The 139,430-nt window shown below is 50.4% G+C and overlaps 8 protein-coding genes, 1 long non-coding RNA gene and 1 pseudogene across 16 annotated transcripts in view; 5 read left to right on the top strand and 5 right to left on the bottom strand.

Annotated features, from left to right (window-relative positions):
• Positions 1-2,641: 2,641 nt before the first annotated feature.
• LOC129639399 (X antigen family member 5-like) lies at positions 2,642-12,867 on the bottom strand. The gene is made up of 5 exons (XM_055564542.1): positions 12,729-12,867; positions 8,963-9,042; positions 8,354-8,522; positions 5,111-5,236; positions 2,642-2,809 (listed from the first exon to the last, which is right to left on the bottom strand). Exons 2-5 carry the CDS (start codon positions 9,032-9,034, stop codon positions 2,787-2,789), a joined length of 390 nt encoding a protein of 129 aa, XP_055420517.1. The 5' UTR covers positions 9,035-9,042; positions 12,729-12,867; the 3' UTR covers positions 2,642-2,786.
• A 20,697-nt stretch (positions 12,868-33,564) lies between these two features.
• On the bottom strand, positions 33,565-49,899 carry PPP1R3F (protein phosphatase 1 regulatory subunit 3F). 4 transcript variants are annotated; one of them, XM_055564103.1, is made up of 4 exons: positions 48,455-49,899; positions 39,021-39,073; positions 38,724-38,806; positions 33,565-35,338 (listed from the first exon to the last, which is right to left on the bottom strand). In XM_055564103.1, exons 1-4 carry the CDS (start codon positions 49,441-49,443, stop codon positions 34,040-34,042), a joined length of 2,424 nt encoding a protein of 807 aa, XP_055420078.1. In that variant the 5' UTR covers positions 49,444-49,899; the 3' UTR covers positions 33,565-34,039. The 4 variants fall into 4 exon arrangements, with proteins under 4 accessions (XP_055420078.1, XP_055420079.1, XP_055420080.1 ...); XM_055564104.1 differs by having other exon boundaries at positions 38,724-38,803; XM_055564105.1 differs by lacking the exon at positions 48,455-49,899 and adding an exon at positions 39,928-41,928.
• On the top strand, positions 48,973-53,392 carry LOC129639160 (uncharacterized). The gene is made up of 3 exons (XR_008708231.1): positions 48,973-49,107; positions 52,737-52,772; positions 52,913-53,392. It is a non-coding gene; the product is annotated as an uncharacterized LOC129639160 (long non-coding RNA).
• A 7,749-nt stretch (positions 53,393-61,141) lies between these two features.
• FOXP3 (forkhead box P3) lies at positions 61,142-67,393 on the top strand. Of its 2 annotated transcripts, XM_055563831.1 has the most exons (11): positions 61,142-61,351; positions 61,870-61,974; positions 62,064-62,202; positions 62,583-62,670; positions 62,741-62,845; positions 63,718-63,805; positions 63,986-64,066; positions 64,837-64,987; positions 65,664-65,740; positions 66,950-67,051; positions 67,244-67,393. In XM_055563831.1, the coding sequence occupies exons 1-11, from the start codon at positions 61,142-61,144 to the stop codon at positions 67,391-67,393; spliced, it is 1,296 nt and encodes a 431-aa protein (XP_055419806.1). The 2 variants fall into 2 exon arrangements, with proteins under 2 accessions (XP_055419806.1, XP_055419807.1); XM_055563832.1 differs by lacking the exon at positions 61,870-61,974.
• An 834-nt stretch (positions 67,394-68,227) lies between these two features.
• Positions 68,228-83,416, bottom strand: CCDC22 (coiled-coil domain containing 22). Its single transcript, XM_055564447.1, has 17 exons — positions 83,161-83,416; positions 81,904-82,081; positions 75,799-75,931; positions 74,929-75,035; positions 74,714-74,780; positions 74,437-74,615; positions 72,262-72,456; positions 71,684-71,746; positions 71,471-71,590; positions 70,645-70,764; positions 70,435-70,551; positions 70,231-70,332; positions 69,811-69,918; positions 69,456-69,551; positions 69,181-69,240; positions 69,026-69,100; positions 68,228-68,596 (listed from the first exon to the last, which is right to left on the bottom strand). The coding sequence occupies exons 1-17, from the start codon at positions 83,208-83,210 to the stop codon at positions 68,483-68,485; spliced, it is 1,884 nt and encodes a 627-aa protein (XP_055420422.1). The 5' UTR covers positions 83,211-83,416; the 3' UTR covers positions 68,228-68,482.
• On the bottom strand, positions 78,093-79,157 carry LOC129639345 (40S ribosomal protein SA-like; annotated as a pseudogene).
• A 1,951-nt stretch (positions 83,417-85,367) lies between the features above and the next one.
• Positions 85,368-112,708, top strand: CACNA1F (calcium voltage-gated channel subunit alpha1 F). 3 transcript variants are annotated; one of them, XM_055565652.1, is made up of 48 exons: positions 85,368-85,392; positions 86,910-87,159; positions 87,539-87,644; positions 88,075-88,214; positions 88,469-88,611; positions 88,715-88,867; positions 90,087-90,283; positions 90,396-90,499; positions 91,020-91,177; positions 91,461-91,544; positions 91,658-91,751; positions 91,916-91,942; positions 92,091-92,251; positions 93,386-93,611; positions 94,586-94,793; positions 94,891-95,011; positions 95,128-95,209; positions 96,514-96,556; positions 96,741-96,792; positions 97,709-97,856; positions 98,079-98,208; positions 98,701-98,760; positions 98,976-99,082; positions 99,165-99,252; positions 99,839-99,946; positions 100,039-100,091; positions 101,811-101,957; positions 102,744-102,945; positions 103,036-103,194; positions 104,128-104,238; positions 104,687-104,770; positions 105,584-105,604; positions 105,815-105,943; positions 106,253-106,318; positions 106,578-106,669; positions 107,318-107,477; positions 107,708-107,835; positions 108,120-108,216; positions 108,404-108,506; positions 108,770-108,871; positions 109,043-109,173; positions 109,405-109,533; positions 110,129-110,298; positions 111,005-111,101; positions 111,207-111,351; positions 111,451-111,563; positions 111,946-112,143; positions 112,424-112,708. In XM_055565652.1, the coding sequence occupies exons 1-48, from the start codon at positions 85,368-85,370 to the stop codon at positions 112,652-112,654; spliced, it is 5,883 nt and encodes a 1,960-aa protein (XP_055421627.1). In that variant the 3' UTR covers positions 112,655-112,708. The 3 variants fall into 3 exon arrangements, with proteins under 3 accessions (XP_055421627.1, XP_055421626.1, XP_055421628.1); XM_055565651.1 differs by having other exon boundaries at positions 91,020-91,210; XM_055565653.1 differs by having other exon boundaries at positions 85,368-85,442; positions 87,063-87,067; positions 91,020-91,210.
• A 2,916-nt stretch (positions 112,709-115,624) lies between these two features.
• Positions 115,625-126,526, top strand: SYP (synaptophysin). The gene is made up of 7 exons (XM_055564363.1): positions 115,625-116,234; positions 117,381-117,446; positions 118,585-118,709; positions 121,566-121,761; positions 122,453-122,644; positions 123,921-124,251; positions 126,444-126,526. Exons 1-6 carry the CDS (start codon positions 116,199-116,201, stop codon positions 124,245-124,247), a joined length of 942 nt encoding a protein of 313 aa, XP_055420338.1. The 5' UTR covers positions 115,625-116,198; the 3' UTR covers positions 124,248-124,251; positions 126,444-126,526.
• Positions 126,527-129,773: 3,247 nt separating this feature from the next.
• On the top strand, positions 129,774-138,739 carry PRICKLE3 (prickle planar cell polarity protein 3). Of its 2 annotated transcripts, XM_055564361.1 has the most exons (9): positions 129,774-129,882; positions 131,360-131,445; positions 132,308-132,491; positions 134,542-134,655; positions 134,978-135,115; positions 135,929-136,132; positions 136,224-136,410; positions 137,175-137,474; positions 138,033-138,739. In XM_055564361.1, exons 1-9 carry the CDS (start codon positions 129,841-129,843, stop codon positions 138,638-138,640), a joined length of 1,863 nt encoding a protein of 620 aa, XP_055420336.1. In that variant the 5' UTR covers positions 129,774-129,840; the 3' UTR covers positions 138,641-138,739. The 2 variants fall into 2 exon arrangements, with proteins under 2 accessions (XP_055420336.1, XP_055420337.1); XM_055564362.1 differs by lacking the exon at positions 137,175-137,474.
• Positions 138,740-138,894: 155 nt separating this feature from the next.
• The window catches only part of PLP2 (proteolipid protein 2), a 3,109-nt gene continuing 2,573 nt past the window's right edge, over positions 138,895-139,430 (bottom strand). Inside the window, exon 5 of the mRNA XM_055564365.1 lies at positions 138,895-139,308. Coding sequence (XP_055420340.1) covers positions 139,286-139,308 — 23 coding nt within the window. The 3' untranslated portion in view covers positions 138,895-139,285. The remainder of the gene's footprint in view (positions 139,309-139,430) is intronic.

Here is a 139,430-nt window from a genome sequence, read left to right as displayed (position 1 = left end):
GCAGGGTGGATTCTCCTTAAGCAGAATCTTAAAAACAAGCAGTAGTGTCTTTTTCAGAACTGTTTTTGGGGCTGTGAAAATACAAATGGAAGCTTGGAGATGTAACCTGATCTTCTTGTATATAGTTAGGGGCTTCTGAGTGAGATCTCTGACTGTTAAGGCAATGGAGGATTTTGCATAGGAAACAGAGACTCGTGGCTGCTCCCACCCTACCTCTGAATAACTCTCAAGAATACACGTTTACAGGAGATGCTATGGCATTTTGCCAGGAGGCTTGTGGCCTAAGTTTTTTCTGTCGCCCCATAAATTGTCCCCAAGAGGTTTAATGTTCTATTTTATGTAGCACTGTAAGATAAGCACAGTATTTTTAAAGGTTTGTTTTTATATCAATGATTTCATCTAGAACACCATCTGGGTCAACACTTCATCTGTAATAGGTAGTCTGTGCTCCACATATTGGGAAATCCTTCAAGAGAACAAAGCCTTTTAAGTTGAAAAATTTCATATAATTTTTAAATTTTATAAAAAACATCAGATTATAACTGAAGTGGCTCAAATGGTAAAGTGTCTGCCTGCAATGCGGGAGACCCAGGTTTGATCCCCAGGTCGGGAAGATCCCCTGGAGAAGGAAATGGCAACCCACTCCAGTACTCTTGCCTGGAGAATCCCATGGACGGAGGAGCCCAGTGGGCTACAGTCCATGGGGTCATGAAGAGTCGGACACAACTGAGCGACTTCACTCACTCACATCAAATTATAACTGACACCATCAGTTCTGTACTCAACACTTCCAGAGCTACTCTGAGAAAAGAGCAAGGGTTTTGAACTTAGAACTTGAACCCCCAAATCTGCCTGTTACTGCAGTCAAGAGATAACTCAGTTTTGTGAAAACAAACTCTTTGTGAGACTGAGGTCATACATGTAAAGAACCTAACACACATACATACTCTGTAAATTTGGGCTTTTATAGTAACTCCTATTATCATTAGATAAAAAGAACTCAGTAAATGAAGCTGTGGTCCTAACTGTTTACAGCTCCAGGGCAGCTCAGCTGGTAAAGAATCCGCCTGCAATATAGGAAACCCCGGATCAATTCCTGGGTTGGGAAGATCCGCTGCAGAAGGGATAGGCTACCCACTCCAGTTTTCTTGGGCTTCCCTGGTGGCTCAGCTGGTAAAGAATCTGCTTGCAGTTCAGGAGACCTGGGTTCAATTCCTGGGTTGGGAAGATCTCTTGGAGAAGGAAATCGCTACCCACTCCAGTATTCTGACCTGGAGAATTCCATGGAGTGTATAGTCCATGGGGTCGCATTAGAGTCGGACATGACTGAGCAACTTTCACTTTCCAGGGTTGGTCAGCCATTTGTGACCAGACAGCACAGATCAAAATCAAGAACAGTGACTTTTAATTTTCTGTGTACTGAAGATTGATATCAGCATAGAAACAGGAGCAGGTAGTTTTCAGAGCAACATCATCATTAAAGGTATTTGGCAGGGAAGATGGGCACCTCACAAAATTTGAAGGGAGGGGTACTCAGTCTTGCAGCTCTAGAGAATTTCGAGGTTTTACATCCCAACTCATTGTATGAAGCTATTTGATATCAAAGTCTAAAAAAAATACATGAAATAAAAGCATATGCTAGGTCACTCATGAGGACACACATAATCCTAAACAAATTATTAGGACATAGATTACTCATGACAAAATTGGTTTTATCTTAGGAATATAAAATTGGCTTAAACATAGAAACCTATCAATGTAATTCAACCTTTTATCACATTAATAGAGGAAAGTGATCATCTCAATAGATGCACTTTAAGTGTTTAATGAAATTCAACGTATAATCAAGATGACTATTCTAAGCAAAGTAATTATAAAATAGAATTGACTTTGATAAACTATCTACCAAAAAAAGCACAGTTATATATCATGGGGAAATAATGAAAATTTTCCATTTCTAATCAGGGATAAAACAAGGATGTACACTATCACCAGTTCTATACAACATCATTTTACTAGGTGGGTCTACCTAATGCCATGAGAAATGGAAATATAAGCTGTAATGCTTAAAATGACAGGAACAAAATTATTACTATTCAAAGATGATATAATTATGTTAAAAATTGAAAACTACCTAAAGGTAAACTTTTGAACTTAATAAGCATATTCAGCAAGGTTGCTGGGTAGAAAAAAATGACACACAAAAATTATGTCTCTAGTATCGTGCATCGAACCTGGACTGGCAACTTGTTTCATACATGATATTATACATGTTTCAGTGCCATTCTCCCAAATCTTCCCACCCTCTCCCTCTCCAACGGAGTCCATAAGACTGTTCTATACATCAGTGTCTCTTTTGCTGTCTCGTACACAGGGTTATTGTTACCATCGAGGGATTGTATGGGGAGGGAAGAGGGAGGAGGGTTCAGGATGGGGAACACATGTATACCTGTGGCGGATTCCTTTTGATATTTGGCAAAACTAATACAATATTGTAAAGTTTAAAAATAAAATTAAAAAACTAAAAAAAAATTATGTCTCTATATACCAGATCAAACAAAATATAAAATTTCTCAAAAAGGTGTTAATTTTCAGTAGCATCAAATACCTAGAAATAAATTTAACAAAAGATGTATAAGACTTCTTTGAACAAAGCTGCAAGGCTTTATTGAATTTTTTGTTTCAAACTTTTTAAATGTTATAGTAGTTTCAGAGGCAATATTGAGAGAATTTTAAGAGCCCCATTTTCAACACAAGAACAGCCTGCATGGTTAGTTTGTCTTCATTCAAATCTGCGGTTTTCCTTCACCTGTAAGTTAACAAACATTTGGGATTATTAGTTAGAACTTTATTGAGATGACACTAAAGGAATACAGAGAACACTACAGTTTTAGTTTTATAAAATGGACTAAAACCAGAACCCTAAGGATGACCAACCCTTGGCTTATCTACAGTTAAACCTCTGTAGAGACTCTGAAGGTAGACTTTCAGGCACATTAACAACATTTGCTAAACACATCCCTCTTTCTAGTGGTACAGAGAAACAAAGAGACTATTCAAGTTCAGAAGTGATTAAACCCAATGCTTCTATTCAGAAGTAGTTTTAAGTAGAAAGTACATTTTTTTATATTTTTAGTAAACCAAACAATAAAAAACCTAAGAAACAAAAGAAACTTTTTAAAAGTTCATTTAAAAGTTTTGACTTGAAAAAATATTAATGTAGGTAGGATATCTAAAATAATGTCACACTTAGAATTGCTTAAATGAACAACAAAAAGATTACTAGTGCATTTGTTTTGGCTCTAATGTAGAAAAGTACAAAACCCTCTATGAGCCAGTTTAGCCCTTACCTAGTAGTAAGTTAACCATTTGTCCCTGTTTGCATCCATACTCCTGCTGTAACTATGAGTACTGACTTTTTATACACTTAAAAGCATTCCAGTTTGCATAATAAATTATGTGGTTATGCTAGTTTTAAGCCATTACCATCAAAGGTAACATCACATTGTGAAGGAAAACAGTACCATTTATCAGTCTAGAAGGAGAAAAAAACCTGGAAAGCCAAATATCCAGATAGATACATAGATAATATAGTCAATATTTGTCTTTTTCATAATCCTTATTATGGATACTTGGCATTTTGTATTTTCTCCAAGATCATTTAAATTAGTAGGTCTTCTACTCACAAATATTTTTTTAAAGAGCAATCTCGATTTATTGGTTTTATTACTTTTCCTTCTCCTAATGATTCATACCTGTCTTAAGAATCCCCTTCCTTTCCCCTTAGGTTTATTTTGTTGCCCTTTATTTTTTTTTATATTGAATGTTCATGTAGTTTATTACCTTTTCCTTTTTTAATAGCATATGTATTTAAGGCTATGATCTTCCTATGAGTACATCTTAGCCATGTTCAACAGGTTCCTGGAAGTAGCCTGAAAACTGTCTTGTAATATAAAATGTCTTGTAATGTAAAATGGACCAGGACTGTAAAGTGAAAATATTTAGAAGACTAACGCAGGGTAACTTCTTCCCTAAACATCAAGTGCTTCACACTTCAGTTATGATCTTTGAAATTCAATCTTACCAATTTGATGCCTCAAGGCACAAAATTTTCATGCCACATTTGACATGGTTAGAGGTGATTATATCAGTGTCCACATTTAATTAGGAACGGTAGCTTATTAAGACTGATAGTGCGGACAGGGAGCATACTCAGCATAGGTTATGTTACTAACACTAACCTTGAGCATCCCTGACTACATGCACTCTCTCTACTTGATCAGCCACGAAGATTAGAAAACTAGACTGTCTCTTGATATTTTATTAGTCATTTTTGAGGCTTAATTCAAGAAAGGATTTAAAATGCAACTGTTTATAATTTTGTCAATTATACATAAATAAAACTGGAAAAAATAAAATGCAATTGTCATTAAGAGCCAGAGAATTCAGAATTCAACAGAATCTGAGGAGAGGCATCAGAACTTGAACAGAAAAACAAACATCAAGCAAAGTGTTTTTGTTCATTTTCTTAGTAGTGATGAAACTTCAAATGTAATTTGACTCAGGTCAGGATTTGATTATTTATAATAAGAATATCTCATAAAATAGCTTATCTTTGTTTTATATGCAACAGAACCAGAATAAGCAATAATGAGAACTAAAAATAATTTTTCAATATCTTATTTGAAGTCACTATTTTTAGAAGAGCAAAGATGAGTTTAGAAGTTAAGTGGTTTTGCCCAAGAGTCACACAAATTATGTTAAGAGTTGGTACTAGAACCTACTTCAGGGTTTCAGTATATTTCATACAAACTGATGTGTGTTACAAATTTGTTAAATGCAGAGCTCTATAAAAATATCTGAAAATTATTAACTGTTCGTTGAAAGGCTTATACTTAAAAGCTTTTTATTCAGTATGGCTTTGACCCAATTTGTTTATATACCTGATGTTCCATAAGTCAGGCATTTAAGCTCCGAACTACATTTCAAACAATCTGTATTTATGTGAACTGTTATTAAAATAACAGTAATGTTATCTCTATATTATTAAAAATATAATATTGTGGAAAACAGACACTCTGTAATTCACATGCTTAATAAGATAACATACCCGCTTCCGGCATTTTTATGGGCTCTGGATTTGGCAGTCCCTTCCCCTCGACATCAGGACCATCTCCATGCTCAGAACCGGTCTTTGGCTCAGTCAGTTCCTGTTGAGAAGCCTCCACGGAAGGCCCTTGCAAATAAATAGTTTATCAATTTAAGAAATAAAACATGAGATATGAATAAGGGAATGGTAATATTCATTCCTTCAGGGTTATGAAATAAAAGCCTTAGGCTACTGCAGTAATAAATGTGATGCATAAGAATCACAAGAGCATTAGGAGTCTGTTACCAAACACCAGGAAAACAGGGTTTTATTACCCCTCTTCCTTTTGCAAGACTGCCCTCAAACAAATTAGGTACTCCTTTTGTACTTATGCATACTGTATTTGTGACTGTACTTCCCAATGATCTTTTGGATCTCTCTGACTAGACTGTGATCTCTCTTTCATGGCATGAGCAGACAACAATAAATATTGAATGGGGGGAAGAAGTCTTTAAAAAATACCTCAAACTGATTAACCTTCTGCAAACTGACTGTTACGTTCCTCTTCAAAAATGCAGTGTTATGAATGACAGGAAACTAAAGAACTATTCCAGATTAAAGAAGATTAAATAGACATGATGACTAAAATACATTACATGATCCTGGACTGGACTCTGGATCAAAAAAAATTCTGTAAAGGGAATTATCAGGACAACTGGAGATACTTGAATATACACTGTGTATTTTATGATTGCATATTCTCACTAATTTCTTGATTTTGATAACCATACATGATCAGCCAAAGAATGACTTTTTCTTTGTTCTTCAGCTATATTACTGTACTTACAGTAAAAGGTCATAATATGTGAACCTTATCTAAATGACTCTATTAAAAAGAGCCATCAGTAAGTGTGTATATGTGTGTGTGTGTGTACATATACAGGAGAAGTATGTGTGTGTGTGTGTACATATACAGGAGAAGGAAAGAGGATATGAAACCAATGTGGTAAAAACTATTAACAATTGGTAAATCTAGGTGAAAAGTATCAGTTAATTGTTCTAGGCTTGCAAATTCTATGTAAATTTTATGTTTTAGAAATATAAAGTAAAAATTAAAGAGAAGATATGATGTCTACATTGTACTTCTACATTGTACTTCAGGAAGACAATTATTATTAATTGTGGTTTAAAAACATATTAACAGGAAATTCCCTGGAGGTCCAGTGGTTAGGACTCTGCACTTTCATTGACAAGTACCCAGGTTCAATCCATGGTCAGGGAACTAAGATCCCACTAAGTCATGTGGCATGCTCAAAAAAATTTTTTTTAGACAACAACAACAAAAAATTACCACCTTAACCATTTTTAAGTGTATAGTTCAGTAATGCATCATTAACAGAAACTAGGAGTGGACTTTACATATTTGTTTTCCTGTATTTTGAAACATTTTAAATGTCAGTCTAAGAATTAATTATTTCTGTATTTTGCTGTAGTGTACTAAAAACAGTGAGCCTCAGCTAGCTACAAAGCCTGAAGTCTACACCACATATAGGATTTCAATTACAAGTAAAATGTAATTTTCTGAAGGGTTATCTGAGTGGATTTGCGGGTCTGTAACAAATCTTACAGTTGTGATGCCCACCCTCTATTGGGGTAACCAGAAACTTATTTCATTAAAATAAATAATATTTAAGTCCAAAGGTTCAGTATGTAACTTTCCATAAATGAATCCCATTTTTGGTACCAAAAGTAACAGCGAAATTATGAATAACAGTCAAATATACAGTGAGAATAAAGGAAGTATGATAGAAGGAAATGAATGGGCATAGTTGCCCATCAAATTCTAGAAACTTTTAATAGTGGCCTGACATATAAATGCTTTGCTTCAAAATACTGTATATATGCAGGAGAAATAATTTCTGTCTTTATGTTAATCTTAGAAAAAACAATCTCTGAGGACTTCCCTGGTGGCACAGTAGAAAGGAATTCACCTGCCTTGCATAGGATATGGGTTCAATCCCTGGTCTGGGAAGATTCCACATGTTGCACAGCAACTTAAGTCCATGTGCCACAACTACTGAGCCCCCTTGAGGCACAATTACTGAGTCTGTATACCACAACTACTGAGCACACATACTACAACTATTGAAGCCTGTGCCCTCTAGGGCCCATGAATCACAATTACTAAGCCTGTGTGCCATAACTACTGAAGCCCATGGGCCTAGAGCCTGTCCTCCACAAATAAAAGCCACCTCAATGAGAAGCCTGCTCACTGGAACAAGAGCCCACATGCTGCAATGAAGACAGAACACAACCAAAATAATTATTTTTTAAAAATCATACTAAACCAGTATGCCAGTACCCTGAACTATTGAGCTTTTATCAAACTTCCATGTAAAAATATCAATTACATAAACAGTGGCCATCATTCAGGACTCATTTCTGGAGTCTCTGTCCTACTACATTGAACTGGGCCAATACTGAGAAACATTACAGTACAGATATTTGAGTTTTAAGCAAAATCATTCACCTTTTTTACAGCCACATTCACGATAAGGAGACTCCAACTTTGGAGTGAAATACAGATTTTGTATTCAATAGTCAAATGCTCTTTGACAAACACAATCCTTGAGCCTCAATTTTCTCATTTATAAAATAGAAGAAATTTATTACAGTGAGGGATTACCCTAAGCTACAAACTATACTCTCTTCACTTTTCCAGCCAATTTTCAGGCCATAAGTCGCTGAGTCACTCAGTCGTGTCCGACCCTGTGACCCCATGGACTGTAGCCTACCAGGCTTCTCCGTCCATGGGATTTTCCAGGCAAGAATACTGGAGTGGGTTGCCATTTCCTTCTCCAGGAGATCTTCCTGACCCAGGGATTGAACCCGCATCTCCCGCATTGTAGGCAGACGCTTTATCGTCTGAGCCAAGGATTGAACCCGCGTCTGCCTACAATGAGGGAGACGCGGGTTCAATCCCTGGGTCGGGAAGATCTCCTGGAGAAGGAAATGGCAACCCACTCCAGTATTCTTGCCTGGAAAATCCCATGGATGGAGAAGCCTGGTAGGCTACAGTCCATGGGGTTGCAGAGGGTCGGACACGACTGAGCAACTTCACTCTTACTTTCAGGCCATGTTTGAGATCCTTTTCTACTGCTTTCTTTCCTTCTATTACTAGTATATCATAATACAAGAGACATAAAAGTGCGTGCATGCATGCGTACACACACACAGAGGCATTCCTCTTCCCTTTCCCTTCACCTGGAGATGCAGATGCTCCTGGAGATGCAGATGCTCCTGGAGATGCAGATGCTCCTGGAGATGCAGATGCTCCTGGAGATGCAGATGCTCCTTCATCCTTTCTCTCTTGACCAGGTGTAATGTTCTTTCCTTCAGTTGGTGGCTCCTCCACAGGTTCCTCAACCTCGATCTATAGATGTGTGTGCACAAATGAAAAGTTGTGTTACTAATGTGTCAACAATATAAATATACAGAATATAAACATATATTTGATCATAATTCAAAAGACATTTTTCCAATACTACTCACACTTACTCTTAATAAACTTACTCTTCCCACAGTGAGGCTATTCTAAGAACAGTTACCCACAGACTTCAGAAGCTATTTTAATCAATGTTGGGATGGATGTGTGCAATTTTGTTGTTAATAAGCTTGAGAAGAATGTCATCAGCCACATTCCCCAGGAACATAACAGCATACATCCAGGCAACACCAAAATATAATCCTCCTGGATCAATGTTCCTTATTACATGGAATACCGTTATCATTATATTGTTCAACAATACTTACAGGAATTAATTTCTAATTATAAAAAACATCAAATGTTAAAATACTTAAAGCCACACTTACAAGTGCCTGGGGATATGCACGACCAAAACCTCTTCCTTTAGGCCTGTATGTTGACTTTATTCTCCGACTCATATTTCCCACTGAAAACAGAATATTGTCATTTGGAAAATACCCTTAAGAGGAAAATTATATTTGAACACTTCCCTGGCCAAATAATGATATATACTATTTTTGTAAAATATAACTCTCAAGGTAATTTAATTGTGTGTGTGCTTTCCAATTACAGTAAATCTGGCTACTTGCAAAAGCAACTGTTTGTTATGGCTAAGTAGACTGAAAAATCTTAAAACACACAGTAAAAGAACATATACATACACACACACAATTTTTTTTTTTATCATGCCACATGGCTTTTGGGATCTTAGTTCCCAGACCAGGGTTTGAACCCAGGCCCACCACAGTGAAGCATGGAGTCCTAACCACAGGACGATCAGGGAATTACCAAGAATACATTTTTGATGAGTTTTGATTTCACAACTTGATTGACCATCATGGAGACATTTAGTGAAACACTGCTGGAAATTTAAAACTTGAGTGACTATTGATAAGAGTGTCACATTCTCATTTGCCAAGCCCATTCTCTTCCCTCCCCCACCATAAAGTTTTACTGTAACACAAAATCACTCCCTCATTTACATTTTGTCTATAGCTATTTTTGCACTAAAATGGCAGAGTCGAGCTACGGAAATGAAGATTCTACGAGACACTCGCCTTCTTTCGCACCCTTTTCGAGGCATTACAAATCTCGCAATGCAAATCTCGCAATGCAGTCACAACCCCCAGAGTGGTTAGTTTCTAGACCTTTCCATTACCTCCTGCCCCGCCCCTAGACCTTTCCATTACCTCCTGCCCCGCCACCAGGTCCTGAGCCCCGAAACCGCCTCTGGATTCTGTGCTGTGGTCAGTTCCAGAATCTCCAAGACCCAGACACAGCAAATAATGTACCCGTGACTCGCCCCAACTTCATCTGACTCCCTCCTCTCGTCCGCCCACCACCCTCCCTCTCCCGCCACCAGGACAAGAGCTATGGCGGCAGCGACACCTGTGAGGAGAAAGACAACTCGACGACCTTTCGACGACCTTTATCCTCAGAGGCTAAAGACCACACTGCCCTACTCGCCAGAAACCCGCTGGCTCGCCCTCACACACATGCACACTTAAACTCCAGGCAAGGAAGATCTGTGGCCCTACCTGGTGAGTCTCAGTCAGGTAGAAAGAACCCAGACGTTAAGACACGACCCGAACAGCTCGGCACCCAGACCACGTTACGCACGCGGCACGCCAATGGCCGACGGGAAGGCACGCAACCATGGGCATGCACACTATGTTTCTCGTGCGCCGCTTGGGCTGGTTTCCCCGCCCCTCCCCTTCTCTGCAAGGATGACCACCCTCCCGCCCCCCGCTCCCCGACCCCCCCCCCGCCACCTTCCCTTAACGAATAACTCCCTTTCTCTTCTCTGTCGTCAGTCTAACGCCCGGGCGCCCCTTCCCCTCTCTGCATGGATACCCCTCTACCCCCACTCCCCTCAACAGGTAACTCCCGTTTCTGTGCTGTGTCGTCAGTTCTAATGCCTTTAGGACCAAGATACCTCCAGTAGCACCCCAAGACTCACCCCCACCTTCATCTGACTCCCTGACCTCTGCCGCCCGCTGCCCTAACTCTCCCGCCACCAGAACAAGAGCTATGGCGGCTGACCTCGAGGACCTTTGTCTTCAGAAAGTGAAAGATGGCACCGCCTTACCCGCCCAAAGCCCACTGGCTCCCCCTGAAACACATTCACACTTAAACTCCAGACAGGAAATATCGGTGGCTCTACCTGGTAAGTGTCAGCCAGGGACAAAGAACACAGACGTTTAGACGTGACCCGAACAGCTCGGCACCCAGATCACGTTATGCACGCGGCACGCCAATGGCCGACGGGAAGGCACGCAACCCTGAGCATGCGCACTATGTTTCTCGTGTGCCGCTTGGGCTGGTTTCCCCGCCCCTCCCCTTCTCTGCAAGGATGACGCCCCCCCCCCCCGCCACCTCCCCTCAGCGGATAACTCCCTTTCTGTTCTCTATCGTCAGTCTAACGCCCGGGCGCCCCTTCCCCTCTCTGCATGGATACCCCTCTACCCCCACTCCCCTCAACAGGTAACCCCCGTTTCTGTGCTGTGTCGTCAGTTTTAACGCCTCCAGGACCCAGATACCTCCAGTAGCACCCCAAGACTCACCCCCACCTTCATTTGACTCCCTGACCTCTGCCGCCCGCTGCCCTAACTCTCCCGCCACCACAACAAGAGCTATGGCGGCTGACCTCGAGGACCTTTCTCTTCAAAAAGTGAAAGATGGCACCGCCTGACCCGCCCAAAGCCCACTGGCTCCCCCTGAAACACATGCACACTTATAACCCGACAGCAAATATCGGTGGCTCTACCTGGTGAGCCTAGAGCCAGGTAGCAGGAACCCAGACGTTAAGACGCGACCCGAACAGGTCGGCAGCCAGACCACGTTACGCATGCGACACGCCAATCGCCGACGGGAAGGCACGCAACCCTGGGCATGCGCACTATGTTTCTCGTGCGCCGCTTGGGCTGGTTTCCCCGCCCATCCCCTTCTCTGCAAGGATGACCTTTTCCCCCATGCCCCCCCCGCCACCTCCCCTCAGCGGATAACCCCCTTTCTGTTCTCTATCGTCAGTCTAACGCCCGGGCGCCCCTTCCCCTCTCTGCATGGATACCCCTCTACCCCCACTCCCCTCAACAGGTAACCCCCGTTTCTGTGCTGTGTCGTCAGTTCTAACGCCTCCAGGACCCAGATGCCTCCAGGACCCAGATACCTCCAGTAGCACCCCAAGACTCACCCCCACCTTCATCTGACTCCCAGTAGCACCTCAAGACTCACCCCCACCTTCATCTGACTCCCTAACCTCTGCCGCCCGCTGCCCTAACTCTCCCGCCACCACAACAAGAGCTATGGCGGCTGACCTCGAGGACCTTTCTCTTCAAAAAGTGAAAGATGGCACCGCCTGACCCGCCCAAAGCCCACTGGCTCCCCCTGAAACACATGCACACTTATAACCCGACAGCAAATATCGGTGGCTCTACCTGGTGAGCCTACAGCCAGGTAGCAGGAACCCAGACGTTAAGACGCGACCCGAACAGCTCGGCAGCCAGACCACGTTACGCACGCGGCACGCCAATGGCCGACGGGAAGGCACGCAACCCTGGGCATGCGCACTATGTTTCTCGTGCGGCGCTTGGGCTGGTTTCCCCGCCCCTCCCCTTCTTTGCAAGGATGACCCCCCTCCCCCGCCACCTCCCCTCAGCGGCTAACTCCCGTTTCTGTGCTCTGTCGTCAGTCTAACGCCCGGGCGCCCCTTTCCCTCTCTGCATGGATACCCCTCTACCCCCACTCCCCTCAACAGGTAACTCCCGTTTCTGTGCTGTGTCGTCAGTTCTAACGACTCCAGGACCCAGATACCTCGAGTAGCACCCCAAGACTAACCCAGATACCTCCAGTAGCACCCCAGGACTCACCCCCAGGACCCATTACCTTCAGTAGCACCCCAAGACTCACCCCCACCTTCATCTGACTCCCTGACCTCTGCCGCCCGCTGCCCTAACTCTCCCGCCACCAGAACAAGAGCTATGGCGGCTGACCTCGAGGACCTTTCTCTTCCAAAAGTGAAAGATGGCACCGCCTGACCCGCCCAAAGCCCACTGGCTCCCCCTGAAACACATTCACACTTAAACTCCAGACAGGAAATATCGGTGGCTCTACCTGGTGAGTCTCAGCCAGGGACAAAGAACCCAGACGTTAAGACGTGACCCGAACAGCTCGGCACCCAGACCACGTTACGCACGCGGCACGCCAATGGCCGACGGGAAGGCACGCAACCCTGGGCATGCGCACTATGTTTCTCGTGTGCCGCTTGGGCTGGTTTCCCCGCCCCTCCCCTTCTCTGCAAGGATGACCCCCAACTCCGCCACCTCCCCTCAGCGGATAACTCTAGTTTCTGTGCTCTGTCGTCAGTTCTAACGACTCCAGGACCCAGATACCTCGAGTAGCACCCCAAGACTAACCCAGATACCTCCAGTAGCACCCCAGGACTCACCCCCAGGACCCATTACCTTCAGTAGCACCTCAAGACTCACCCCCACCTTCATCTGACTCCCTAACCTCTGCCGCCCGCTGCCCTAACTCTCCCGCCACCAGAACAAGAGCTATGGCGGCTGACCTCGAGGACCTTTCTCTTCCAAAAGTGAAAGATGGCACCGCCTGACCCTCCCAAGCCCACTGGCTCCCCCTGAAACACATTCACACTTAAACTCCAGACAGGAAATATCGGTGGCTCTACCTGGTGAGTCTCAGCCAGGGACAAAGAACCCAGACGTTAAGACGTGACCCGAACAGCTCGGCACCCAGACCACGTTACGCACGCGGCACGCCAATGGCCGACGAGAAGGCACGCAACCCTGGGCATGCGCACTATGTTTCTCATGCGCCGCTTGGGCTGGTTTCCCCGCCCATCCCCTTCTCTGCAAGGATGACCTTCCCCCCCCCCCCCCGCCACCTCCCCTCAGCGGATAACCCCCTTTCTGTTCTCTATCGTCAGTCTAACGCCCGGGCGCCCCTTCCCCTCTCTGCATGGATACCCCTCTACCCCCACTCCCCTCAACAGGTAACCCCCGTTTCTGTGCTGTGTCGTCAGTTCTAACGCCTCCAGGAACCAGATGCCTCCAGGACCCAGATACCTCCAGTAGCACCCCAAGACTCACCCCCACCTTCATCTGACTCCCAGTAGCACCCCAAGACTCACCCCCACCTTCATCTGACTCCCTGACCTCTGCCGCCCGCTGCCCTAACTCTCCCGCCACCACAACAAGAGCTATGGCGGCTGACCTCGAGGACCTTTCTCTTCAAAAAGTGAAAGATGGCACCGCCTGACCCGCCCAAAGCCCACTGGCTCCCCCTGAAACACATGCACACTTATAACCCGACAGCAAATATCGGTGGCTCTACCTGGTGAGCCTACAGCCAGGTAGCAGGAACCCAGACGTTAAGACGCGACCCGAACAGCTCGGCAGCCAGACCACGTTACGCACGCGGCACGCCAATGGCCGACGGGAAGGCACGCAACCCTGGGCATGCGCACTATGTTTCTCATGCGGCGCTTGGGCTGGTTTCCCCGCCCCTCCCCTTCTTTGCAAGGATGACCCCCCCCCCCCCCGCCACCTCCCCTCAGCGGCTAACTCCCGTTTCTGTGCTCTGTCGTCAGTTCTAACGCCTCCAGGACCCAGATACCTCGAGTAGCACCCCAAGACTAACCCAGATAACCTCCAGTAGCATCCCAGGACTCACCCCCAGGACCCATTACCTTCAGTAGCACCCCAAGACTCACCCCCACCTTCATCTGACTCCCTGACCTCTGCCGCCCGCTGCCCTAACTCTCCCGCCACCAGAACAAGAGCTATGGCGGCTGACCTCGAGGACCTTTGTCTTCAGAAAGTGAAAGATGGCACCGCCTGACCCGCCCAAAGCCCACTGGCTCCCCCTGAAACACATTCACACTTAAACTCCAGACAGGAAATATCGGTGGCTCTACCTGGTGAGTCTCAGCCAGGGACAAAGAACCCAGACGTTAAGATGTGACCCGAACAGCTCGGCACCCAGACCACGTTACGCACGCGGCACGCCAATGGCCGACGGGAAGGCACGCAACCCTGGGCATGCGCACTGTGTTTCTCCTGAGCCGCTTGGGCTGGTTTCCCCGCCCCTCCCCTTCTCTGCAAGGATGACCTTCCCCCCACCCCCCCGCCACCTCCCCTCAGCGGATAACTCCCTTTCTGTTCTCTGTCGTCAGTCTAACGCCCGGGCGCCCCTTCCCCTCTCTGCATGGATACCCCTCTACCCCCACTCCCCTCAACAGGTAACTTCCGTTTCTGTGCTGTGTCGTCAGTTCTAACGCCTCCAGGACCCAGATACCTCCAGTAGCACCCCAAGACTCACCCCCACCTTCATCTGACTCCCTGACCTCTGCCGCCCGCTGCCCTAACTCTCCCGCCACCACAGCAAGAGCTATGGCGGCTGACCTCGAGGACCTTTCTCTTCAAAAAGTGAAAGATGGCACCGCCTGACCCGCCCAAAGCCCACTGGCTCCCCCTGAAACACATGCACACTTATAACCCGACAGCAAATATCGGTGGCTCTACCTGGTGAGCCTACAGCCAGGTAGCAGGAACCCAGACGTTAAGACGCGACCCGAACAGCTCAGCAGCCAGACCACGTTACGCACGCGGCACGCCAATGGCCGACGGGAAGGCACGCAACCCTGGGCATGCGCACTATGTTTCTCGTGCGGCGCTTGGGCTGGTTTCCCCGCCCCTCCCCTTCTTTGCAAGGATGACCGCCCCCCCCCCGCCACCTCCCCTCAGCGGCTAACTCCCGTTTCTGTGCTCTGTCGTCAGTTCTAACGCCTCCAGGACCCATATACCTCGAGTAGCACCCCAAGACTAACCCAGATACCTCCAGTAGCACCCCAGGACTCACCCCCAGGACCCATTACCTTCAGTAGCACCCCAAGACTCACCCCCACCTTCATCTGACTCCCTGACCTCTGCCGCCCGCTGCCCTAACTCTCCCGCAACCAGAACAAGAGCTATGGCGGCTGACCTCGAGGACCTTTCTCTTCAAAAAGTGAAAGATGGCACTGCCTGACCCTCCCAAGCCCACTGGCTCCCCCTGAAACACATTCACACTTAAACTCCAGACAGGAAATATCGGTGGCTCTACCTGGTGAGTCTCAGCCAGGGACAAAGAACCCAGACGTTAAGACGTGACCCGAACAGCTCGGCACCCAGACCACGTTACGCACGCGGCACGCCAATGGCCGACGGGAAGGCACGCAACCCTGGGCATGCGCACAATGTTTCTCGTGCGCCGCTTGGGCTGGTTTCCCCGCCCATCCCCTTCTCTGCAAGGATGACCTTTCCCCCCCCCCCCCGCCACCTCCCCTCAGCGGATAACCCCCTTTCTGTTCTCTATCGTCAGTCTAACGCCCGGGCGCCCCTTCCCCTCTCTGCATGGATACCCCTCTACCCCCACTCCCCTCAACAGGTAACCCCCGTTTCTGTGCTGTGTCGTCAGTTCTAACGCCTCCAGGACCCAGATACCTCCAGTAGCACCCCAAGACTCACCCCCACCTTCATCTGACTCCCAGTAGCACCCCAAGACTCACCCCCACCTTCATCTGACTCCCTAACCTCTGCCGCCCGCTGCCCTAACTCTCCCGCCACCACAACAAGAGCTATGGCGGCTGACCTCGAGGACCTTTCTCTTCAAAAAGTGAAAGATGGCACCGCCTGACCCGCCCAAAGCCCACTGGCTCCCCCTGAAACACATGCACACTTATAACCCGACAGCAAATATCGGTGGCTCTACCTGGTGAGCCTACAGCCAGGTAGCAAGAACCCAGACGTTAAGACGCGACCCGAACAGCTCGGCAGCCAGACCACGTTACGCACGCGGCACGCCAATGGCCGACGGGAAGGCACGCAACCCTGGGCATGCGCACTATGTTTCTCGTGCGGCGCTTGGGCTGGTTTCCCCGCCCCTCCCCTTCTTTGCAAGGATGACCCCCCCCCCCCCCGCCACCTCCCCTCAGCGGCTAACTCCCGTTTCTGTGCTCTGTCGTCAGTCTAACGCCCGGGCGCCACTTTCCCTCTCTGCATGGATACCCCTCTACCCCCACTCCCCTCAACAGGTAACTCCCGTTTCTGTGCTGTGTCGTCAGTTCTAACGACTCCAGGACCCAGATACCTCGAGTAGCACCCCAAGACTAACCCAGATACCTCCAGTAGCACCCCAGGACTCACCCCCAGGACCCATTACCTTCAGTAGCACCCCAAGACTCACCCCCACCTTCATCTGACTCCCTGACCTCTGCCGCCCGCTGCCCTAACTCTCCCGCCACCAGAACAAGAGCTATGGCGGCTGACCTCGAGGACCTTTCTCTTCCAAAAGTGAAAGATGGCACCGCCTGACCCGCCCAAAGCCCACTGGCTCCCCCTGAAACACATTCACACTTCAACTCCAGACAGGAAATATCGGTCGCTCTACCTGGTGAGTCTCAGCCAGGGACAAAGAACCCAGACGTTAAGACGTGACCCGAACAGCTCGGCACCCAGACCACGTTACGCACGCGGCACGCCAATGGCCGACGGGAAGGCACGCAACCCTGGGCATGCGCACTATGTTTCTCGTGTGCCGCTTGGGCTGGTTTCCCCGCCCCTCCCCTTCTCTGCAAGGATGACCCCCAACTCCGCCACCTCCCCTCAGCGGATAACTCTAGTTTCTGTGCTCTGTCGTCAGTTCTAACGACTCCAGGACCCAGATACCTCGAGTAGCACCCCAAGACTAACCCAGATACCTCCAGTAGCACCCCAGGACTCACCCCCAGGACCCATTACCTTCAGTAGCACCTCAAGACTCACCCCCACCTTCATCTGACTCCCTAACCTCTGCCGCCCGCTGCCCTAACTCTCCCGCCACCAGAACAAGAGCTATGGCGGCTGACCTCGAGGACCTTTCTCTTCAAAAAGTGAAAGATGGCACTGCCTGACCCTCCCAAGCCCACTGGCTCCCCCTGAAACACATTCACACTTAAACTCCAGACAGGAAATATCGGTGGCTCTACCTGGTGAGTCTCAGCCAGGGACAAAGAACCCAGACGTTAAGACGTGACCCGAACAGCTCGGCACCCAGACCACGTTACGCACGCGGCACGCCAATGGCCGACGGGAAGGCACGCAACCCTGGGCATGCGCACTATGTTTCTCGTGCGCCGCTTGGGCTGGTTTCCCCGCCCATCCCCTTCTCTGCAAGGATGACCTTCCCCCCCCCCCCCCCGCCACCTCCCCTCAGCGGATAACCCCCTTTCTGTTCTCTATCGTCAGTCTAACGCCCGGGCGCCCCTTCCCCTCTCTGCATGGATACCCCTCTACCCCCACTCCCCTCAACAGGTAACCCCCGTTTCTGTGCTGTGTCGTCAGTTCTAACGCCTCCAGGACCCAGATGCCTCCAGGACCCAGATACCTCCAGTAGCACCCCAAGACTCACCCCCACCTTCATCTGACTCCCAGTAGCACCCCAAGACTCACCCCCACCTTCATCTGACTCCCTGACCTCTGCCGCCCGCTGCCCTAACTCTCCCGCCACCACAACAAGAGCTATGGCGGCTGACCTCGAGGACCTTTCTCTTCAAAAAGTGAAAGATGGCACCGCCTGACCCTCCCAAAGCCCACTGGCTCCTCCTGAAACACATGCACACTTATAACCCGACAGCAAATATCGGTGGCTCTACCTGGTGAGCCTACAGCCAGGTAGCAGGAACCCAGACGTTAAGACGCGACCCGAACAGCTCGGCAGCCAGACCACGTTACGCACGCGGCACGCCAATGGCCGACGGGAAGGCACGCAACCCTGGGCATGCGCACTATGTTTCTCATGCGGCGCTTGGGCTGGTTTCCCCGCCCCTCCCCTTCTTTGCAAGGATGACCCCCCCCCCCGCCACTTCCCCTCAGCGGCTAACTCCCGTTTCTGTGCTCTGTCGTCAGTTCTAACGCCTCCAGGACCCAGATACCTCGAGTAGCACCCCAAGACTAACCCAGATAACCTCCAGTAGCACCCCAGGACTCACCCCCAGGACCCATTACCTTCAGTAGCACCCCAAGACTCACCCCCACCTTCATCTGACTCCCTGACCTCTGCCGCCCGCTGCCCTAACTCTCCCGCCACCAGAACAAGAGCTATGGCGGCTGACCTCGAGGACCTTTCTCTTCCAAAAGTGAAAGATGGCACCGCCTGACCCGCCCAAAGCCCACTGGCTCCCCCTGAAACACATTCACACTTAAACTCCAGACAGGAAATATCGGTGGCTCTACCTGGTGAGTCTCAGCCAGGGACAAAGAACCCAGACGTTAAGATGAGACCCGAACAGCTCGGCACCCAGACCACGTTACGCACGCGACACGCCAATGGCCGACGGGAAGGCACGCAACCCTGGGCATGCGCAGTGTGTTTCTCCTGAGCCGCTTGGACTGGTTTCCCCGCCCCTCCCCTTCTCTGCAAGGATGACCTTCCCCCCACCCCCCCGCCACCTCCCCTCAGCGGATAACTCCCTTTCTGTTCTCTGTCGTCAGTCTAACGCCCGGGCGCCCCTTCCCCTCTCTGCATGGATACCCCTCTACCCCCACTCCCCTCAACAGGTAACTTCTGTTTCTGTGCTGTGTCGTCAGTTCTAACGCCTCCAGGACCCAGATACCTCCAGTAGCACCCCAAGACTCACCCCCACCTTCATCTGACTCCCTGACCTCTGCCGCCCGCTGCCCTAACTCTCCCGCCACCAGAACAAGAGCTATGGCGGCTGACCTCGAGGACCTTTCTCTTCAAAAAGTGAAGGATGGCACCGCCTGACCCGCCCAAATCCCACTGGCTCCTCCTGAAACACATGCACACTTATAACCCGACAGCAAATATCGGTGGCTCTACCTGGTGAGCCTAGAGCCAGGTAGCAGGAACCCAGACGTTAAGACACGACCCGAACAGCTCGGCAGCCAGACCACGTTACGCACGCGACACGCCAATGGCCGACGGGAAGGCACGCAACCCTGGGCATGCGCACTATGTTTCTCGTGCGCCGCTTGGGCTGGTTTCCCCGCCCATCCCCTTCTCTGCAAGGATGACCTTCCCCCCCCCCCCCCGCCACCTCCCCTCAGCGGATAACCCCCTTTCTGTTCTCTATCGTCAGTCTAACGCCCGGGCGCCCCTTCCCCTCTCTGCATGGATACCCCTCTACCCCCACTCCCCTCAACAGGTAACCCCCGTTTCTGTGCTGTGTCGTCAGTTCTAACGCCTCCAGGACCCAGATGCCTCCAGGACCCAGATACCTCCAGTAGCACCCCAAGACTCACCCCCACCTTCATCTGACTCCCAGTAGCACCCCAAGACTCACCCCCACCTTCATCTGACTCCCTAACCTCTGCCGCCCGCTGCCCTAACTCTCCCGCCACCACAACAAGAGCTATGGCGGCTGACCTCGAGGACCTTTCTCTTCAAAAAGTGAAAGATGGCACCGCCTGACCCGCCCAAAGCCCACTGGCTCCCCCTGAAACACATGCACACTTATAACCCGACAGCAAATATCGGTGGCTCTACCTGGTGAGCCTACAGCCAGGTAGCAGGAACCCAGACGTTAAGACGCGACCCGAACAGCTCGGCAGCCAGACCACGTTACGCACGCGGCACGCCAATGGCCGACGGGAAGGCACGCAACCCTGGGCATGCGCACTATGTTTCTCGTGCGCCGCTTGGGCTGGTTTCCCCGCCCCTCCCCTTCTCTGCAAGGATGACCTCCCCCCCCTCCCCCCCCGCCACCTCCCCTCAGCGGATAACTCCCTTTCTGTTCTCTGTCGTCAGTCTAACGCCCGGGCGCCCCTTTCCCTCTCTGCATGGATACCCCTCTACCCCCACTCCCCTCAACAGGTAACTCCCGTTTCTGTGCTGTGTCGTCAGTTCTAACGACTCCAGGACCCAGATACCTCGAGTAGCACCCCAAGACTAACCCAGATACCTCCAGTAGCACCCCAGGACTCACCCCCAGGACCCATTACCTTCAGTAGCACCCCAAGACTCACCCCCACCTTCATCTGACTCCCTAACCTCTGCCGCCCGCTGCCCTAACTCTCCCGCCACCAGAACAAGAGCTATGGCGGCTGACCTCGAGGACCTTTCTCTTCAAAAAGTGAAAGATGGCACCGCCTGACCTGCCCAAAGCCCACTGGCTCCCCCTGAAACACATTCACACTTAAACTCCAGACAGGACATATCGGTGGCTACCTGGTGAGTCTCAGCCAGGTAGAAGGAACGCAGACGTTAAGACGCGACCCGAACAGCTTGGCACCCAGACCACGTTATGCACGCGGCACGCCAATGGCCGACGGGAAGCCACGCAACCCTGGGCATGCGCACTATGTTTCTCGTGTGCCGCTTGGGCTGGTTTCCCCGCCCCTCCCCATCTCTGCAGGGATGACCCCCCCCCCAACTGCCACCCGCCCCTCAACGGATAACTCCCGTTTCTGTGCTCTGTCATCAGTTCTAACGCCTCCAGGACCCAGATACCTCCAGTAGCACCCCAGGACTCACCCCCACCTTTATCTGACTCCCTGACCTCCGCGGCCCGCTGCCCTAACTCTCCCGCCACCAGCACAAGAGCTATGGAGGCTGACCTCGAGGGCCTTCCTCTTCAAAAGTTAAAGATGGCACCGCCTGACCAGCCCAAAGCCCACTGGCTCCCCCTGAAACACATGCACACTTAAACTCCAGACAGGAAATATCGGTGGACCTACCTGTTTAGTCTCGGCCAAATAGAAAGAAGCAAAAGTCAAGATACGAGCTTCAGAGCTCGGCACCCAGATCACACGCTGCACCGCAAGGGCCTTCGGGAAAGCGCCCATCCAGTCTCTCCTGCGCCGCGTGAGCTGGTTTCCCCGCCGAACTCCCCCAACGGATTACCACCCCGCCCCCAACCCCGATGATTTCCATGTCTGTGCTCTGTCATCAGCTCCAGTTCTTCCAGGGCGCAGGTGCCTCAAGTAACGCCTCCAAGACTCGCCCCACTTTCTACTGTCCCTTTCCACTCTGGTGTACTGTTTTCCATTATCCCAGCCCTGCCACTAGGACAAGGGCTGTGGTGGCTCCCTGTGAAGTGAGATATAATGCCTGCTAAAACCAAAGTACAATATACTCCATAGAATTTACACATTCCCTGGTAGCTCAGCTGGCAAAGAATCCACCTGCAATGCAGAAGAAGACCCCGGCTGTATTCCTGGGTCAGGAAGATTACTGGAGAAGGGTTAGGCTACCCACTCGAGTATTCTTAGGCTTCCCTGGTGGCTCAGACAGTGAAGAATCCACCTGCAATGCAGGATATCTGGGTTCAATCTCTGGGTTGGGAAGATTCCTGGGAGGAGGGCATGGCAACCCACTCCAATGTTCTTGCCTGGAGAATCCCCATAGACAGAGGAGCCAGGCAGGCTACAGTCCATGGGGTTGCAAAGAATCAGACATGGCTAAGCAATGGTACCCCACTCCAGTACTCTTGCCTGGAAAATCCCATGGATGGAGGAGCCTGGTGGGCTGCAGTCCATGGGGTCTCGAGGAGTCGGACACGACTGAGTGACGTCACTTTCACTTTTCACTTTCCTGCATTGGAGAAGGAAATGGCAACCCACTCCAGTGTTCTTGCCTGGAGAATCCCAGGGACGGGGGAGCCTGGTGGGCTGCCGTCTATGGGGTTGCACAGAGTCGGACACGACTGAAGCGACTTAGCAGCAGCAGCAGCAGCAAGCACAAGCCTCAGAACCTAATATTCAAAATGTCCAACGTATGATTCAAAATTGATCAGAAATACTCAAGAAAATAAAAACAGAACTACCATGTGGCCCAGGAATCCCACTCATGGGTATATATATCCAAAAGAAACAAAAACACTAATTGGGAAAGATACATGTGCCCCAATGTTCATAGCAGCATTATGTATAGTTGTGAAGACACGGAAACAGCCAAAGTGTACCCAAAGAGATGAATGGATAAAGATGCATGATAGATACATACAAGAGAATAATAGCCATAAAAAAGAATGCAGCAACCTGGAGGGATTTGGATGGTATTATGCTAAGTGAAATGTCAGAGAAAGACAAATATTGTATGATATCACTTAGATGTAGAATCTAAAAAATACAGCAAACTAGTGAATAAAACAAAAAAGCAGACTCACATATATAGAGAACAAACTACTGCATACCAGTGGTGGGAGGGGCAATATAGGGGTAGAGGCATTGGAAGTGCAAACTATAGGGTGCAAGATAGGCTTAATGTATTATATAACCAATATTCTATAATAACTGTAAATGAAAAGTAACTTCTAAAATTGTATTAAATTTTTAAGTGAAAAAAAATTGCTCAAAATGTGAAAAACCAGGAAAATCTGAGCTTACATGGGAAAGACAATCAACTGACACCAATGTAGAAAAGACTAAGATGCTAAGTATTATCTGACATCGTCTAATTTTAAAGATGTATTTATTTATGGCTGTGCTGGTCTTTATTGCTCCTCGTGGGTGTTCTCCAGTTGCAGAGATCGGGGCTACTCTCTAGTTGTGGTGCACAGGTTTCTCACTGAAGTGGTTTCTCTTGTGGAGCACCGGCGATAGGCACCTGCTTCAGTAGTCGCAGCTCACTGGCCTTAGAGCGCTGACTCAGTAGTTTTTGCACACAGGCTTAGTCGTCCCTTGGCATGTGGGATCTTCCTGGACCAGGGATCAAACCTGTGTCCCCTGCCTTGGCAGTCGGATTCTTTACCACTAAGCCACCAGGGAAACCCTGATATCATCTTTTTTGTTTGTTTGTTTTTGTGCTTTAGCTGTGCTCGGTCTTGGTTGTGGCACACAGGCTTTCTCTAGTTGTGGTGTGTGGGCTTAGTTGGCCCCGAGGCATATGGGACCTTAGTTCCTGGACCAGGAACCAAACCTGCCTCCACTGCTTTGAAAATTGGATTATGAACCACTGGTCCACCAGGGAAGTCCTTAAAGCACCTATATTTTTAATGCTTCAACAAATTAATCATGAACATTTTTTAAACAAATGGAGAAACAGGAATCTTGGCACAGAGAGAGAATAGTTCAAGAAATAAATGGAAATTTTAGAAGTGAAAAATATGATAGCCAAATAAAAATCTCAGTGCATGGGTTCAATGGCAGAATGGGGATGAGAAAATAGTGCTCAACACACAAAAATCAAGCTTATTTCTATATACTATCAAGAGACAAAACCAAAATTTAAACAGACACACACAATACTCTTTTACAACAGCTCCTCAAAAAATCTAGCAAAACATGTACAGGATCTGTGGATGTTGAAAACTACAAGAAGCTGATGAAAGAAATAGAAGGCCTAAACAAACAAATGTAGTGTTTATGGACTGACAGTTTCAATGTAGTTAGGATGTCAGTTTTCCCCGAGTTGATCTTTAGATTTAATGCAATTCCATTCAAAATCTCAGCAGGAATTTTTTTAATACAGAATAATTGGTTCTAAAATGTATGTGGATGACATTCCTTGGCTTTTCAGTGGTTAGGACTCTGTGCTTTCACTGCCAAGGGCCTAGGGTTCAATCCCTGTTTGGAGAACTAAGATTGCATAAGCTGTGTGTCGTGGCCAAAAGACTTTTTTTAATTAAAAAAAATAGAGAATAAAATAGATGTTAAAAAACAAAGAACTACAATTGTCAAAATAATTTTGAAAAGGAGGAACAAAATTGGAGGACTAACATGGTTTTTCGTGCAAAGTTGCTTCAGTTATGTCCAACTCTATGGGACCCTATGGACTGCAGCCTGCCAGGCTCCTCTGTCCATGGGATTTCCCAGGCAAGAATACTGGAGTGGATTGCCATGCTCTCCTTCAGGGGCTCTTCCCAACCCAGGGATCAAACCCATGTCTTTTACTGTCTCCCACATTGGCAGGCAGATTCTTTACCATAGCGTCACTTGGGAAGCCCCAACATGGCTTTTAAGAATTACTATAAAGTTACAATAATCAAGACAGTGTAGTATTGGCAAAGGGTTATAGACACATAGACACACCTTTTTAAAATATCAGTCATATTTGTGTGGGAAGGTGTGGCTATGAAGGGACAGCACAAGGAAGTTCTGTAGGGTGATAGGACAGTCATGTATCCTGAATGTGGTGGTAGTTACATGAATCCACACATGTTAAAACTCACAGAACTCCCAAGGTCAATTTTACTGTATGATTTTTTTCATTTTTAATTTTTTTTATATTTATTTATTTGGCTGTGCCGGATCTTAGTCGCAGCATGCTTGATTTCCTATCTTCGTTGCAGCATGTGAGATCTATTTACTTGACCGGGAATCAAATCCATGCTGCCCCCTCCAAATTGGGATGGCCATCTGCAAAAGACCCTGAGCTTAAACCAGAGTCTTCCAGGGTCCCCCAGGAGCAAGAGGCAGAGCTGACCTTAGGCTGCCCCCAGCTGTCCATTCACAGAGAAGGAGGCTCCAAGGGACACCCAGGCCTGGGGCTCACACACCCAGAGGCCTGTGACCTTCTCAGGTGTGAATGTTTCTGCCTCTGTTCCTCCTCTGTGTTCTCAGACACTTTCCCAGTCTTGGAGATGAGACGCGCCTGCTGGCAAAGGCAGGTATCTCTGTAATGTGGACAGTTGGTGGCTGAGCTGTGCCTGGTGATGCCAAGACCTCCTGTGGGGCCAAGGCTTCAGGCAAGCTTCCATGAATGAAAAAAAAAGGCTGATTTAACTTAGCAGCATCCTCAGGTTTGGACCTGGACTCACCCTGCATCACAGACATCCAGAATGGGAATTGGGGAGGTTATAGGAGGTGGTCCAGTAACAGCCAGGCTGAGGGCCGAGAGAATCAGGACAGAGAGAGAGAGGCCACTGTGAGATCAAGATACTGGGCCTCGTAATGAGGAGAAAGAGAGAGAGGAAGATCAGGAAGGCAAAGGACTGTACTCAGGGCTGATGAGAACATGGAAAGCACTCAGAGCCTCAGTTTGCCCATCTGTATAGTGGTGATAAAAGTTGAATTTACATCATGCAGTTGGTGTGAGAAAAGCATGATTCATGTAATGTGATCCACTAACATCTGGTACAGAGTAGCTGTGAGGTTAATGGTGATGGTATTGTTATTTTTATTATTACAAGAATCACTCAGTCTTAAATAATTGTTGACATGCTCTTCTCCCCCACGGGGTGGGCACCTTGTCTCCTTCAATGGTAAACCCCATTGGTCCACCTCTGTGGCTCCAGTGTGGGGACACTGGCAGTCACCAGAGAGGTCTGGTGAAGGAAGGGGTATTTGATAAGGCAGAATAATGCCCCCTCAAAAGATGTCCATGTCCCAAACCACAGGACCTGGAATATGTCACCTTACATGGCAACAGAGACTTTGTGGATGTGATTAAATTTAAGTATTTTGAAATGAGATCATCCTGGATTATCTGGGTGAGCCCAGTGTAATCATGAGGGTCCTTATAAGTGAAAGAAGAAGGCAAGAAAGAGAGTGATTTGATGTGAGAAAGACTAGACTGGTTATTGCTGGCTTTGAAGATGGAAGAAAGGGGCCAAGGACTGCAGGCTGCCTCTAGAAGTTTGAAAAGGCAGGGGAATGGTTTCTCACCGAGAGCCCCCAGAAGGCCCAGAAGGAATGCAGCCCTGAGGACACCTTGTGAGACTTCTGACCTCCAGAACTGAAAGATAATACATTTGTGTTGTTTTAAGCCACTGAGTTTGTTGTAAATTTGTCACATCAATAACAGGAAACCACTAGATGGGGAACGGAGAAGGCCATGGCACCCCACTCCAGTACTTTTGCCTAGAAAATCCCATGGATGGAGGAGCCTGGTGGGCTGCAGTCCATGGGGTCGCGAAGAGTCGGACATGAATGAGTGACTTCACTTTCACTTTTCACTTTCATGCATTGGAGAAGGAAATGGCAACCCACTCCAGTGTTCTTGCCTGGAGAATCCCAGGGATGGGGAAGCCTGGTGGGCTGCCGTCTAGTCTATGGGGTCACACAGAGTCGGACACGACTGAAGCGACTTAGCAGCAGCAGCAGCAGCAGATGGGGAAACACATATCCTCTCCACTCCCTTCCTTCCTCCTTCTCAGGCCCCCACTCTATCAGAAATGTCCAGTCCTGTGGCCCCTGGCCCTGGGATGAGATGGTGGCTCTGTCCCTTCCGTCAGTCTCTGAGACAGGGGGAGACAGGAGGGTGCAGGTCCACTGAGGAGGGTATATTGGGACCCAGTGCTTCTCAAGGTGGCAGACAGGGAAGGGGCCTGGGATACAAAGGAGGCCCCCTGCTCATTATCCACCACTATAATAATACACATACTTGAAGGTAGACACAAAGTGTCATGAGCCTGTGATTGTGAGATCTAGAAGGGGCTGATAACAACTGATGTTTACTTGCTCAGGCCAAGCACTGCCCCAGGTGAAAGTGTTATCTCATTTAACCTTCACCACAACCCTGTGAGGAGGGAAAGTCATCACTCCTGATGACAGAGGAGCAAAGGGAGACACAGAGAGATTGTGTAACTTGCCCATCATGTGACATCATGGAAATTTAGTCCTGGACTGTGTCATTCCAGAGCCCCGCCTCTTGCTCACCCTACTCCACTGCCTGGATTACTAGATTAATCAAATGTGGTCATGGGAAATTCCCTGGAGGTCCAGTGGTTAGGACTTGGTGCTTTCACTGTCAGGGGCCCAGGTTCAATCCCTTATTGGGGAACTAAGATCCCACAAGCTGTATGGTGCTGTGAAAAAAAAATGTGGTCATAAATAAGGCCATTATACATATTTTCTCCAAAGCCCGGTGGGCACTAACCCCCTCTTATGAATGAGAAACAAAGGCCAGAAGAGGAAAGATGATTTGCCTGAGGTCACACAACCAGGACTTGAGGTTCTGGCCTTTATAGCACATTTACCAGACTCTAAAAGCACATTTCCTCAGTTAGTATGAATGTGAATGAGGTCCAAGGGAATATGGACTCCAGAGTCTGAGGACAAAATTAGCAGATCCTATCCATCCCCTCAAACCTGTCAGTCCTAAAGGAAATCAGTCCCGAATATTCATTGGAAGGACTGATGCTGAAGCTGAAGCTCCAATACTTTTTTTAGCTACCTGATGTGAAGAACTAACTCATTGAAAAAGACCCTGATGCTGGGAAAGATTGAGGGCAGGAGGAGAAGGAGATGACAGAGGATGAGATGGTTGGATGGCGTCACCAACTCAATGGACATGAGTTTGAGCAAACTCTGGCAGATGGTGAAGTATGGGGAAACTCGGTGTGCTGCAATCCTTGGGGTCACAAAGAGTCAGACACAACTGGGCAAATGAACTGAACTGAACTGATCCATCCCCTCAGAGAGGTATCCCCACACCACCGCTGGTGTCAGGAGATAAAGAATAAACAATTTCTGCAAATATGACTTCCACAGACAGGGCTGAGGGAACGTCAGTAACTTCCAAGACTGATGGTTAAGAGGACTCTGACTCCAGAGGAGGTTCTGACGGAAGTAGTCTACACTTCGTGGTCTAGACAAGGAAATTGGGGTGGCTCAGAGCCTGTGTGGAGGAGTCCCAGAGAATCATATTACTCCTACTTCTCACTGCATTTTTAGTTGTTTCTTTGGTGTTTTTTTTTTACTTGAGAAATGTACATCTTAATGAATATTAATGAATTTCATATCTATGAACAACCACCCAGATCAAGCAGTAGACCATTATCCACATTCCAGAAGTCCCCTGGATCCCTTCCCAATCATATTCTTCCCTCCTCCAGAAGTAAACACTATTATGACTTGACGATTATTATTCCCTTGATTCTCTTTGTAATTTTACCAGTAGTAATGGATTCACTTCACCTGTTTTTGAATTTTGTGTGAGTGAGTCATACAGTGTGTAAGCATTTATGTTTGGGCTTCCCTGGTGGCTCAGAGGTTAAAGCGTCTGCCTGCAAGGCGGGAGACCCAGGTTCAATCCCTGGGTCAGGAAGATCCCCTGGAGAAGGAAATGGCAACCCACTCCAGTATTCTTGCCTGGAAAATCCCACGGATGGAGGAGCCTGGTAGGTTACAGTCCACGGGGTCGCAAAGAGTTGGACATGACTGAGCGATTTCACTCTTTTGCTCAACAGCATATCTGTGTGGTTCATCCAGGCTGTTCCATGTATTCATAGATATTTCATTCTTATTGCACAATAGTCCATTCTACGAATAAACTATTTACACACTTCATGTCACTTTTGGTTTTTCTTTTTTTTTTTTTTTCTTTAGCCATGGACTTTATTGTTTGAATATTTGCAATTATTATTCTATACACAATTGTTAATTTCTTACAAAACTCTGTATTCCATATTGCTAGGTCACTTCACTCTTCATTTTATGTCACATTTCCATCAAGAACTATTTCCCCAAATCACCATCTGCCTGATTGTGTGTTGTTGTTGTTCAGTTGCTAAGTTGTGTACGACTCTGCGATGCCAGACACTAGTCCACCAGGCTCATCTGTCCATGAGATTTTCCAGGCAAGAATACTGGAGTGGGTTGCCATTTCCTTCTCCATGGTTTTTCTATTTGTAGTTTTTAATATATTCTACGTTTGAGCCTTTAATCAGTTAAATGTGTTTCAGTTATCTTCTCCCAATTTGTGCCCCAATTTGTGGTTTTCATTCTCTTTATGGTAGTTTTGATTAATAGACATTCTTAATGTAATTGAATGTTTTATCATTGTCATTTATGGTTAGTGTTTTTTCTGTCTTAAGAAAAACCTCTATACTATATTAAAGTCTTAAAGCTCTTTTGTCTTTCACATTTAGGTTTTCAATCCATCTAGTATTATTTTTATTTGTATTGTGAGGTAGGGATCCGATTTCATTTTTTTCAGTATGGAAAACAGATTGTTCCATTTATTAGAAATCTAACCATATGGGAAGTCTGATCTCACAGTACCTCCTTGGCCACATATTCTCTGCCAACATACAAGTGGGTCTGTTTCTGAGACTACTATCTTTCATTGGTCTATTTGTCTACCCTTGCAGCAGTATCACACCATCTTAATTGCTATACCTTTAGAATAAGTATAGGTGCCCTGGCTTGTTGGAACTTCCACATAAATTTAAGAACTATCTTGTTGTGATACACAGACACAATATCTATTGAAATCATGACTTTACTTGTATTGAACCTATGAAACAGTTTAGAGGGAACTGAAAGCTTTATGACATTGAGTCTTCCATTCGATAAATACGTCTATCTATTTACTATTTTAAAATTTCTTTCTATAAAGTTTTATATTTTTCCCAAGAATGTTGGCTTCTTTTGTTAATTTCTAAGAAGTTCACAAATGGTATCTTTATTAAAATTTTCTTTGTTGTTAGCATATAAAAGCAGTAGATTTTTAAATATGGATTTTAAATCAGAAATCTTAGAATTCTCTCTTTTTTTTTTTTTTGGCCTCACCGTACAGCATGCAGGATCTTAGTTCCCCCACCAGGGATCAAATCCGTGGCCCCTGCAGTGGAAGCACAGTCTTAACCACTGGACCACTGAGGAAGTCCCAGAAATATAAAACACTTAATAATTCTTATAATTTATCCATGGACTATTTTGAATTTTCTAAATATACAGTGGTATCATCTACAAATGGGGCTTCCCTGGTGGCTCAGTGATAAAGAATCCGCCTATAATGCAGAAGACCCAGGATCCACCCCTGGGTCAAGAAGATCCCCTGGAGGAGGGCATGGCAACCCACTCCAGTATTCTTGCCTGGGGAATCCCATGGACTGAGGAGCCTAGTGGGCTACAGAGTCCATGGGGTCTCAGAGTGGGACACGACTGAAGCAACTGAGCATGCACACACGCATCATCTACAAATAATGGCAATTCTGTACTTCTTTTCCTTGCCTTACTGTGCTTACTAGGCCCCCCAGTACGATACTGAGCAGAAATGGTGATAGCAGGCATCCTGTGTGTGTGTGTGTTTGTCGCTCAGTATAACTATAGACTGTGTTTGTGTCCCCTCAAAATTCACAAGTTGAAACCTAATCCTCAGTGTGAGGGCATTAGGAGGAGGTCTTTGGAAGGTGACAAGGTCATGAAAGTGGAGCCCTCATGAATGGGATTGAAAAAGAGAGAGTGAAAGTCACTCAGTTGTGTCTGACTCTTTGCGATCCCATGGACTATACAGTCCATGGAATTCTCCAGGCCAGAATACTGGAGTGGGTAGCTGTTCCCTTCTCCAGGGATCAAATCCAGGTCTTCCGCATTGCAGGCGGATTCTTTACCAGCTGATCCACCAGGGAAGCCCGTGATGAATGGGATTAGTGCTTTAATAAAATAGCCCAGAGAGCATCCTCGTTCCTTCACTGTGTGGGGACACAGCAAGAAGAGAGCCGCCCATGAACCAGGAAGTTGGCCCTCACCAGACACCAAATCTGCCAGCACCTTGATCTTGGATTTCCCAGCCTCCATAACTATGAGAAATAAATGATTTTGTCTATTAGCCACCTAGTCTACACTATTTTGTTATAGTAGCCTGAACAAAGACAGGAAGTTTTCATTTAGTTTAAAACATTTACATCTATTTTCTTTTTTAATATTTATTTGTCTGCTTCAGGTCTTAGTTGCGGCATGTGGGATCTAGTTACTGGGGCCCTGCATTGGGAGTGCAGAGTCTTAGCCACTGAACCACCAGTAAAGTCCCACATCTATTTTCTAATATCTCATTAATATTTTTTTCACTCAGAAGGTTTTCTTTTTTTTTTCTTTTTTTTTTCTTTTTTCAGAAGGTTTTAGTATCAAGGTTATATAAGTCCCATGAAGTGAATTAGAAATGCTCCCTCTTTTTCTACAATATAGAATTGCTTTTATAAAATTGGAATTATTATTGTAATTATTACACATTATTGTTATTCCTCAGAGCATTTTGCCACTGAAGCCATCTGAGTCAGTTTTGGCAAATTATATGTCTGCGAGTGATTTGTCCATTTTACCTAATTTTTCAGCCCAATTGGCATAATGTTTCTGTTTTGGACACTGAGCAAATTATCACATCAGTGGAAGGCCAAGGGCACATGTCTAAACTTTGATACTTAACAAAGTCAGAGTATCCTCATTAAAAGGTGAATTATGTGTGCTCATTAAAAGGTGAAATATGAGTGTGTTGAAAGAATCCTCCTGCTAACACAAGAAACACAGGTTTGATCCCTGGATTGGGAAGATCCCCTGGAGAAGGAAATGGCAGCCCACTGCAGTTTTCTTGCCTGGAAAATCTCTTAGACAGAGGAGCCTGGCAGGCTACAGTCAATGGGGCCACAAAGAGTCGGACATGATTGAAGTGACTTAGCACACACAGCTGTTTTCTTGGCAGAGAAACTTGGGTAAACTCCGAGAGATGGTGAGGGACAGGTAATCCTGGTGTGCCGCTGTCCATGGGGTCACAGAGAGTCAGACACAACTTACCAACTGAACAACAACAAGCTGTTTTCTACTTCCTGACCTCAGCAATGCTATTCCCTCTGACGGGACTACCCTCTCTTCCCTTCATCACCTGGTGGATTCCTTCTTGTTTTGTAGGGAAGAAGGAGGGTTGTTGTTAGTTTTATTTGTTTTTCTGTGCCAAGCGGCTTATGGGATCTTAGTTCCCTGACCAGGGATGGAACCTGGGCTGTGGCAGTGAAAGCACCAAACCACTGAACCGCCAGGGACTTCCCATTTCTTGTTTTTCAAAATGCAGCTCAGGCACCACATCCTCCAAGAAGGCTTTCAGAGTCCCTACACTGGACTGAGCACCTGTCCTAGGGCCCCCACAGCTCACTGGATCCATTGCTGCTAATGCTCTAACCACACTGTGGTACTAACCCCCTGTGTCTGTCTCTCCCACTAGACCATGGGCCCTTTCCTCTATGTCCTAGAGCAGAGCACACATCAACACTTGTGGAGATGAAATGAGCTGTAACCACTGAATGATCGGCTAAGTTCTCTAGCCATGTCTCTGTATTTCCCCACATACATTTGTTTGTTCACTTATTTCTCTCAAAATGTGCCAGGTACTGTTCTAGAAGAGTGGCCAGTGGGGAAAGAGGAAAACTTACAAGAGTGTGGTATCCTGGAAACCAAGTGAAGAAAGGATTTCAAGGTTGAGTTGATGGTCCACTGTGTCAAATACTGTCAATCAATTAAGTAAGATTAGGTCTGAGATGACTGTCAATAGCATAATGTGAGTATCATCAGTGTCTTCAGCACTTTTGCTGAAGTGGCTAGGCAAAAAAATCCAACTGGGGCTGTTTCAGAAAAGCATTGGAGCCCTGGAGGAGAAGGACTAAAGAAAGATGACATAAAGTTTTGCTGTGGAGGCAAGTAAATAAATATATGGTGTTTTATTTTGCTATATAGAGTTTTTCATTTGCATGCAGTATATACATCTATCCTTTCTTTCAAAGGTTCTGGGTTTCCAGTTTTGAGTTAGAATGCAATGTCTTGGACAGCAACTCAACTATGACACATTAAGTCCTCTGTCCTTTCTGAAGCCATCCCAATCCTGAGGGCAGAGGGCTCTCCCTGTGTGTCAAAGGCTGTTTTTTTTTTCACTAACCTCAAAACCTTGTGGCTGATTCACAACCAATATCCCCTCATCCACAGCTGGCCACATGTCATAGAGTCATATGTGTGACATCAAACACTCATGTGGCCACCATTCTTCCTCCACCCCTGGCAGAAGGTGGAAAAGACCAAAGGATCTGCCCCCACTCCCGCAAGACCACCAGACTACATATTAGTACCATAGGTGAGATGACAAAGATCCTCAAGGACATATTGAAGCAGCAGCAGCAGGTATGACCACATCCCACCCCACCCATCCACCCCCACCCACTGTCCACCATGGTCCTTCCACAGAACGTGGCCACCCTGCACATTTAGGCCCAAAGAGGAAAACACTGCACAACAAGACACATTGTTTCTCATAGAGTTCTATTGTGGCGTATAATAATAGGTACTCTATATAAATTAAATTAAAAATAAAGCTCCAGCAGGTTGCACAGGTTGGCTGTTAATAAATACATCTCTGGGTAATTGTGCCCCAAGACCAGCTCATGACCACTCTCCCTCAACCAGAGAATTATACAAAAATAAATACAGGCTTGAGGGTGGGGTGGGAGGGGAGGACATGCCAAATTCCATTCTGCAAGTTCTTACACCATCCCCCCATGCCACTTCTCTCCACTGGTATCGCCACAGGGAACCCCATGCTCACTGGAGAGCTGAGGGACAGAGAGGTCTCTCTCCAGTCAAGCATTCTCAGAAGCAAAGGACTGTTCACTGAACAGACCACACAACCCATCTGAACCCTCTGGGGAGGGGGGGGGTGATGCAGGGGCTGCCCCTCCCCAGAGAGGGGAAACCTGTTATTGCTCATCTCACAAGCAGCTCCTACAAGAACCAGACCAGAGAGAGGCACAGTGCAAGCACCAGGAGGGACATACCATTGTTCAGAGCCACAGGGACCACCACCAGCACAGCTAGGACCCCCAGAGTCTGGGTCAGGGGTCCCCAGAGCTGGGGAGGCAATACACACACGCTCTCTGCAGGGTCTGCTAGGGTAGGAGACCTCTTTGGGGGCTCAAGGCTTGGGCCTGAACCCCCTTCATCCTGGGGGCTTACATGGGGCCTGGCCAGGCTGGAAGGACAGACTTCAGTCCCTAAGGGACCAAGGAGGGAGAGATCTTGCCGCCCCTGCAGGACCAGAGCAGCTGGCTCCTGGCCAGATATAGAAATCAGCCTGTCTGCCAACTCAGTGGTAAACTCCATCTGGGCTTCTGTGGCCCCTGAGGACCCAGTCACCCCAGATATCATCCTACTCACATGCAAAGAGTCAGAGTCCTTGCTTGTCCCCTTCTCTGGAGCCCCACTGAATTGACCCTCTATACCCAGAGCCACAGGGCTGTTACATCCAGAACCCTCCGCCCATGGGAGCCACACATCTCCCATAGTGGCTACCAAAGAAGGGGCCCCTGAGAGGATTTCTGGAGGTGATTCCTTAGGGGTGTCCCCTTCTGGGCTGGAGGGTATGATGGAGAGCCCCTCTTCCCCCTCCCCCTCCTCATCAGGGTCCTCGGTGTCCTTGATGAGCTCCACACCGCGCCCCAGCCGGGCATAGTGCAGTGTGATCTCCTCAGCCAGGGCACTGTTCAGGGCCCGCTCAGGGCCAGGCCACTTCAAGATCAGGTCGCGGTCTGTGAGTATGCCCAGGGGATGGCTGGGGGACACCCCTCCATCTATGGACCCCTCCCCACCACCTCCCGCCCCACCAGCAGCCACGGCAGCCCGCAGGCGGCTCAGGTGGGACAGGTAGAGCTGCTCCAGCTCTTGGTCGATGGTGTCCTCTCCAAGCAGCTCCTCCAACCCACTCACGACCTCCAGCCCCCCAGGAGGCTTGTCCATGACAGCTCCCACTATGGGCTCCTTTCGGCCCCTTCCATTCTCGCTGGATACTTCCCACGTAGCCTCCATCTGTCGCTGGCTCGGTTCCAGGAGAGGCCCAGCTGCCCCCTCACTTGCATCAGGCCCCGAGGCCTGGTCCCGGGGAGAGCGACCCAGGCCACAGAGAGAAGAAGAGAGGGGAATCCTGATGGCCGGTGCCTGGGGAACCTCTGTGAAAGTCACAGGCGGGCTGCTTCTGGTGACATCACCTTCCTCTGAGGGTCTGCCAGTCACTGTAACTTCAGAAACCTGGAAACCATGGTGGGAGGTGGGAGCAGAGAGAAAGGGAAGGGAATGAAGAGGCAGGGGAGGCAGGGAAACAAGCAGAGACAGTGAGAACTGGTGACAGCCTACATCCAGCCCCACAAGTGTTTCCAGATGAAAACTCCTTAAAGAACTATAATTTCCTTAACTCCAAAGAGTATGCCTATATTAAAATAGATGGAATAAAAGGGGACTTCCTGCAGATCATAAAGCTGAGGAATTCAGTGGGCACCAATATTTGATGAACAACTATCAGTAAAAACTATTGGTTGACCTCCAAAACATATCCAGGACATCCATACGAATTCATATATTTTCTCTTTAAAAAAAAATTGTATTTCCTAGCACTGTCTTTTGACAAGGCCTAGAAACAATGACCAGTCTAGTAGCAACAAGCATTCCTAGCTCCCAGATCTTGGTTTCTAAATACCATTCTCCACTAAAAGGAATCAGGGATCCTGAAATAAATGACTGTTTTTCAAGTCTGGGGAAGGAAAAGTACAAGACGAGGTTGTGACATATTGACATACCAGAATGTGAGAAAGTGCTCAAAGAATGTTGGGGATGTGTCAAAACAAGTCTGGAGCCAATGAAAATAAACTCCCACTGGCCAGAGACAGTTCAACTTAAGCAGTTAAATTTATTATCAAAATAAATAAATAGGTGCGATGGGTTGAAACTCATCAAATATGTTTAAAATTCATGAGTTAATAATGTCACCCCAAAACTTAAATCCCTAATTGGTCACCTTTGGTGTTCATTTCTTCTGAAAACTGGTAAATGAAAGGGAAAATTTTAAATATTTATCCAGCTTTCTATACAAACTATATACATCCTCAGTGTATATATGCTCAAGGTAGCCAAATAGTTGATGCGAGAAAGCTTTTCTTTAGAGAAGAATTCCAGCTAATAAATAAAATGGAAATAGAAGTAAACAGAATTGATTCTATTTAAATTACTTTAATAACAGATTTAATAAATTTATTTAATAAAAATTAATAGTTTAATAAATTAATTAAATCTAATATTAGATCAAATAAAATAGAATAAATTAATAAAAATTAAGTAGAAATGTGTTTCCACGTGGATGCAATCAGCCAAATCCAGACCGTGGGAAACTCTATAGGACAAACAAGTCTTCGTCAACAAACAATTTTACAACTGTAAAATAGATTTAAAATTCTTAAAAGACTCATCAACCAAATGCAATGTGTTGACCTTGTTTGAACCCTAAAACACTTACAATATAAGGAAATTTGAACACTGACCAAATATTTGGTAATACTAAGGAATTACTGTTAATCTTCTGAGGGGGAATGATGCATTGTGGGGTTTTTTTTTTTTTGAGTGCTTAATTTTCTGAAATACAAACTGAAGTATTTGTGGATGACATAATGTCTAAATCTTCTCCAAAATAATTTCATAGGGAAGGCGAGAAGAAGGGGTGGGTGGAGTATAGAAAAAGTAGGAATGGATGTGCTAAAATTTGTTGAAGCTGGGTGATAAGTATATGTGGGTTCCTTATACTGCTGCTGCTGCTGCTAAGTCGCCTCAGTTGTCTCCGACTCTGTGTGACCCCATAGACGGCAGCCCACCAGGCTCCCCCGTCCCTGGGATTCTCCAGGCAAGAACACTGGAGTGGGTTGCCATTTCCTTCTCCAATGCATGAAAGTGAAAAGCGAAAGTGAAGTCGCTCAGTCGTGTCCGACTCTTAGCGACCCCATGGACTGCAGCCTACCAGGCTCCTCCGTCCATGGAATTTTCCAGGCAAGAGTACTGGAGTGGGGTGCCATTGCTTCTCCATTCCTTATACTAGTTTCCTTATTATTATTATTATTATTTTGGCTGCTCCTATGGCATGCAGAGGAAAAGGCAATGGCGTCCCACTCCAGCACTCTTGCTTGGAGAATCCCATGGACGGAGGAGCCTGTTGGGCTGCAGTCCATGGGGTCGCTAAGAGTCGGACACGACTGAGCGACTGCACTTTCACTTTTCACTTTCATGCATTGGAGAAGGAAATGGCAACCCGCTCCGGTGTTCTTGCCTGGAGAATCCCAGGGACGGGGGAACCTGGTGGGCTGCCGTCTATGGGGTCGCACAGAGTCGGACATGACTGAAGTGACTTAGCATAGCATGGCATGCAGAATCTTAATTTCACTGACCAGGGATCAAACCCACGCCCTGTGCAGTGGAAGCATGGAATCCTAACCACTGGACTGCCAGGGAATTCCTGGTTTCTTTACTTTGATACGCTTGAAAATCTTTGTATTAAAAAGTTAACACACACACACACACACACACTTACATCTCTAGAATCTCTTTCTCTCCCTGCCAGCACCAGCATCATTCACCTGCACCACTGCAGTAACCTCCTCTTCCTAAGGGTCCCCCAGCTTCTGCCCTCAACCCCACGGTCTATTTTCCTCAAAGCAGCCAGAGGGAACCAGCTAAACCCTAAGTCAGATCACAGCCCCACTCTGTTCCCCTGCCATTTAGAGTAAAAGCCAGAGTCCTCTCCACAGCCCATGAGGTCCCACACAATCTGTCCTCCCCAACCTCTCCCACCTCACCTCCTGCCGCTCCCCTGCACTCACTCTGCCCCTCTGCACTGACCTCCTTGCTGCTCCTCACACATATTAGCCACAGCCCCGGTTGGGAACTTTGCACTAGCCTGAGATGTTCTTCCCTTAGTTATCCACATGCCTCACTATTTCACTTTCTTCAGCTCTTCACTCAAATCTCACTGACCACTAAGGCCTTCCCTTGCCACCCAATCTGAAGGGGAGCAAACATCTCCCCTCCTCTAAACCCTCCTCCCACACACACACCAACATACTCTCTCTCCTTATCCCTTTATTTTTTTTCCTTAGCACTCATCATCTAAAATACCATATTTTTAAAATTTGTTTTTTAATTGGTAAAATACAATACATTTTAACTACTACTTTGTTTTATTATGTCTCACTCTGCTAAAATGTAAGTAAGCCCCATGAAGACAGTGTTTTTGGTCATTACTGTGTAACCAGTGTCCATAACAGTGCTTGGCACAGAGCAAGCACTCAATAAATATTTGCTAAACAAATGACATTTCTATAAGCCCAGACAAATAACTGCATTCTACCCTTCTGCCACCAAGTTCTGACTTGGGGGTCTCCCCCGACTCAGTGGACATTAGTTTGAGCAAAATCCGAGAGATAGTGAAGGACAGGGAAGCCCGGTGTGCTGCAGTCCATGGGGTCTCAAAGAGTCGGACACCACTTAGCGACTAAACAGCAACAAACTTCTACCTAGGGTTGACCCAGAGCAAGTCAGCCCCCACCACCCAGCCTCTCATTGGGCTGTTCATCCAGAGGCTGCCAGGTCTGCTTACCTGAAGTGTCATCTGGGGCCACGGACGGAGAGGTGTGGGGGCCACCAAGGGACCCACTGTCTCCTGGACATCAGGACGCTCTGCTGGAAAGAGGAGGACAGCGTTGGGGCCAGGCAAGTATATGAACTGGCCTGGTTTGATTAAGAAAATAAATGCTTCTAGCCAGTTGTCCGATTTGCCTCTGAAGCTTTCTGTGACAATCTAAGGCAGAGGGTGCCTCTTAATTTATGGAGAAAGAAGAGGAAGATAGAAATAGTAAATATAAGCTAAAACTCCCACAGCCTGCCAATTGCTTACCCACAGCAGGGGTATTATCGTCCGCACTCTTCATCTTCAGCTCTTCGTTAGGCCTGTGGGGCGGAGGAGAGAATGCATGGATCTGATGCCCTGAAAGGCCAGTTCTGCCACCTACCGGCACTTTCTGAGCCTCTCTGCTGGCCCACCCTCACCTGATAGCTGCAGTTTCTCTTCTGCTGTCTCTCTCTATCCTCTGGTCATAAAGTCTACACACTCACTGTAGAAAACTGACGAAATACAGGAACGTGTAAAGAAGCAGGAGGAAAGTCATGCATCAGCCAGAGGCAACCACCATTACTGTTCTGGAAAATTTCATTCCACACATTCTACGAATCATTTAGATTCTACAGGCATAATTTTGCAGCTTGTTTTGTCCACTTAACAGTAAGAAGCAGAATTATATACTTTTGTAACCATCTGAAATGGCTGTTTACTGCTCCTATCACATGGGCTGACCTTAATGTACATAGCCATTCCCTTCCTACTGGGCAGCTAGGTTATTTCTTTCATCTTGCTCTGGCAAAGGAGACTTCAGCAGGCATCATTGCTACTGCTAAGTCACTTTAGTCATGTCCGACTCTGTGCGACCCCGTAGATGGCAGCCCACCAGGCTCCCGTCCCTGGGATTCTCCAGGCAAGAATACTGGAGTGGGTTGCCAGGACATAGCTTTGGATTATTTCTCTAGGGTATATTTCTGGCTGTGGAGGAAACCATCTTTTCCAAGAAATGGCAAGTGAGGACTGTGGGGCACAGGAAACAGCAACAGGAAGGAAGGAAGCAAATGGAAAACAGGAAGGTCAGAAGAAAAGGCAGTTATTTGAGGTTGCAGAGGCCTAGGTCCCTCTGCCAACCCTCCACCCATTGCTGTATCAGCCTGGCAGGATACTTAACCTTCCTGAACCTCACCCTCCTCATCTTAAAACGGAGCACAGAGGAGCCAGGATGTATACGCCAAGCACAGGGCAGTCATGGGAAATGAGGACTTCAAGCCAGACACCAGGGCCTGGCACAGAGCAGGGGCTGAATAGATATTTTTTTGGTCTTCTCCTCCTTTTCCAGACAAGTCTGACCCCAAGGTCTGAGTAGCAGAAACCAAGTGTATTTCACCCAGTCCCTACCACAAGTGAGGGCATGAGGATCATGCGGAAATCATTGTTCTCATGAGTATCAGCTGTTTCCAATGAGGGAACCATTAACTAAAATCTTATGGAGATCTGAGAAGAGCTGAGGCAATAGCTCAGAGCTTTTTTCTTTCTAAGAAGTAACAGTATGATATTGACACTTCCGGAAGTGGTTGTAACTTTTTTGAAAACATATAATTGATTATCTTCACAATTACCTACAGAAACAGAATTATCACTAGCTGACCTGAATATAGTGCTTACTATGGTACTTCGTAGCATAGCTTCACATGTATTCACTTAATTCTCATGAGAACCCTATGAGATACTTTTATTCTTTTGAAGTAGACAGTATTATCCTTATCTTACAGATGATGAAACAGAAGCCAAGTAAACAGCTCAGTCATGCAGTGAAGATAGAAACATAGGCCTTTCAGCTCCTAAGTCTGTGCTCTAAACCAACAAACTGATGAGGGAGGCTGGGATCTTACCACAGCCCCATCTCCAATCCTTTCCAGAGAAGATAGGAAGCAGCAATACTGGACAAGACCCCTCCCTCCATCTTCATTCAAGCTTTGCTTTCAATTTGCCTTTTGCCCACACTGTCATTCCCAGTTTCCCTGCCTTTGTGGGACATGTGGCTAGGAGACCACCAGACACAGAAATGGCTGAAAGAACTGCTTTTTATTAGCACCCTTGGGGAGGGTGCTAATAAAAAGCTTGAACAATGCACATGGATCTAGAGTCTGGAAGATCCAGAAAGGACCATCTGTCCTTCTCCACAGACTGGGGCTCACATTCCCCAGAATCAGAGACTACAGGGCATGGAGTGGGTGACTTTAGGAGCTCAGCCATCATCTCCTGCACTTCATGGATAGAAAGGGGGATTTGGAGCAAACTGGCTTGGTCCTGCACCAGTCCCTTGAGTAGGTTGAAAATCCAGGTCTTTGGATTTGTGGCCCAACGCAAATTCCGCTGACTTCTTTGGCTAATGTAGTCCTTCATTAAAGAAAATGTCATCTTCCAGGGTCTTCTCAAGCATCCTTAAGAAGACCCACAAACAAACAGAGAGGCAACCCTCCTTCCAGGGCAGGACTAAGCCAGCCTTCCCCTGCCATCTGGCCCAGTGCATGTACACAACAATCAGACTTCTAAAAGCCACTCCAGAGCCCTGGGTGTATATGATAAGAGGGGGAACTCAGGATGCAGCAACCAGCAAGGAAAGAACTCCACGGTCCATTTGAAGGAAGAGAGAGAAGAAAAACAAAGACATAACAATCCTTCTGCCCCTAGAACATCTCTTCCACAGCCGGGGAAGGTGAGAAGAGGGGGGACATCCAAAAATTGGGTCAAGCAATTCAGCCAATCCCAAGATCCACGAAGTCAGCAGAAGTATACAGTTCATTCTCCCTTCCTCTGACGTCAGAGAAATGAAAGCAGGAGGCACAAACATCGTTCTCCTCCTCCACCGTGGACCCTTTTCACTGATACACTTAAGTCATCTGAAAACCTTCATATCTATCCTTCAAAGCAATACCCTTCCTTTTGCAGAAACTTCGCAAATGCAGAAACTGAGGCTCAAGGAACTCTCTATACACACTAACTACTAACTACACACCACTCTGATAACATCCAAAGAGGGTTCCATTTTGAAGAAAACTTTGGGCCCTAAAAAAAAAAAAACTATCCTTGAACTGTCTTTCACAGTAAATATTTGGAGGCAGCTAGGATTTTAATCAAAAGGAGGATAGTAAAAGAAATGGGAGTACAAATGTATACTGACTCACTAATCGGTAACAGAGAAGAGGGGTTCTTAGAAAACTGGAGAGGGAGATTAAGAACAAAACTGTACCTCCAGTGTGCTTGCTAATTTTTGAGAAGGAAACCTGCCCTTTTGGCACCAACCCCACACATGCCACATGGTATCACCTTAAGGGTTATGAGCAGTCACAAGCTGGAGCACACAGATCAGGGGGCATCTTGGGTGCTCTTCTGACAGCTAGTCAAGACAGTGTGGCCTAGAAGGGGCCATGTCAGGCCTGCACGCCTGTCTCCTGGGCCTGAGAAGTCTTCCTGCCATCAGGAGACTCAGTGGCCTCTGACCTGATGGCAGCTGAGACTGGGGGTGGGGTTTCTGAAAGAGCTGCTGGGGGCCCCAGCCTAGGCCAGCCAAGACAGAACAAAAAAGTGCATCGTCACAGTGAGCGAGCAAGTGATGGCTGACAACCCCTGTGGAGAACCATGGAGAAGAGCAAAGCAGACTTTTAGGGATGTCACATCACTGCCACCACCACCCAAGTCCTCTGAGAGCACCAACACTCGTGTTTTCAAAGAACCTGGCCAGCCCAAAGTGGGTCATGCAATGAAACCCAAAGGGAAACTCAGCAGACCCCAGCTCCCATGCAGTCAGCCCAAAGATAATGCTGACTCTCCAAGGGGACAGGTGGCTTCGGAAACTTGCCCAAGATACTTGGAATCCCAGTTACCGTGAGCCATCTGCTTTCTGAAAAGAATGGGGTTTGAAGGAGGCTGAGAAAGCCAAGTTATGTGGGGCACTGCTTTGCCTTCCCCAGCTGTGTGTGTCAGTTCTGGAACTTACGGACAACCCAGTAGGGTGGAGGGAGGAAGCTGAGCAGTTTATTGTGCTACGAGTTTCTGTTAAAGCAATGCCTCTATTCACTTCGCAGTGACCCACAGTGAGATACATTTTACATCATAACCCAGTACACGCTCATACATGTGTAAATATATAGACATATATCTGAAAACCAGTTGTTCTTTGAACACTTACCTTTACTACATGTTGTGATGCACTCATTATTTTCTATGCTGTTTTTTAATGTTTGTTGGAATCGAGTAAACCAATCTCACATCTCAATAAAGGGTCATGACATGTAGTTTTGAATAACCCCAGCTCTACCACCTACCAGCTGTGTGACCTAGAGCAAGTTATTTAACCTCTCTGTGCCTCAGTTTCCTCATTGTGAAGAGGGTGTAATAGTAATACCTACCTCAGAGAGCTGTTTGGCAGATTGAGGAAATATTTGGAAATTGCCTTTAAAGTGCTTAACCAACAGTACTCCCATCCAAATTCCCACTGAAAGAAACTGAGGCTCTAAAGAGGAAGGAAACTTGCCCAGCTGGTAAGACCCATCACCCAGCCTGGCACAGCAGTTGAGACCTGGGGTGCCAGAGCAGGAGCTTCCAGCTCAGATTCCAGCTGTACCATTTTCATAAAATGTGGCCTCAGGCCCACATCCTCCACCATGATGCCCTACTAGTTTTCCATGGAATAAAAGAGGATCACTTTCCCACTAAAATCCTCACTCTCTAGACAACTAAGATGACCCCTGGCCCGTCCTGTTTCAACTTTGATTGTTCTGATGTCCCAACTGCTAACTCGGATAGCAAGTCAGGTCCCCATTCATTCGCCTACAGGTACACCTAAAAATCATGGAGGCCTTACTGTGCATCAGCCCAGGGACAGACCCTGGAGACAAAATGGTGAGCAAATCTGACTAGGAGGCTTACAATTCAGTGTGCAGGAAGATATCAAAAAAAGATACTCACACTCATTCTTTCAACAAACATTTATTGAGCACCTGTTAAGTGCCAGGCACTGTGGGAATACAGTGGTGAACAAAAGCAGACCATGTCCCTACCCCTCACGGAGCTTACAGTCTAGCAGGGCAGAAAGGGTCATCCAATAATCCCCTAATGAACGTCTCACTACAAACTGAGGCCAGGGCCTTCAGAAAAGCAAAGAATGCCCTAGAACAAGGGGCCTTGGCCCAGACTACAGGATCAGAGAGGGCTTAGGATGCTTATAAGAAAAATGAGCAATGGAGGGGTGGGGGAGTAAGGGGCTGCTCAGGACTCTATGGAAGAGGTGATGGAGTCAATCTTGAATGAGGAGAGTTTGAGGCATCTTGGGGACATCAGCCAAGTAGAGGTACTGAGTTAATACATATGAGGCTGAAGAAAAGAGCAGAGAAAGAGAAGGGCCAGAGAGTTCAGAGGAAACGCAGCAGAGGGTGGTCCCAAGGCAAGGAAAGAAAGTATTTTAAATAGGAGTGTTCAACCACTTCAAGAAAACAAAATTCCCCTATGGAATCTGGTAGATGCAGGGGCAGGAGTGGAGAGGTGTAGGTACCTCTTCAGAGACAGGTCAACAGTGAAGGGGAGAAGGGTGATTGGGTGCTAACTAGGAGCAGCATGGACAGAAGTGAGGTCAAATGGCATATGGTTAAGACAGTAGAGACGCTGGCATGTATAAAGGCCAATAGAGAGGCTCAGCCAAGGAGGGCAGTGAAAAGCTGCCAGAAGAGAAAGTGTAACTGATTATGTCAGGTTCTGGAGCAAGGTGCAGAAAAATGGAACACAGAGTGTAAGCAGGGGACTGGCCTAAGGGAGGAAACACAAAGGTGGGAAATCAGTTTGCAGGCTTGGGGGCTACAAGTCATAGGGAGTTCCACTCTTATGGTTTCTACTTGTTTTTTTGAAGCAGGAAGTCTGAAGGTAAAGAACATTCAAAAGAGTCACTTTAGGGATAAGACAAGAGTGGCTCAGAATAAAGTAGGACTGCCAGGCAAGGTGGAAAGTGATCCTGGATCTGTGGAAATGCTCATCTGCTCTGCTATATGACAGTCTCTATCAGGGCTTGCCTGCTTGGCTGATCAGTGCTATAAAAAGACCTGGGCCTGAGGTCATTGGGACAGACAGGCTTCCAGGAGGGGAACTGAAGGATCAAAATGAGGAGCTGCAAGGGGCACAGGACCAACATTCTTGGTGAGGGAAACAGCAGGGACAAAGGCTCTGAGGCAGGAAAGGGCAAAGCACCTTGCAAAGACCCTAGTGACAGAAGCTCAGAAGGCAAAGGATGGCGTGAGGTGAAACAAGTAGACCTGGAGGCCAGACTGGGGGAGAAGGCAGGAGGTGCTCAAAGGACATGCTGAGGCCTTCCTTGTCTTTATTTTTAAGAGGAACAGGACACTTCCCAAGGGTGTAAGCCGAGGCAGACCTGGAAGCCTCTCCTCCCCACACCGGCCCTGGGATTCTGGACTCTGGGAGCCTCAGTTTGCTCATCCAGAAAAGAAGGATCAAAACAGTCTTTCTCACAGAGAACATTGAAAGGGTTAGATAAGACTGTGCACGCAAATACTCCGCAGGGTCTCTGCCAGATCTTGTTCAACAAGCCCTCCATCCCTGCCCCTCCCACCCAGTTCCACCACCAACCCTTTGACAACTTAGCATCAGTCTGCAGTTTTTGCCCTATTTGAACCTAGCACTGTGCCCAGCACATGGCAGGCCTTCAATAAATGCTTGCTGATGGGTCATCTCTAAGCCTGAGGGTTATCAAAAGCCTAGTCCAGCAACTTGAGGAATGCAGCCATTTCAGTTTCTGAGCTGTATCCCAAGGGCTAGCACAGACTTCTCCCATGCCCCAACATGATGTGGCTGTGCTGGTGCACAACAGGCCTGCAGCCAACACTTTCTGAATGGCAAGCCGTCTATGACAGGGCTCCCGCAGAAGGCTAGCCCCTAAGATCCTCTACCATCTCCTAAGAGGGCTGGGTCGCAGGGAGTGGCTGTTCTTCAACAGCGCTCCATGTCACCAGCAGCACCCAGGTTTTAAAACAATAATAAGTTGAAATGTACTCGCCAAGAAAGCCACCGACCTACAAAGAAAATCTTATCACTGATCATCGCTGATCTTGCAGTGAGCACCAACCTCCCCTTTGCAAGAGCTGAGATCAAGATAAAGAAGCTATCAAAAGCCATCTGCCCACTTAAAATAATATCACAAGTCATGTTAGGAACCACAGACCTGGGGCCAGATACCAAAACAATTGTCTGAACGGGCCGCTTCAATTTCTCCTTAAAACCACCCATGTATTTTAAAAGAAAAACACCCTCTCCACCCACCTTGGCCCTGCAAGCTTTTGATTTCTCTGTTCCCTTCCTTTCACACTCTAAAATGACCAAACTCTGCTACCCAAACTGTCGCGTCTTAGACAGAGCTCCCACGACAGCTGCCTGGGATGACGACTTGGGAAAACTGACAGAAATGAGGGTGATTCTGGGGCACTGGAACAACTCAATTATCTTGATCTAGGTGATGGTTTCACAAAGGCGTACATATGTAAAAATCTATTGAGCTTTACACTTAAGATCAATAAAGAAAAAAAAAAAGATAAAAGGAAAGCAAGACATGCTGGAAACACAGAAACACCAGGAGTAAAATGTAGAATTTGCCCTGAATCCTATCAGGCCTTCAAGAGGAACAGTAGTTTTTTAAAAGTCCCTACTTCTCCTCCCTGGTCCTGTCACTCACTAGCTGAGTATACTTGAACAAGTTGGCTCACTTCTCTGAACTACCTCAGTTTTCCCCTCTGTTAAATGGGCATAATCATAGCATCTACAGCACACAGTATGCACAGCAGGACTCAAGAGAGAACAAACTCGAAGCTCTCACAGAGATCAGTAAATGCTGGCCACTGTCAATCTTTCGAAGCTGCCACTATGCTTCAGTTACCTTGCCCATGCTTGCTGCATCCAATCCAAGCACCAAAGTGACTGTCACATCCCTTTAGCAGATGGGAAAACTGAGGCTCACAGATGAAGAAACTGATGCAAGGCTACACAGCTGATGACGAGCAGAGCAGAGATGGGGAACAGAATCCAAGAAACCATCTGTGATTCCCTAAGTATTAATATTGACACCTATATGGCCCCACTAAAAGCCAGGCTCAGTTCCGAATGCTCTTACTTGTCTCCTGTGAAGCAGGTGCAATAATTATGTTTTCCAGATGAGAGTACTGAGGCACAGTGCACTGAGATGAGTTGCCCAAGGTCACAAGGCTAACAGACAGGACCAGGATTTGAACTCAGGCACTGATGTCAGAATCCACTCACTGCTCAGCCTTGCTGCTTGCCCTGTTCAGGTTACTGTGGGGCTCACTGGTTGGTAAGTGGGTACTTGTCTGCTTGCTCACTTACCCAGGCACATCTGCGCACCAGACCCAAGCTAGACCTTTCAAACTACTCACAGCCTAAGACTTTGCCAGAATCACAAACATCTTGCTGCAGCCAGAGGCTTCTGATCAAGCATATACAAGATCCAAAAAGCATTTTCCCATTCCAATTTCCAGTCCTCCAAAGAGTGGGGAAATGCATGCATTTCCCACAAGTGCACAAAGAATCTACTTATCCCAGGTTAGACTTAAGTGGTTCTCCTCAAAATCAGGCCTAGCTGCTACTCTTGAAGAACTCGCGACTTGATAGGAGAATCTTATATCAAGACCTTCTGGGGTTAACGGGTTCATTCTCCCAGGACCTGAATGGTCCGTCACAGGTGGTACAGCAAAAACAAAAATCAAGAGCTTCCAGTCCAGGCCCATCTGGTTCTGCCTCTGCCAGAGGCACTGCTTGCCTGTGAAAGCAGGGGCGCAGCCCCTCAAGTCCACAGGAGATATCAGACTATATTAGAGCGAAGCAGGAAAGAGTGCACAGGCTTCAAGGTCAGACATGGCTGAACTGGAAAAGCCAGGCACCATCACTTCCTCAACCAGTTTCCCCCTCTGGAACCCTGGCCTCCTGCTCCATCAAATGGGGATCAGATTCCCCCGCCTCCCATTGGCAACGCCCTTGGTCCACACTACCATATCACTGCAGTTCTCTTCACTCCAGCACATTATCCTTCATTCATACCAGATTCATTCCCAGCTCAGGACCTTTGCACTTGCTGTTCTCGCTCCCTAGAACACCCTTGCTCCCATCATATGTGCATAGCTATTCCTCTTTATCATTCAGGGCTCAGTTAAAACAGCACCTCCTCAGAAAGTCCTCCCTGTTCCCTTTTCTACAACCCCCCATATCTGTACATAACTCTTTACCAGCATCCAGGATTCACTCCCTCAAAGGCCCTCCCCAAACATCCTGCCTAAAGCAGCTATTCCCTCCCAAACTATCCCCTTACTCTATTTTACTTTTCTCTCAGCAGTTAATCTTATCCTATGTATCTTATATACCTGTGGGTTTTTTTCAAACCATGCTTATAAAAGCTTGTATGAACCTTGAGGGCAGGGAAGATGTCTGTCTTGTTCAGGGCTTTACAGTGGACCTCAATAAATCAATGAAACCCCAGTAATTAAAACACAGCCTAGCACGTTTGGTCTCCATTACTCTTTGACTGACTGACTGAACGTGCCCTCCTCCCTGTCCTGGACAGCAGGCCTGAGGGTTGTTGGAATGCTTGTCCTCCATCCTAAACACAGCCCTGCGTTGGCGGAGGTGGCGCTGGCAGACATTACCTGCGCCTCATCGGCTTCATGCAGCTCTTCAGCTGCCTGGCCTCAGCCTCCACGGGGCCCTGGCACTCGGGCTGTGGCTCCAGCTGCTGCTGCTGGAGCAGCCCTTCGGCATCAGTGGGTATGGGAGCGGGTACAATCCGGAGCAGAACTGTGTAGTTGCGGCCGTGGTTGTTGGCCCAGAAAGTGCCCTCGGGGGTCTCATAGCGCACCACGAAGTCCAGGCGCGCCCCATCGCCCGCGCCCTCAGCAAAGGGCAGCTGGAAGGCAAAGCGGTCAGTGCGGCCACCGTCGTCGGGCGAGGAGGCGGACACCTGGCCAGGGCCCAGGCCAAGGCCCAGATCCAAGATGGGATCTCCTGCTCCTGGTCCTCCCGCTCCTGCCCCCGGCGGGCTGCGCGGGACGTAGCGTGCTGGGTGGTCGCAGAAGGAAGCCCAGCCGTCGTGTGAGGCCCGCACGTGCACCACCTTCTCGAAAGAGCGGTTCAGCACGCGGACCAACCCTCGCAGCACTGGCGGGCGCCCCCCAGGCACCCACACCCCGGCACCCCCGGGGACCGCTCCGGGAGGCGGCAGCAGCGCCTCCAGCTCCACCATGACGCGCCCCAAGCGCTCCAGACGGCCCGGCGCGGGCGGCAGCGAAAATGTGGGCACCAGGTAAAACCCCCCGCCAGCGGGAACGGGGCACAACGGCGAGGGCTCGGGGCAAGCCTCCTCTTCCTCCTCCCCTTCATCCCCATCCTCGCCATCGTCGTCCTCAGCCCCGCCGCCGTCACCATCTTGCCCGGCCGCCGCCGCCATCTTGCCCGCCCCGGGCCCGCCCCACGGCCGGTAGCGGCGCAGCTGCGCCAGCGGCAGCCCCAGGGCCTCGTCGGCGAACAGCACCCTCCGCGGGGCCACCGCTGCCTCTACTGAGGTGCGGGGCTCGCCCGAGGCCAGCGAGGGGGGCGCGGGATGCCGCAGCGGGGGCTCCACAGGGGCCGTGCGCGCCATATTGGCGGCGGCGGCGGCACCGACGGCACCGGCAGCGGGACCGGCGGGGGCAGGGCCTGAAGGGGCGGGCAGCCAATGGGAAGGCCAGCGCGGGGGAGGGTTACGACTCACGGGGGACGTAGGCGGTGAAACGAAGACAGGTATAGCGGAGAACCAATGGGGATCCGCGCATGCGTGACGTAGGCGATGAAGCGCGTGCAGGGGAAGCACACAACCAATGGGGATGCCCGAGAGTGGGCGGTGTACGAGGCGGGATGATCGAGGAATCAATGGAGAGGCCTGGATGCGTGGGGGGTGCGGGCCCTGGATGAAGAGAGCAGAAGTAGGATAGCTAATGGGGAAGTGTGAGCTGGGGTGGTGGGGAAAGTGGAATGGCTACAGGCGATGGGGCAGCAGGGAGCGAACAGAAAGGCCAGAAAAGTAGGAGATCCGTAGGTTGCGTAGGTAGTGGGACGGAAGAGAGAGACAGCGAGGAGCCAATGGGGAGCCGCGCGCCGGTGATGTAAGGAAGGATGACGATAATAGCTGCAGTGAGCCAATGGAGAGTCTTGTAAGTGTGCACTACGCCTTTAAGGGGCGGTGCCAGGGCAGACATAACCAATAAGGAGGCTAAAAAAGATGAACAGGAGGTGGTGTCAGCAGCCTCAGCGGGGAGGGGAGGGGAAGAGCCAATGGGGTGGGCGATGAAGTAGCAAGGAAGAGCTGCCAGGTAGCCAATGGGGGAGCCAGAGTGAAAGCAGTTGAGACCGCAAAGGGCAGTGCTAGAACGGGATGAACCAATGCCGAAGCCAGAAAGTGTAGAAGGACCCGGAGGCGGGACTGCAAAGAGAAGAACCAACTGGGATGTTTTAGGTGTTGTAAAGGAGATGAACAGCCAATAAGAAGGCCAGAGAAGAGGACAGTGCGTAGGCCGCCTGAGCTGTAGGGTGATCAGGCCACTGATCTGTAGAATGTAGGCAGCCCTTAGGAAGAGTACACCTCTGATGGATGAATTTCAGTTCAGTTCAGTCGCTCAGTCGTGTCCGACTCTGCGACCCCATGAATCGCAGCACGCCAGGCCTCCCTGTCCATCACCAACTCCCGGAGTTCACTCAAACTCACGTCCATCGAGTCGGTGATGGATGAATTTACATTCTCCTGAATCCTCTGTGACTCCCTGTTGCCCCCGGAGTGTGAATGCCCAGAGCCCCTGAGACCTAGATTGCATCCTCGTGTGAAACCTAAGAAGGCAAAACGGACCTCTCCTGTCGCGGTTGCTGGGCCTGCTCGACCCAGCTCCGAGCCTTTTCTTGAGCGGTACCACTAGCCAAGAATGCCCCTGATTATCATCTTCAGTATTCTCCAGACTTGGCATCCTTCTTGAGTGAATGGCCAAATGAGAGTCAGAGCTTTGTGGGGAAGATTAGCTTTTTCTAACTCCAGCTCAGAAACACTGAGTGATGACTGTATGCATCCAGGAGTTGGTTGAGCATGTTGGCAGACATTGACTAATGTAATTACAAACCAGAGCCCTGTCTTTCTTGCCTGACTCAAACTCCACACCCCACAGTGGCCTCAGCTCCCTTCTTTCTGTCTCGGGTCTCTACTCCTACTGTTCCTTCCTCCAAGAGTACTGCTCCTTCTTGGTCATCTAATGAACTCCTCTCACTCCCTTTCCACTCTTACTTTGAAACCCTGCCTCCTGTGGGAACGGAATTGTAGCTTGTGTCCACTGAACATGACACGTTCTCCCTCCATCCTGGGAGGATTTTTCTGGACACCTACTGTATGGAAGGTTCTGACTCACAACATCCCTAGGAGAAAGGCAGTTCTCCCGGCAGGCTCCCCTCCTCAGGTCTGTGTCCAGGATAGGGTCATGGCCAGAAACTAATATGTTTAGTTGCAAATAACAGGGAAACCCACACAAAATAATATGGGCTTAAACAAGATAGAACTTTTTTTTTTCTCACCTAAAATTTCAAGATGTTAAGTAGTCCAGGAACTCCTTCGTCTGTGTCCTGGTCTGGCCTAAGACTGTCATCCTTCAGCAAATCCTGTCAGCTCTCCATTTGCTGTATTTCCCAAATATGCCCTCTCCCACTCCCTCCACTGCCAGCACCATCATCAGTGGTGGATGATGGATTACTGCAGTAGCCTTTCTCTCACTGACGCCTCTGCTTCCACCCTCACTCCTACAGTCCATTCTACACTCAGCAATCAAAAGGATTCTGTTAAATCCTATGACAGTTCACATCTCTCCCCTGCTCACAACCCTCCCATGGCCTCCTGCTCATTCAGTAAAAGCCAAAGTCCTTACCATGGGCTATAAGGTCCTGTATGGTTCAATGCCCTTCCCCCCAGTCCCCTGTCTTACCTCACCTCCTACCCCTGTTTCTCTCACTTGCACCATTCTAACCACACGGACCTCCTTGGTATATTTTGAGCAGATCAGGCACACTCCCACATCAGGATCTTAGCACTGGCTATTTCCTCTTGAATTGCTCAGATATCATCTACATGACTCCCCCCTCACCTCCTTCAAATCTTTGTCAAAGGCCCACTTCTCTGCAGACTTTCGCCAGCCTCTCTATTTAATCCTGTCCCCTCTCCCATAGAAGCCTCCTCTGCGAGAGGATGTAGTCCAGTGCAGAGAGGTGGTGACCCTGGCCTCTGCCCACTTGACCCCTTGGTCCTCGCTGTGCATGAGTCCTGGCCCCCAACAGCAGCAGCATCACCCCTCACTCAGCCTTCTCCCTCCTTTTCTGGTGCTCCTCTCACAGAGTGAGAGGATGGGTAGGGGCCCTGTGGGGAGGATGCAACCCACACCTTGGACTCTGAAAGGGAAAAAAGAGCCCCCTCTCTCAGGAGGGAACAGGTCCTGGGGCAGGGAATGGGGCCTCAGCTTTTAGAACTGACCTGGTTTACAGTTATATAGTTCAGACCCCCCAAGTCCACAAGGAGCAAGGGACATCCGTAAAGTCAGACTCCTTCCTGACAAGCCCGTTCCTCACCCCATCTCTTGCTCTTAACCACATGCCACATCTTTTAAGCTCCTGCTGTATGCAGGATCCCTGAAGGCCTCCAGCCTGAGACCTTACCCCACTTGGTGCCTCCCGTGGCTGCTTGGCACACATGGGCCATCTTTGGGTCTCAGACATATCCTACCACCTCAAACGCCTCAACCAGTGAAATTGTTTTGAACTAATGGTAGGGAGATTTGGTGTTTTTTTTTTTTTTTCTTTATTGTTGTTGGCTTTTTTTTTTTTTAGGTCTTTTTTCTCTATTCACTTTTTTTTTTTCTTGTCTTTACAAAGCCAGGCCACCAGGCCCCTCTGCACTTTTCCAGAAAGGTAAGTCTGAGTGGAGGAAAGAGGCTCTCCTTCTTTTGAAAACTTGGGAGGGAATGGGGAGAAAAAGAAGTGAAGGGGTTGGGTCTTGGACAGGAGGTTTATACTATGTGAATAAGCTCTTCCCAATTTCTGTTCCCCAGGCCTGAAGCCAGTCTTGCAGATGGGTTGGAGTAGACATTGGATGGCAGAACTCTAGGCTCTGCAGGGCACTGGAGTGCTAAGGGCAGAGAGTCTCAGCCATGGCTTATCTGGAGAAGCCCGAGGGCTGCTCACACCTGTTGACCATTGATTGGAGGGAAAGCTCACTGAGGTGAGGAAATGCAGCCACCAAGTCTTGCACAACCTGAAACCTTCAAGCCCCCAGAAGAATCTCCAAATCTCAGAACCTCCCTGTCATTGCAGCCTAGAATTTAAAACATGAGACCATTGTGCTCAAGGAAACATGGGGGTTTCAAACTCCACCACCGATGGGACACAGGGCCCCTATTCACCAGCTCTGTGATCCCAGGCACATTGCCGGACTACCTCATGTCTCCGTTTTCCCGATATGTATAACCGCCGTGATGACAGATGGATCTCCAAGGGCTGTGGTGAGGATTAAACATGATTAGTTGTGAGAAGTGTTCAGTGCTGTGCCTGGCACATGGAAAATCTGAGATAACTGTCAGCTATGGGGATGATGGTGGATATTTGGAATACTAAATCCTTAGAAACTGGGATTTGTCAGAGTAGAAAATTACAAAGGCTGAGGGCCTCAGAAGCATCAGAACATGATGTACCTGACCATGAGAAGTTTGGTATCCCAACGGGCCTCTCCAGGCTTTGCGAGGATGGATACATTAATACTGGGGCCTGGTTGGGACCTTCCTGGTAGGGTAGCCTCTGGGTCAGAGTTCTCAGGCCATGAGATATAATGAGGCAAGACTTTTCTCCCTTTCCTCATTCAATGATGTTCAGTGGATTCTGGGAGTGATTCCCAGACTCTTGGATTCTGTGAATTGTGCGGGGGTAGGGAGGGACTCCCTGCATTTTTTCTCGGTAAATTAACTTCTATGCCCCTCAACCTCAGAAGATGGGTTGCAAGAATGTCCAGAGCTCCTCATCCTTGGGCAGTAAGAGCGTGATGACCATGTCAGTTCCACTTAAGGGTAAACAGGCCTGGACAGAGCAAGGCCTCTGGAAATGCAACCCTATTTCATTTATTTCCCTGGCATTTCCCATCCATGCATAGCCTGTAGTTCGTCTCTCCCTTTCCTCAGAGACCCTCACATATGCCTTCACTCATGGGGTGGCATCTCTACTTGCCTGAGAAGCCCCTGTGATTTATTTGAGTTCTTTTCCCTTTTTTTCTAACTCTACACAATTGTTTTAAAAACTGTGGTTTCTCATGAGCCTTGTTATCTCATTGATACCTCTCACCTCTGTAGTGAGGGGAAGAAATCATATTTTCAGATGACTCGTAAAGGGCAAAGAAAAAACCCAAAATTTCAAAATTTCCGTTTAAGTCTCATAATCAAGAAGAGAAGAAACAGAGCAAGCGAGTGAGAGAGAGAGAGAGAGAAGAAAAAAACTATGAGAACCCCCCCCACCCCGTGATTATCAGCATACACACTCATCAAAAAAAAAATTGGATTATTAGAAGAGAGAGGTCTGTGGCTTCCACACCGTGGTTTTTCTTCTCGGTATAAAAGCAAAGTTGTTTTTGATATGTGACAGTTTCCCACAAGCCAAGCTGATCCTTTTCTGTCAGTCCAGTTCACCAAGGTGAGTGTCCCCACTCTCCCCCACCAGATGTGGGTACAACGGAAGAGGCGACAGTGAGGTAGGCATTGAGGGGATCGGGGGCCCTTGGGGACTGTCAAGACGCACACAGCTCCTGTGGTCCTGGTCAGGTAAGGTATTATTTACAGTAATAATAGTAATAACAAACGCCAGAAGACTGATAGATAAGCACTTAATCAGTGCTGAGGCAGAGGCAAAGATAAATAAATGGATCAAGGAGTGGATGGGTAAGATATTTTAAATATATCAACTGCCAATCTTTATGAATTGCAGAGCTTTGAACAACTTGAAATACTATCCAGGTAAAACTGGAAATTTCAATTACGTCTGTGGCATCTCTTCGGCTCTTCTCTCGATACCTCCCATCCCTCTCTGTCTCGTTCTTTTTATGTTTCTCTGCCCCACTCTTTTTCTGTCTTTCCCTGGAATGCACACTCTCCATCCCTCTGTCTCTCTCTGGCTCTGACCATCTCCCCTGTTGCTCTCTCCTCCATCTTGACCACACTCCGTCTGTCTCCTTTCCTCCGTCTCTCCCACCACCTTTCCTATTCACTCGTCTTGCCTTCTCCCTGCCTGCCTCCCCACACCCCAAAGTCTAGCACTGAACTTTGTACAGTTGGTGGTTAATAACAGTGTGTTAAATAACATTGAGAAGGACATTTACATTTTACAAGAATGAGCTTCAATTCTGTTTGCCCTGATTAAAAGAGGAGTTGGGTTGGGCTGAGCCCTTAACATGAACTTGTGCTCGCACCGCATGATGAGAGCCTCCTGGGGGGCACTTCACACCATTGTCAACCATGGTTTAGCTGCAGGGTCATACCCTTAGGACCTGGTGTGTGTATGTGTGTGTGGCCAGGATCCATGTCCAGTAACAGAGTAGATCATTCAGGGTCAGTGTGATTTTATCTCTGCAGGCTTAGCAAGTGCTCACTGAGTGTTAACTGTTAGTATTTTTTTTTTAACCAAATTAGAATCATGCTATCTGGCTATCTGTTGATTTTGTTTCTGCTTTATTCAATGAATAGGGGCATTTTTGTAGGTCACTGAAAAATGTTTCAACATAAAATGATCTTTTATAACTGTCCAGACTATCTTCACTTTGGTGTGAACCACGGCTGGTTTGACCAAGTGCTAATTTTTGGACATTCAGGTTGTTTCTAGTTTTTCCCATAATCATCCCTGATTAATCCCTCGGATTCCTACAAGTCGAGTGGCTAGGGCAAAGGGTTTGTGCATTTTTAAGGTTTCTGACCTTTTCTACAAATTGTTCTCCCAAAAGGTTGTCCTGTTTTATGTTCCCTCTACTTGAGCTAACCATGGGTGGGTATTATCATTTTTTAGTCCTTTCCCAACATAACAGGTAAGAAAAATATTACCATGTTGTTGAAATTTGCACCTTTTGGTAATACTGTTTGTTGACCATTCATGCTTTTTCCCCCCCAGTTGTCTGGTCATGTCCTTAGTCCTAATAGGGTGTTCATTCTTTTAATTTATTGATGTGTCACAGCTCTTTATATAAAAGGATATTAACCTTCTCTCAGCCATACATATACAGCAAATATTCTCTCTCAATTCATCATTTGCTGAAGTTGTTTTTCTATTTCTGCTGTTTTGTGATGCTTATGATGTTTTTATATTGTCAACGAGGTTAGTCTTTTCTTCTGTGGTTACTGTCTCTGGTTTTATGCTTAGAAAGTCCTTTCCCACTTGAAAATGAGATAAATGTTCACCTGTGTTGGCTTCTCTTCTGTTTTATGGCTTCATTTTTTCCATTTACTTTAGAGGTTAAGAGTGTGGGTATTGGAGCCAAACTGTCTGGGACAAACCCAACCTCAGCCCAAGCAATCTGTGTGATTTTTAGCCAGGCATCTAACCTCTCTATACCTCCATTTCCTCATTGGTACTGTGATGGTTATAATAGTACCAACCTCAAAGGCTGGTCGCAAGGATTAAATCTCTCAACCTTCTTAAATGCTTAGCATAGGGCCTGGCATACAATAAACCCAAGAGCAATATAGGATATTATTATTTATCCCTTTAATGGATCTGGAATTTATTTTAGGGTATATGATGAGGGTGACATTTCACACTAGGCAGGGAGGGGTTGGTGGGAAAATGGACTGGTCAGTCATTAACTTTATTGTCCCCTTAATTATCCCAGAAACATTTGTTAAACAGTCTCTTTCAATGTCTCCTGGTTTGAAATGCCACGTGCCACATTCATCACAACTCCATTCCCTGTAGATGTTTTTGAACTCAAATACATGGTCTGTATTTGAGCTTTTCCCCTTCTGTTCTGTTCCTCAGTGTCTCTTCTGGGGCCAGGGCCACAGCATTTTGTGATTGTTGCTCTTCGCTACAATGTAGCACCCACTGAAAGCCCTGGCACCTTGCCCTTTGTTATTCCTTTGTTATTGTGGAATAACAAAGGATCAGTCCCTCCAGCCAGAGACCAACAACTGTTCTTACTTGGAGCATCTCTCTCTCTCTGTCTCTCTCCGTCTCTCTCTCTCTCTTTCTCTGTTTCTTGCTGTCTCTCTTATCGGTCTCTTTGTCTCTCCCCATTTCCCTGTGTTGTTTCTGTCTCTCTTGTTCTCTGTCTTTGACGTTCTGCTCCTGTGGGTTCCTTGCTCGTCCTCACTGTCTCTCCTCTCTCATCTTTCTCATTCTCTTTGTTTCTCTCTCCGAGTGTCTCTCTCTGTCCCACCCCATGTCTCTCCCATCTCTCTCTGTAGCTCTTGTCCTCTGGGTCTCTCAGTTTGCTTATGTTTGTTTCTGTCTCTTTTTGTCTTTCTGTATCCCTGTCTCCAGCTATTCCCCTGGATAGAAGGGCAGTATCGAATCAAAGGCCTGCAGACACCTAGCCGCTCACCCAGACACAGAGCACAAGGCCCCTGGCCCTCATCCACTCCACACCCCTCCCCTTCCCAGCATACAGAGGGGGCAGATTGAGGCCGGGAGATGGGCAGGAGGACTCCATGAAGCCCTCACAGAGACATAGTGGCAGAGCTGAGACCCGAGCTCAGATCCCGAGACTCTCAGAGGGGCCCTGGCTCTGTCTCTCTCCCCAACCATAGGCCTCAGACTACTCCTCGGCACCCATCACAGGCACAGGGGGACCCTGGGCTGCCTCCCATCTGCTGCCATTCTCCCTTCAGCCCTCTCACGAGTTGGACCCTCAGGGTCACAGTGTGGGACCAGCCTCACAAGAGCTAGGCTGGGTGGAGTCCCAGGGCCCCATGAGTCAGGAAGCCTCATGGCCAGAGGGTGGTGATACTAGAGGGACATCAGTTGGTCTGTTTGTGAGTCTGGCTGTGGACAGGGCTCAGCCATGTCCCCAGAGTTGGCACTGGTCCCTGGGACTCTATCCTGGAGCCCCTCCAGAGAGCCTGATGGTGCACTCTCTACTGGCAAAGACCAGGGCCTTTCCTGCTCCCACCATGAGGTCCTAGCCAAAGGTGTGCTGGCCTCAACGTCCCCTTCCTTCCCTCCCACATCTCTGGCATAGTGGCTGTGAGTCTGGGAGCTTTGTCCCAGAATGGACAGGAAGACAGACCCTTCACGGGTCCATCTACTGGTCACTGACATTTCATTAAGCATTTAGTACGCATTAACTTTGGAAGATGGGTACTATTATTGTCTAAATTTACATTTGAGCCTGAGGAATGTTATAGCTGGTTAGTGTCAGAGCCTGGTTCCAGGCTGGGGGAAGCAGAGAGGATGATTCTGACCTTCCTGCTTTCCCAGAACTTAGGAGGGAGGCCGAGGGGAGGCTTGCTGCAATTCCAGGCCTGGTAGGCAGGAGGCACTGTGAACTTCAGGAAGTTCCAGTGAATTTGGGCACCAGGGACGTAGGCCTTCACATACTGAGAAGCTGAGCCCATGGACCCCACAGAGTCTGTGGGTTCAAGATTCTGGGATCCTTTGAATCTAAGAAATAATGTTCTATGATTCTAAGGTTCTGGCATAGTACCATTTGAAGACTCCGAGGGCCCCAGTCTCTGTGGGGTCTACATGGCGCTCCCCAAGCATCAAACCCTGGGCCTCTCCATGGCCCAAGAAGGGCCAGGTCTACAGGGCCCAGGGCTCGTCATGGTGGCCAGATGGACGTCACTCACCACATCCGCCAGCACCCACATCACCCCACCTGGGCCAAACCAGCTGCAGGACGGGATGGCCAATTCTCGGAATGAAACCCGTGGGGTGGGGTACCTGCCCCCTTCTTTTCCTCCTTGGTACTGATGAAGCCCAGTGCATCCGGCCGCCATGACGTCAATGGCAGAAATATCTGGGGAAGTCGGGGGCTGTGACAGCAGGGCTCAGATGCAGACCCCGATACGAAAATACAATCTGTGTCCCAGAAACATCCTCCATGTGGCTTCTGAGAAATAGTCAGAAAGGGACGCCCCAACAGACAGTGCAGGAAGCCGGCTGCCCAGTCTGGCCCTCCAGGTACCCCACCACCAGACAGACCATATCCACGGCCCCTTTCTGAGAATGTATCTATGCTGCCCTGACTCAGGTGGTTCCAGATGTATCTGGGGAAGTGGTTTCTTATATGCTCTGGCCAAGGGTCCAGGCGACTGGAGAACCAACCACAAGCTAGCCTTGTGGACCAGGCCAGAGCGCTGGGAAACATTCATGCATCCACCAAAACCGGTATTGGTTTGCTCAGGTCTTCTGTGACAAAGTACCACAAACTAGGTGGCTTACACAACAGAAATGGTTTGTCGCACAGTTCTGGAGGCCGAAGTCCGAGATCAAGGTGTCGGCAGGGGTGGTTCCTCACAGGGGTATGAGAATCTGTTCATGCGTCTTTCATAGCTTTGGATGGTTTGCTGGCAGCCTGATGTCCCTTGGCTTGTTCAAGCCTCACCGTGATCTCTGCCTGCCTTCATCCACTCATTCATTCACTCACGTCTTCAGGGTCTTCGACACTCTCTCTGGCCCTTGCTCTGAGCATCCATAGACCCAGGCTCTTAATTCTCAGGCAGTAATGCCCTAAGCCCCTGAAAGACTAGGGGTTTAAATACCTGGATTCTTACCCCTACTTCCTTCAGCACCATAGCTCTGACACCCGCTGACAGCAAAGAAAAAAAGGAGCTACTGCCCCCTCAGAACCCTCCCTTCTACTCCCCAGGTCTGCTCTCAGCAGCTCTGTGCCCATCCCAGTGCTGTGGGGTGAGACTGGGACATGAACACACACACACACACTTTCTGGAGAAAGTAGAGTTCTCAAGTCACCATGGGGCTGTGGGACACTGTACCTGGTTAGCCACTTCCATAACATGGAAGTTGGACTTGGCAGTCCCTTCCAGTTCTGGCTTCCTCTCAGACTGGGATTACATGAATCTGAGAAACCAAGGCCCTGCCCATCAGAGAGTGTAAGGTTCTGGAGCCATTTAGGAGAACTTTCTGGACAGGGCTTTCTGGATAGGAAGAAGAGCAAGCATTCCGGGTAGGTCGAATAGCATGAGCAATGGCTGGGAGGCAGGCCTGCAAAGCAGAGACTGGGGTAAACTCTGGTGGGAGCCAAGTCAAGGAGCTTGTACCAGCCCTGGCTCAAGAGAATCTGTATTTCCTCCTTTCTGGTACCTGCCCTGCCAGCTCCGTGCAGGGTGGGAGCGTGGAGATGATCTTAGAGATGCCCGTCTAAGCTCCAGACTTCTTCACTCAGCTCCTACCCAGCCTTGCCACTTGCACATCTAATGCCAGACTTTCCATGTCCCTCCACACCTGGATCATGACCCCCTACCCTGCTCCCCCATGTCTCCCCCATCCCAGGTCATGTCAGCTCTGTCCCTCCGGCTGCCCAGCTAACACCCATAAGTCACCATGACCCTCCCTCTCTCACCTCCCACATCCAAGCTGCCATCCAGTTCTCCTGACTCCACCTTCAAAACATAACTCACCATAACTCACCACTTCTCACCATCTCCACTGCCATCAGCCTGGTCTGGACTGTCGCTTGCCTGGACTATTGTAGTAGCCTCCTCACTATTCCCCCTACTTCTGCCCTCACCTCCTTAGAGCATCCCCCTCTTACAGCAGCCAGAGGGATCTTTTGACTCCATGCCCCCCTCTTACTCCCAGATATGCCCAAGTCACTGGGGTAACAATGCTCCCAGGAGAAAATCAGAACCCAGTCCTAGCAGGGTCAGCAAAGGTTGTGTGGCTTGTACCCAGTTCCGGAAGCACAGGAGGGCGGAGGCTTGAAGTCCACCACTCAAGTGCTGAGATCTACCCTGACTGAAGCCCCCAAAACCAGCCTGAATTCCCCAGCAGGGTTGTGCCAGTGTGTGCGGGCAGGCTGTGTACTCGGTCTATGTATGTCTGCACGGGGGGTGTGCTTTGAGACATAATAGGCACACCTGTGTCCCTGACACCAAGTATGTGTGTGCACAGGCACACACATGTGACCAGAGCTGAGGTCCCTTTGGGACAATCCCTGGCCAGTGCCTGCTCTGACCAGAGGGGGTGTCCACATGGTTCAAACAGTTGAGTATTTCGTACACGCACAGCGCAGCACACATGTAACTTCCTTCTTCTTGTGTCCCTGCAGCCTGCCCTTGAACAAGGACCCAATGCCCAACCCCAGGCCAGCCAAGCCCTTGGCCCCTTCCTTGGTACTCAGCCCATCCCCAGGAGCCTTGCCCAGCTGGAGGGCTGCACCCAAGGCCTCAGACCAGCTGGGCACCAAGAGCCCAGGGACAACTTTCCAAGGCCGGGATCTCCGAAGCGGGGCCCACACCTCCTCTTCCTCCTTGAACCCCATGCCACCATCACAGCTGCAGGTAAGGCCTAGGGTCCAGGATAGGGCAGGCAGGGTGGGGCACCTGGGCCTACAGGTGCCGACCTTTACTGTGGCACTGGGAGGGGGGGCCCAGCCGGGGCACAGGAAGTGGTTTTCTGGGTCCCAGGCAAGTCTGTGACTTATGCAGATGTCACGGGGCCAAGAAAGTCCCCACATAGCAGGTCTCAGAGATTCGAGGCTCTCGCCAACCTCCCAACCCATATCTCAGGAGAGGAGACCCCATCATCGTCCCACAGGCATAGCCGTGTGTGTCTCCACCCCATGTGACAAAGGGCTGGGGGCCCACGGAGGTAAGGTGACGGGATGGAAGCAAGCTCCGAAACTTACTAGCTGGCTTGACCTTGAAACAGTCACCCAGTCTCCCTTAGCCTCAGTTTCCACATATGTAAAATGGGGATGGTCATAGTACCCAGTAGGCAGGGTTGTAGTGAGGAGTATAGAGATTAGACATGTAGAACGAGCATAAGGATAGCATGTCACCCACCTGCCTTCCCCCAGATGCCCACAGTACCCCTTGTCATGGTGGCACCCTCCGGAGCTCGGCTGGGTCCCTCGCCCCACTTGCAGGCGCTCCTCCAGGACAGGCCACACTTCGTGCACCAGGTACCAGCTCAGCATGGGTAGGGAGGGTGGAGCAGGCGGGAGAACTGGGGAGGGGACCAGGTTGAACCACAGCCCTCATGTGCCCCCAGCTCTCAACGGTGGATGCCCATGCCCGGACCCCTGTGCTGCAGGTGCGCCCACTGGACAGCCCAGCTATGATCAGCCTCCCGCCACCCACTGCTGCTACGGGGCTCTTCTCTCTCAAGGCCCGGCCCGGCCTGCCACCTGGTAACACTGTACCCCACAGTTCCACAGAACCCCAGAGCCCCCAATCCTTGAACTAAAGCAGTGTGGGCTGCTGAATCATGGCCCTCGGGGGGCCAGAGGGGTCAGGTCTTATCATCTTGGAAACTCCAACCTCTCAAAAATGTCAGAATCTTAAAGACGCAGAATGTCAAAATCCCAGAACCACAGATCTTTTGCAGTTAGTTGAAATGTCAGCACAGTCTTTGAGCTGTTCTACAGAAGCTTTGGAGGTTAGGGACCACAGAGCCCCCTGGGAGTCTGGGCCTGCTAAACTCAGGGGGGGTCGGAAGCTCAAAACGAGAGGCCCGGTCGGGGCCAAGCTTCAGAGCCTGGCACCCAGAGGTGCCCTGTCCCCCCTGCAGGAATCAACGTGGCCAGCCTGGAGTGGGTTTCCAGGGAGCCAGCACTGCTCTGCACCTTCCCAAGCCCCGGCATGCCTAGGAAAGACAGGTCAGTACACAGGGCTGGGAAGGCTCCCTGCCCTGCCACCCCCGCCCCTGACACTCTTTGTCCCCCCTAGCACCCTTTCGACTGTGCCCCAGGGCTCCTACTCACTGCTAGCAAATGGCGTCTGCAAGTGGCCCGGATGTGAGAAGGTCTTCAAGGAGCCAGAAGACTTCCTCAAGTGAGTGAGCCGGGCCCACCAGGCCCATTCTGGTCCAGGGGTGGGGGTCAGTTTGTGGGAGGTCTGGAGGTGCAGGTTTCAGCTCACACCTCATCCTGATAGGGAGTAAGATGAACGAGGCAAAAGCTGAGACTGTGGGTTCAGAGCCTGACTCGATCACTCATGGGCTCTGATCTTGGGCAAATTAGTTTCTCTGAGCCTCAGTTTCCTCATCTGTATAATGGGGCATCACAATAGAGGTGTGTGCTGATTGCCTCCATTTTACAGACAAAGAAATTGAGGCCAGTGAGGTTAAGTGTCTTGATCAAGATCACCCAGCTTCTGAGTGATAGCCAGCCTCCAGAATCCATACTCCTAACTGCTTTGCCCTGCTACCCTGTCATGCCAACACACCAGTCTGAGTTTATTGATCCCCGAAGTCCCAGATCCTCACAGTGGCTGTTGCTGCCTCCTCTCAGCCCCATCACACACACACACATACACAGTCTGTTTCTGTCTCACACCCACCCCCTTCTCCAACCATACCCAACTATCAGTGTGCAACTCAGTGCATCCTGTCTTCACGACCAGGCCTTTGCACAGGCTGTCCTCTCCATCTGGAATGCCTTTCCCACTCTCACGTACCTGGCCTGCTCTCAGCTCACTACCCATCCATCATCATCTCCAGCACCCTGGCCATAGAGTAGATGCCAAGTGGCATGCGTTGAAGGAATGACAGGTGTGAGAGGGAGACTGAGGTCAACAGAGGGGAGGGAGGCTGAGACTCTGAAGAGACCTTCCTCCCAGAGAGTCTGAGCCCTTTCCCCTCAGAATGTTGAGCCAGAAGGCTGGGCCCACCATGGTCACCCGCGTGGACTCTTCCCCCTACCCAGGCACTGCCAGGCAGACCATCTCCTGGATGAGAAGGGCAGGGCGCAGTGTCTGCTCCAGAGGGAGGTGGTGCAATCTCTGGAGCAACAGGTGATGTGGGGGTGTGGTAAATGGTCAGTCCACCCCATGCCAGGAGCCAAGCTCACCCAGGAAGGGGCCTGGCCTGAAGGAAGGAAGGGGGCAGGGCACTCCCAGGGAAGACCACAGCCCGGGCAAAGAAGTGGAAGAGAAAGAGCGGGTTGAGGCCTCACTCTGTGCCTGTCCTCACAGCTGGTGCTGGAGAAGGAGAAGCTGGGTGCTATGCAGGCCCATCTGGCCGGGAAGATGGCCCAAACCAAGGCTCCATCTGCGGTGAGCCACCCCAGACCCACAGGTGGCACGGACGGCTGGGCAGTGGGAAAGGCTCCTGCAGGGTGCAGGGGACCTATCCTTGCACCCAGGTCCTGGGATCTCTGGGCCCGTCCCCAGCTCCAAACACATCCAGACCTGGGAATCTGTCGCTTTCTGCTTACAAACTCTCTGATCTTAAGATCCCCAGACATCACAATCTTGAGTTTGCAAAGCAACAGCAAATCACCCAACGCTGAACACAGACCACGTGCTGCTGGCAGAACCACCTATATAACTCACAGGGCCTGGTGCAAAATGAAATCACAGGGCTCGGATTTCAAAGTGATGATTGCAGAACATTAAACAAAGTGCCGGGCCCTGGGCACCTGCAGTGATCATATAGAAGCCAGCCCAGGGTGTCAGGCATTGTTTCTGAGCACTTTGGTAATGTTACCTTATTTAATTCCTCATGACGCCTGTGTGAGGTATTACTATCATCCCTACTTCACAGATGAGGAAAACTGAGGCCAGGGAGGCTTAGGTGACTTCCTCAAGGCCCCAGTTGGGTGGCAGAAGAGCCCAATTCAACCCTAGCTTGTGGCCCCATCACTGGAGCTCTACACCCATTTGTCCACACCTCCACTGTAATAAATATGGTTTGTGCTGCTTCGTCGGATTCTACATCAGAGTGGAACTGAGGACGCCCTTGCTTTTGTTAATAAAAACATTTATTTAAAACTAAAGTGGAAAGTTTAAGCCTCTAGGTCACCAGCCCCTCCCTCTTCCCCCAGGCATCATCTGACAAGGGCTCCTGCTGTATCGTAGCCACTGGCACCCCAGGCACCACCGTCCCGGCCTGGCCAGGACCCCAGGAGGCCCCTGATGGCCTGTTTGCCGTGCGGAGGCACCTCTGGGGCAGCCATGGAAACAGCACATTCCCAGGTAAGGGTGGTGCGTGTCCTACACGGTGCCCCCTGACCCCTCATCTCCCTAACTGGTACAAGGTTGGGGACCACTCTCCCCTACCACTGCCACCCAGCCTTTGGGAAATGGCAACTGCTTGCAAAAGCTTCCTCTCTGGAATTCCATGGCCTCCAAGCTCCCATTGTGGTCTCAGATGTCTAGCTCTGTCTTCCCTGGAGGTTGGGACTCACTCACTCTGAGCTTCAGCTACTCACTCTATTTGGTCTGCAGGAGGGAGAGAGCTAGCTTAATAATTCCCAGGGACTCTTTGTCTCCCCACCACCAAGAAAAAGCAGGGTGACTTGCTGAGCTCACCAATCCCCTGCCATCCACAAGGTCTGGGCTATGGGTTTAACAGGGATCAGGGCCTTTGAGTGCCCTCCTGGCCCCGCCACTTAACCAGTTACATCCCTTTGGTGTGGAAGTTACTACTTTTAAACCTTGGGAAGAATAAGCCCTATAGTGGTGGGAGCAGTGTAAAGAGGAAATGGTATCATTTACATAGAGTGCTTAGCCAACAGTGATTGTGATCTTGGAAAGCGGTGTACACGGTGGGATTTCAGGCATGCAGACTCGACAGCTGGTGGAGAGAGGAGGGTGGAAGAGGGAGTGAGGAGTTCCCAGATGGCACCTGATCCCTCCCCACCTCTTGCAGAGTTCTTCCACAACATGGATTACTTCAAGTTCCACAACATGCGGCCCCCTTTCACCTATGCCACCCTCATCCGCTGGGTAAGCGGGGTGCCAGGCTGAGGAGAGGGAAGAGAGGGCTGGGGTGGAGGACCTTCCCCTCACCAAACACCCTCAGGGGGCCTCCTGTGTGAACAAACCCATGCCTTAGATGTGATCCCCCATCTACACCCCAAGCCCACACCTCAACTGCTATCCAAGCCACGGCAAGCCAAGAGCCGGCCCTAAATCCACCCCTTTCCTAACGACCACCTCAACCCCATGCCTAACTGCCTCCTGGGCCTATAAATAGCCCCCAAACTAATCTGATCTCTGCCCCTTCCCCTATGCCCACCTCAGGTTCACCCTAACTCCTTCCTCAGCCCTGACGTACCCTAGTCTGTCAAGACATCCCCCTGCTAGACCCCATCCCTAACCCCTTCCTTGTAATACCTGACCCTTCACCTCACCCCATCCCAACCCCTTCATCTTAATCTCCCTAATGCCTTCCCCAAAGCTTCACCAGATCCCACCCGGACCTTCATCCCAGGCCCACACCTAACCCTACACAACACCACTCGTTCACCTGCCTCACCCCATCCAAACCCGGAGGCTCACTGCAGCCATGATCACCGACCCCTGACGCAATTCCATTCCTAAATCCCAGCAGATCAAATTCCCAGACCCTCAGCCTCACTCCACACCCAATCCCATCCCTGATCCTTAAATGATCACACACAGTCAAGACCTAACTACAATCCAGACACACAAAATAACTAGGCCCATCTCTGCCTCCTGACCTAATGCTACACATCATCCCACCCCTCGCCCCTTGACTCACCCCACCTCATCCCCAGCCTGACCCTTAACCAGTCACTTATCTGACCTCTAACTCTGCTGGGCCCTTTATTCCTTCAAAACCCCTAACTGTACCCCACCCCTGGCCCTTAAACTTCCTAAACCCTGAAATCTCACCCTACCCCCATCCCGAGAGCTCCAACTCCACCCCAGAAATTTAACTTCACTCCAGCCCTGACCCTGAACCAGAAGCAACTCCAACACCAGCCCTGATCCTTCACCTAACCCCATCCCAGCCCCACCCTCACCCCACTTCTAACCCTGTCTCTGACCCGTCACCCCTCACCATCTCCCTCCTTCCCCTGTCCCCACAATTCCACCGAGGTCAGAGGCCAGCCCAAGGTGGGCCAGTGCCCCTGTCAGGCTGCATTTGGGGGAGCAGCTCCCCTCACCCCCACACTCCCTAACCTCCAGGCTATCCTGGAGGCTCCTGAGAAGCAGCGGACACTCAACGAGATCTATCACTGGTTTACACGCATGTTTGCCTTCTTCAGAAACCACCCAGCCACCTGGAAGGTGAGCTTCTTTGGACGGGGCAGTGGCTGGGAGGGCCTCAAATGCCACCACAGGTGGGCCTGGGAGGGGGCTTGGAGGCGTGTTGGGAAAGGGCAGGTCAGTTTGGGGTGGGCACTGCTGGCATCAGTGCATGACTGCCTGATCCACCCCACCCCCCGGCCCTGGCCCGGCTGGCTGGTCCTCCTTGCACAGAATGCCATCCGCCACAACCTGAGCCTGCACAAGTGTTTCGTACGTGTGGAGAGCGAGAAGGGGGCTGTGTGGACCGTGGATGAGTTTGAGTTCCGCAAGAAGAGGAGCCAGAGGCCCAGCAGGTGTTCCAACCCCACACCTGGCCCCTGATCTCAGAGCCAAGAAGAGAAGGGAGGACAGGGGAGGGGGTCGAAGTGGCTGGGGGCAGGGGTGACCAGCCCTGCACATGCCCGCAGGGACCAAGAAGTAAGGTGTGTACTGTCCTGCCAGTCAGGGACCCCACTCCCCAGCTGACCGCCCTCTTGGATCACATGCTCTGCACCAAGGATGCTCAGAGGGACCCCAGGCCCAGCCCTGCACCCACTCCCCAGCCCCCTGCGACGGGCTCTTCAGCCAAACTGGGACTTCACAAACAGCCACACACACAGCCTGCCTCAGTCACTCTCACAGATGACCTTGGAGCTGGAGAAGGACACATAAAGAGTCACAATCCTGTCCCCTGGACTCAATACAAACCCCCAAAACATGAAGAGCCTGCCTCAGTACACTCACACCACCTCAGGTTTGCAGTCACACAGTCACACCCACACACAGTCAACCCACGTCCCCCAAAGCACATACCCACAGCCGGCTTCCAGGCCCACAAGTGCAGTGTCACATGAGGCAGGCCCTGAAAACAGCACAGCAGCAGCCTCGGGACCTTCAGGATGTCAGGTTCCAGAAAGCCACCCAGACGCATGCACGCAGGTCACACACAGTAACGCGTGGCTCCCGACACACATGCTTGGTCACACAGACTCTGAACTCACCAGCACGTCTCATGTGCACATGCACACCCACACAGCACCCTGAGGGGCCTCCGGAGTCCCAGGCAGACGCCCAGGGCTACACACACCGACTCACCAAATGTATCCAGTGTCTCACCTGCCACCCACCCCTCCCCCACCCTGAGCCCTGCACCCTCTTCCATGCCTCAGCTTCGACTGCAGACAGAGTCCCTCATTTATTTGAGATCCAAGACCCCAACCCCCACCCCATGCCCTTCACAATAAACTGAAGCCAAGCTCCCACACTCTGGATGATTGCCCCAGATAAGGGTCGGGGTGAGGTGGGCGAGGCTCTGGGGCCAAGGCTGCAGCAGGAGGAACTGGATGGTAATCAGAGGGCACAGCGAGGGCCAGTGCCGCCAGCACTCCACATCCCTGCCTGAGGCCGGGGGCAGACCTCTGGTGGGGCTGCTCAGGCCTCGCGGACCCGGCCCAGGAGCCCAGCGTTCTCCTGGCGAAGGGCTCGGTAGTCCTCGCGGATCTTGTCCAAGTTGCTGAGGGTCTTCTTGCCCATCTCCGTCTCAATCTAAGGCAATGTGAACCACAGCCCTTCAGCACACAGGGCCCCCTTCCCAGTTCCTGCTTGCCGCCAACACCCCACTGCAGCCACTCAGGGCCCCACTGTGCTCCTCCCACCCCCTGCCCCAATAACAGCCTGCTCTGTCCCACCACCAGGCCTTAGCAGATGTCACCCATCCACCTGAAGCATCCTTGGCTGCATGGCAGGATCACCCAGCCCATACTTAAGCTGAAGCCTCTGCCAATGGCCCTGGAGGCAGGTATGAGGACCCTCAGGACGGAAGGTGGGGGTCAGAGCAGGCCACTGGGCGGTTCCAGGTCACACAACCAGTTACTAACAGGCAGGGCTAAGACCCCAGCCATTGGCTAGGTCTGGTCCCACAGCCTCTCTGTCCCCCGGCCTGCCTTGCTGAGCCCTCCCACCCCCTGGCCTTACCTGCTCCTCCAGGTCTCGAACCTCCCTCATGATCGTGCCTGTGTCCTCGATGGTCTGGATAAGCTGGCTGCAGTTCTGGGGACAGCAGGAGTGGAAGGCTTACACCCAAATTTGTCCCCTCCCCAGCCAGCCCCCAGGCACACTTCTACCCTCACCTCATGCAAGGCAGCTAGATACTTGTAGGCCTTCCGAACAGCATCGTCCTTTTTGGCATCCTGATGAAACAGGGGATCTTGAAGGTGTCAGTGGGCTGTCCTGCCCCGCTCCCACCCCACCCCCACCTTCCGCCCACAAGGCCACCCATTTCCACTCCTCTGACTTCACCTTCCATGGGGCGAAGCCAGGCGCAAGCATCACTGTAACTACGAGACTCACACCTGGTCCAGGCCTACCCACCCCACCCCTGCACCCAGCCCGGCCTGCCCTAAACCTTGAACACAAGTTCATCAGTCACTGCAAACGTCCGGTCCAGCTTCCCAGACAGAGAGTTGATTTCCTTCTGAAGCTCCTTCGTGTCAGACAAGATCTGGCAGAGACCAGAGTACCCGTGAGCCCATGTCTGGGACAGGCAGCCAGCCAGCTGAGGCCATTCATATTCATGCTGTCACATTTAGACAGGCTCAGGGGTGGCTGGAATGGACTATGTGGGGCTGCGCTGTGCCAAGTATGGCCAGATAGCTCTGCCTTCCATAGGGTGTAAGGCCCCTGTGTCACCCTGCAACACACATCCTGCCCTTGGGTATGTCTGCCTGCGTGACCCACCTTCCACAGCCACAATGGTGTACCTTAGTGATCTCTTCCTTCTGCTTCCGGATATTGCCCACAATCTCCAGGATACGCTGGGTATAGGCCAACCGAGACACATCTTTGGGCAGGGTCTCAAGCTCTGACACCTACACAGAAACAGCGGGTGCTCCCCTTGGACCCACACCTCCCCCACTCCGAGCCACCCAAGGCCCCCACACAGGTCTTTGGTTGTTGGTTGGTCAGTCGCTTCAGTCATGTCTGACTCTGCGACCCACCCCATGGACTGTAACCCGCCAGGCTACTCTGTCCATGGGGAGTCTCCAGGCAAGAATACTGGAGTGGGTTGCCATTTCCTTCTCCAGGGGATCTTCCCAGATCAGGGATCAAACCCATGTCTCCTGCATTGGTGGGTGGATTCTTTACTGTCTGAGTCACCAGGGAAGCTCCACGGGTCTTACCAGCTGCTTATAGACCTCCTCCTTCCGGCGGGCTTCTTCGGCAGCTGCCCGAACGCTCTGGTGCAGCTCCTGGATCTCTGCCAGCCGTCGAGAAGATTCCAGCTGCCAGGGTCCCACAGAGAGAGGGTAGTGAGGCAGAGCACAGGACTAGCCCCCTAGGGAGGGACTGAACCTGCCCCACCCATGGTCTGGGACCCCACCTACCTCTCTGCAGTCCTGGAGCTTTCGGAGGTGGCGGTACTCAGCGAGGAGAGGGACCCGGTGCTTTTCCCACTGACCCGCCAAGTGGATGACCCGCTGGGCACTGCTCTCTACCACAAGCTGGAGGGTGATGGTGGGAGGGGGGCTGCAGATAACACAGGCTGGGCCTGCCCAACTCCGACCCTCCCAGCCCAGCCTCAGCACCAGCCCCACCTGCAGCTTGGCGAGGTTGGCAGCCCCGTCGGGCAGCAGCTCCACCGCCTGGCTCTTCAGACGCAGGGCTTGCTCACGCTCCATGATGCTGAGCTCACTCTGCCGACACTCGGTCTCCACCTGGCACCCCAGAAACCCTTACTCCCAGTCAGTGGGGGAGCCCAGCCTGCTGGGCCTGGAAAGCCCTGGCCTAGCCCAACCTCAACAGATGACAATACATCCCTCTAGCCCTTATGGCTTCCCAGGTAGCATTAGTGGTAAAGAACCCCCCTGCTAATGCAGGAGATGCAAGAGATGGGGGTTCGATCGCTGAGTCAGAAGATCCTCTGGAGGAGGGCATGGCAACCCACTCCAGCATTCCTGCCTGGAGAATCCCATGGACAGAGGAGCTACGGTCCATGGGGTTACAAAGATTCACAACTGAAGTGACTTAGCATGCCCCTATAGGCCCCTCAGACCCCTCCCAATAGCAACAGAGACATATAAGCAGAGACGGGCACCCACAGCAGACCCCTCTGACTCCTTGACCTCAACACTGACTCCCCTGGAAGCCCCGAGGAGGCCCACAGGCCCCTCCAGTTGCCCATGGACAGTCACACCCCTCCCGACTCTCACAGACAGCAAGGCACCTCTAACCCCTACAGGTCCCACATCCCCCTCCCACTCCCCCTGATTCTCCTGAACCCTCAAGAGTCCCACAGGTCCCCAGTGGCTTCCATGAATCTTTCTGACATCTGCAGACCTCTACAGAGTACCCTCAGCCCCCACAAGTCCCTCTAAGCCCCCTAGGCCCGACCTCAGTGGGCAGCCCCTCCCCTACCCTCACCTGCACAAGGTTGATTCCCAGCGTCTTCATGTTAGCTTCAACCTCTTCAATGTTGTGGTTCACCCCCTCCAGCTGCTCCCGAAGAGACTCCAGCTCCTGCTCCTGGGCTGCCCACGTGTCCTGGTAGACACAGGCCAGGCGATGTGGGGGTGTCAGGCCCAATAGACAGCCAAGGGCCCAGAACACCGCCCCACCCACCATTGCTCTGCTCACCTGTTCAGGCCGCTGGGAGGTGGCCGGCACATCTGATACCTGGGCTGCCTGGGCCTCAGGCTCCTGGGGAGGGAGGAAGGAGCATCTTGGTGGTCGGGGAAGGCCCAGGCCCTCACAGCCAACCTCAATACCCCCTGTGTGCGCCCTCCCAGCACAGTACTCATGTACAGTGCACTGACGGCTGTCGGAATACGTGTGAGGATCAAAGCACTCTCTGTGACCTTAGACTGGAGTGTTTACTTATAAAAAACCTCCCTGACTCTGACACAGCTCCTGCCCACCTGCCCATGAGAGGGGTGAGGGCCCCTCCAGGTGACCATCCAAGAAGAGATGTCCAGAAGAAACTCTCCAGAGAAAGCTGAGCTTTGCACAAAGAGCAGTCCTACACACTTACATGGCTCCCACCCCTGGATCCTTTCTCCACAGAAGTTCCCAAGAAGCCAGGGGACGCCTCTGGGTACCCACCTCAGTGGGGAGCAGGCAGGTCTGGTGGGAACAGGGGCCTCTTGTGTAGAGAGAGAGTGGTGTGTATACCTACAGCAACCTTGGTGCCATCAGCATGCCCTAGCCCCACCTACCAGATGGAAGGTGAACTTCTTGGAATGTGTGAAGCGGGAGCCTTTGGGAGTACCAGGCCTGGCCCCAGCACCCCAGGCCTGCAGCACTTCTCCCAGGTCTCGGGCTTGTTGGGGGGGCCCTGGCCGGCCCCAGGTCTGGCGCAGATGCTCGGCCAGGTGCTTCTGTAGCCGCTGCCGCTGAGCCCGTGTGTCCTCCTGGAAACAGTGGAAGGGGGTGGAGGTCTGCTGGGTACCCGAGGCCCTGCCTCCACCAGGGAGCTGCCTGACAAGGGGCCACCCCCAAGTCGTACCCACCCTCCAGCCTGTCCAACAAGAGGACCCGGCCCCACTGTCTGGGCCCACCAGCCTGGGAGCTCCCTGAGGACAGCCCCATTTCTCTCCACCCACTCGGCTCTCCACAATGGAGGAGGCTATGGAAAGGGAGACAAGCCTGCAGCCCCCAAATTAGAGACCAACACTGAAAGGACATGTGGGGACAGAGTGGAGACTGAGTCAGATGAGCTGGGAAAAGAAGGGGGCGGAGGCAGAGTGGAGCAGAGAGATATGAAAACAGAGGCAGTTTTGAGACAAATGGAGAAATCTGTGAACTCAGTGTTGGATAGTATTAAGAGGTCACTGTTCATTTTCTTAACTGTGAAGATGGCCTGCTGGTTGCATTAAAAAGTCAATGCCCTGGGGCTTCTCTGGTGGCTCAGTGGTAAAGAATCCGCCTGCCAATGCAGGAGACACAGGTTTGGTCCCTGATCCGGGACAATCCCACATGCTATGGAGCAACTAAGCCTGTGTTCTAGAGCCCGTGGGCCACAACTACTGAAGCCCACATGCCTAGAGCCTATTCTCTGCAACAAGAGAAGCTATTAGAAGCCTGAGTACCACAACTATAAAGTAGTCCTTGCTTGCCACAACTAGAGAAAAGCCCAAGCAACAAAGACCCAGCACAGCCAAAAATAAATTAAATAAATTTTAAAAATTTATTTTTAAAAAGTGAATGCCCTTTTGAATTACGAGATGTCTGCCTAAGTATTCAGAGTTAAAATGACATGATGTGTCCCCCCATCCTGAACCCCCCTCCCACCTCCCTCCCCACCCCATCCCTCTGGGTTGTCCCAGAGCACCAGCTGGAACACATGTACACCCATGGCTAGCTCAAGTCAATGTATGGTGAAAACCACTAAAATACTGTAAAGTAATTGGCCTCCAATTAAAATAAATAAATTTTTAAAAATGACATGATATCTTGGATTTGCTTTAAAATAATACACACAAAAAATAAAGAAGAGATGAGGAAAGATTGGGAAAATGCTTGGATCTTTTTTTTCTTTTTGGCTGCACCACAGAGCTTGCAAGATCTTAATTCCCTGACCAGGGATTGAACCCGGGCCTGGCAGTGAAAGCATGGAGTCCTAACCACTGGGCTGCCAGGGAAGTCCTGCAAAATGCTTTAACTGAAGGTGGATGACAGGGCCATAGGGCTCATGAAACTACTCTCTCTACTTCTGTGTTTGAAGTGCCTGTAAGTTTTAAAATGAGAGAAAAAGACAAAGACAGAACAAATGGCAGTGGGGGAGGCAGAAAGGGACAGTTATAGAGGTAGACAAAGTGGGGAGGGGATGGAGACAGACACTGAGGTGGACAGAGGGGATATAGGGACAGATATAGAGGTAGACAGAGGTGGGGAGACAGTACAGAAATGAGACAGTGGTGGGGAGAGAGAAAGAGGGGCAGCAAAACCACAAAATGAGAAAGCCAGTGGTGGGAAGAGTTGGTCAGAGATCTGGAGGCTGTAATTGGTGATGACGACACAGAGAAAGAGGAAGCGAATTAGGGGCAGGAAGGAGGTAACAGAAGCAGGGAGAAAGGGAGGAGATCCTGATGGCTCTGGCTGCCCGTGCACGACCTTTGGTGGAACATCACCCTCGGAGGAGAGCAGTATTACCACCCATGTCTCTGAGCAGGACACCGAAGCTCCAAGGGGCCATACTGACTTGTGTGAGGACTGACTCTCTGGCTCCAGCGTCCTTTCAGGCAGGGAACCAGGTAGTTGCACACAGAGAGGAAACAATGGAAGAAAGGGACAAAGTGGGGAAAAAAGAGGGGCAAAGGACTAAAGGGAGATGAAATGGGAGCTGTGGGGAGGAGCAGCCTCATCAGCGGGGGCCAAGCACCAAGCAGTACCTGGGCGGGGAGGCGGGATGTCCGGTGGCCCCAGTCCTCGTCCCCAGCACGGCCCCGGCCTGTGTGCTGGCAAAGCTGGATGGCATGGTGTTCGAGGAGCGAGGCCGCCCTGGCAGCTGGCTGAGGCACCTGGGCAGGAACTGGTAGCAGCAGGGGACCTGCCTGGAACTCCCGGGACTCTAGAAGCAGCAAGAGTCAGCCAGCCCTCCGGCCTCACCACACAGGCAGGCCCACCTCTGCCCCTCCCTTCAGCCCCTCTCCACAGCCTCCTGCTCACCTCCTCTGGAGCTCAACTCAGGCATGACCAGCCTGCTGGCATGGAAAGGCTTCTGGTGGGCTGAGCCCTGGTGGGAGAGCAGAATCAGAGAGCCTCTAGGGTGAATCGTGTTTGGGGGTGGGCAGAGGGAAGGGGCCAAAAACCTGAGCAAATAATTGGGGACAAGGCAGGCAGGGCAGTGACAAGCAATATTAACATGAGTTGAGGGGTCCCACCTGGAGGTACTGTAGTTTAGGAGTGCGAAGGAGGGGTGGGACCCAGGGCAGGGCCAGGTGGTCCCGGATCCGGCTCCCAATGGCCCGGAGGAGGATAGCAGATTCACCTAGGGGAGAGGGGAGGGGGTGTCAATCAGGTGACAATGCCACAACTCCAAAAATGCATACACCCTGGGAGAGCAGCCTGACCCCCTCACAGAGATACATATCTATGTAGCTATCATTTTCACAGTCATTCAAGGAACACTTATTAAATGCCTACTCTGTACCAGTCCCCATTCTAGACCCTTAGGCTACCTCAGTGAACAAACTGATAAATATCCTCCTGCCCTCCCAGGGCGGCAGGCTGATAGAGGCATGACCGAGGTCATAAGTACAATGCAGAAAACTGGCAGGTGGTTGTCAGGAAAGGAGGCTAAGGACCAGGGAGAGGAAGATATCGTTTTGAACAAGGCAATCCAGGGAAGGCCTCCCTCAGGTGACACATGAACAGGAAACTCCAAGGGGTAAGGGAGTGAACCATGAGAGTAAGTACCTGGGAGAGTAAGCCAGCAGATGCAAAGGCCCTAAGGCTGGAGTGGCCTGATGTGTCTGAGGAGCATCACTGAGGCCAGTGTGGTTAGAGTGGGGGCAGGCAAGGCAGGAGGTAAGGCCACAGGACCCTTCCAGCACCAACTCCCCACCTGGGTCAGCCCAAGCCCCAGTTCCCTCCCCATGACCTGTATCCCCCTCCCCACCCCAGTCCTCCCACTTAGCTCTCCCTAAGACACATAGTCCACCCCCACCAGTCAAACTTTTCACCCCTTCCTCTTTTCTCAAGCCCCACAACACCCTCTCCCTCACTCCCATCACACCCCAAGCGCCCCATACCAGCAGACTGGTCTGCATCCTCAGAGGCATCAGTGGGCAGACGCTCAGCCAAGAACAGAAGCAGGTCTCGGAGGTCAGGCTCACTGGGATAGAGGAAGTTCTGATAGCCAAGCTCCAAGGGGTAGCCCAGGTCCTGGGGGTTGGAAAGGGTGACACCTGTGAGTCTGACAGGCAGGATCGTCCTGACCTGAGAGCCCAGGGCAGAGACTCCAAATGCTACCATGCTCTCACCAGCCACCACCCTCTGAACTTTCCCTTGGCTCCCCACGGCCTCCAGAACTTTAAAGTTAAAGCTCTGGCCTTGCTAAATATGATCAAAACCCAGAGGCCATAAAAGAGAAGATGAGTGTTTCTGAATACACAAAAAAAAATTTTAAAGAAAAAAATATAATGAGCAATGTCAAAAGCATAATAACAAGATGGGAAAAAATAGTATTTGGAGTTGATTTTTTAATTTAAGATGTTGCAACTGGCTGTCACATATCCAGCCTCTTGTCTGCATTCTTTTTTAAAAAATGTATTTATGTTTAATTGAAGGATAACTGCTTTATACATATTGTGTTGGTTTCTCCCATACATCAACATATCAAAGGCAAAGAGTGAATCTACCTAGTATATAGCATACATGCTAAGTTGCTTCAGTCGTGTCTGACTCTTTGTGACCCTATGGACTGTAGCCCACCAGGCTACTCTGTCCATGACATTCTCCAGGCAAGAATACTGGGTGGGTTACCATTTCTTTCTCCAGGGGATCTTCCCAACCCAGCGATCAAACCCGCAACTCTTGTCTTCTGCACTGGCTTTACCGCTGGTGCTAGGTTCTTTACCACTAGCGCCACCTGGGAAGCCCACCTAATATATAAAGAGCGCCTAAAACCACACAAGCCGAAAGACCAGCAGTGCAACAGAAAAGGAGGCAAAAGATAGGCACAGAGAGACAATTCCCAGAAAAAGAATGAAAAAATGGTCCTTAAACATATGCAAACATGTCCAACCTCACTTACAAGGGAGACTTGAATTGAAAGCACACTGAGCCCCAACGTGAGTATCACTGATGTGGGACAAACTGACATTGTGTTCTCCTGTAAGTTCCACTTGGGTAGAGAGATACTATCACTGGCAGAGTTACTGCCCCAGACTTCAATCTAGTCATGAACAAACAATCAGATCAGACTGTGGGCATTCCATCGAATGACCAGCCTCCTCGCTTCACACATGGGTCACTGCAAAAAGAAATAAAGAAAAACTAAGGACTGCTGCTGGATACAGAAGATTAGAGATATAACAGTGAAATAAAATGTATGATCTTTGATTGGATTCTGTAATTGGAAAAAAACAGCTGTAAAGGATATCTTTGTAATTACTGAGGAAATCTGACCATGTACAAATATTAGATACTATTATTCTATCGATATTCAATTTTATGGGTGTGATCATGGTACTATGGTTAAACTGGTGATTGTCCTTTTATCAATACTTAGGAGAGGTGCACTGAAAGTTTTAGGTATGAAGTTATCACAATGTCTGCTGTTTTCAAATGGTTTAGAAAAGAAATTTGTGTGTGTGTACCCAGATAGAAAAGAATGAAGTAAAATGTTAACAGTATAGAAAGCTAGGAGAAAGATGTTATGTTTCTATTTTCATTTTTCCTTAAATTCAAAAGCTTTTCAAAGTACAAAACTAGCAGGAAAACTATTTGGAGATACTATTCTTCACCTATTGAACAGGCAGAACTCTGACACTACACTTACTCAGTGCAAGACGCTGTGGGAAAACACATACTCTCTCATACACTGCTGTCAGGAATACAGAAATTAAACAATCCCAATGAAGGTGATTTGGCAAAATCTAACAAAATGACACATGCATTTACTCTTTCACCTAGCAATCCTACTTCTAGTTTACCATGAAGATATGCCTCCAACAATTCATGAATATAGATGTGCAAGATTATTCATTACAGCATTATTTGCAAAATACTGGAAACTCCCTAAATGTTCAAGCATAGGAGAGTAATTGAATAAACTACAGTGCGTACATACAATGAACTACTCTACAGCTGCAAAAAGAAAAAAATGAGGAAGAGCTCTATTGTCTGATATGAAATGATTTCCAGGATATGCTGCAAGGGGGGAGAAAGGATAAGAATTTAGGTATATGTTCTCTCTTATGTAAGAAAGGGGGGAAATAAGAATATATATTTATATTTGCTTATATCTTCACTTTTTTCTGAAAAACTGGAAAGATACACAAGAAACTAATCAAAGTAACCCCCCTCTCAGCAGCCAGGTAAGGGTAACCAGGTGAATGGTTTGGAGTGCACGTGAGACTTCTCAAGGTATCGCGTCACTTCTGTCACACCTTGGAGATTTACTCTTTCAGTAACTAACCATCTTTCATCTAGTTAACAATTCTTGTTCTTTTTTAAGAAACTGTTTATTTTCTCTCAACTGAATTTCCACTTTAAGAGTTTGTAGAAGCACAGCTTAAGGCCCCTCGGTAGTTGTCCCTCCCCATTCAGTGGGCTGGGCAGTGGGAGCTGCAGACAAGTCTTCAGTGGCAGGCTGCTGAATAAGCACAGAAGGCACATGAGCACCTTCAGACCAGTCCACCACCTCAGGCTGAGTTGCAGCTGGAGTGGTCCATTCACCCTGAAATTCCTCCTTGGTCACAGCTTCTCAGTTGCCACCTGCTCTTCCTTTTCAATCTCTTCAAGATCTCTGTAGAAGCAGAGGCCAGGCTACACCTCTCATGGGTATTCACACGAGATCGTGCCACACAGGCACAGAGCATCCATCACATCTGACCCACTGAGTGAGCTCCCCTGTTGTTGCATGGGATAGCACTGTCCACATCCTGCCGAGAAGAGTCTGTGTTGCATCGAGCAACAGTAGGCAGGTTAACGTAAGAGGCTTCTGTGAGAGGCTTGTGGTCAGCCCTGGGATCAGTAACCACCAGGAGTCTTGGCTCCTGGAAGGCTGCCTGGATCTGGTTAGTAAAGGTTCCAGGAGTGAAGTGGCCAGCAACAGAAGTGGCTCCGGGGCAGCAGCAAACTTTAGCCCAGCTCACTGGCCAGTATTCCTAGAGAAGGTGACACTGACATCAGCTGGGTTTTCAATGGCAATGGCATGAGCTGCCAACAGAAGCTTCTCCCAGGTTCTCTTCAGATTTATGATGTAGACGTCATCACTTTTCCTTCTGTAGATATACTGTTCCATCTGGAAGTCAAGGTTGGTGCCACCTAAGTGGGTTTCTGCTGCAAGGAATTCAAGGACATCCTCCTCCTTCATCTGTAGGGTATCAAGGGCTCCAGACACTGTGAAAGTTCCCCTTTAAGTTACGATGGGAACCCAGAACAATGCTATATGGACCCCTGTCTAGATAGTGTCGAAAGGCAACAGCTCTTCATATTAAATTTTCCCTATTCAAATTACTGCTAGGGTTTCTGTGTCTGGACTGGACTGGTAAAAATGACCTCCATAAAATAGTAAATAATGGTTTCAAAAGAGACTATGGGCTTTGGAGTCAAAAAGGTTGCAGCTGAAATCTAGCCTGTGCTACTTGACTCGCTATAAAGCTTTGGACTCATTATTTAACCACCCAGTTCAGTTTCTAGCTGTAAAATGGGGCTGACAGTACTGTTTCTATGTGGATGCTTTAAGGGATTTTAAAAAAAAAAGGCTTCCCTGGTGGCTCAGATGGTAAATAATCTACCTGCAATGTGGGAGACCTGGGTTTGATCCCTGGATTAGGATCCCCTGGAGGAGGGAATGACAACTCACTCCAGTATTATTGCCTGGAGAATCCCCTGGACAGAGGAGCCTGGCAGCCTACAGCCCATGGGGTCACAAAGAGTCAAACACAACTGAGTGACTAACACTTTCATTTTCACTTAAGTGGTTAAAAAGGCCCATCAAGGTTCTGGTCTGGAGCTGCATGGATTCTGAAAGCAGACTTTCTGGATTCAAATCTAAGCTTTGCTTCTTACCAACTGTGTGACCACAGGCAAATCACTTAACCTCTCTGAGCTTTACTATCCTCACCTGAGTAAAAGGATACCAACAGTGCCTACTTCAGAAAGCTGGCTCAAGAATTCAGTGGCTTGATGCCAACTTACCACAACAGCCAGCACAGAGCAACACTCAGAAAACATCACGATTATATATAACATCGTTATTATACAGACATATGTGTATTTGGTCACAATGTAGGACATATTTATTTCAGAGGGTCGCAGACAAAAAGTGTGAAAAACCACTGTCTTTTAAGCTACTTTACTTTGGGTTTTTCCCGACACCTGCAATCAAAGAGTTGTGACTGATACAGAAACTCATTCCAGGAGTGGGGTGTGTGAAATGACAGACACCAAAATATGGAGGTGGCTGGGTGGCAGAAAGCGGTGTCAGCAGCAGGGCACATGACAAGGCAGACACCAGAAGGTGGCAGTGCTGAGCCAAGGTGTGCTACAGAAGCAGCACCCAGCTGAGTTAAGAAACTTTCTCTACTTGCTTTTGCATCCCCTGAAGAAGGAAATGGCAACCCACCCCAGTATTCTTGCCCAGAAAATCCCATGGACAGAGGAGCCTGGCGGGCTACAGTCCATGGCGTCACAAAGAGTCAGTCACAAAGAGTTGGACACACAGCAGGCTTTCTAGCTGCTCAGGCCAAACCAAGACTTTGGGGCCAGACAATTACGTGAACTTCTCCATCATTAAAAAAGCCACACTCTCTTCCCCACGCAAAAGTTAGTGTGCAGAAAAGTAGATCACCATCAAATCCAGTGGGAAACAACACTGAGAGAAGGGGGTAACAGAAAACTGGGGGAAGCCTAAGCCCCAGCCCCTCCTCAACATGTCTCACTGTGCCCCCGTCTAGACAAACAGAGGACCCACGTTTCCCCTTATAAAGTGCCATTCTCAAGAAGACAGCCCCAGGCCAGAGGACAGACTGCTTGCCTTGAAGGCCACCAAAAGCCCGAGACAGAAGAACCCAAGAACACCTAAGAGCTAGGTGAACCTGAGAGCCGAAGGCTGGGTAGAGGCCTATTTCTAAGAGACAGAGACTACACAAGCAAGGCACAAATTCAAGAAACCTGACCACCCTGTCCCTTGGGGCTAAGTGGAACGTTTTACTGTAGTTAACACTATTGGCCCTCTACCACCAAATACTGGGTATGTTGGGTATGCTGACATTCATTACATAGCTACAGGCTCTTGGAATGCAAGAAGCCAGATCAAGCCTATCTGGCTAACAGGGCAGAGTGAAGTTTTAGTGCAGACACTGTTTAAATTAACCAGCATATCTTCCTTTGGATAACCCTCCCTCCCCCAACTCCATGTGATCCTGAAGGAGTAGCTACTCACAGTGCCCTGTAGGGATGACCATAGGATCCAGGCTGGGCCAATCAGAGAACAGGTGGTTAATTTCAGCCTGAGCATTTAATCAAACAGGGCTGTTTCAGAACTGGTAAATGGATATTATAGGGTTTAGAAAAATACTTGGTGCTAAGCTCAAAATCGGAGAAGGCAATGGCATCCCACTCCAGTACTCTTGCTTGGAAAATCCCATGGATGGAGGAACCTGGTAGGCTGCAGTCCATGGGGTCGCTAAGAGTCGGACACGACTGAGCAACTTCACTTTCACCTTTCACTTTCATGCATTGGAGAAGGAAATGGCAACCCACTCCAGTGTTCTTGCCTGGAGAATCCCAGGGATGGCGGAGCCTGGCGGGCTGCTGTCTGTGGGGTCGCACAGAGTCGGACACGACTGAAGCGACTTAGCAGCAGCAGCAAGCTCAAAATATGGAAGCCAGGAGTCACCCAGGTGCAAACTGGATCAACTCATTTGATGATCCTAACAACCCTACTTTTATCATCCCAATTTCACAGAGAAGGAAACTGAGGGCTACAAGGTTTAGGGTCACACACAGCCAGTGCTGTAGCCAGGGTCTCAGTTACTTAGGCAGTTTGACCACAGAGCCAGCAGCCTTAACCACTAAGTCACAAGGGGAGGTAGCAGAGAGGAAAGTCCAAAGAGTTTCAAGGGAGTCTGGCGACTGTAAAGGAGGAAGGAAGAGGCTGTGTATATCGGGAGGAAGGCACTCACCATGCAGGCCTGAGCCAGGCTCATGGCCAAACGGAAACGGGCAGACATGGCAAGAGGCAGCAGGGGGCTGAGGCCAGAGCCCACAGCGGGGTTGATCACACGCAGGCAGCGGACCACAGCTTCTACCACCAGCTCAGTGGTGAAGGCTCGCAGGGTCTGCACATCTGGAGGAACTGCCCTGAAGAAGAAAGGGGCAGACTCAATTAGGGGGATGGGAGCAGTCAGGAAACAGGGATGAGGCATAGCCATGCAGTCTCCTGTAAGTCCTAATACTGGGATGGGGTGGTGAGGATGGACACAGTTCAGACAGGTCCTCAGTGTTGCTAGCTGACTTCCATTTGTAAAACTAAAAATGGTGGTGGTGGTGGGAGGTAGTCCTCAGGTCCTAAGACCTCAGTGTAGAATGGTGGATGGAAGAGCTCCAAATTCAAAAAATCTCAAATTTCCCTATGCCTAAAAGTCCCATATGCCTGGGGTCTGGGAAGCCCTAGGAGCCCAGATGCAATGGTCTCTGGGTTTCTGCATCCCCAGATACCATGTTCCCTGCATGTCAGGGGCCCCTAGATATTGAACTGCTAGGGTTTTGAGACTCGACGTCAGGAAGCTGGGATTTTCAGGAGTTCCAAATGTCAGAGTCCCTGGATATCAAGACCACCTAGTCTCAAGCAATCTGCAAGTCAAGCTCCCTACATGTTGTCATCCTGGGTTTTTAGGAGCCTCGATACAGGAGTCCCAGTGTGTCAGGGTCACCAGGCATTAAGAACACTAGATTTTAAAGTTCTGGGATTTTAAAAGCCTTGGGTGTTGGGAAAAGAGGTTTGAAGGTTCCCAAGTATCCTGTCCTAGAGGGTTTTGGAGTCCCTGAGGGCCAGGACCCCAGGGTTTTAAGTTCCTTGGTTCTCAGGATACAGGTGTTTTAGAATCTCCAGATATCAGGGTTCCAGGGTACTGATGTTAAGATCCACAGACTTCAGGAGCCCAGGCCTTGAGATTGCAAGGTTTTAAGGTCTCGAGGTGCCTAGGTCCTGGAGTTTGGGGTTTACCAAGTGTAGAGGTCAAAGGTTTGGGAGTGTGTGTGTGCGTGTGTGTGTGTGTGTGTGTGTGTGTGTGTGTATGGAGAAGGGAGGGTCTTAGGGTCCTGGAGGTTGGATCCCTAGATGTTAAGGTCTGGGGTTTTAAGGTTCCCGGGTGACTGGATCCGGAGTTTTGGAGTCCCGGATGTGGGCATTCCGAGGTAGGCGGGGGCTGTGTCCTTACGTGCCGGCCTGGCGCAGGGAATGGATGAGGATTCGGTCCGCCTCCTCCATGGTGGAGCCGTTTTGGAGTCCGAGGTTGGGTCCAGGGCCGGGTCCGAGGAAGAGAGGCGCAGCTGAGGAAAGCCCGCTCCCCGCTCGCGGTCCAAGGAGTGTCACGGGCTCCGCGAGGAGAGTCGGGAAGTGTAGTCCCGAGAGCGCGTTTGACGCAAGCCGGGTGCCTGTCGTACTGGTGTGAATGAGCGCGTGCACGCTTGAGCGCGCAATGACTGCTGGGAGTTGTAGGTTCCGTTTTGTTTTGTTTTGCCTGCAGCCCAGTGCGTTCTTCCAAGTGGGCAAGGGATGGTACTGAGCACGCGAGAGAGAGGGGGGCGGGGGAGAGAGAGAGAGCGAGAGGCTTCTTGACTCATTCCTTTTAAGGCATTCATGTTCTAGATTGTAAAAGTGTACAAGTTAATTAAGGCAGGGGCTTTCGCACAAAGCAACTAGGTTTGAGTCTCAGTTCCACAGCCTGCTAAATGTGCAACAGTGGGGAGGTTACATAGCTTCCTTTGTCTTAGTTTCCTCATCTGTGAAATGGGACTATTAATAGTACCTGTTTCCTAGGATTAAAGGAGAATTAATTCATGTATCCCATGGACGGAGGAGCCTGGTAGGCTGCAGTCCATGGAGTTGCTGGGAGTCGGACACGACTGAGCGACTTCACTTTCACTTTTCACTTTAATGCATTGGAGAAGGAAATGGCAACCCACTCCAGTGTTCTTGCCTGGAGAATCCCAGGGACGGGGGAGCCTGGTGGGCTGCCGTCTATGGGGTCACACAGAGTTGGACACGACTGAAGTGACTTAGCATTGCATAGCATAGCATAATTCATGTAAGGTGAAGGTGAAGTCGCTCAGTCGTGTCCGACTCTTTGCGACCCCGTGGACTGTAGCCTACCAGGCTTCTCCGTCCGTGGGATTCTCCAGGCAAGAATCCTGGAGTGGAAAAAAAATAAAATAATAAAAAAAAAAGAATCCTGGAGTGGGTTACCATTTCCTTCTCCAGGGGATCTTCCCGACCCAGGGATCGAACCCAGGTCTCCCGCATTGGAGGCTAATTCATGTAAGGCAGCTGTTAAACTGTGTGTGATACATAATACAGTGTAAAAAAAAAAAAAAAAAAAAAGCACTATGGTGGCTCAGACGGTAAAGCATCTGCCTGCAATGCGGGAGACCCGGGTTCGATTCCTGGGTCAGGAAGATCCCCTGGAGAAGGAAATGGCAATCCACTCCAGCACTCTTGCCTGGAAAATCCCATGGACGGAGGAGCCTGAGAGGCAAAGGGTTGCAAAGAGTCAGACACGACTGAGCTACTAGCTACTAAGCTACAGTCACTAGTATTCATGCATTCAATAAATGCTTTATTTTAATGTTATACATATGTGTACACTCCAGAGAATAATTACCTAGTAAGCATTCATATAACCACCAGTCATTAAAAGGACCACCCTGTCTTCACTGATCAGTAATGCCACGTTTGTCATTAAATCATGTGGGACAAAATAGAGTTTCTGAACTCTATTTTGTTCTTAATTACTCTAGCTCTATTACAAGTTGCCCTAATATGGCAAGTCCTCCCATCTTGTTATTTTTCAAAGATTTTGCTTTTCTAGGTCTTTTGTATATCAATATACATTTTAGAATTAGTTTGTCAAATGTCAAGGAAAAATCTTTAGAAATTTATTTGGGACTGCGTTAAATCTCTGGATCACTTTGGGAGGAATTGACATCTTCATAATATTGACTATTTCAATTAGTAAATTTAACCTATTTATTTAGATCCCCTTTAATCATTTGATAATATTTGATAATTTTTTCCCATGGAGATCTTGTACATATGTTATCTTACGTCTATTCCTGCATACTTCAAATTTCAGATACTTTTGGAAAACAATTATCATTTTTCTTATTTTAGTTTCTGCCTCTGGTGCTGGTATATATTTTGTAAAATAAATAAACGTATATGTGCATATATATATATATATATATATTTTTTTTTTAATCAGTGCCTTTTCTGTTGCCAGGCTGTGGCCCACAAGTGTCCCATCTTCACCCCTCCTCACCCTCCCATCCGACCCTGTTATGGCCCCGCCCTGTGACCTTAATCCCTCCAAAGCTGGGGGAAGAGACAGGGGCTGTGTGCAGATGGCTCTTCAGTCTCGAAAGGAGGATGTCAGCATCTGAAGGCGGGAAAGGTGAGAGCAACCTTCCACCCCTACAGACCCTTGGAGCAAGCCTGGACTCTGCTCTATCCTCTGCCCCTCTGACCCACCCACTGCCCACCAGGATCCTATCCTTGGAGAGCCTTTTGGGGACTGGAATCATATTACCCTGTTCCCATCCCAGACAGCCCCAATACAGCCCACAGCTTTAGATCCCAATTTGAAACCCAACCCCAATCCTGGCCCTGATCTCTATCCTAGCACCCACCCCAACTTCAACTCCAATGTCAGCCCCAAGCTTAATCCTAACACAAACTTTACCAACCAGAGGGCAAACCCCTGTTAGAGTCCAAATCCCAACATGGATACAGACCTTACCATGAGCTCTAAAGTCACCTAAACTCAACCCCAACCCCTGGATATCAGCACTGTTGGCGAATGGGTCTCTGATTTTCCAGAAAGAGCACAGACCCATTTTTAAGGATCAGAGAGAAAGACAGAATGCATACTTGATGGTGGTAATAAGTCGTGAAGATTTAGAGTCAGAGACTCCCTGGGTTTAACTCCCAATTCAGTCGCTTCTTCAAATAACTTAACCTCTCTTTTTGCATCAATTTCTCCACCTGAAAAATGGGAATAATACTGTGTGTCAGACATTCTTCTGAATGCTGAACTCATTTAATCCTCACAACAACCCTATGTTGTAGGTACTCTTATTGTCATCTCATTATACAAATAAGGAAATTGAGGCTCAGAGAGATTACATAATTTGCTCAAGGCCACAGAAAGCTACCAAGTGGTAGAATCAGGATTTAAACTCAAACAGCTTTTTTTCCTCTAAAGCTGATGGTATCTTAACCAAACCAACCCACTGCCCCTTGGAGGCAGAAATAAAGCCATAGGAATTGGGAATGGATTTAGCTGAAAACCCCAATGTAAAACTCAGATCCCACCTGAACTCAAACTCAACTTTAACGCTAACCTTGATCCTGATTCAAATCCCAACTCATTCAACTATCTAGGCCTAACCCCAAATCATATTTTAAGCACACTTTACTCCCACCTGAATTTAAACCCAACCCAAAATCTACCACTCAAGTTTAACCCTACATTTGCTTCTAGCTATAAACTCAGTCCTAAAAAAAATAAAAAATAAAAAAAAAAAAAAAAATAAACTCAGTCCTACCCCATGCAAATTTAAGCTCTCCCCCCCCGCAAATCTAACACAAAATCTGCTTCAGTTAGAAATATAATCTCACCCTCTCTCACCTATAAACTTGCACTTTACCCTCAGTCAATTCTAATACCAACTCATCCCCCAGTCCTTAACTCAGGTGCCCTCAGTTCAGTTCAGTCACTCAGTCATGTCCAACTCTTTGCAACCCCATGAAACGCAGCACACCAGGCCTCCCTGTCCACCACCAACTCCCAGGTACCCTCAACTCTCCCTAATTTTACATGCTCTCTCTCCTTCCCTCAGATAGAAGAGTAGGATCAGGTAGGAGGCAACCAATACCTTGTCCTCACCCTGACTTTGTTTCTTCACACAGACACCACCCCAGAGCCCAGTCCAGCCAATGGGACAGGCCCTGGGCCCGAATGGGGGCTGTGCCCTGGGCCCCCAGCATCAGATGGTGAAATCAGCGGGGCATCGGGCCTAGGGACCCCTAAGCGAAAGACTCAGCACAGTAAGCACAAGACAGTGGCAGTAGCCAGTGCCCAGCGGTCACCCCGGGCACTCTTCTGCCTCACCCTGGCAAACCCCCTACGGCGGTCCTGCATCAGCATTGTGGAATGGAAGCATCCTTGAAGGCCAGGGACAGGGCTCAGGGGTGAAGGTCATCAGGGTACCAAGAGTCAAGGATCAAGCCAGAGCTGGAATGAAAGAGGGCTGAGATCACCAGGGATCAAGGGTTAAGAACTGGATTCAAGGGAGAGTTGAGAAAGGTGAAGGTCTGGAGGAGGGGGTGTTGTCAAGAGTCAAAGACTAAATCTCAGCCAGACTTGAGGATGCTAAAAGTTTCCCTGGGGGTCAGAGTCAAGGCCTTGGTCAGAGCAGGGGCCAGGAATGTCAAGGTTGGTCATCTTAGAGTCGAGTCAGCACTGGGTGGGGAGGGCCCCAAGGAAATGTCATATTCTGAGGCCACTCTGCCTGGGTCCTTAACTGTGTCCACCTGAGGCCCTTCGACATCCTCATCTTGCTGACCATCTTTGCCAATTGCGTGGCCCTGGGAGTCTACATCCCCTTCCCAGAGGACGACTCCAACACTGCCAACCACAACCTGGTGAGGTTTGCCCTCCCCGCCTCCAGCTTGATATAGCTCCAGTAGAGCCACACCTCAAGCCTTCCAGCCAGGCCCCGCCCCTGCTGACACAGATGACCCTCTCCTGCCCAGCCCCACCCTCCGTTCTGCTTTGCTGGCCTCCCCCTGAAGAGAAAGTTGCTCAGTTGTGTCGGATGCTTGGCAATCCCACGGACTGTAGCCCGCCAGGCTCCTCTGTCCATGGAATTCTCCAGGCCAGAATACTGGAGTGGGTAACTGTTCCCTTCTCCAGGGGTTCTTCCCAACCCAGGGATCGAACTCAGGTCTCCCACATTGCAGGCGGATTCTTTATCCTCTGAGCCACCAGGGAAGACCCGCCTCCCCCTATCAAACAAACCTCACTCCCAAATAACTTCCCAATCTCCCGCCTCGCCCCCGGCTCTGCCCCCAGGAGCAGGTGGAATACGTATTTTTGGTGATTTTCACTGTGGAGACGGTGCTCAAGATCGTGGCCTACGGGCTGGTGCTCCACCCCAGCGCCTACATCCGCAACGGCTGGAACCTGCTCGACTTCATCATTGTCGTGGTCGGGTACGCATCTGCAGGGGACACACCCTACCCTAGTTCAACTTCCCACCACAGACCCGCTAAATTCGGGGCTCAGGGAAGTGACTGCTTCAGACTGCCCCCATTTGGCAGCCAGAATCAGAAATATTAACATATTTTAAACCTATTTGCATTTCCAGTTACAGGGATTTGTACTTCTCAGAGGAGAAGGAAAGTAAGGGAATGGGGGGATCCCAAGGCCTGACCCCCTACTTCCTTTTCTCATGCTCCCCCATCAGGCTGTTCAGCGTGCTGCTGGAGCAGGGTCCCGGACGCCCAGGGGACACCCCGCATATGGGAGGGAAGCCAGGGGGCTTCGATGTGAAGGCATTGCGGGCATTTCGGGTGCTGCGGCCACTGAGGCTGGTGTCTGGAGTCCCAAGTGAGTGGCACATCCCCGGGCTTGGAGGTGATGGACGGGAGTGGGAGGAGTGGGGGGCTGAACTGACCCTGCCCCTACTTTGCCCACCCATGGCTCCCTACAGGCCTGCACATAGTGCTCAATTCCATCATGAAGGCTCTGGTGCCGCTGTTGCATATTGCACTTCTTGTGCTCTTTGTCATCATCATTTACGCCATCATTGGACTGGAGCTGTTCCTCGGACGCATGCACAAAACGTGCTATTTCCTGGGATCTGGTCAGCAAGCCCACCCATCCCGAGACAGGGCATGCCTCCTCCATTGGCTCCTAAGCCCCACCCTGTTCTCAAGGAGACACACTCAAATACACGCGATTCTTCTCCCCGGTTCAGGCTCTGCCACCAGATCAACAAGCCCTACCCCATATATTCGGGCTTCCCAGTGGTGCTAGTGGTAAAGAACCCACCTGCCAATGCAGGACACATAAGAGACGGGTTCAGTCCCTGGGTTGGGAAGATCCCCTGGAGGAGGAAATGGCAATTCACTCCAATATTCTTGCCTGGAGAACCCCATGGACAGAGGGGCCTGGCGGGCTACAGTCCATGGGGTCTCAAAGACTCAGACATGACTGAAGCCACTTAGCACACACACACAGCACACCCCATGTATTCAAGACTCTACCCTTAATTGCAGACCTTTCTGTGACCCCATGGACTGTAGCCCACCAGGCTCCTCTGTCCTTGGGATTTCCCAGGCAAGAATACTAGAGTGGGTTTCCATTTCCTTCTCCAGTGGATCTTCCAAACCAGGGATCCAACTGGTGTCTACCGCATCTCCTGCATTAGCATTCTTTACCACTGAGCCACCAGGGAAGTGAAGACTCCTAGGCAGGCCTTTTTTATCCAGACCCAAACCCAAGGCTTGCTCCCACCCTTCTTTCAAATGACCCTCTGAAATTCACAAGACTCTGCTCCTAGGCTCATGGCTCACTGTTATTCACAAGATTCTGCCTCAAAATTTACAGTCCCACTCCCCAGATCTCTGTGGTTGGACTTCACAGCTTCCCAGCGGTTCAGAGTCCTGACCCAGCAGTCAGAGGCTAAGGGTTGTCTATTTTTTTAATTTCATATATTTATTTATGGCTGTGCTGGGTCTTTATTGCAGTGTGCGGGCTTCTCTTGTTGTGGCTCAAAGGCTCTAGAGTGTGGACTTCAGTAGTTGCAGTTCTCAGGCTCTAGAGCACAGGCTCAATAGTTGCACTATTCAGGCTTAGTTGCTCTGAAGTATGTGGGATCTTTTGGGACCAGGGATCAAATCCTGGTCTCCTGCATTGGCAAGCAGATTCTTGATCACTGAGCCACCAGAGAAGCCCTAAGGGTTGTCTGATTTAGAAAAATCTAGAACTCTGAGGCAAACTTCCCAGGTAGGCGGGCTTCCAAGGTGCCCATGACTGTGGGTGGGCGCACTTCGGATTCCAGAGCTCCAGTGTTCCCACAGACATAGAGGCGGAGGAGGACCCGTCACCCTGTGCGTCCTCAGGATCAGGGCGTGCTTGCACACTGAACCAGACGGAGTGCCGCGGGCGCTGGGCAGGGCCCAACGGAGGCATCACCAACTTTGACAACTTTTTCTTCGCCATGCTGACAGTCTTCCAGTGCATCACCATGGAAGGCTGGACCGACGTGCTCTACTGGGTGAGGTGAAATGACAGACACCCAGTGCAGAAGCTGAACCTGCCTTTCTTCCCTGAGCTCAGGCAGGAGGGTCTGCATACACTGAGAGATGCATGTCCTCCCCCTTCCCTAGATGCAGGATGCCATGGGGTATGAGCTGCCCTGGGTATATTTCGTGAGTCTCGTCATCTTTGGATCCTTCTTCGTCCTCAACCTTGTACTTGGTGTCCTGAGTGGGTGAGGAGCCTAGACACTTACCCAACCCCTCAGCCCCTGTCCCTTTACTTTGTTCCTTGCAAACTTCTAGGCATCCTTCAAAACCCATCTAAAATACTCCTTCATTCATTCACTCAACACTGAGCATCTACTGTGTGTGAGGCACTGTTTTAGGAATGGAACAAAAGACAAAAGTCTCTGCTTTATTGGATATTACATACATACATACACACATAATGTGTTTTGTCTCATATGAAATATGTACTATGGAAAGAAATGAATGAGGAGATATTGTAATTACAAATAAGGACAAGCAGGGACGGGCCTCCTTGAGAAGGTGTTATCTGAGTAAAAATGGGAAAGATACTGAATATCTGAGGAAAGAGTGTTCCAAGCAAAGGGAAGAACCAGTGCAAAGTCCCCAAAGCTAAAACGTTCCTAGCATATTCAAAGCACAGCAAGGAGGTTGGTGTGGCTGGGATGGTGATGGCAAGGGGGCCAGGGTGGCTCCTCTGTGTAGCCCTCTATTCTCCTTCCTCAGGGAGTTCTCCAAAGAGAGGGAGAAGGCAAAGGCACGAGGGGATTTCCAGAAGCTTCGGGAGAAGCAGCAGCTGGAGGAGGACCTCCGGGGCTACCTGGACTGGATCACACAGGCGGAGGAGCTGGACATGGAGGACCCCTCAGCTGCTGGCAACTTTGGTTCCGTGGCTGAAGAGGGCCTGGCCGGCCACCGTAGGCAATCTCAACCCAGCCCACTCCCTGCCTCACGCGTCCCTCAGATGTGGGCTGCTCTCCTGAGATCTAGCCCCAGCCCTCAGCAACTCTAGGCCCAGCCTCTGGTTATGGTCTATGACACAGAACCCAGACTCAGATACCCTTCCCAGACTGTACCCAGAACAAAGACTCCAAATAACACCCCTCACCCCAGAGTCCTAACCTCACCCCAGACCCTGTTCCCCAAATGTCCTCCCTGTGCTTACAGGGCCACAACTGGAAGAGCTGACCAATAGGAGACGAGGACGTCTGCGCTGGTTCAGTCACTCCACCCACTCCACCAGCAGCCATGGTGAGGATCCAACCAGATTGAGGAGGGGGTGGGATGAGTAGGCAGAGGGGAAGGCCAAGAGCAGAACCCTGGCAATCTTCATGCGCTGACCTCTTCTCCCACCCTGCCCACAGCCAGCCTCCCAGCCAGTGACACCGGTTCAATGGCAGAGACCCAAGGAGACGAGGAAGAGGAAGAGGGCACTCTAGCCAGCTGTACACGCTGCCTGTGAGGCCCCGGCCCTCGACCTCTGACCCAGCCCAGAACCCGGAACAGATCCTGGCCCCAGTCCTGACTTCAGCCTCCAACTTCCTAGCCCTGACCTCCAATCCCTGCTGCTGAGTGCCCCTCAGCCCCCAATGATGCCCACCTCCCATCTTCCCCTTTTCCAGAAATAAGATCATGAAAACCAGCGTTTGGTGAGTTGGGAAAGCTGTGTGACTCCCAGACCCTATGACTTTGTGAACCCCACCTCCAAGCCCCCCATGACCAACAGGCTCCCCAGCCTGAGCCCTCAGGACAGGTTCAGGTAAGTGATCTCTGTCAGTGGGCTCCCTGTCCCCACAGCCGCCGTCTCCGCCGAGCCAACCGGGGCCTTCGGGCGAGCTGCCGGAGGGCCGTGAAGTCCAATGCCTGCTACTGGGCCGTGTTGCTGCTCGTCTTCCTCAACACTCTGACAATCGCCTCGGAGCACCACGGGCAGCCCTTCTGGCTCACCCAGATCCAGGGTGCACCCCCCCAGCCTGCCAGCCCTCTCCCCAGCCCCCAATTCCTTCCACCCCAGAAGCTCAGATGCAGGATCTCTTGGGTGCCCTAGATCCCCAGATATGGCCCTCCCACCCAAGTAAATGCAGAAAACCTGTCCCGTCCTACCTTGCAGCTTACACTTATGTAGCGCTTGCTGTGTGTGACAGTCTCTGTTCTCAGCGGTTTACATGTTCTCACTCAATTTCTCTTCACTGCAACTTTATGTGAATTAAGTACTAAGGCACAGAGGCCTAGCACCAAGGTCCTGAAGAGTTAAATGACTAACCCCAGGACTCAGCTACTGAGTGGCAAACCCAGGCAGCCTGGCTCTAGAGTTCAGGCTCTTAACACCACACTGTCTGGACAAGTTAAACCCTTTGTGCCTCAATTTCCCCATCTACAAAATGGGGATAGTGATAGTATCCACTTCATGGGATGCTAAAAGCAAAAGTGAAAGTGTTAGTTGCTCAGTTCTGTCTGATTCTTTGAGACCCCATGAACTGTAGCTTGCCAGGCTCCTCTGTCCATGGAATTCTCCAGACAAGAATACTGGAGTGGGTAGCTGTTCCCTTCTCCAGGGAATCTTCCTGACCCAAGGATCGAGCCCACGTCTTGCGCATTGCAGACAGATTCTTCACCATCTGAGCCACCAGGGATGGTGGGGAGGATTAAATGAGTTAAAGTGAAAAATGCTTAGAATGTTGCCTGACCCACATGGAGTTAATACTGTATAAGTGTTATTAATAGCCTTTACTATTATTCATTTTAATCTCAGCCCCAACCTGAATACTGAGCAAACTTCTAACCCCAACCCTCAAACCGGCCCCAGTCCCAGCTAAATGCTAGGCTCTAAGTCTACCCGTGAATCAGAGTTTTTCTGTATTCACAGAGGCTAACCGAGGCCCACACCCCAGCTCTGCCCTCGCCCCAGCTCCAAAACTCTCAAAACCTCATGCACCCTGACCTACAAACTCACCCTATCCTCAATCCTAACCACATCACCAGCCTGTGCCTGGTCTGATACCAGCTGCCCCAGATCGCTCCATGGCCCCTACCTCCCCACATGTCACCATAAAACCTGGCTAGCCCACTCACCCCTACCCCTCTCTCCACAGAGTATGCCAACAAAGTGCTACTCTGTCTGTTCACGGTGGAGATGCTTCTCAAGTTGTATGGTCTGGGGCCCTCTGTCTACGTGTCCTCCTTCTTCAACCGCTTTGACTGCTTCGTGGTCTGTGGGGGCATCCTGGAGACTACCCTGGTGGAGGTGGGTGCCATGCAGCCCCTGGGCATCTCGGTACTCCGCTGTGTGCGCCTCCTCAGGATCTTTAAGGTCACCAGGTATGTGAGGGGTGGGGGTGGGGGTGTGTTTGTATGTGGCGAAGGGTGAAGACTGAGACCCCAAACACAGCTGCAACAGCCACCATCCCAGCTCCAATGATGACTATATTTGCATCATCATTCACTTGTCAAATATCCATTGAGTGCCTACTGCATACAAGGTGTCCTTCCAGGCCCTAGGGAAACACCAGGAATCAAAGCATACAATAGCTCCTGGCTTCCTAGAGATTAAAGTCAGTTGGGGAGGGTGTCTACTCCACTTCCTTCCCCTTCCTCAGCGTCAACTTCAGCTAGAATATGATTCCCAACCCCATCTCCAAATTCAACCCCATACTCATCACCAACCCAAACCCCATCCCTCACCCCCAACCATAACACTATCTCTAACTCCAACCACCAGCCACTCATCATCCACAAGGTCATTTACAGCCCCAATATCCAAGCCCAAGCCCAGCCCCACCTCCAACCTCATTTCTAACTCCCAGATACATCCCCATCACTAACCACAATCCCCACATCCCAAACTCATAACCATTAGCCTATCTCCAACTGCAAACTCGTCCCAAATCCCAGCCCTAATCTCATCCCCATCCATCCTCTCCTCTATCCCAACCCTCAACCACAACCTTATCCCCAACTCAGTCATCTACAACTCCAAATATTCCCTAAGCCTATCCCCAGCTACCATCCCTTACCCCAAACCCAGCCCCAGGCCCAATCTGAAACCAAATTCTAGCTTCACCAACTTCCATATACCCACCATACTAATCTCATCTTCCCTAATGCCACCCTAACCTCAAATAACCCCTTCCCCTTCCTTCTTATTCTCACCTCACTCTAACTCCAAAATCACATCCAACAGTGACATCAAAGTTCACCTTAACCCGCCCCAGTACATCCCAAGCTGAAGCCCTGCCCTAGCTCCTGACTCATCACTGGACATGTCAACCCTTCCCCCTCCATCTCTGCTGCAGGCACTGGGCATCTCTGAGCAATTTAGTGGCGTCTCTACTCAATTCAATGAAATCCATTGCATCCTTGCTGCTTCTCCTCTTCCTCTTTATCATCATCTTCTCCCTGCTTGGCATGCAGCTATTTGGGGGCAAGTTCAACTTTGACCAGACCCACACCAAGCGAAGCACCTTTGACACCTTTCCCCAGGCCCTCCTCACTGTCTTTCAGGTGGGACCTGGAGATCATGGGATGGGTGGGCAAGTGGGGAGGGACCCAAGGTTGGGGAGAGGGTCCCAAGGACTTCATGGTGACTTCCCACCCCTAGATACTGACGGGTGAGGACTGGAATGTGGTCATGTATGATGGTATCATGGCCTATGGCGGCCCCTTCTTCCCAGGGATGCTGGTGTGCGTGTATTTCATCATCCTCTTCATCTGCGGCAATTGTATCCTCAGAGCTTTGGGAGGCTGGATCATGGCAGGATTGGGGGAGGATAATGAGGACCTGGGCACTCTGTAGGCAGTCTGCTTCTCCATCCTCTCTAGCCTGAGCTCACCCCAGACATCCTATTGAATGTGTTTCTTGCCATCGCTGTGGACAACCTGGCCAGTGGAGATGCAGGCACTGACAAAGATAAGGGCAGGTGAGGTCTGACTCTGCCTCCAAGACACTCTCGCCCTGGAATCCCTGACTGGGACCCTCACACACACATCCCATACCACCAAAGATGCTTTGGTATCCCTGTAAATCTCTATCTGCAGATCCAACCTGCCAGTCCTCATTCATTGGACATGCATTTACTGAGCACCTGCTTTTTACCTGGTGGCTCAGGGCTTCCCTGGTGGCTCAGATGGTAAAGAATATCCCTGCAATGCAGGAGACTCATTGTTACCCAGTTCAATCCCTGGGTAAGGAAGGTCCCCTGGAGAAGGGAATACCCATTCCAGTATTCTTGCCCAGGAAATCCCATGGATAGAGGAGCCTGGAGGGCTGTAGTCTATGGGGTCCCAAAGAGTCGAACACAACTGAGCGACTAATACATAATACATGCACACTTTTTGCCAGGCCCTGTTCTATATGCTAAGGAGAAGCAGTGGTCAAAGTAAACAGAGTTCTTGCTTTCATGGAGCCGACATTCTAGCTGGGAAAGGCAAGCAAAACACAAACAAATGAATATATAACAATATAACTTAATTAAATATATGTTTACAATATGTAATGAAGGAAAAGAAAGCAGAATAAGAAAATAGAGACATATGATGCTTGCTGTTTTGGTTAGAGTAATCAAGGAAGATGACTATTGAACAGAGGCTTGAAAGAAGTAGGGGAGTGAGCCATGCCAATATCTGGAGTAAGAGTGTTCAAGGCAAGGGGACAGCAAGTGCAGAGGTCTTGAGGTGATAATATTCTTAGCACATCTTAAAAACACCACGGAGGGGTTTTCCTGGTGATCCAGGGATTAGGACCCCATGCTTCTACTGCAAAGGGGCAGGGGGCACGGGTTCAGTCCTTAGTCAGAGAACTAAGATGCCACACGCTGCTGGGAGTGGCAAAAAAAAACAACACCATTGGAGACACCATGGATGCCATGGAGTGGCATGAACAAGGAGGAGAGTGATAGGGCATGAGCTCAAATAGGGGGAAATAGAGAAGCCAGATCAAGGGTATCCTGGGCCATGGTGAGGACTTTCGGTTTTGCTCTGAGTAAGGGAGGAGCCATGGAAGGGGTGTGAGCAGAGGAGGAATGTCCCAGACTTAGAACTTAACAGGATCTCTTCTGCTGCTGTGAGAATAGACCAAGGAGATGAGGGAGGAAGCAGGGAGGTTCTATGGGACCTAAGAAAGGTCTGTTCTGACTACAGTGACCCCCTCCTCCACCAGCCTTGCCAATCTGCTTCAATCTTTAACAGTCACCGCCCACACCACCCCCTATATTTCTTTGCCCAGGGAGAAGATCACTGAGGAAACTCCACAGGAGAATGGAGCACTGGTGAGTTAAAAGCCTGGGCACTGTCTACACCTCCCACTACCACCAGTATCTGTCTGTGTGCGTGTCTTTAACCCCCATCCTCTGCCTATTCATTCCTTCTTTATTGCATCCCTTCTGTGCCTCCCCTGTGTCCATCCCCTGGTGAACCCCCCATCATCGATGACCTCCATCTTCCTGTCCCCAGGTGCCTGGTGGGGAGAATGAGGAAGAGGAATCTGCAAAAAATGAAGGAGCAGGCAAGTGGGCAGGGTCAGGTGGAAGAGGCGTGGGACCTTGGGGAAACCACCCAGGCAGACCTTGTGACCCCTGAGACCCTCTTCTCTGGGGAGAAGCCTTCTCTGAGATGGTCTTGAAAATAATGGACTTGGTGTGTGGTCAGGAAGTTTCAAGACACTGAGATTAAAGATGTGTTTAGTCGCTCAGTCGTGTCCAACTCTTTGCGACCCCATGGACTGCAGCCCGCCAAGCTCCTCTTTCCATGAAGATTCTCCAGGCAAGAATACTGGAGTGGGTTGCCATGCCCTCCTCCAGGGGATCTTCCCAACCCAGGGATCAAACCCAGGTCTCCCACATTGCAGATGGATTCTTTACTGACTGAACCATCAGGGAAGCCCAAAAAGAGAAACCAATATTTTGTTTTATTGCAGAACTTCTCAGAGCCTTTATTATAAAATAGTGTGTAAATGCCTGAAGAGGGGCTTCCCCAGTGGTTCAAATGGTAGAGAATCTAACTGCAGTGCGGGAGACCTAGGTTCAATCCCTGGATACAGAAGATCTCCTGAAGAAGGGATTGGCAACCTGCACCAGTATTCTTGCCTAGGAAATCCCATGGCAGAAGAGCCTGATGGGCTACAGTCCTGAAGATGGCGATGTTCACTCAGCACACATTTACTGAGCCCCTACTGTGTCCCAGAGCTTCCCTTGTGGCTCAGCTGGTAAAGAATCTGCCTGCAATGTGGGAGACCTGGGTTCGATCCTGTGTTCTAAGTGCTGAGGACACAGAAGTAAACAAAACGAACTGAAATCCCTTCTCTGAGGAGCTGCCATTCTAGCAGGGAGATGAGAATTTTACCATGGGAAAGCACTGTTCTAGGTGCTCTACATACATCTTCTCAATTCATTCTCTCTCTTTTGATCTTCTTCTGGTGCCAGACATGGAGGAAGAGGAGGAGGAGGAGGAAGAGGAGGAAGAGGAAGTGGGGGCCGGGCATGTGGAACTCCTGCAGGAAGTTGTACCCAAGGAGAAGGTGGTGCCCATTCCTGAGGGCAGTGCTTTCTTCTGCCTCAGCCAAACCAACCCGTGAGTGCTGCGAATGTGTGGGGGGGGTGGGGGCTGGGGGGGGCAAAGGAGGGGAGGGAAACAGGAGGGCTTGGGGTAGGGAGATGGGGAGGACCAGGGAGCAGCCAAGGCTCAGGTGGGGTGCACAGCCTGATGCAACAGGGCCCAGGCTGTCTCCCTTGGGCTCCCTCAGTCACTTCTGTGGTCCTGGGTTCTGACCATGGCCATTTCTCCACTCCCCAGGCTGAGGAAGGCCTGCCACACCCTCATCCACCATCACATCTTCACCAATCTCATCCTGGTGTTTATCATCCTCAGCAGTGTGTCCCTGGCCGCTGAGGATCCCATCCGAGCCCACTCCTTCCGCAACCACGTGAGCCTTGGGCTGGGGGCTCAAGGGGACACTCCCAGGGCTGTCCTACTGGATACAAGCTATGGCCAGGGTGCAGACAGGGACAAGACCCCCTAGTTAGGCAGAGAGAGACAAGAAATAATGGTAGGTGCAGCAGTAATAGCCTTTATTACGTGTGCAACACCCTTGGGGAAGCGCCGGGGAGGTGATCAGTATTTGGAAGAGGAGGAAGCTGTACTCAGAGGCTGAGCAGACCAAGGGTGCCCATGGAGCTGGGTAGAAGGAGAGGATGCCAGATCCAAAGCCTTGTCTTTCTGATGGCCAAGGTTTTTACCTTGTAGAGAAGTCCTTGATGGTTATGAGAGAGGGGAAGGAGAGGGAGGGAAGGAAGGAAGGAGAGAGTGAGGAAGAGAGGGAAGGAAGGAGGAGGAACAGCAAAACCTACAGAGAGGGACACACAGCTAGGATCTCCCTCATCCATGACTTGGTGCCCCCATCTTTCTCACCCCCCAGATTCTGGGGTACTTCGATTATGCCTTCACCTCCATTTTCACTGTGGAGATTCTACTAAAGGTATGAATGGGCCCCTGAAGTTCATGGGGTCACAAAGAGTCGGCGGACATGACTCAGCAACTGAACAACAGTTGATATGCCCCCATCATACCCCCAGTTGCCCCAACCTACTCTCCACCCACTCTTGTAGCCCACCACTCCAGTTTCCATCCCCAACTGCCCTCCCCATCTCCAGCTCTGTGGTCTAACTAGCCTTATATCCCCCTACTCCCAAGATGACAGTGTTCGGGGCTTTCCTGCACCGTGGTTCCTTCTGCCGTAGCTGGTTCAATCTGCTGGATCTGCTGGTGGTCAGCGTGTCCCTCATCTCCTTTGGTATCCAGTGAGTGACACCTTGCCCACTCCATCCCTCCAAGAGCCAAGGCCAGGCCCTGGCCATGGTCTGAGGACTGCCCTCTCCTCAGCTCCAGCGCCATCTCAGTGGTGAAGATTCTGCGTGTACTCCGAGTACTGCGGCCCCTTCGAGCTATCAACAGGGCCAAAGGACTCAAGGTATCCACATCCCACCCAAATTCATGGGACCCAGACTCTGCCCCACCCCTGGGGCCAAAGATCATGGTCAGAGTGGCCATTTGCAGTGATGCCTGACCCTCGTAGTTCAGTCGGTAAAGAATCTGCCTTCAATCCAGGAGACCCAGGTTCATTTCTTGGGTGGGAAAGATACCCTGGAGAAGGAAATGGAAACCCATCCCAGTTCTTGCCTGGAGAATCCCATGGACAGAGGAGCTTGGCAGGTTACAGTCCATGGGGTCGCAAAGAGTCAGACATGACTTAGCGACTAAAACCACAACCTCACCACATAGCCTGGACCTGATGTTGTAACCACCCAGCCCTGAACAGTGGGCACAGTTACTGTCTCCATTTCTTACCAAAGGCCACATTTCTATGACCCAAGTTTCTGATGTGCGGACTCATACCCATCTGGCAAACACTTATTTCCAGTTGGTACCCACATGTCCTTCACCCAAGACCACATGTTCTCAACCCAAGTCCCTGAGCCCCACACATGCCAAGAGTTTGTGCCCCCTGGCTGTTATGGCCTGCGGTGTCCATGAGCCATATTTGTGGGTGTCTGCAGCACGTGGTGCAATGTGTGTTCGTGGCCATCCGGACCATCGGAAATATCATGATCGTGACCACGCTCCTGCAGTTCATGTTCGCCTGCATTGGTGTGCAGCTCTTCAAGGTGAGAGGAAACACTGGAAAGGCTCAGATGTGAGTCAAGGCGGGGAGGTGGGGATGAAGGATGAATCTGTTTGACAAATATCATCCCTGCAGGGGAAATTCTACAGTTGCACTGATGAGGCCAAACACACACCCCAAGAATGCAAGTGAGTGCCCAAATCCTGCCCTCCATGCAGCCCAGGACCCCTCCCAGAGTCCAAAGAGGTCCCTGGATCTCACCCAGGCCTCTGAAACCCCTAGACCTTCCTCCAAAGAACTGAAGAGACCCCCAGAGTTTTAAAAATATTTATTGGGCTGGGCTTCCCAATAGCTCAGTGGATAAAGAATGCACCTGCCAATGCAGGAGACACAGGAGATGCTGGTTTGTTTCCTGGGTTGGGAAGATCCCCTGGAGGAGGGCATGGAAACCCACTCCAGTATTCTTGTCTGGAGAATCCCATGGACAGAGAAGCCTGGCCAGCTACAGTCCAAAGGGTCACAAGAGTTGGACATGACTGAGCGACTACACACATACACACACACACATATTTATTTGGCTAAGTCGGGTCCTAGTTGCAGCACACAGATCTTCATTGCATCACACAGGATCTTCCGCTGCAGCTGCAGTGCACGGAACTCTCTTGTTATGGCACATAGGCTCAGTAGTTGCAGCCCGTTGGCTCCAGAGCACGTGGGCTTAGTTGCTCTGTGGCATGTGGGATCTTAGTTCCCCAACCAGAAATCAAACCCACATCCCCTGCATTGCAAAGCAGATTCTTAACCATTGGACCACAAGGTAAGCGCCACCCCCAGATTTTATCAAGGCCCCCAAGACCCCAGAATTCCTCAAGGCCCTAAGATACACCCTGAGAATTCTAAGAATTGCAAAGGCTCTCAGAACTCACTAATCCTTAAGATACCCCCAGTAACTGCCCCAAACCCCTCTTCACATTCCCCAGAGTTACCTCCACTCCCCCTGGCAATTCCCAAACACCCACCACCACCACCACCACCACGACCAAGTCCCCAGCTTCCACCTTGAGACTCCTATGGAGGGTAGTTGATATTTAGCCACTAAGCTGTGTCTGACTCTTCTGCAGCACCATGACAGTGTAGCCTGTCAGGCTCCTCTGTCCATGGGGTTTCCCAGGCAAGAATACTGGAGTGGGTCCCCCTACTTCAGGGGATCTTCCCAATCCAGGGATCAAATCTGCATCTCCTATGTCTCCTGCATTGCAGGCAAATTCTTCACCACTAGGGCACCTGGGAAGCCTGTAGAGGGTAGTAGTTAACTGAAATTAGACATTCCTGGTTCAAATTCATCTCATGAGACTTGAGTATGTTTCTTAACTTCAATGAGTCCCATTTTCCTTAACTGAAAAATGAGGATCAAAAGAGTATGGATTTCACAAGGTTGTTGTGAAGAGTAAATGAGTTACTACATGGAGAGTGTACTACAATGTAAAAGTAGTACGTGTAAAGCCTAGCACAGAGCCTGGCATATACTTAGTGCTGATAAATGTTGGGTATTATTAGTATTGCTTTTTCCTGGATGACAATGATGATGATAATAATGGTGACGATAGCTAATGTATATGGTCCCAACAATGCACCAGACACTGTTCTCATTGATTGACAAAATTAATCCTTGTAACAAGCCAAGAAATATGTTCTGTCATTATCCTTATTTCATAAATGGGGAAAACTGAAGCACAGAGAGGCTAACTGCCCAAGGTCACCCAGTCAGTAAATGGAAGTCCAGGATTTGAACCCAGGCTATTCACCTCCACCACTATGCCCTGCTGCCTCCATGCTAGAGACACCAGTCACCTTTCCATAGCTCCCCACCCCTCCTCATCCATCCAGCATGTCTGCAACATCCACAGGGGCTCCTTCCTGGTCTACCCCGATGGAGATGTGTCAAGGCCTCTGGTCCGGGAGCGGCTCTGGGTCAACAGCGATTTCAACTTTGACAATGTCCTTTCAGCCATGATGGCCCTGTTCACTGTCTCCACCTTCGAAGGCTGGCCTGCGTGAGGGACAGGGCCCTAGGGATGGGCAGGGGACTGGGCGAGAGTCTCTAGTGGATTGGCTTGGGATATCCTGGGGATGGGTGGAAGGGTAACTTGAAATGTGATGAAGGTCTCTGGAAAATGGATAGAGTTTTCTGGGGACTGGTGGATGTATCAGATGACTAAGTGGGGATCTCCTAGAAGTTGGTTGAGGGTGCTTTGGGGACCTGGGTGAGGGGGCTTCCAGGAATTGAGTAGAGATCTCTGAGGCACTAGGTGGAAGTCTAGAGAGGACTGGATACGATTTAGAGGGTACCTGGGTAGGGGTCTGGGGGGCTGGGTGGAGGTCTTGGAGGAGATGGAGCTGGAGATTCAGTGGTTTCCAGATACCTGCACAAGTCTTCATGGTATTAGTCAAAGATGTTTGGGGGGAGATGGAACAAGGAATTCAAGCTGATGGGACAGAGGACTTAGAGATCTTTGGGGGCTTGTGGGGGAGTTCTGGGGAGCTGCATAGGGACCCCAAGATGACTGGAGGAGAATTGGGCATCTGTGGGAACTTAAGGGATTTGAGGGTCCCAGAGAGCCTGATTGGGGAATTCTCTGGAGGGTTGGATGGGGATCTCTGGGTCTCTGGAGGGCTGGGCTTTGGGAGTCTTTGATGACCTGATGTGGAGGTCTCAGGTGATTAGGTCGGGGGGGGGGGTGGGGGATATTTGAGAAGAATATTCTGGGGTATCTAAGGTGTCTATGGGTAGGTTGGAGGAGTCTGGGATATCCCCCAACTTGCCCCCACTGGCTCCCCAGGCTGCTATACAAGGCCATTGATGCAAACGCAGAGGACAAAGGCCCCATCTACAATTACCACGTGGAGATCTCAGTGTTCTTCATTGTCTACATCATCATCATTGCATTCTTCATGATGAACATCTTTGTGGGCTTTGTCATCATCACCTTCCGAGCCCAGGGCGAGCAGGAGTACCAAGACTGTGAGCTGGATAAGAACCAGGTGACCTCTGACCCCTGATTCACCAACTCCCCTCCCCAACTCCTTGCCTTGGGACACCACCGCTCACTCATGCCTTGCACCCATATGCAGCGCCAGTGTGTAGAATATGCCCTCAAGGCCCAACCACTCCGTCGCTATATCCCCAAGAACCCACATCAGTATCGTGTGTGGGCCACTGTGAACTCTGCTGCCTTCGAGTATCTCATGTTCCTGCTCATCCTGCTCAACACGGTTGCTCTAGCCATGCAGGTCTGAACTCCCCACCTTGACCCCCACCAGACACCTGACCCTATTCTGTCCACACAAATCCTTGAGAACCATCAGAAATGCTTTAGGCTGCAAGTAACAAAACCCCCAATTGAGAGAAACTTAAGCTTTGAAGATATGTGTCACATTTTTTCAAATTACAGACCTATTCACCCTAATTTCAGGGATGTGAGAATGTGAAAAAATATGGCAGATGGCAAATATAAGTTGCCATTGACTGTGAAATGCACCCAAATTTCAGAGATTCTAAAATGTGAAAAGATGTATATCCTGGAATCAATAAATGTGAGTTATCTCACATAGCAAGCAGAGGTAAGCTATTTGCTTATTGCCCACCAGGGACCCAGGCTCTTTCTGTTCCACTATTCTTAGCAAGTTGGTTTTCATTCTCATGATTGTTGCTTCATGGTCACAAAATGGCTGCCATAGCTCCAGGCATCAAAACCACATTCAAAGCAGGAAAAAGGAAGGAAGGTTGCAGTAAGGGACTTTCCTCATTTGATCCTTTTGTTGTTTAGTCTCTGAGTCGTGTCCAATTCTTTGTGACCCCATGGACTATAGCATGCCAGGCTGCTCTGTCCATGGGATTTTTCCAGGCAAGAATACTGGAGTGGGTTGCCATTTCCTTCTTTGATCCTTTTATTGGAAATCAAAAATATTTTTCACAGAAGCTGTCCAAGCAGCAGCAAACTTATGTTTCAGTCTCATTAGTCAGAACTAGCTGCAAGGAAAGCTAAGAAATCAAGAGCTGGGCTTTCCAATATCCATAATGGGAAGCAGACAGTGTGAGAGTTTTGGCCAACTCATTGTGCTTCCACATCCCCAGACTCACCTCAGTCCAAGCCAGAGAATATTTGATTGTTATGGTGGTTTTCTGTCTCATGCTGTATCCCCACATCTGATTTTCTCTTGCAGCACTATGAGCAGACTGCTCCCTTCAACTATGCCATGGACATCCTCAACATGGTCTTCACTGGCCTCTTCACTGTTGAGATGGTGCTCAAAATCATTGCCTTCAAACCCAAGGTACCCTCCTCCCAGACCTAATCCATTCCTTAAGGTGGAGCTCATTGCATACCTCTCAGGAGGGACTTCCCTCATAGCTCAGTCGGTAAAGAATCTGCCTGCAATGCAGGAGACCTGGGTTTGATTCCTGAGTTGGGAAGATCCCCTGGAGAAGGAAATGGCAATCCACTCCAGTATTCTTACCTGGAAAATCCCATGGACAGAGGAGCCTGGTGGGCTACAGTCCCTGGGGTCGCAAGAGTTGGACACAACTTAGCAACTAAACCACCACCACCAGGGGGGGCAGCAACCAGTGAGTCAGGAGACTAAGGAGGAAGAGGGATCTAGATGCAGCCCTATCATGGTCCAACCTAGACCCTGCCTCCCCAATGTCCCCAACTGCTACTAGCCCCATACCCTAGCTTGCTAGCTCTGAGAAGACAGGACACTGCTTTCCTCTTGTCTACAGCATTACTTTACTGATGCCTGGAACACATTTGATGCTCTTATTGTGGTGGGCAGCATAGTGGACATTGCCGTCACTGAAGTCAATGTGAGGACTGGCCTCTCTACTAACCCACTCTACTCCTACCAACCTTCTCTCACCTCAACCCCAGGGCTTTCTCTCATGGGGAGGTGGTTCCCACTCACATCCTACTCACTCCCAGAGACTCAGAACTCCTTCCTCTAGCTCTGTCTCTCTGAGTCTCTGTTGGGTTCAGCCAAAGCCCTCTTCTCCCAGCCCTCCCCCCTCCCATTTATTTGCCAGTTATGCCCTGCCTCCAGCAGCTCCTAAAATGACTCTCTTGTTTTTACCATTATTTTCTTCATTGCCTCTACATCCCCCTCCATTGGCCCCATCATCTCCACCAACTCCTGCTTTGACTCCATCATCTCTTCTGATTCCTTTATTGGCTCCATTTCCTCCACCAACACCATCGTCTCTGACACTGGGTCTTTCACGGCTCTGTCATCACCACTGATTGCACCATTGGCTCCATCATCTTCTTCATTGGGTACTACGTGGTCCTCCGTTGACAATGTTGCTGGGTCCATATCTCCATCACTGGCTTCTCCATTGGATCTTTCATCGGTTCTCTCATGTCCACGAAACCACTGGCTCCACCATTTCCTCTACTGGCTGCAATATCTCTCCTCCATCATCTTCTGCACCTTCTCCTTTCCCTTTCACCCTTATTACCAACTTTTCCTTCAACCATCCTGATCCATCACTACATAACCTTCCTCATCATCCCTGGATAATAACTCTGCCATCCACTATCCCTCATATCTGCTCCATCATTTCTCCTCTTGTTCACTGACCCTGTGATCTCATCACCTCTGTCTCGGTAATATCTCCATCCAGAATGGTGGCCACCTGGGCGAGGTAACCCCCCCACCTCACAGCAGGGACTGTATGCCTTTATCTTCACCTACCATCCTTTCCTTTCTGCCTGAAAGTCCTTAGAAATGTTCCCTAACCACTCTGGGGCCTGGGTTCTGAGGGATTTGATGGCTTCGGGAGGTCAAAGTACGAGACCGGGAGGTGGCTGAAGCAAATGTGAACTGAGCATACTAACCACACACTCAATCCCAGAGCTCTGAGGACAGTTCCCGCATTTCGATCACCTTCTTTCGCCTCTTCCGAGTCATGCGATTGGTCAAGCTTCTTAGTAAGGGTGAAGGGATTCGCACATTACTTTGGACATTTATCAAGTCTTTTCAGGTAACTCCCTCACTCCTTTGTCCACTCCTCATCCCTACCTCACACCTCTCAGCTTGTCCTTTTACCACTCCCAGAACTACCCCTTCCAGCATGTCATACCCACCAGCAGCTTACTATTTCGTTTTCTGTCTTCTGTGGGCTTTCAATTCCCAACGTGTCTTGGCCTCTATTGTACTTAATACTGTGTTGTAGGCACCTTGGGGATGGACCACATCTCTCATATGGCCCAGGCTTGAGAGAGCAGTGCATTCTGGGGCTTACAGTTCTCTGCCTGGACCTGAGTACCTATCGTCCTCTCTACCCATCTAGGCCTTACCCTATGTGGCTCTTCTCATCGCAATGATATTCTTCATTTATGCAGTCATTGGGATGCAGGTACGTGGAAAAACACTAGGGGGAATCCCTCAGGCATTCTTCTGTTGAAAGGGGCTAGACAGGAATGAGCCCAAAGTGGGGGTATAAAGACAGACAAGCCGCATAACCCTGAGTCAGTCCACACATCTGTGTAATGGGGTCAGCAGTGCCTGCTTGTCAGCGTGGTGAGGATCCTTCAGGTATTAGGCGTTGTGAAATGGGTGGGATCCTGTAAAGGGCACAGAGTCACCCCTCTGACACAGCCCTTGTGTGCCCACAGATGTTTGGCAAGGTGGCTCTTCAGGATGGCACACAGATCAACCGAAACAACAACTTCCAGACCTTTCCACAGGCTGTACTGCTTTTGTTCAGGTGACACAAAAACCCCTTCCCTGCTGCTTTGATCTCCAGCATGCTTTTGGAGGGGGCACAGAGCCTCTCTGGGCCCCAGACTGCCTGAGTTATGGAAATAACAGGGCAGCATGGGACTCCATGGGGTGTCCCTGGTGGCTCAGATGGTAAAGAATCTGCCTGCAATGCAGAAGACCCAGGTTCGATCCCTGGGTTGGGAAGATCTCCTGCAGAAGGAAATGGCTACCCGCTCCAGTATTCTTGCCTGGGGAATCCCATGGACAGAGGAGCCTGGCAGGCTATAGTCCATGGGGTTGCAAAGAGTCAGACATGACTGAGCAACTAACACCAGTGCTGGTGCTGTGAGACTCCATATTCCCAAAGACCTTTTCTGGTTGTGTTCTAAAGAATCTTTTAGAATAGTCTAGTCTCAGCCATCCTTTTTCTGGCTGCAAGATGTATACCTTTCATAGACCTTGCATCTATAAAATGAAAACATGATAGTCATCAACATGGCCACACCAGCTTTTAAAATATTGAAATGCTATCTTTACCAGATGTTGCACCTGGCAAGAAGTAGGTCATCTCCTCACCCCTCTGGCCCCTACAGCCCCTTGTCATGATGTCACAGCCTCCCCTCCAAGATGGCATCCCTGTGTGACCCCCCAGGTGTGCTACTGGTGAGGCATGGCAGGAGATAATGCTTGCCAGCCTTCCTGGAAGCCGGTGTGACCCTGAGTCTGACTTCGGCCCTGGTGAGGAGTTTAGCTGTGGTAGCAATTTTGCCATCGCCTATTTTATCAGCTTCTTCATGCTCTGTGCATTCCTGGTAAGGACCATTTCCCCACCACTATTACCACTGTCCCAGGGGCTGGCTCTGAGGAAGTCCGGGGATGAGGTGGGGAGCCCAGATCTTCAGAGCAGATGAAAGGGCTGGCCTGACAAGATCAAACCAAGGACTCCTGAGTCAGTGACCATATAAGCTTACCTCAGCCTCCCACCAAACCCACATACCCTGCTCTGCCCTTCACCTAACCTCTCCTACTCACTGGCCCACAGATCATAAATCTCTTTGTGGCTGTGATCATGGACAACTTTGATTATCTAACCAGAGATTGGTCCATCCTGGGCCCCCATCACCTCGATGAATTCAAGAGGATTTGGTCTGAATATGACCCTGGGGCCAAGTATGCCCTCTAACCCCATACCTGGGATCCCAGAGGACAGTGTACTGCCCCACACAGTCCTCCAACCCCAGAACCACTCACCTGTGCTTCCCACTACCCAGGCAGTAGATGCTCCAAAGTTCCCACTGCTGCTGTCCTCGGCCTTTTCCCCTCCCAACTCTCCCCTGGCAGGCTATGGGGTGTTGGTGCGGGGAGGGAGTGATGAGCTGGTAGGACCTTGAGTAAGGACTAGAGGGGTTATCTCCAACCCAGTAGTGCCTCCTATCCACCCCTACCTTCCCCAGAGGCCGCATCAAGCACCTGGATGTGGTTGCCCTGCTGAGACGCATTCAGCCCCCCCTGGGATTCGGGAAGCTGTGCCCGCACCGAGTGGCCTGCAAGGTCTGTGCACCTGCCCACCACTGCCTCGGAGAGGACTGTCCACCATATGACCGGGGTGGGCAGGGACCCTGCCTTGGGTAGGGAAGGGGTGTTTGGTGGCATCCTCAAAGGCTTCTGCCCTTGGGCATCACATGCCTGCATCCCTGGCATTTGCCCAAAGTGGCTTCCATATCCCTGCTGTGCACAGAGACTTGTGGCGATGAACATGCCCCTCAACTCAGATGGGACAGTGACATTCAATGCCACACTCTTTGCCCTGGTCCGGACATCACTGAAGATCAAGACGGAAGGTGTGTGGGGAAGAGGGGGAGGGGCAGGAGGGAGAGGGTGCCTGGGTAAGGTGCTAGGAGCAAACTAATTGGAGAACGGGCCCCACTCCTAGCTCTGAACCTCAAAATAGGTGAGTTTGTCTTCTCCAGGTCTGTTTTCCCACCTGTCCAACCGGAGCAGTGTATGGCTGCAGTAGAAGCTTGTGACGCCCCCTCCAACAGTGAGGGAGTAGCTGTGAAGTGTTCTTCCCATTGGCTTATGCGAATATCCTCTCCCGATGCAGGAAACCTGGAGCAAGCCAATCAGGAGCTGCGGATTGTCATCAAAAAGATCTGGAAGCGGATGAAGCAGAAGCTGCTAGATGAGGTCATCCCACCAGCTGATGGTGAGCTGGCTCCACCCCAATTTCTTAATCCCGCCTCTGAATGTCGAGGATTTGCTCACCACCACCAAACCATCCCTGGCTACAGACGGAGGGGTGCAGGGAGAGAGTCCAAGCCTTGGTGGGAGAACAGAGGACTTCTGTGTGACCTTGCTTCTTCTCCCTTGCTCCCAGAGGAAGAAGTTACCGTGGGCAAATTCTACGCCACATTTCTGATCCAGGACTACTTCCGCAAATTCCGGCGGAGGAAAGAAAAGGGGCTACTAGGCACCGAGGCCCCCCCAAGCACCTCCTCTGCCCTTCAGGTCTTGGGAGCAGGGGCTGAGCTGGGTGGGGATATGTGGGAGCATTGTAGCTGAGGTTGACTGCCTTCCTGATCTCATGGAAGCCATGTCACAGATGAAGAAACTGAGGCCCCAGGACCCATAGAGGGTCAGGGGTGGCTGTGGGGCTCCTTTCCCACCCCACACTCCTACCCAAGGGCAGGGAAGTTTAGACCCTGAGCTGCCTGCTTCCCTATTTTTCTACCCCCACAGGCTGGCCTGAGGAGCCTGCAAGACTTGGGTCCGGAGATGCGGCAGGCCCTCACTTGTGACACAGAGGAAGAGGAAGGGGAAGAGGGGCAGGAGGGAGAGGAGGAACACGAGGACCTGGAAACGTACACAGTAAGGACAATAAGCTTTCACTCCCCCAGACACTCTTGATCGTAAAATATTGGGTTGGCCAAAAAGTTCGTTTGGGCTTTTCAGTACCCTGTTACGGAAAAACCTGAATGAACTTTTTGGCCAACTGCATCATCGACTCAATGGACATGAGTTTGAGTAAACTCTGGGAGTTGGTGATGGACAGGGAGGCCTGGCGTGCTGCAATCCATGGGGTCTCAAAGAGTCGGACAAGACTGAGTGACTGAACTGAACTGAATACTCCCTCAACCCTTTGAGTGACTTCCATACTGCCTCTGGGAGGAAGCCCCCCAGAGAAGACACCCTACAGTAGACAAACATTTATTTGGTATGATGGACATGAGTCTGAGTGAACTCCGGGAGTTAGTGATGGACAGGGAGGCCTGGCGTGCTGCGATTCATGGGGTCGCAAAGAGTCAGACACGACTGAGTGACTGAACTGAACTGAACTGAACCCGCTGTTGGGCTGGGGGCAAGACCCAGATTCAGCCCCCGGGGCACTTGCTGGATACACACTATGTGACCAAGTGACTTAGTTATAACCTGGATGCAATCCTCAATCCTGTGATTTCCACAGGCCCTGATGGGCTCCCAGCCCCCATCTCGCCGGAGCTCCGTGATTTCTGTGTCTCTACCTGCTGGAGACAAACCTCCAGATTCACTTTCCCCTGGACCCAGTGATGACGATGGGGGGGCTCCCAACTCCAGACAGTCCAATGTTTCCCAGTCTGGGTCCCATGCCCACAGGTATGACCAAAGCTCTGCGGGAGGCTTGTGAGGGAAGACAGGGACTAGCCACTATATGGGGACTTCAGGGCGCAGAGGTGGTTAGCATAAGAGGGCCTTCAAATGGCAATGTGGGGAGAAATGGAGGGGATGCAATGGCTCTGGTGGGAATGGAGGGTACTAAGAGATTCATATGAGAGAGGCAATAAAGAGGTTTAATATACAAAAACACATGATGTGGAGCAAAATGGGTTTAAGTTCAAATCCTGGCTCTGCCATTTGCTAAGTGACCTTGAGCTAGTCACTTAGTTTCTGTGGTCCTCATTTTCCTCACCTGTGAATGGGGAGTGATGGTAGCACTTACCTCATGGGAATGATGGATGAAATGAGGTCACACCTAGCTTTTACAGCCTCCCCCTCACCACATCCCCAACACACCTCCAGTTCTTGTTTTGAAGCTCTCTCTTCAACAGGCCAAAGAGAGAGCCTGCTTTGATTTTTTGGAAACTTTGGGTGCTTCCAATGAGACGGACAACTGTTAAAAGAAAGCTTACGTTTGCCTTAAAATTATGACATGTTAACTTTATGTTTTGTGAATTTTCTCAATTAGGAAAAAATTAAAAGTCCAGTGTTTCTGTAGAAGGTAGGGCATGGAATGAGAGGGAATCAGGGGCTCAGGACCACATTGAGAGGGTCTGGTCTACCTAACTTGCCTCACTTTCCCCAGGAGAAGCTCTGGGGTTCTCATTTTCACCATTCCAGAAGAAAGAAGTTCTCAGTCCAAGGCAACCAAAGGGCAAGAGAAGCAGGATGAGCAAGAGGAAGTCCTGAGCCAGCACTCTGGCCACGACATGTAGGATGAGCCCATGAGCCCATGTGTGGGTGGAATGGTAACCCACTGCACATGCCCAGGCCTGAGCTCACCCCAGCCATTCCTCATGGACAGGCTCTCCTACCTAGATGAACAGGCAGGGGCTCCCCCACGCCCCATCCTTTTGCCATCTCACAGACCCCAGAGATACGTGGATGGCCGCCAAGCACCACGCCGCCGTCTGCTGCCCCCAACGCCTGCAGGTGAGAGTGGACGTGGGCCCCCCTCCCTGGGCCATCAGGGCAGAGGGCTCGGGAGGCACTGACATTCCTCTTTGCTCATGGTGCCCCCCACACCCCCAGGTCGGAAGCCATCCTTCACCATCCAGTGTCTGCGGCGCCAGGGCAGCTGTGAAGATTTACCCATCCCAGGCACCTATCATCGTGGACGAAACTCAGGGCCCAGTAGGGCACAGGTGAGGTGGGGGAGGGAGGCTGAGGTCTGGAGGGGTGGGGGCAGCCGAGGCTGAATTTATCAAATACACTATATATTAGTTCCTTCTGAAGAAGGGGGCACATGTGAATTCACACAATCCTCACTGTGCCTGTAAGGTGGGTACTATTAGCCCCAGTTTACAGATGAAGAGACTGAGGCCCAGAGAAGCTTACCCAAGATCACACAGCTAGTAGGTGGCAAAGCCAGGCCTTCTGTGCTCTTAAATAAACTCAAGTCTGATTTATACCCTTTAAGTTTGACTCCAGTTGTGGTTTGGGATAAGAGGTAGGCACGGGAGTGATTCCTAGATCCTCATACCCCATCCATCCATCACTATGCCCCTGATGTTTATTCTGGTCCAGGGTTCCTGGGCAACCCCTCCTCAGCGGGGCCGACTCCTATATGCCCCACTGCTATTGGTGGAGGAGGGTGCAGCAGGGGAGGGATACATCGGCAAATCCAGCAGTCCACTGCGCACCTTCACCTGTCTGCATGTGCCTGGAACCCACTTGGACCCCAGCCATGGCAAAAGGGGCAGTGCTGACAGCCTGGTGGAGGCTGTGAGTCCAGAAGGGGAGGGGGCAGGAGGGACGGGAGAGAAGGGGAGGAGGTGGGAGCTTGGGAAGGAGGGGAAAGGGGTCCCCAGTCTCTGTGTTGTGCATGTAGCTCTCTCTTTGCTCTGCAACTTCTGCTCAGCAAGATGTGTGCCCCACTGTCCTCCACAGACATCCCTGTGTGCCTTCATGGGCTCATCACTAATTCACAGCAGCTCTTCTGTGCATACTGCCTTGCTTCCATGCTGCACCCACTGTCAACATAGATCCCATCTGTGCCCCCTAGGTGCTCATCTCTGAGGGCCTGGGCCTCTTTGCCCGAGACCCACGCTTCGTGGCCCTGGCCAAGCAGGAGATTGCAGATGCATGTCGCCTGACCCTGGACGAGATGGACAGTGCTGCCAGTGACCTGCTGGCACAGGGGACCAGCTCACTGTATAGTGACGAAGAGTCCATCCTCTCCCGTTTTGATGAGGAGGACCTAGGAGACGAGATGGCCTGCGTCCATGCCCTCTGAAGTCCTACCCCTCCCCCACTGCTCAATAAACTTCCTTCCCTCCCTTCCTCAGAAGGAGACAGCCGTGGACCACACTCCTGGATTTTGGTGTCTTTGCACTGGAGGCCTGGGGCTGCCCAGTGGCTCCCATCTATCCATCCCCTGTATCAGCCCTGAGCCACTGCCCACACATGGGTATTTCCAGAAACCAGGACAGCCAGGCCTGATTATTCAGCGTCAGGGAAGGAGGGAGGAGGAGGAGGAAGAGACAGCAGCCAAAAAAAGCTGGAGACAAAGTGGAGGTGCTGGGGGAAGGGAGGGTACTAGACAGATGGAGGGAAGTGGAGAGAGAGAGAGGATGTGTGGGGGTTTGGATGAGGGGTGGGGGAAAGTCAGAGATTCCACAAGGGGTCAGGCAGATCAGACTGAGGCAGGACAGATGGATGGAAAGGAAAGATACGGAAACCTCCAGGCGAGGCCTGCCAGCAGTAAGGCCTGGAGGTTAGAATTAGCCTGCCATGTGATGTGTCTTAGGCAGCGGGGCTCTCTGACAGTGTCAGAGAGGGAGACTAAATTGGGATCACCCTGTCTCCTACTTTGCCTTTTCTGCTGGAACAAAATAAAATCTAGGACTTCCCTGGTGGTATGGTGGTTAAGATTGGACTTCCACTGCATGGGCATGGGGTTCGATCCTTGGTGGGGAACTAAGATCCCGCATGCTACACAGCATGGCCAGAAAGAGAGAGAGAGAGAGAGAGAGACAATCTAACTCCATTTGTAAAAGACATGGGTGACAGCTTAGGATGAGGTTTCTAGCCTGGGAGAACCCACTCAGGGCCAACCTGGCTTTCCTGAGACCAACTTAGAGTACCCCATTCCCAGATCCCACAGCTCCTCTTTCTGCTTCTTTTCCTACCTTTAGTCGTTGCCCAAACTTTGGGGTCTCATTCATTCAGTGAAGGTTTAACAGGCATTTGTTTTGTACCAGGCACTGTTCTGGGTTTCCCTTAGCACAAACTGAGCTGGCTTAGACATGTGTCAAGACTTGTCCAAAGTGTTAGTCATCCCCATGCCAAAGGAATTGAGGTAGTGTTGGAAGTGGCATAGGATGGGGCCACCTATGGGGAGGGTCTGACCTAAAGTCTCCCCCCAGCTCTCATAGCAGGGGTTTCTCATTTGTATAATTTGTGCCAATTGAACCAGGACTGAAATCTGAGAGAAACCAAAATTGGAGATCTGGGACTCAGAATATAGAGTTGCACTAGGTCTGGAAACAAAGGCTTAGGGTGGTTGGGTTTGTGTATGGTGGGAAAGTAAGTTGTGGGTAGGGTAAAGAGAGGGAAGGGAGTTGTTGAGGGATGAGGTGGGACAAGCCACCTGAGGCCAGATGATGCAGACCCTTAAATGCCAAGCCCCAACCCCTGGGGTTTTTCCTGAATGTAGTAGGGAGCCATGAGAGGAATTTGAGCAGGGTAGTGATATAGTTAACTTTGCATTTTAAATAGATGCTCTGACGTTTGTGCTGAAAACAGAAGGGAGGGGGAAGAGACTGGAGATGCTAAATTTGGCAGGAATGATGGTTGCCTTAGCCAGGGGAGGTGGCAGAGGAAATGGAGAGAAGGGAGTAGGTTCCAGAGATGTGTAGAGGTAAAATGAACCATTTACTGGGCCCCAAACTAGGTGTGTTACAGTGATTATCTTGTTTAACAGTGTAACTATCCTATAACTACCATTTTAAATTATCTTACCTGTCCAAAGTCATACAGGAACAGATATTAGAGGTGGGATGCAAATTCCAGCAATTGGATGCCAAAGCCCAAGCTCTTCATACATACATTTGAACTATACATTCAGATAGTTCAAAATTCAAAAGTACAGAGAAGTATAAAGTGAAAGTTTCCCTTCCCTCTGGAGGCAACCAGTATTATCAGATATCTTTTATACAGTTAGAGGATGCTGTACTGATAAGTTAGCACAATGGCTAACAGTAACAGGTGCTGGAGCCAAACTTCCTGGGTTCAAATCCTAGCTCTGCCACTTACCAGCTGTTCAAAGTTCTACCACTTACCAGCTGTTCAAATTCTAGTTCTATCACTTTCCAACTGTATTACTTTAGAAAATTCCTTCAGCTTAGTTTGGGATAGTAGTAGTACCTGACTCATAGAGTTGTTGTGAAGATTTAAATGAGTGATATATGAGAAGCTCACAGAATCGCCACAATTTAAAATGTTAGTTATTCTATCATTATGATGTAATCCCTTCTGTTTGTACACAATTCCCACATAGTTTGGCCTCTTGCATTTCTTAAGTATCTTGAATATCATTACACAGCTCCATATTATTAATAATGACAGCTACATAGTACTCCATTTTGTGCCTCTAGCTGAGTTTTTTGTTAAACCGGCCACCAGTAATGAGCACTTGGGAAGTGTCCACACTTCCTTATTTTTATAATAAAAAATAAAGAGCACTGCAGTGTATCATCTTATACATACCTCCTTTAGCACGTGTATGTATCTCCCTGCAAGACAGATTTCTACAAGTGTTAAGTGCTGAGCCACATATATGGACTTGTTAGTTTGCTACATCCTGCCAAATTATTCTCTACAGAAGTTATACCAATTTAACTTCCATGGGCAATTTATGAGAATGCCTGTTTCTGGCCAACATGCTAATATTGAGCATTATCAAACTGTTTTATATTCCCCACCCTCAAAGGTGAAAAACAATGTCTTGGTAGCTTTTATAGGCATTTCTTTTAGTATGAGTGAGGCTTAGCATTTTAAATTCCAACTGTATTTATCCATTGGCTTCTACAACGTGGCAATTGCCATTGACCTCGGTGGGCCTAGTTTTGGCAGCATGAAGGAGGTGTAATCCAATTAAGGGAGGACTGAGGAATAAACAGGTTGTATCAAGCGTAGAGTTGGAGTAGGAAGTTGACTAAGTTGTTCCTTTGACTAAGGAAGAGAGAAACAGGGGAGATAGGTGGAGTGGGAGGGTGTTGGGGTTTTTTTAATGTGCTGAAAATTCAGAAAAGAAGAAACCCTCAAGACCCTGAACTACGTTTAAATTGGTGGGACTTTGGGAACTACGTTTAAATTGCAGGGACTTTGGGCATTGTCAATAACTAGCTGGGTAACCTTATACAAGTCGCTTAACCTCTCTGGGGACTAATTTTCCTCACCTGTAAAAACGGGGACAATGGTCCCTACCACATCGGGACGTTCTAAGGATTAAATAAATGAACACATTCAACAAATTCAGTAAAGGGCTGGCAAACTGTCCTACTGTAGGACGGAACGGTCCACCTCCCCAGATCTCTAGCCGTGCTTTCAGAGATCACGACCTTCCCAGAGAATTTTCACTGTTCCAACCTCCCGGCTGGAATGGCGACCAGTGAGATTTAGACACTGCCGCTGTGCGCAGGCTCCCTTGGCGAGTGAGGCGAGGGTGCGAGGGGCGGAGCTGCGGCCGCCTGGGCTGTTCCGACGATCGCGCGCCGCCCCCGCCGCGCCCTGCGCCCGCCCTTGCTAGCAGGCGCCTCCCGCCCCCCGCATTGCTGATGCTGCTGCTGGCCGACATGGACGTGGTGAATCAGGTACGTGTTCCAGCACCGCGGACAGAGCCCGCCGCTGCCCGGCCTCCTCGCCCGGGTCGCAGTGAATCTGCCTACTCTTAGAGGTGGTGGCCAGAATTCTAGCAGCGGACGCCTGGTCCCAGCTCTGGGGCTGGGGTCTGCGGCAGACGAGGGGAGGGAAGGGGAGGTGGAGAAAAGGAGTGCGCCCTTTGCCGCAGCGAGAGCTGTCCTCACTGCCGCAGCGGGAGCCGCCAGAAGCCATTTCCTTACAGGCGAGCAAGGAAGAAGAGGGGTCTTAGAGCTAGGGTATAGGCAAGGCAAGGAGGGATGGGAAGGGAGAATGGAAGGAAGATTGGGGGGTGCTGCGGATGAGCTAGGAAATAGAGCGACAGAAGGAGTGGGGGCGGGGGTGCAAGGGAGGGCTGACACCTGCCCCTCCCAGACCCTTCCAGATGGTACCCTGGTAGACGACCACCTCTTCCCCCAGAACAGACCAAGGGGGACGATCGGTTTCGCTTCTCCCAAACCCCTACTCTCCCTTCCCCCAGCACATATACAGTGAAGCCATGTCCCAGCTCTCCTCCACCTTAATCAGCCCAGACCTTCTGCCATCGCACTCTTCTTCACCACCTCAGAACCTTGCCCATCTCTAACCAGGACTAACCCCTCCCCATCCTCATCATCTCAGACACCCCACCACCATCATCTGACTCACCTTTACCGCTGCAGACCCCTCCCCCACCCTAGCCAACCCAACTCCCTCCCTGTTGTGACTCACCTTCACCATCCAAGACCATTTCCCCCACCTTAATGAGCCCCAACCCCTTCTTCAGTCTCTCCACCTGATCCCCTTTGCCATCTGACTCATCTTTACGATTTCAAACCTTCTCTCCTTAATTAGTCCTGACTCCATCCCCATCTTCCTCACCCTTCAACCCCTCTACCATCTATCTCCCCACCTCCCTGAACCCCAGGGATCTTCTTCAGAGACCCTGAGCTCACACCTTCCCCAAAGTGTCACTTTCTCCTTTTCACCTTCTCTCCAAACGTCACTCTCTCCCCAAGATCACATGCCTTATCCCCAGGGGTTATTGCCTGGTGGCCTTGTCCCTCACCTCCCTCTCCATCCCCAACAACCCCACCCTTCCCCACTACTTCTCTCCTCAGCTGGTGGCTGGGGGTCAGTTCCGGGTGGTCAAGGAGCCCCTCGGCTTCGTGAAGGTGCTGCAATGGGTGAGTGTGGTCTGAGCTGTGGGGAGAAAGAGGGAGGTACTGGGATTCAGAATGGGGGGGGAGGAATAGATGGGTGGGTGGGGGGGCAAAGGGTATGGGGAAATTGGGCTCCAGGGTGAAGTCCCAGGGCATTGGGGCCATAGAATGGATGGGCTGTGATGTAACATCACATAAGGTCAAGGGTACCCACATCATGAAGTGGAATATTGTGATGTGCTACTTCCTCTCCTGAGGTGAGAGAGGGGCAAGGGAGGTGAAGCCTGAAGCTGGTTGCTCCAGGGAGAGACACAAAGCCAAAGAAACCCAGAGACAGTGAAGGAGACAGAGAGAATGGGAGATCAGGAATGATGGAGACAGAGATGGAAATACCCAGAAAAAAGATATAGAGATGAGAAAGAGACAAAGAAATGGAAGACAGAGAAAGATGAACAGAGATGCAAAGAGAAACAGACACAGGAAGAGAAGAAGAAAAGTGGGGTGGGGGAGAGAAAGAGATAGAAGAAGAAGAGACCCACTGCGAAAAGAGATAAATTGATAAACAGAAAGGCAAGAGGGAGACAGAGAGAGCACCATAGAGACAACGAGTCAGAGACAAAGCAGGGAGTTAGAGACAGACCAAGAAACAGAAAGGCACACACACAGAGAGACATACATTCAGAGAGAGAGAGATAGAGAGAGAGAGAGAGAGAGAGAGAGAGAAGAGGCAGAAAGAGCCACACATAGATACTAGAGAAGTAGAGAGAGAAACAGAGACAGAGATATTTGAGAAAGACAAAGACATTGAGAAATACAGAGAGAGAGAGACTGAGAGAACTAGAGACACAGGACAACAGAGACAGGCAGAATACAGAGAGAGAGAGACAGAGAGAGAGAAATAGAGACTGAGACAGAACAAGGGGAATCAGAGCATTATTGAGATGTAGATCCCAAGAGAGACAGTGGGAGAAAGATTGGAAGAGATAGTCACACCCCTCTAATCAGCTTGTCCTTGGGCCCCATGAGCCCTGATTAGGGGGTGGGGATGGGAACTAGTCCATCTGCTGCTGCCTTTGCTGGGTCCTGATCTGTCCAGAGGAGGGCAGCCCCATCCCACTTGCACACAGGCTCACTGTGGCCATCCCCACCCCTACTGCCCAAGGTCTTTGCCATCTTCGCCTTTGCCACATGCGGCAGTTACAGTGGGGAGTTCCAGCTGAGTGTGGACTGTGCCAACAAGACCAAGAGTGACCTCAACATCGAGGTCGAATTCGAGTACCCCTTCAGGTGTGCCCCCACTCTAGCCCACCCCTGGGATCCTGACAGGCCTGGGATGGGGGTGGGGGGTTGGGACTGGCCAACACCTCCACCCCAGAGGCTCCTGCCCAGCCTCCACCTCGGGAGACCACACCCACTCAGGTCACTGCGCATGCACTGAGCACCTACCTTGTGCCTGGCACTGCTCTGGACATCCAGGACACGTGGCAACCAAGACAGGCATAGGCTGTTGCCCTCTGGCTATGTTCTAGTGAAGGGGAGGGACAGGAGACTAGCAATAAATAAGATTCAAAATTATATATATATATATATACACACACACACACACACATATATATGTATTCTTAATGCCATAGGATACTAATGTTAGCCAATATTATTATTTAATTCCCATTCATTCATTCCATATACATTTCTTGAGAACCTATTGTATGTCAGGTACTGCTCAAAGTGCTGGGGATAAAACAGTGAACAAAACAGACCAAGCTCCCTACCCTCATGGAGCCAACATTATAACAAATAAACAAATTAATAAAGATAATTGCAGATTGGGAGAAATCCAAGGAGGGGATCCTCCTTCAGGGTCTTATGATAGAGAATAATGAGGGGGTGCTGCTTAGCCATAGAGAAAGATTAAACCCAATTAAGCAGTTCTGAGAATTTTTGAGCTCTTACTGTATGCTGGGTGCTAGGTACATGAGAGTGAGCACAAGCAGGCAAAGTGGCTGCCCTAATGGAGAGGCTTCCCTCCTAGCCATGGAAAGACAGAGACTTACAGGAACAATTTCAATGGAGGCTCCTAAAGGGCTCTTCCACTACTAGGACAAGTCACGTACCTGCTCCAGGTCTCCATTTCTTCACCCATCAAAGGGGATAATAATACTCATCCTACAGGGTTATGATACATATTAAGTGAATTAATACTTGTAAAATGCTTAGCACAGTGCCAGACACACAATAAGCACTCCATAAGTGTTTGTTAAAATAAGGGAAATAAAGAAGTTTAAAGGACTGGGGAAAGAGGTCAGGGTTTGAGTTGGAAATTAGGGATTTTTGAGCTTTAAGGGTAAATGTAGGCTCAAGAGATCATCCAAGGTGAGAGGGAAGACTGAAGAGAGGATAGTCCAGCAGTGGCCCTGAGCAATAATCAAAAGAAAAGTGCCAGGGAGGCATGGTCTGAGAGGCTGGGGAGGGGGCATGGCAACCAGGGATCCACCAGCTCACAGAAGCCAAGGAGTTTGGGGAAGGAGTAGGGGTTGCAGCATGGGATACCTTGGAATCTAGAAGGCCACAAAAATCTGTGGCCCCCAACACCTCCCATGCCTAGAGCCTCAGGTCCTGAGGATCTGCCCTTTACCCACAAGTCTGCCAGGGAAAAAATCTTTAGCCTGTGTTCCCTTGACCAATCCTGCCATTGCCCCAATAACCCCCCTTAAGGACCCTTCATTCCCCCTAGAAACCCAAAAACTCAAACTAGACCCAACTCCTAGCTCCATCATTTAGCAGCCTTGCAGCCCTGGATAAGTAACTTAGTCTTGCAGAGCCTCTGTTTGTTCTTCTGTAAAACAGGTATAATAATGCCTCCTTTAGAGAATTGTGGGGGAGAGTCCTTAAAAGAGGCAATTATGTAAAATGCTTAGAGCTGATCAATACGTTTAAGTCCTTCCCTTAGGCCCTTTGCTATACAAGGGCATCGGCACCATTTGCTTATCTCAGGATCCTGCCCCCCCAACCTGAGGTCGGAGCTCAGGGACATCACTCCAGTCTTTCTCCCCACACACATTCCTCCTTATGACCCCTCTTCCCTCACACCACATGTCTTCCCAGTCTCCCCCCACCCACTCCACCCACACCTCAGATACACCCATCCTGTTCTTGCATCCCTTCTACCCTCCTGTCTTTCTGTCCATCTCCTCCTATCTTGTAGTCTCTGGGCTCTCCTCTGCTATGTACACATTTGTTTTTCTTTTGAGGACCTGAAGTGAGGTGGAGAGAAGAGTCAACATGACATAGGGAAAAAACACAGGATTCAGATCCCAATTCTGTCATTCCCATGCCAGCTGTGTGACTTTAGGCAAGTCATTGCGTTTCTTGGAGCCTCTGTTTCTGCCTCCACATATTTCATTTAATAAATACTTATTGAGCCCCTACTATGTGGCAGCACTGTTCCGGGACTTAAGGGCACAACAGTGAACAAAACCAAGGAAAAGCCCTGCCCTCTTGTACTTACAGCAAAAATCAAGGAAAAAAGTAACATACATGGTATGTCCAAGGGTATCACAATTACAGAGAAAATGGAGTAAAGAAGGGGGCTAAGGAGTGCTGGGAGGGAATGGTTAGATTTAATTTTAAATAGATCAGGGAAGACCTCACTGAGAAGATGACAAGTGTAGCAAAGCTTGAAGGAGATGGAGTGGGTAAGATATGAGATATCTAGGAGAGCTTTCTAGTGTAAATATCCTAGGGTGGGAGGGTGCCTGGTGTGTTCTATGAATAACTAAGGGGCCAAGTGCTTAGATTGGAGTGAGGGCTGAATAACACCTATTTCACCGGGATGTTCTCCTGAAATGTGACTGCAGGACTTTCCTGGTGGTTTAGTGGTTAGGACTCTATGCTTTCACTGCTGAAGGCACGGGTTCAATCCCTGGTCATGGAACTAGGATCCCACAAGCCCTGTGGTGCAACCATAAAAGCCAAACAACAACAAATCATGAAATGTGACTGGTACACAGTAGGTGCTCGTGAATGGTTATCTCCTCCTCTTCCTGGGACCATGTCAGAATCTGGGAGGCCCCATGACTGGGAAGTGGGGAGGGGAAGGGAATTCTTAGGGCCTAGGCCACACCTGCCCACCTCTCTCCACAGGCTGCACGAAGTGTACTTTGAGGCACCCACCTGCCAAGGGGACCCTAAAAAAATCTTCCTGGTGGGGAACTACTCCTCATCAGCTGAATTCTTTGTCACCGTGGCTGTGTTTGCCTTCCTCTACTCCATGGGGGCTCTGGCTACCTACATCTTCCTGCAGAACAAGTACCGAGAGAACAACAAAGGGCCCATGCTGGTGAGCTCCCACAGCCACTCACATGCATGCAGGGACCAGGGGACATGGAGCCTCGGGGACACAGCCATTTTCAGAGGCCACACCAAATTCCAGACAGGCTCACACGCAAGCACTGCTGCTACGAGCATCAGAGACACTGACTAGTTGAATGACAGGGACACATCTACAGCCCACACGGAATTCCAGACACCTGGAAACTTACCACCTCTCACCAAACCCCACAGTCTAGATGAAAGAAAGGAGCACACAGAGGTTCATTACATCAGTCATGCTTGTCATCCATCACACCACACAGACACACTGATTCCTATACAGCTGTACTCATACACCCTCATTCCACATACAAAATTACACAAATCCCCACATTCAGACAAAAGTGGAAAGACACACTACTTGCCACAGATTAGACAACCAACTCACAGAACCCTCCTCATACACACACACACCCCACATACCACAATCACACTCTCACACCCTCTGGGTCATATATATACACAAACACACACACGTCCAAGCAAGAAGAACCACCTTCAAGTGAGTGTTGGGGGCTTCAAGAGCTGGAAAGGCAAGGGAGAGACAAGCTTATTCTGGGGGACCCCCCCCAAGAAAGCCTGTGATCTGAGGAGGCCCCACATCCCAGCATGAAGCAGCCCACTCATGGTGCTGTATCCCTCTCCCCTGCCTGTCCTAGGATTTTCTGGCCACGGCAGTGTTTGCCTTCATGTGGCTGGTTAGTTCATCGGCCTGGGCCAAGGGGCTGTCAGACGTGAAGATGGCCACAGACCCAGAGAACATTATTAAGGGGATGCATGTCTGCCACCAGCCAGGGAATACATGCAAGGAGCTGAGGGACCCTGTGACCTCTGGCCTCAACACCTCGGTGGTAAGTCCTGGGAAGCTGGCTGAGACAGCTGGGGAGGGTGGCTGGGAAACTTAATCTGGCATGGGGAGGTGAAGTGGTGGAGAGAAAAAAATGAGAGGAGAATTCCGAAGAAATCTGAGAGGGCTCCTTGGAGGAGGCATGCAAACAACAGAGCCTTGAAGGATGAGATAGTAATTATAATCACTGTGACACCACAAACTGTTCCCAAAAAGGGGACATGAGATTTTCTGTTCAGTTAGGTCCTGGATCCCAGGCTCAGCCTAGTCATGTAGAATCTCTGGCAACTCAGTGAGTACCCACTAGGAACCTGTTTCCTTACATGCAAAATGAAAGAAGAACTTGAAATATTTCTCATCTGGACGCCCCCTACTGGCCAGAGTCAGGCTGAGCTCAAATCCCGGCTCTGCCACTTGCAAGCTCTATAACCTCTATCAATAGATAGCCTCTCAGACCTCAGTTTGAGCATATAAATAGAAAACAAGAGTTGATTAGTGGAATAATAACATACAAAATGCTTAAAAAAGGACCTGGCACATGGTAAGTCGTATACAAGTGTTACAGATGCTAAGGTTCCAATTTTTTTCTGTCAATTGCTGGCTATCAGACCTCCAGCCACTTAGCTTCTCTGGACCTCAGTTTCCTCAACTGTAAAGTAGAAATATTACTTTCTGGCCCCAAACTGAATTACATTTACATATTTATACAAATTCCATATCTTTGTTTTAGTATAAATCATATATTTATATACTTTACACATGTGTATTTATACATAAGCCCCTGGTGGCTTAGTGGTAAAGAAACTGCCTGCAATGCAGGAGACACAGCAGACGCGGGTTTGATCCCTGGGTCAAGAAGATCTCCTGGAGAAGGAAATGGCAACCCACTCCAGTATTCTTGCCTGGAAAATCCCATTTATGTACTTTGTGTATATGTGTTTATTAGTGTTATGCCTACGTATTTAATAAAAAGTTATGCTTAACATTTTACTATATCTTACAAAATTAGATTGATTTACTATATTCTGTACATGTATAAACGTGTATATATGCAAATACATAAACACATATATCCCTGGGAATGTGAATTCTAATCACCCCACCAGGGTGATTTTTTTGCACATAGACATTCATGTGCTTGGACTCAGAGGGTCAGGGTCTCAGAAACCACCACCCTCTGGGCGCCTGTGAATCCAAGCTCGATGCAAACAGCCTCAATGTTCCCTGGGACCACCAGGGCAATGGGCGCTAGATGACAGCAGAGCTTTGTCTCCCCGCAGGTGTTTGGCTTCCTGAACCTAGTGCTCTGGGTCGGCAACCTGTGGTTCGTGTTCAAGGAGACAGGCTGGGCCGCCCCATTCCTGCGCGCTCCTCCTGGTGCCCCCGAGAAGCAACCAGCGCCCGGGGACGCCTATGGCGAGACAGGCTACGGGCAGGGCCCCGGCGGGTACGGGCCCCAGGACTCCTACGGGCCCCAGGGCGGCTATCAGCCAGACTACGGGCAGCCGGCCAGCAGCGGCGGCGGTGGCTATGGGCCTCAGGGCGACTACGGGCAGCAAGGCTACGGCCCTCAGGGTGCACCCACATCCTTCTCCAATCAGATGTAGTCTGGTGAGTGACAGACGGGTGAGGTAGCCAATGAGGGCTCAGGAAAGGAGATGGGCGGGTCAATGAACCAATAAGAGGCAGGAGTATATGGTCCATAGGACGCTAGCTGGACAAGTAAGGACGGCCGTTTGAAGGCCCCAATAGAGAGGCGGAGCTACACGTTAAGGGTGAGTAACTAGCCAATGGTGGAGAGGAGAAGAGTGGCTTTTGAAAATAGGCAGAATAAAGAGCCAATGGGAGAGAGGTGGAAGTGCTGCTCTGATGGAAGGGAGGGGAGAGAAGCGGGCAGAGCAACCAATGAAAGGAGGAATAACAGGAGGATTTGCATATTGGAAAGTCGGCTGGGCGCAGGCGCCGAGGAAGGAAGAGGAGGTGGGTCTTAGCCAATGTGTTATGATAAGGCCAATGGATGATGAGGGTAAATGGGCTTGAATCATGAAGGTCAGCGATTACTAATCTGGAAGGAGGTGACAGATCCGCCACCTCTCCGCAACCGTGGAGATGAGGGGGATGGTGTGGAATTTCCAAGAAGGAAAGGGGCGAGGCGAAGCGAAGCAGGGGGCATTGGAAAGTCTTGCTTGCCTTGTTGGTACCCTAAAGAGAAGCGAGATGTCCCTCGCATATGAGAGGGGAAGATGCGAAATAGAGGCAGGCTGATGGCGTTAGAGGGAAAGGCAAGGAAATGGCAACACAGGTGGAGGTAGTTTCTGGCACTTGGCCAGGATGGAAAGGGCAGGGAGGAGTTTATTAGGTATCTCATATACAATTCATTAAAAATTCCTGTTGGCTCTACCTTCAAAATATATCTATAATCTTCACACTGTCCCCCTGGACCTCTTCACTGGTTTCCACTCCCATTCCCATTATATTCTGCTTACAGCTTGGGGAAGGACCCTGTTAAATCCTAAATCAAGCCACAGCCTTCCTGTGCTCAGAACTCAGATCTCTGCTGAGGCTCACTCAGATTAAAAGCCAAAGCCTTCATTATGGCCCACGAGGCCCTACACTATCTAGCCCCACCCCTCACTTCTCTGACCTCTCATCCCCAACCACTCCCCCTGACTCTGTTCCAGCCACACTGGCCATCTCGATGTGTCAGGCACAGTCCAACTTCATGGTCTTGGTACTTGCTTTCTCCTTGGAGTTTCAAACCCACACACACTGATAACCTTACCTGGCCAACTCCTTACAAGACCCTTTTCTTACCTTTCCCTATGTTTTATCACAGTCTGTAATTATTAGTTGATATGTTTATTTACTATCTCTTCTACTAGATTAGGGGATGTCCCCATGACTAATTCATGCCATAGATAAATCAGAGCACTACTAATGTTAAGAAACATTTACTGAAACAACATAGCATGAAACATTTTACTATCATTTTAAAATATCCAGGGTCAAAGCAGAAGTCCTCACAACTTTGTCCACAAGGTCCTATGTGACCCCATTACCTATCTCTCTGACATCACCTTCTATCACTCTCCCTTGCTCACTCCATTGAAGCCCCACGGATCTCCTTGCTGTTCCTCAAACACACTAGATGTGGTCTCACCCCAGGGCCCTTGCACTGGCAGCTGTGCTCCCTGCCCAGAATGTAATTCTCCTTGGTTATCTGCATGGTTCATTCCCTCACCTCCTTAAGTCTTTATTCCAATGTCACTTCTTCAATGAGGTCTTCTCTGACTACCTACTTACTAGAGCAACCTTTCTTTCCCTACTGGCACTCCTAATCCCCCTCATCCCAGTCTAATTTTGTTTTTCCATTTCACTTATTATCACCTTATGTCATACTAGATAATTTATTTACACATCATGGTCATTGTTTGAAGTCTCTCTGTCTCCCCTGCTACAATGTAAGCGCCACAAAGATATGGATCTTTGCTCTGCTCAATGTAGTTTATCAGCAATGAGGAGAACAGTACCTGTTAACAGATATTTTTGGATTAGGGGAAACCAATCCAAAAGGAAACCATAATTTCTTTGGTACCTAATCTAGTGGAGGTAAGGTATATCTTCCCAACAGGAGCAGCTGGGATGAAGCTGATCCCAAGACTATAAGTGAAGGAAGAAGGAAGGAAGAAGGGCATGGCAGATAGAGGGTAAAGCCTGGGCAGAGGCATAGCAGCCCAGCCCTTCCCTAAAGGCACTACCTGTGTCTAGACCACCTCTCCTTTTTATGTCTTTTGTCTCCACAGGTCAGTGCAGCCTGGGAGGACCCCATGGGTAGGCAAGAGCTCAGGAGAAGGCCTGCCCCCACTTACCACCCCTACACCCCAGGTCTCCACCCCTCAAGCCAGGAGACCCTTAACTGTCTTTGCTGTTTATATATATATATATTATATATAAATATCTATTTATCTGTCTAAGCCCTGCCCCCGCTCCACTCCCCTTGTGCATTAAGGACCCGATCTTGAGTGGGCCCTTCTCTTACCCCTACCCCTTCCCCTTCATCCTTTGGCCCCTGGCCCTGTGCCCTGAGGTTGGGGGGACTCTTTAAGGGGCACAGAGAGGAGACAGAAGGCTGCGTGGGGAGGGTGGGTGTGAGTTCAGACTATCTCCCCTTTCTTCCTCTCCTCCTCCTGACTCTGGCCTTGATTTCCTCCAGCAATTCCTGAACAGGGGCCATTAGGGAAAATCCAACACTAAAGAGGGAAGAAAGGCAGAGACTGGGTGAGCCTGGGACCCAAGGTGGTCTTGGAGAGGAGTTCTGGAGTGGAGGAGACTAATAAGCAGATGGGTTGGGTTCCAGACATACTGGATTTGGAGTCTCAAGAAGAAGGGTGCCCTACAGCATTCTAGAATGGGGCTTGGAAGGAGGCTGAGGGTGGGGGTCTAGAAGGGATGGAGCTTTAAGTGAGGCAGTGGTAGGGCCCACAGTGGGCAGGGTTTAGAGTAGGACAGAGTTCTAAGGAAGAAGTGTGACTTGAGACCCGGGAACCAGGTAGAGAAAAATGCTGAGGGCTGGTTTTAGAGAGGGTGGGGCTTGAACTAGACAGTGGATGAGGCTCCAGAGGGGACGGGTCTCGGATTGGGACCAGAATCTATGAAAGGGGTGTGACTTGGAACATTCCATAGACTGAGTTTGATTCTAAAGGGGGCAGACCTTGGGCAAGCCTAGAAGTGGGGTTCAGGAATGGGCCAAACTTGGAGTGAGGTCATGGCAGGGATTCTAGACAGTTGGGGGCTCATAGTGGGGCCTGCCTGGTGGTTTCAAAAAGGGCAGCCCTGCCCCCACAATGAAGTAGTGAAGAAAATATATTTTAAAGTGGATGGGCTTGGCAGTGGGGAGGGTAGAATGAGAAGCTTGGCTGGGGCTGAGGGATGGGTTTTGTTAGGGGTGGGGGCAATATCTTTGGCCAAGGCTGGGGACTGAGGTGGCCCAGGAAGAGCTGAGAAATAAGACTTGGAGGTTAAGGGGTGGGATCCAGAGAGAGGCACCCCCCACACACCTTTGCCCACCTTGAGATGGGCCAGCTAGGCAATTAGTGGACAGAGCCAAAGGGTCTGTGGGGCCAACCCACCCTCTCTCCCCACTTCCCTTGCCTCCTCCCTCCCTCCATACCCGCTTCCTCCCCGGGGTGGTTGGAGGCCCGGTCTGGAGCCCCTATCCTGCACCCTCTGCTGTGTCTGTGGCGTCTGTAGTGCCTGTGATCGTGTGTTGCCATTTTGTCTGGCTGTTGCCCCTCCCCCACCCCTCCAGACCTTCTCCCTTTCCCGTGCCCTTGGATATTGTTTGAAGACTCCCTCCCCGAGGAAGAACAAATATGATTAATTCTCTCCTAAATAAATTCCTCAACCACCTAGTCCACGCGGCTCTGACTTCTCAGTGTCTTTGCGGGGGGTGGGGGTGGGGCGCGGAGGCAGGGGACAAAGGGAAAAGAAAGTGAGAGAAAGCTCCACCTCTGACCTGCTGGACACCGTTCAAGAAAACCCATTTTCGGCCCCTCCAACAGTGTTTTGCTGAGCTGCATCCTCTGTGAAGCCTCACTTGCCGATTGTTCTAAGTCACACTCAGAGTAGCCCTGCCCACTGCCCTACTACTCGCCACTGAATGCCTAGTCGCATCCGACTCTTTGCGGTCTCATGGACAGTAGCCCACCGGGCTCCTCGGTCCATAGAATTTTCCAGGCAAGAATACTGGGGTGGGTTGCCATTTCCTCCTCCAGGGTATCTTCCTGACTCAGGGATCAAACCCAAGCTTCCTGTGTCTCCAGCACTGCAGGCAGATTCTTTACCAGTGAGTCTCTTTACAGTTCGGTTCTAATTTGGGTTCCTTAGGCCGTTTCCCAGACTCTGGGGAGCCCTGTCCTTGAATCCCCAAAGGGTTAAAATAGGATCCCCATGCTTCACAAGGAGACTTCCCTCTAGTCACCTGCCTCGCATTCTTCAGACCCTGCTGTCTCTCCGTTTCCTTGCCTGCGCTCCTGCTGGAGAACCGGGAGACCGTCCAGGCAGCAAGGCGGAGGCGGGGGGGCCGAGGGGACTAGTTAGTTCTCTCATTCATTTCATAACCTTTCCTGGCTCCTCCCTGGGGCAGGGAGGGGCGGGAAATGACCCGGTTTGCGTAATGGGCCCGGGGTGGGGTTGGGTAGGGTAGAGTAGGCGGGTAGGGGGTTGGGGGGGTGGGAAGGTGAGGGGTGAGGGGCGGGGTCCCTGGAGCCCACCGTGAAGGGCCGGTGGACCGCTGCCCGTTGCAGTGCCTACCTTGGACGGGCATCAGAGTTCTGACTGTGTGCCAGGGACCCCCTCCTCCCACCCTGAGGCATAGCGAAGCCTGAGAGGGCGAAGGAGAGACTCCTAGCTCAGGGAAAGAATACCTGGAGAGAGAAAAGCGGGAGCAGGGGAGAGAAGCCTTTAAAATATATTTCTAAGGACTTACGGGGCCTCGCAGTTGGAACTATAAGGATGGGAAGAGGGCCGCGGAACCTGGCCAGTCAGTTTAAGTCCTTTCCCATAAATCTCAAATAACCCTGGCTCTCTCTGAAAGCGGATGTGAGCGAGGACATGGGGAGCGGGGGTGTACAAGGTCTAGCTTTCAGACGGGCCTACAATAGGATTGGAGACCGTTCGTGCAGCATTAATTGGAGGGAAAGAGACCCTCAGATCATCACCAGTGAGGGGAGGACCAAGAGGTGGCTTTAACCCATCCCCCAAATAAACATCCAAGATAAATTGACACAAAGTGCCAATACAAGTACTGTAGCGCACACTCCTTGCAGTCAGGTCACCACTTCCAAGTTCCCCTCCTCCACAACGGAGCCCTCCAGCCCTAGAACATCTAGTGAGAGATCACATGGAACCCTGGGGTTCTGGGGGCTGTGATTTCTGAGGCCCAGCTCCCGCCCAGGCAGGAGTGCCGGGAAGCTGTCGCGCACGGCGCTCCTGGGCTGCGCGCCCCTCACCTCTAGGCAGGGGGCGCCTTGGCCTGGGAGAGACAACAGGCGCAGGGGCGGACTCCGCTGGGCGCGCTCCTCCTACGCCGGTGTCAGGTTTACGGAACCAAGAGCTCCCCTGCCGGACGCGCGGTGGCCAGACGGCCACAAGGATTCCGCTCGCCTGACCCGGCCCGGCTGGACCCTGCCTGGGCGCGCCATGTTCGCGCGTGGGTCCCGGAGGCGCCGCTCCGGGCGTGCGGTGAGCGAGACTCGGGGCAGCGATGGGGGTCGGGATAAACTGAGACCCAGGAGAGGAAGCAAGGGATAGAGAGGAGGTGTTCCACAGAGGATCTGGGAATCCCCATTCCCAGGATACCCAGACCGGAGGACTGCTGGAAGCATGTGGATGAAGGAATGTAGAAATCTGGTGGTCCTTGCTCCCTAATCACCTTTCCACACACCTTTATCAGTACACAGGGGACTTGGTGCACTCCCATCTTGGGTGAATTATGGGAGGGGATTCTGAGAGCCAAAAGATTGGGTCCTGAAGTCCTAGATTGAGCAGAGACCTCCTGAGCTTCTGAAGAAAGGGACCTCCCCCTGTACCTGGGTGGAAGGTGAACTGAGGGGTGAGGCCTTACACTCCTGGGGTGTCCGAATATTGAGAGTCAAGTGGTAGGGATATGGGGGTAAAAGAGCTTCCAGGCTTCCACTTGAGTCACGGAGCTTTTGACTTCCTAGATAGGAGGGTCTCTGTCTTCCTTTGGAGGGGCTGTCTGGGTGGGGTCTGGTCCAGAAGAGTGAATAGCCCTAGGATATGAGGGATAAGGGCCAAGGCTTCTTGGGGTGTGAGTTTCTGAATGGCTCAAGGGCCTCCTGAGATCCCAGAGAAGGGTCTCAGTTCCTTGGGTTTGAAAAGGTGAAGCCAGGGTTTGGGGAAGAGCTCTTGCTGCTGCTGCTGCTAAGTCGCTTCAGTCGTGTCCGACTCTGTGCGACCCCATAGATGGCAGCCCACCAGGCTCCCCTGTCCCTGGGATTCTCGAGGCAAGAACACTGGAGTGGGTTGCCATTTCCTTCTCCAATGCAGGAAAGTGAAAAGTGAAAGTGAAGCCGCTCAGTCATGTCTGACTCTTATAGACCCCATGGACTGTAGCCTACCAGGCTCCTCCGTCCATGGGATTTTCCAGGCAAGAGTACTGGAGTGGGGTGCCATTGCCTTCTCCAGAAGAGCTCTTGAGCTTCTGAAATAGGAATAGGGTTCACATGGGGATGCCAAGTAAGGATGGGGTCTCAGACTCCCAACCTGTGGAACTGGAGTGCTGCTGGTTCCTGAGTGGAGAAGGGGCCCAGCGAGATGAGGCCTGGGAAGAGACACCCAGATTAGGGTCTCTGCTCTGGTGGGGAGAGTACTCAGTTCAGGTGTTTTGAGGCCTGACGGATTCAGAGGCTGGTGGGAGGTGTCCAGGCTGGGTGAGGGGAGTCGGAGGCTGGCCCAGGGAGGGGAAATTCCCTGAAAGGGGGGCATGTAGGGAGGTAGCCTCAGCTGCCCCGCCTCTACCTCGGTGGTGTCCCCCTCTGCTCTGGGCTCTGTCCCAGCCTGCCTGGCGTTGCCCTGGTGGGACAGGCCCTGGCCTGTGGTTGCCGTCCTTGGAATGGAGAGGCGGGCGTTGATTTCTCTCTCCCTCCCCGCCCTCGCGCACCTCGCCCGGTCCCGCGTCTGTCCCCGCCCACTACAGCCTCCAGAGGCAGAGGACCCAGACCGCGGCCAGCCCTGCAACTCCTGCAGGGAGCAGTGCCCCGGCTTCCTGCTACACGGCTGGAGGTAGGTGACCTTGCCTTCTTCAGGGTCCTGCCCTTAGGGGAACCCACCAAGACGTAGGCCACTCCCCTAGCCTGGAGCCCGGTCTTCGAGAAAAGCTCAGGTCCAGAGCCCCTCCCTCGCCAGACACGGTCCTAATTGTGGCATTCCCAGGAGATCTCCGCCTACTATATGTCCCCGCCCCCAGAATTATCCTAGTTTCCGAGTCTCGTCTCTAGGGAGAGCCTGGGTCCCGGGTTCTGAGCACCGCCCACTGACCTCCCGCCCCCTTCTTGGGCTCAGAACTCCTCTCCCACACCCAGGTCCTATCCTCCTAGTGAAGCCCTGTACCCAAAACCTCCCACAGAATACAACAGACAGAGCCCTACTCACGAGCTCAGAGCCCGACCCATTTACGAGTTCAGAGCCTCAGCACAAGCTAGAACCCGCCTCTAGGAAAAGTTCCCCCAACAACTTCCAAAGTCCTGAGGGGACTCCAATCTCAGATTCAGCCCCGCCCCTACTCAGGTCCGCTGCCAGGAGAGTGTGACCCAAGTCCCAGTGCTGAAAGTCAGGGCCTTGAGACCTCCCACAGCCCCACCACTCGCTTCCCATCCTCTGGCCAGGCCCACAGCCCCGCTCGCAGCTCCCAGCCCAGGTGGCTGCTCCGCCCTTCACAGCCCCCGCCCACTCCCCCACAGCGGTTTGGCTCACAGCCTCACGTCTGCTCTGCACCGCCTCCAAGCCCAGAGCCCTCTCAGGCTCCAAGTCTTTTGCTGGCGATAATCTGCGTGTCTCTGCCCCTCCAGTTAGACTTCCTTGGGCCGCCAAGGGGGATCCCAGTGGGCTATCCCTTTGGAACTGACCCCCATTCCGGCCCCCTCAGAAAGATCTGCCAGCACTGCAAATGCCCGCGGGAGGAGCACGCCGTGCATGCAGTGCCTGTGGACCTGGAACGCATCATGTGTCGGCTAATCTCAGACTTCCAGCGCCACTCCATCTCCGATGATGACTCAGGCTGTGCCTCAGAGGAGTATGCTTGGGTGCCCCCTGGTCTCAAGCCTGAGCAGGTGACCAAACACCACCACCCACTCTTGCTCACCAGTGGGCACGCACACACACATACTCACACACACACTCAGGTGGGAACCTATTTCCAGAGAAACACTAGAGTATGTGGTCAGACTGTGCATGTCCTTCTGACCCCTCTGTGATCTAGCAGGGAACCCTGATTGATGGCTGGGCCAGTTCCTCAGGACCTGATCACCCCACTCCTGTTCTCACCTTACCTCAGGCCTTATCCCAGCTCTTTTCATTCACCGTATTTCCATTGATTCATTCATTCAACAGTCACTGAGCACTTACTGCATGTCAGACACTGTTCTGAGAACATAACAAAGAGCAAAAAACCCACACAAAAATACACCTGCCCACCTGGAGGTTGTATTCCCAAAGGGAACAAGAGACAGTAAGCAAACCTAAAAAAATATGTCAAATGGTGGAAGAGCTATGGAATAAATAGAGCAGGGAAGTGGGGGAGAGACAGAGAAGTTGGAATTGTAAATAAGGTGCCCAGGTCAGCCTCTGTGGCAGTATGATGTTTGAGCTTCCTGAAGAAGGTGAGGATGTGAACTATGCAGATATCAGAGGTTAGAACAATCCAGGCAGAGGGAAAAGCGAATGCAAAGGCCCTGAGGCAGGAGTGTGCTTGGCATGTGTGAGAAACAGTGAGGATGCCAGTGTATGTGGAGCATAGTGAGCAATGGGGCCAGTGGTTGGAGATGAGGTCAGAGATGGTGGGGGCCATGGACACAACTTTGACTTCCACTTTGAATGAAGGAGAGGACACCAGAGGATTGTGAGCAGAGAAGGGATGTGATTTGTCTTAGGATTTAACAGGATCCCTCTGGCTGCTGAGTGTAGAATGGACTGTGAGAGTGAGCATGGAAGCAGGGGATTAGTGAAGAGGAGGCAACTGCAGTGGTCCAGGTGACTGATCCTGATCATGACATTGGCCGTGGAAGTAGTGAGCAGTAGTCAGAGTCTAGTTATATTTTGAAACTAGAGCTTAGAGGATTTTCTTGTGGGTATGAGAGAGGAGTCAAAGATGACACAAAGGATGGATGGATTGACTGATATGGGGCAGGCCAAGGCAGGAGCAAGTTTGAAGGCTAAGAGCATACATTTGGTTTTGGCTGTCTGGAGTTTGAGATGCCTGTTGGACATCTGAGTGGTCACATGAAAATGGAACTCAACAAGAAGTCACAGGGCTAGAGGTATGCATTTGTGAGGCATTAGCCAGGAGATGGTATTTATAGCCATGAAGTTGGATGTGATTCCCAAAGAACTGAAGGTAGACAGAGGGAAGACGACCAAGGACTGAGACTAAGGACCCTCCCACATTTAGGGATCAACTAGCTGAAGAGGAACCAAAAGAGTGACAGAGAAGGAGCAGTCAATAAGGTAGGAGGAAGCAAACCCAGGGCTGTGTGGTCTTGTGGAAGCTAACAGAACAGAGTGTTTTCAGGAACAGGGAGTGATTGGCTGTGTCCAGTGTTACTGATGGGTCAAACTGGATTAAGACTGAGACCTGAGAAATGAGTTTAGCAATCTGGATATCATCAATGACTATGACAGGAATAGCTTTGGAGGAGGGACAGAGACAGAGGGGGGCAGAGAAGCCCAACTGGAGTGGGGTCTAGAGAGAATGGGAGGAGATGAAATGGAGATAGCAAACGCATACATTTTTGAGGAATTTTGCTGTAAATGTGGAAAGAAAAGTGAAGCAGCAGATGAAGGGTCAAGACATTAAGGGACTCTTGGTATGTTTGAGATGTGGCAGGAACGATCTGGCCTGTAGGAAGGAGAGATGGAGCGGGGTCAGTAGAAATTCCCTCCTGATGACTTTAATTTTCTCAGAAAAGTAGGGCTCCACCAACACTGACTCAATGGACATGAGTTTGAGCAAAGTCTGGGAGATAGTGAAGGACAGGGGAGCCTGGTTTGCTGCAGTCTATGGGGTCACAAAGAGTCAGACACGACTGAGCCACTGAACAACAACCACCCCACTGCATCACCTCTAGTCTCAATTATTTTTGGCCATCCCCTATGTCCCTCCAGGTATACCAATTTTTCAGCTGCCTCCCAGAAGACAAGGTCCCCTATGTGAACAGTCCTGGGGAGAAATACAGGATCAAGCAGCTGCTGCACCAGCTGCCCCCACATGACAGTGAGGTAAGGAGGCAGAAGACAGGAAGGGCATGCCAGGTAGGGGGCACGGCCTGGACAAATGCTGGGAGCTGGAAAGCAGTGGGCAGGCTCAGAGGAGGAAAGGTGAACTGATCTGAGGGGACAGGCCTAAACAGGCAGGAGCAATCAGGGGACATTCCTTGGTAAAAACTGCAGCTGGGCCTTGGGAGAAGAGGTAAGGGGTGGGTATTTGAGATACCTGTACAAAGGCCTAGAAGTAAACTTTCTGAGCAAGGATGAAATCTGGAAGAAGGTCGGGGTGGGGCAGGCATCAGGGGAAGAGCCTGGAAGACCCCTGCTACTCCAGGTACAGTACTGTACGGCACTGGAAGAGGAGGAGAAGAAAGAGCTCAGAGCCTTCAGCCAGCAGCGGAAGCGGGAGAATCTGGGGCGTGGCACCGTGCGCATCTTCCCCGTGACCATCACTGGGGCCATCTGCGAGGAGGTGAGCCATGGAGGGCCTCAGTGAGTAAGTAGTGCCTTTGCTCCAAGCCTTGGGGTGCTCCATCTCCCAGGCCCTGGGAAGATGAGGCTGGCCACCTAAGCCCTAGTGGTCTGTCTAGTGTCCCCTCTGGTAGGTGGGGTCTTTTCCTCATGTTCTGCTGTTGGGCAGGGACCATATCTAAGGCCTCCCTGACCAGCCAGGTCTGTCTGTAGGGCTCCCTGGTGGACTGGGGCCTGTTTCTCAGATCCCATGTCAGGTATGGTCTGCCTCTAAGGAGAGCCTAGTAGACCTTCTCTATTCATTTCCTCCCTTCCATGCTGTGGACATGGGATGTGGGCTATCTCTTTGGCCCTCTTATGATCGAGACTTGTTCTTAAGAACCAACCCACAGTGGCAGGGCATGTCTTCAGAGCTGGGCAATGAGTGGAATTTGCCTCTGAGCCCCCCCCCCCGGTGGGTGGACCCTAACCTTAGATCTTACTGTTAGGTGAGGTCTGTGCTAAGATCCCCCAACTGGGCCTGACCTGACTCTATGGTTTTCCCAACCCCCTAAAGGCGAGACTTGCCTTTGAGGCCACCCACGAGAGATAGGGCCTGTCTCTGTGGTTTTCTCCAGGAGCAGGGTTGTTCTCTAAAGGCTCCTGCTCCCACCTTTACCCCCAGCCATGTAGGCAGGGCCTATCTTGAAGTTACCCCCTGGATGGGGCTGGTCACATAGACCATGGGGAAGGCCCAGGTGTGACACACCTTGGCTGAGCCCCATCCATCTGCCCATCTTGGTGATGGTGACAGTGTTCACCTGTCGTTCCACAGTGTGGGAAGCAGATTGGAGGTGGGGACATTGCTGTGTTTGCCAGCCGTGCAGGCCTAGGTGCCTGCTGGCACCCACAGTGCTTTGTGTGTTCCACGTGCCGGGAGCTGCTGGTGGACCTCATCTACTTCTACCATGCTGGCAAGGTCTACTGTGGTCGCCACCACGCCGAACGCCTGCGCCCACGCTGCCAAGCCTGTGACGAGGTTTGTGCCTTTCTGCCCAACGGTGGGAATGGAGGGTGGGCAGGGCCAGGGGCAGACCCTTCTGATGGCCACGATGGCCTTTGCTTGCCAGATCATCTTCTCCCCTGAGTGCACGGAAGCTGAGGGCCGGCACTGGCACATGGGTCACTTCTGCTGCTTTGAGTGTGAAGCATCGCTCGGGGGGCAGCGCTATGTCATGCGTCAGAGTCGCCCCCACTGCTGTGCCTGCTATGAGGCCCGCCACGCGGAGTACTGTGATGGCTGCGGGGAGCACATTGGTGGGTGAACATGGGACTGGCTGGGCAATGGATGGACAACTGGGTCATAGCCCCACCCTCAGGATTCCCCTGTCTTCCAGGCCCCATCTCCCATTATACCCCATACTTTAATCCTAGCCCCAGCACTGTAGCCCTATACCCTTCATTGCAATTCCATTACTGATGTCCCCCATCATGCCATCTTTTCTAAACCCAGCTACACTAGGCACCACTACATATCTAGGCCCACCTCCAGAGTGCCCTCTAATTTCTAGCACCCCGCCCCCCAAGTTACTCTCCTACCCTCTCAACCTAGCCCCTACTCTAAGCTATGCCCTGTTCTCTCACACTCTCCTCCATCAGCCTAGGTAAACCCTACCTTCTAAGCCAGACTCAACCTTCTAAGATCTACTTCCTCCCCACCAAAGCCACGCCCTACCTTCTCTGTCCTGCTGCCACCACCCAGGTTTCTTCAGGTCTACCTTCCATTCTCCCTCCACCTGAAGCCACCTCTTAATGTCTAAGCCTGACCCGCATCTTAGAGTCTAATACCCACCTTCACTCTGGGAGGGGCCACCTGGGGAAAGAAAGGGAGGCAGAGGAGACATTTATCAGCCAGTTTCCAGGAGAGGAGGGTGAGGAAGGGCCCCAGTCTGGAGAGGTGGGGCAAGAGGGCATCTCCAGGAACCCTGTCCCAGATTCCCAAGAAGGGCCCCTATTCAGTAGGGTCAGAGATATGCCTGAGGGCTCTGCCTCAGTTTTCCCCCTCCTGTCCATCCCTGCAGGCCTGGACCAAGGCCAGATGGCTTATGAGGGCCAGCACTGGCACGCCTCAGAGCGCTGCTTCTGTTGTAGTCGCTGCGGGCGAGCTCTCCTGGGCCGCCCCTTCCTGCCACGCCGTGGCCTAATCTTCTGCTCACGAGCCTGCAGCCTGGGGTCTGAGCCCATGGCTCCAGCGCACAGCCGCCGCAGCTGGAGCACAAGCACGGTCTCCACACCTCTCACAGCCTCTACAGCCTCTTTTTCTGCTGTGGAGGGGGCATCTGAGACTACCACCAAAGGCACCAACACCGAGGCAGTGCCTGGTGAGCCACCCCACCTCCCCCAACCCTGTCCCTTCCCCTTGACCAGCCCCGGCCCTTCACCCTGGCATCCCTGGCCCAACCCCTATCTCAGTCCTGGCTCCATCCCCAAACCATTCCAGGCCTAATCTCCAGCCCAAACCACACCCCATGTGAATCCTGGTTCCGCCCCACTTCTGTGCAGGGCCCTTCCCCTACCTCAACTTGTCCCAGCTTGAGCCCAAGTTCCTCCTCCAAACCCTTGACCCCTCACCCTCTGTTCCCTGGCCTCGCCGGGATTCTGCTCCATCCTATACCACGCCCCTTCTACCAGAGGCCACGCCCCCACCCGGGCCACACCTCATACGCCAATCCTGTCCTGTTACTCCTGCTTTCACCTCCACCCAGAACCTGCCTAAGGCCTCATATTTCCTGGACTCCCCACCTTTCTGCCCCACCCCGATGCCTGCCCCCATTTTCCCAGTCTTGATTGGGGAGAGAGAAGGTCCTTTCCAGAGGCCTCTCCTGGGTGGGGTGGGAGTGGGGCAGGAGGTATAGGGCGACTCTCCCATCTTTTTCCAGCTGCAGGCCCTGAGGAGCCCACCCACTTTCTGAGAGGGGCCCCCCACCGCCACTCCATGCCTGAGCTGGGGCTCCGCAGTGTCCCCGAAACACCCCTGGGGCCTCCCAGCCAGCCGGATCCGCGACCAGAAGATGGTGCCTTTGGTCGCCAGAGCGCCCCTCGTGTCAGCTTCCGCGACCCTCTGGTGTCTGAGGGAGGTCCTCGGCGGACCCTGAGTGCGCCCCCAGCCCAGCGCCGCAGACCACGCAGCCCCCCGCCCAGGGGCCCCACACGTCGTCGCCGCCACCGCCACCGCCACCATCATCACCACCACCATCACCACCACCGCTGCCACTTTGGCAGACGTCGCCACCATCAATGTGACTTGGGATCAGGGTCGGACTCAGGATCTTGCTCCAGCTCACCCTCCAGTTCCAGTTCAGAGTCCTCAGAGGAGGACGGCTACTTCCTAGGGGAACGCATCCCGCTGTCCCCGCACCTGTGCAGGCCAGTGCTTGCTCAAGACACTGTGGCTGAGACCACCAACTCCCCATCTCCACAGCTCCCTGGGAACTCTCGCCCAGGAATGTCTCGACAGGCCAGAGATAAGAACTGCATCCTGGCTTGAAGGAGTGACAGTTCTGGGGGGGGCTTCATTCTCAAGTCAGTGTAGATGAAGACCTACACCCCAACTTAAGTCATTGATCCCCTTCCTTCCTCCCTCCTTTGTCTGTTTGTATTACTGAAGTAATTTAATATTTGTTGTAAAACAGGCTTGTCTTCTTTACCTCCTTGCTCCAGCATCCCCCCTCCCCAATTTTCCCCCTACTGATGCTTGAGATTTATCTACATTTAATCAAAGGATTAATTTATTCACTATCATATGTTCTAATAATCTGCATAGTATTTATTTATTGCTCCACAGAACACCCCCACCCCCTACACACACTGAGGTTATTTAGAGTGGGTTACAACATGGAGCCTGGAGTCTGAAATCTGAGGTACCCTCTCCTGTCATTTTGTGACTTAGGTGGGGCATTGTCCAGGCAGAACTGATGTCTCCGGATACTGCAGAAGGGGGCCCTAGGCACACCCATAAAGGTAGCCATACCCAGGAGGGTTGATTGGCAGGCTGGAAGAAAAATTCCATGACAAAGGCACTTTTACCTCAATAGGGAGCTGGGAGTTGACTGGGAGTGTTGTAGGGGTGGGGAGGAATTATTTCAATAGAGGTGTTATTTGCAGATTGCTGAGAGAAATGAAGAGAGTTCACCTACACCGGGCCATCTGCAGGGTCTGCAAGAGGAAAAGAGAGAAAGCATTGGTTGGATCCATATGCCTGTTTTACAGATAAGAATACTGAAACTTATGGTACTTATTGGCACTAAAGCCTTAAGTACCAACAAGAGACAGAGTTG

Source organism: Bubalus kerabau, chromosome X (genome assembly GCF_029407905.1).
Source record: "Bubalus kerabau isolate K-KA32 ecotype Philippines breed swamp buffalo chromosome X, PCC_UOA_SB_1v2, whole genome shotgun sequence".
NCBI classification, from domain to species: domain Eukaryota; kingdom Metazoa; phylum Chordata; class Mammalia; order Artiodactyla; family Bovidae; genus Bubalus; species Bubalus kerabau.
Note: the sequence above shows the minus strand (reverse complement) of the source record. Positions and strands in the feature narration are given on the sequence as shown.

Coding starts and splice junctions, on each gene's coding strand:
- LOC129639399 (XM_055564542.1), bottom strand. CDS start 9,034: ATGAGTCGGAGAATAAAGTCAACATACAGGCCTAAAGGAAGAGGTTTT. Junction 8,523..8,962: donor GTGCATATCCCCAGGCACTT/GTAAGTGTGGCT, acceptor ACACATCTATAG/ATCGAGGTTGAGGAACCTGT. Junction 2,810..5,110: donor CATAAAAATGCCGGAAGCGG/GTATGTTATCTT, acceptor GTTAACTTACAG/GTGAAGGAAAACCGCAGATT.
- PPP1R3F (XM_055564103.1), bottom strand. CDS start 49,443: ATGGCGCGCACGGCCCCTGTGGAGCCCCCGCTGCGGCATCCCGCGCCC. Junction 39,074..48,454: donor ATGAAGCCGATGAGGCGCAG/GTAATGTCTGCC, acceptor TCCGCCCCACAG/GCCTAACGAAGAGCTGAAGA. Junction 38,807..39,020: donor CGATAATACCCCTGCTGTGG/GTAAGCAATTGG, acceptor TCCTCTTTCCAG/CAGAGCGTCCTGATGTCCAG.
- FOXP3 (XM_055563831.1), top strand. CDS start 61,142: ATGCCCAACCCCAGGCCAGCCAAGCCCTTGGCCCCTTCCTTGGTACTC. Junction 62,203..62,582: donor CCGGCCCGGCCTGCCACCTG/GTAACACTGTAC, acceptor TCCCCCCTGCAG/GAATCAACGTGGCCAGCCTG. Junction 62,671..62,740: donor GGCATGCCTAGGAAAGACAG/GTCAGTACACAG, acceptor TGTCCCCCCTAG/CACCCTTTCGACTGTGCCCC.
- CCDC22 (XM_055564447.1), bottom strand. CDS start 83,210: ATGGAGGAGGCGGACCGAATCCTCATCCATTCCCTGCGCCAGGCCGGC. Junction 74,616..74,713: donor TGAGTTGAGCTCCAGAGGAG/GTGAGCAGGAGG, acceptor TGCTGCTTCTAG/AGTCCCGGGAGTTCCAGGCA. Junction 70,552..70,644: donor CCAACCTCGCCAAGCTGCAG/GTGGGGCTGGTG, acceptor ATCACCCTCCAG/CTTGTGGTAGAGAGCAGTGC.
- CACNA1F (XM_055565651.1), top strand. CDS start 85,368: ATGTCAGCATCTGAAGGCGGGAAAG. Junction 95,012..95,127: donor CCTCTTCATCTGCGGCAATT/GTATCCTCAGAG, acceptor AGCTCACCCCAG/ACATCCTATTGAATGTGTTT. Junction 98,761..98,975: donor CTGTGGAGATTCTACTAAAG/GTATGAATGGGC, acceptor CCTACTCCCAAG/ATGACAGTGTTCGGGGCTTT.
- SYP (XM_055564363.1), top strand. CDS start 116,199: ATGCTGCTGCTGGCCGACATGGACGTGGTGAATCAG. Junction 117,447..118,584: donor TCGTGAAGGTGCTGCAATGG/GTGAGTGTGGTC, acceptor CTACTGCCCAAG/GTCTTTGCCATCTTCGCCTT. Junction 118,710..121,565: donor GAATTCGAGTACCCCTTCAG/GTGTGCCCCCAC, acceptor CTCTCTCCACAG/GCTGCACGAAGTGTACTTTG.
- PRICKLE3 (XM_055564361.1), top strand. CDS start 129,841: ATGTTCGCGCGTGGGTCCCGGAGGCGCCGCTCCGGGCGTGCG. Junction 134,656..134,977: donor TGCCCCCACATGACAGTGAG/GTAAGGAGGCAG, acceptor CTGCTACTCCAG/GTACAGTACTGTACGGCACT. Junction 136,411..137,174: donor TGGCTGCGGGGAGCACATTG/GTGGGTGAACAT, acceptor CCATCCCTGCAG/GCCTGGACCAAGGCCAGATG.